Source organism: Parasteatoda tepidariorum, chromosome 9 (genome assembly GCF_982258835.1).
Source record: "Parasteatoda tepidariorum strain Cologne lab strain chromosome 9, Ptep-v5.0, whole genome shotgun sequence".
Classification (NCBI taxonomy): domain Eukaryota; kingdom Metazoa; phylum Arthropoda; class Arachnida; order Araneae; family Theridiidae; genus Parasteatoda; species Parasteatoda tepidariorum.
This window is the reverse complement of record NC_141763.1, coordinates 62209562-62350403: the sequence shown is the minus strand read 5'-3', so window position 1 is coordinate 62350403 and position 140842 is coordinate 62209562. Positions and strand designations below refer to the sequence as shown.

The window sequence follows — 140842 nt, the reverse complement described above, 5'->3', positions numbered from 1 at the left end:
ATTGAGATTAAGAATAAGGAATCGATTTACAAATTATATATACACGGAGCAGAGCTCCTGGATAGATGCTTACAGTTTCATTTCTAAAAGATAAGTGTACCTTCTTTAACGTAACATATGTTCATGTCATGTGATCTATAAAATCCAGATGTTAGAACCGGCGTTTGGAAGATCTTAAGACCAGATGGAGATGAACTAATATCTCAACACGTCTTGATTTTAATGGGAATTTGGTTTCTTTGAGATATTTTATTGCGCGGGTGGATTCATTTTACAAATAAAGATTTCATCGCTATTCAACGGGACTAAATGTATACGCGAAGAGCCAAGTTAAGTATGTGAAAGAGAAATTTAATGTTCTCAGAGACCAGATAAGCTTATCTGCAGATAGATATAATTCTTTTTGAGTTTAGTCTCAAAAGATCCTTTTAATTTTATTAAGCTAGTATTTTAGATACTAATATATATATATATATATATATATATATATATATATATATATATATATATATATATATATATATATATATATATATATATATATATATATATATATTATATATATATATATATAATTTGTATGTGTGTGTCAAAAGTAGATACCCCCCCCCCCCGAACATTCATCAAAACTACGCCACTGCATGTATGTGAGGGTAGAATTGAAAGAGCAATAATGTGATTCTGGATCGACAAAAATGGTGCTAAATTGTGGGTAAAAAACATCTGACAAATCCGTCCTGGTTGCGTAAGAAAACCAGAAAGCCTTTTAGAGTGGGACATGTTTAGGTCCCACCTTACAGATAATACAAAAAAAGTTGTAATTATAATTCAAAAAAATTTTAATAATTGTAATTGATAGCGGAAGACGAATATAATGAACTATTTAAGTAATAACGAAAATCAATGAAGTATATAGGTAAAGGTATGTTATTTCTTTAAAATAAAAGTATTTTTCTATATTTAAATTTTTTTAATCTATAATTTTTTATATTCGGCGTATACCGCGCACCCGTAAATTCCAATGTTATTTTTTGTATTAAAAGTGCGCGTTATACGCCGGAATATACGGTAGGTATAGTTACCAAAAGCATTAATATGTGATTTATCTTCACAGCAATTTCTCTGTTTCTGAAACTTATATTTTGGGGTAGTGACAAAAATGTTTCTCTTCTTTTTGTAGTATTTTTAAAGGAAAAAAACACATTTGTTTTTAATGCTTGTTTTATATTTATTTCTGTTTAGAAGCAGTTTAATTCCTTTTCAAAATATGTCAGATAAATGGAGAGTTACGTGGATAAAGAAAGTAAACAATGATAAAGTGATGGTTGGTCACTGTGACCTCTCAAAGATTTTCACAATTTACCAAATTTTGTTCTCTTGATTGAAAAGAAAATTGGAATTATTTTAATGAAACGGCCCTGATTTTCACAATATTGTATTTCTGTTTGGTATTCTACTAGATTTGGCCAAACACCAAATAAATAAAAAAATTGTTGACTCCTATTTTATTAAGAAAATTTAAAATTAGTTTTAAAGTGCTTAAAATTTTAAAAATTTTGGTGTTTCATATACAATTTTAAAAAGTTGTATGCGACGAAATTTTTCTGATTTCCAAAAAATTTTTTATTTGGTTCAGACTGTAAATTATTTATCTAGCTACTATTCATCTTCGTTCCAAATTGATTTTTTCTTTTTGTATTTATTAAATTGTTCATTATTTTATTTATTGACTAGAATAATTATATAAAAAACCGTTGAATCAGAAATATATAAACTTGGTTTTATTGCATTTGAAATATGATTGTTGATATCAAGATTGAAGAATCATACTTAAGTTTTAATTGTCTACACTTTTTTAAGAAGTTCTTTTATTTAGTGGTAGTAAAATAAAAATTGCAACAATAACTGTTATGTTCAACGTAAAAATCGAATCAAAATGCAACTTACTGGATAGGTTAAAATTACATTATTACTTGTGTTTTAGCTGAACTTAATTTTTGCTTAGCTATAAGATAATTTCCAGATTTTTTACACACACACTTATAAAGCTACTCCTTTTTTTTTTTTTTTTAGGAAAACCATCACTTAACCCTGATCATCTAGATTATATTCCTTCTGCATTGGATGGACAGGAAAAGGTTGAAAGATTTGAAAGAAATAAAAAGCGTAAAATATTTGATGTACAACAGACTTCTTCAGGTAATGTTACTGTGCTATATATGATTAGATTTTTATTATGTTTATGATACACTAAGTGTGTAACGAGCCCTCATCCCCCTTCATCCCAGAAAACTATCCCCAGATGGCGCCGCTGGTGCATCAGAAGTAATAACTTTTTATTTTTTCAAAAACTTAAAAAACAGTGGATGTAATGTAACTAGAGACGCGCCATGCAGCGCTAATACCTAACTCAATGTTATGATCACTTTATAATCATCATTTACCATTTCATGTAAATTCATCTTCATCTATTTGTAATTAAAACCAATAAAGGTTTATGAATCATCAAATTGGCGGTCTAAAGATAAGTGGAACATTTTCCACTATTCATATAGAAAACAAGAATTTATTTAGATTGAACAAAGTGTGTGTAAAAGATATATTTCTTTCACCATAATTTTAAAAAATGAGTGTTACAAAAAGTATGATTACATATTTATGAAGCATATACAGGTAAGAAAAGGCTTTACAATGTCAAATAAAATAGTGAATGTAGAGCCTTTGTGATTTAAAGCATAAAATCTATATCCAGATTAATTTAACACAAAACTATATTTCGCCCACAAGTGATAAAATTAACAATTGAAAGTTGTACTTTCTTACTTGTTTTGCCTCCCACCCCTCCTTTCTACACCATTTAGGATTTTATAAGCCATGCATTAATTATAAAAAACTAGGAGGCTTCGCCCCCTGCTCGCCAACCCCCGGAACTGCTTTCGCAGTTCATTTCGGATTGCTTCGCAATCCGATGCTCGCTCATTGGATACGTTCTTAACGTCTAGCTTTTGTATACTTTTTTGAACACTGAAGTTCCGAAAATTTTTCACTGTAGAAAATTCTAAACCTGAGCATTTCAATATTAATTTGAAATTGAAAACAGTTAGCATATTTTTCTTAATCACACTATTCTAAATTTCAGTTGTTGAGAAAAGTAACTGTTGTAAGTTTTGTTTTGAAGTCGTTCACACCAGAGGGCTAAAACCATGCGTTGTAAAACAATATGAAATAGTACTGAACGCCGGATGTAAAGCATCGGCTTCGATGAAGATAATTTTGTGAGAATGTTTTTGATAATTCGGTGAGAATTCACCCGATTAGACATATGATACTCACTACGTGCTCTTGCGCGCCGAAGCCTATCAGTTGGGTATACTATAGCCTATGTCACAGATCGTGTTATTCCTACTAAATTTAACTAGTAAACAGCATTTTCTGCGAACCTGATTTCTAGCAACAAGTAAAAGCATCAAACGAAGTGTCTTGTTTATAAGTCGCTACTCGCCAGGTTGGAATTGTATTAGTCTAGTTCCTTTGGAAATAATTTATATTGTTGTTTTACCGAAGTTTAAGAATTTAGTAAACATATTTAAAACTCAGTTTATTAATTAAACTAAAAGTAAATGTTATTCCTAGTAAGTGGAAGTCAGTGCCGTTCCCGGCGGGTATGCAGCGAATGCCCCGCTCACAGGCGCCCAATTTAAGGGGCGCCAAATTCAACTATTCGAAAAAAATCAAATTATAGCATAGCTGTAAACTTTAATTACAGGAAGAAACAGTAAACTAATATAAGAAGTAACTTCTACACTGGAATTTACATGCAAAAAATCTGTTGTCGGCGTGTCTTCAAAGAATGCCGCTCGCCTTTGGCGGCTCGCTCGACAAATAATATACATGTTATTGTTTTTATGCATTTATCGGCGGCGTCGCGGCGTGTGCCTCAGAGAGGTCGAAGGTGCAAAAAATATTATTTTCTGAAAAGTTCTCGAAAAAAAACTTTTATTCGGCTCCAGATCTTAGTGGTGATATAAAACAGGAGAATGTGGCTTGTTTCAGTCAGTCAGTCAGTTCAGTCATCGACTATTCGTCGGTGAATTTTGACGATTAATAATAATTTCATTTGAATATAATATTACGTGTTGCCGTTGAGTTGCTGATCTTAAATCTTAAGGTAAGAGAAGATGAAAGAAAACGTGTTATTAATATTGGTATCATAAAACTGTTTTTCAACGTTAAAGTGCTATTTTAAGAACTAAGAACAATTTTTTTAAAATTTTCTCCTTTTTTTTATTAACTTTTTCTTTTTATCATAAAGGGTGTTAAGAATTGTATTCGTTTATCGCCAGTTTTCTCTGAAAATTTTGTCATGAGAAAAAGTTAAATTGGGATTTTTAGCGTTAAATTTTTTTGTTTAAGAATTAGGAACGATTTTTATTTTGGTTTCTATCTGCCTTTACTCTTTTAAAAAACTGCAAAATTTCTTTTTCAAAAACTTTTGCTTAAGAAGACGTTTTAATTATGGCGCAGCAATTAAGAGGTTTTGGATTTGACTATTCTTTTTCTTCACATTAAAGTAATTGGAAAACTGTGATGCTCAGTTTAAAAATATTCTTTCAAAAATTAAAATTTAATTTTGTTTTTCCAGTTTCGTTTTTATGAAAAGTCTTTTTCTGGGTGTTTTAATAATAGCAAAACATTTCTAAGAGTTATTCTGATAGACTATTATTTCCTTTAACGTTGTTTCATGAATGCGTTTTTCCGTAAAATCTTATTTTTAGCATTAAAGTTCTGTTTAAAGAATTAAGAGGATTTTTTTTTTTTTGAACAACTTTAATTTTTTTTTTAGTAACTATTAATCAGTTATTTTTATTTACTTTTTCTAATGGATAACTATTGCAATTTTTCAATATTTCGATTCGAGAGTTTTCTTATTATATTTTGACTCCGGTCAGCTTTTTTTCAAATTATTTTTTTTATCTCTTCAGAAATGAGCGATGGCAGTAAAAAAAAAATTGTCTGGAGCCCAAAATAAAAAACGTCGATTGAAATTGGAGGCAGAGCGGGATAAACTCAGTGGTTCGCTGAACAAATTCCTTCAACTCAGCAGTTCTTTGGCGAATCCACTTCTGTCAAGAGAAGAACAAGTTGTTGCAGAACCGATGATTATTATCGAAGATCAGCAGCCATCCACGTCTGGAAGTTCTGGAACGCCTGTTTCACCTGATCCAACTCCTGAACTGGGTCATCCGGTAAGCGAGAATGAAGAAAGATCTGAGCACAGTGACATTGCTGATATTAGTGATATTGATATTGTATGGCCAAATAATTTGAGTCATCATCTAATCCAATCAATCGGGACAAAGGGAGCTGTTCAAATTAAAGAAAATTTTCCTGTTGATGAGTCTGGTAGGAAATTTTCAGCAACGCAATATCTTAGGAAGTTGCCAAACGGCGAAATAGTTAATAGGGATTGGTTGGTGTATTCTAAAAAAATTAATTGCGTATTTTGCATTTTTTGTAAAGTTATTAGCGCTTTGTCTCATCAATTGACCACTGGGTACTCCAATTGGAGGCACCTTTCAGTTAATATTTCCCGACATGAAAATAGTATGGAACAATAGAAAGGGGCTCAAAAATGGCACGAATTAAAATTGCGTTTGAGCAAAGATTGCACAATTGATAAAGAGCAACAACATCATTACGAAAATGAAAAAAGACGATGGCGTGCAATTATCAAAAGAATGATTTGTATTGTGCAATATTTGGCCAGTCAGAATTTAGCATTCAGGGGTGACAGCTCTAATCTTTTCGAATCAAATAATGGTAATTTTCTCAAACTGGTCGAAACGATTGCCAAATTCGATCCGATTATGATGGAGCACCTGAGCAATATTCAAAGGTCTAAAGAGTTGAAAAAAAACATGCCCCATTATTTAGGCAATCACTTTCAAAATGAATTAATCCATCTATTATCAAAAAATATTCGCATAGAAATTTTGAACTGCCTCAAGAAAGCAAAATATTATTCAATAATTTTGGATGAAACTCCAGATGCTAGTCATGTTGAGCAGTTGACTTTCATAATTCGCATTGCTCATTTTTCTTCAAATGAGGTTGAAATAAGAGAACACTTTCTAGGCTTTTTTAAAGTTTTGGATAGTACAGGAGAAGGGCTTTTCAATCTGTTGAGAGATGAGATACTTCCAACTTTTGAAATTGACTTTCTTAATATGAGAGGTCAGGGTTCTGACAATGGCGCAAATATGTCTGGGAAGCATGTGGGCATTCAAGCTCAATTTAAAAAAGTTAACCCGAGAGCTATTTGTTTGCTTTGTTGTGCTCATACATTAAATTTGACAGTTAATGATGCAGCTAAAATCTCAGACGAGACTGTAGGTTTTTTTCCAATTATTCAGGAGCTGTTCAATTTTTTTTCTGCTTCACCCTACAGGTGGAATATTTTAAAGCGAAATTTACAAAATCTCTCTTTAAAGTCAGTGAGTAAAACTCGATGGGAAAGCAGAGTCAGAGCCGTTCAACCTCTTAGATTTCAACTTCTCGAGATTTGTAGGAGTTTACTTGATTTGATGGAAGATAATTCAAGAGACATGGATACCAAACATTCAGCAAAGATACTTTTAAAAAAAATTAAAACGTTTAAATTTATTTGTTCCATCATTATTTGGTACGATGTATTGTCAAAGGTCAATATAGTGAGTAAAATGATGCAGAATCCAAATACAGTTGTTAATGAATGCCATAGAGAAATAAAAAGTCTCATCAACTACTACACTGAAAAAAGGTCAATTGAAAATTTTGATGTTTTTGTGAATGAGGCTAAAGCCGAAGCTGGAAAAAAAATGATGTAGAGCAAACATTTCTTTCAATTATGGAACGAAAGAGAAAGCGTCAATTTTCATATGAAAGTACAGACGATCCAGTTCTAGATCCAAAGCGAAAATTTAAGATCAGTTTTTACTTTCAAATTTTGGATACAACAGTTCAATTAATAAAATACTGAAAACCTTACTTTGAAACAAATGGGTATGTTTTATATGTCCAGTACGGAGTCCCATATCTGAACATCTGTTTACTGGAAATGTCTATTTTCTTGACACTTTCAAAATAAATGATTATCGATTACTTTTTTGAGGGAAATTTTCTTTTTATATCTGAAAATTAATTATGTTTTAATCAACACACCAACAAAGTTATTGAAAAGACAAAGAAAATAGTAAGAATAATTAACGGTACTAACGGTAAGAATAATTAACGGAAAGAATAATTAACGGAAAGAATAATTAACGGAAATTCGATGACGCTGCAACCTTTCATCTTGTCGCTGCAATAGAAGTATCCGTAAAGGCACATGATTTCAGTAATCGAAAATGAGCTTTTTGAAGTGTGTGCGGTTTATTTATTGTTGCAGCGAAGAATGAACTTCAGTTAAATGGAAATCATACTGCATTAGTAAGCTAGACGATGAAAGTTTCAAACATTTCAAAGTGAACCATAAATACAATCCTTATAGATAAGGATACTGAAACACACATGCAAAAAATAGAGAGATTGTGCGCCAGAGAGAAATGGCGAATTAAGAAGCACAGAGGAACAACACACCATCATCTTGAAGTTATCTTGCATAATTTATGTGGAGAAGGCAAACGGAAGCCCCCTTTGAAAAAATTTTAAGCGGTATTAAAATGTTTATGCTTCCGAAGTAAATATTTTTTTTTAACCATTTATTAACTGTTTTTTATGTGTTGCAGCCAATAAAGTCTGCTTTGTGTGATTTGTTCCGGCGACTCTGTGCTGTCACCAAAAAGTCTGCTTGGCGACATTTGCGCCGGTTTAATGGAAAAGTACTTAATTAACTATTAATACTAATGAAACTTTTCGTTAATAGTGTTGAGATTTGTTTCCCTTTAAATTATAAATGTTTTTACTAGCAAAACTTCTCCAATATTTACATTTTAATCCTTTATGCTTTGTAGTCTTAAAAGCATAGCAATAATAAATATTTTGTTCTAAGATGCAAACTATGCAGGTAATGTTTTATAATAATGTAATAAATTTTATAATTTTTAAAAAACATGTACACTAATACCATCCTTTATTATTTTAGATATAGATGCTAATAACAATTCATTTTGTGATGAACTTATTACTGCAATAGGAACGCAGACTGATGCCATTCTTCAATCAGAAGCATTTGTTCAGACGGATAAGGATGTTATCGAAGAATTGCAACAAGAAAATGCCACATTAAAGAAAAGAATTGCTGAGCTTGAAGCTGAGAATACGTTGATGAGGAAAAGTTTCACTCATGTGCCAGTCTATGATACAATCACGACCAAATCCAATAAAACATTCAAATTTTATACGGGGCTTGAAAATGTTATGGTATTTAATTGCTTGCTGACATATTTATTATCTGCTTCGAAGCCACAACATAAAAGTTTGCAGCCTTGCGAAGAATTCCTTCTTGTGCTGATAAAATTGAGATTAGGTTTGCTTAATCTTGATTTAGCAACAAGATTTAACATCTCATTTTCATCAGTTAGCAAGATTTTTCACTCATGGTTGGATGTAATGATGATCAATTTACAAAGATTAATCATTTATCCTTCCACGAGAACTATTTGTAAAAGCATGCCAAAATGCTTTAAAGATGTTTCTTTGAGCAATGTGAGCCGTAACATAGACTGCACAGAAATTTTCATTGAAAAACCGAAAAATTTAAATGCACGAGCTCAGACATATTCCAACTACAAAAATCATAATACAATGAAATTTCTTGTTCAATTCTTCCATCTGGCAATATTTGCTTTGTTTCGAAAGCATGGGGTGGCAGGGTGTCCGACAAAAAAACAGTGGTTTCCTCGATATTCTACGGCTAGAAGACCTGATTCTGGCAGATAGAGGCTTTAGAATTGATGAAATAATTAGAGCAAGGGGAGCTAAACTGCAGGTACCTGCCTTTACAAAAGGTAAAGCCCAGCTAAGTCAGCATGAAGTAGTAACATCGAGGAAATTGTCTAAAGTGCGTGTGCACATAGAAAGAGCGATCAGAAAAATCAAAACTTTTCGCATATTAGAAGGCACCCTGCAAATCTCCATGGTTAAAAAAAATGAAAAAGGAGAGTTTTCAACTGTTGATAAAGTATTACCCGTTGTTTGTTCCCTAGTCAATATTGGAAATCCCTTAATAAAAGTAGATCTTTAAATCTGAGCTTATTTCTGATTAATTACAAATTGTCATTTAGTTAGTTGGTTGAAAAAAATTCTTTAAAAAAAGTTATTCCTCTTTGTAACGTTATGTTTCCTTCTACTGTAAATGTCATTTTCTGCAGAAGATAGGTGTTATAATTATATTATATAAAAAGTAATATAAAAATTATGACAAATAGCAGCACCGTAAATTATCTTAGCATTCTTGGTACAACCAACACAGGGTAAAACGTTATGTCACATTCAAGCAATTAATAAATAAATGTATTCAGTATTAATATTCAGAAAATAAAAGATGGACCATTTTATTTGAGCAATTTGAGAGTACAAATATTTCTGCACGAAAAACATAAAACAGGCAATTTGGTTGGAAATCATAAAACATTAAAAAAAAATACTGTTGTTTTCTTTTTTAAAATGAACAAATATTGGTTAAGTCTAGACTCTACAGAAAATCCAAACACTTTTCCCTAGGAGTAGAAACGTGACGTCATTTTTCTATTCCTAGCTCGTTCGATGGTTGCGAGTTTAGAGCTCAGGGAGTTTCCGGAATTATCAATAAGAGCGAGAACAACAGTGGGGCAATCTTTGCCCATTGACTGGGAACTAAAAATAAACAACTTCGTGGATTTTGTGCAAAATATTGCGAGGGGGTCTAACCTCACAAATAATCAATTGACAAACATGGATGAAGTGCCCCATACATTTGATTGTCCCCCTTCACGCACTGTTAGCAAAATAGGTGAGATAACTGTTTGCATTAAAACGAGAGGCCATGAAAAATCAAGCTTCAGCTGTGAGTTGGAGGGGAGAAACTGAAATCCCTCGTTATCTTCAAAAGAAAAACTTTTCCAAAGGGCAATTTCCCTAAGCAAATTGCTGTTTAGGCAAACGAAAAGGGGTGGATGAACGAAAGTATGATGTTGCAGTGGTTAGACGTTGCCTATAGACGTCGAAAGGGCTCCTATTTTTCACACAAGTCTCTACTTATGGAATTCTGACTGCTCATAGAGTGGAAACAATTTTTAAAAAATGTGATAAAATGCAGACTCAGATAGCTATTATCCCAGGGGTGATGACAAACAAATTGCAATCCCTTGATATTACAGCAAACCGGGCGTTTAAAAAACATGGGAGAAATGGATGTGTGAGGAGGAAGGGCTTCATACGTATACCGCTAGCGGAAAGATGAAGCGAGTTAGTTATGAGATGATCACAAAGAGGGTAGTAGACTCTTGGGTTTGGTACCCGCAAAAACAATCACTCGGCATTTGCAAAAGCCGGGATCATTTAGCTCAGCGGGGATGACTCCGACAGCAATGACTCTGATGAGGATTCCTCTAGTGTTGATTAAATGGCAAATGATGAAGTATTGAACCTTTTTAACTCTAATAGCGATGAAAGCGACTTTGAATGCTTAATTTTTACATTGTTTTATATTTTTTCCTAAAACTGATAACTGTAATGAATTGTTAAATCTTTTTATTTTTAAATCTTCTTCTTAAAGAAATTTTTAGCTTAAAATTTTTCATTTTATTTTACTTATTACATTGTTTTACAGATTTATGTGATCAGTCGCAGCGTTAATTCTTCCGCTAAATATGATTGAATTATTTTTTTATAATAAAATAATAATTTACTTTTCTAATATTTGAGATTTTCCAACCTTTTTTCTCTCTAACCCCCACCTTCCCAACGCAAGATTTTTTAATAACGCTATCATAAAACTATTTTTTCACTGTTAATTATTAGCTCTTCCATTTTTTGGCGCGGTGCCAACTAGTAAAGAAGAACTTTATTTTATATCGTTTTGTTGCTTTTTCTTTGATGAAAAAGAAAACTTTTTTCATGTGAACTCTTTGTTAACGCATTTCAGGCTATTCCCCCCCCCCCAAAAAAAAAAATTAGAAATTATGCCATTTTATGTATTTTAAAATATATTTTGTTGTACGTAACATTATTTTCGGAATTATTTGTTTTAAGTTAACTTTATTTCTTGTGCGGTGCCAACTGCTAAGAACAACTTTATTTTATATCGTTTTATTGCTTTTCTTTGCTGGAAGATAATTTTTTTTTTCATGCAAGCTCTTTCATGCAAGCATTCAAGGCTATTCTCCTCCCCCCCCAAAAAATATTTTAAAGTTACGCTATTTGATGTATTTGTTTTACTTCACATTATTTTCCGAATTATTCATTATACTTAGCCTCATTTTTGTCGCGGTGCCAACTCTTAAGAACAAATTTATATTTTATCGTTTTGCTGCTTTTTTTCTTCTTTTTGATGAAAAATGAAATTTTTTTATTATCATTTAGAAATTGAAACTTTACTTTATGAAATTAATAAAATTTTTTTTATTATTCAGATATTATAAATGGTATTTTAAAGGTCTCTTCTATAAGGATGCTGATATGCGCGGTATAGCACCGCTGCGGCGTTTGTGATAATTTTTTTTTTAAATTTTTATCTATGTGCGGAGCTTTTACCAGAAAATACGGTAGTTTTATCACAATTATTGTCAGAGTCGGAAGTCATTTTATTAATCGCAAATAAGAAGCAAAATTTCCCTAAGGAGTGTTAGTTGTGCCTTTACGAAAGTACCAGCAGGAAAAGTTTATTACAATATTACTGCAAAACCGTAACACAGAACTGTTGGTTTTCGTAGAAAATTTAACGAAATTTGTTTGCCTTCAGCCCTGTTCTAGTTGTTCAACAAGATGCGTATTATGGCGTCTTGAAAATTTTATTAATGATTTTGGAAGCCCTACAGGATAATAACGGATTGCAGAACTTGTTTTACGTCTTCTAATTTTAAAGAATACTGTATGAAGCATGGAATAAAACATACTTTAGACTGTAGTCAAAGACCAGCAGCAAATGGGCAAGTCGAGCGAATAAACTGCATTTTAATACCTATGATTTTGTCAAGCTCACAATCCGACACTTACAGAGATTGGGACAAATTGTTTCCAGAAATTCAGCGTTGCATTAACTGGACTCCAAGCAAATCGACAGGAAAAGCTGCTTTTGAATTATTGTATGGATTTAAATCTAATAAATTTGATAATTTTCCCAAGGAGTTGCTTCCGACCTCTGATGAGTATACGTCTCCCGAGTTGCTGCGCCAAGAAGCATGAGACAATATTTTGAAATCACAAGAAAAAATGAATTTATTTATCTTTCGACAAAAGACATTGCGATGCACATAAATGTCGTTGTAAAGAGACTTCCTGAGAAAACTGGATTACGTACAAAAACTCAATCTCGCTATAGAGGCCCTCTTGTAGTAATGAAGGTCTTGTCGTCCGACGTATATCAAGTCACAGATTTTAGAAAAACTGGACAAGGCCGCACAAAACGGGCTTACACTACAACTGCTCATGTATCTCAAATGAAATTATTTCATATTGTGAATGATGATGACGTATCACAAAATGAACAATCGATAATCACCGACTCGCTAGTTCTGTCTCAGATTTCTGAAGACACATCTAGAGATGAATTAAATGATCAACAGAAAAGACCAAAAAAATTGCCTTCCTATTTAAAGGACTATGTACTTTAGTTGACTCTTGATTTTTTGTTGTTTTCATGGATGGGGTCGTCCATTTATAAGATGGCCGAATGTAAGCAGCTAAATGTTTCAAAGGCGAGCATAAGTATGACTTGTTGCAACGTGCGTAAATATTGTTTCGGAATTATGTTTCTTTGTTTAGTTTTGATTCGAATACGATTAAATAAAGATATATTTAAAATATACGTTAAATATCTCTTACACAAGGTATATCCAGAGTTACGCTTCCAAGATGATATACTTATCGCTTTTCTGCCACAATAGATGAACACTTTGCTACACTATAGACGGTTATGACTAGATTATTGAAGTATAATGCTAAACTATAATTTTTTAAAAGCAGTGTTGAAGTTTTGGGCCATACGATTGATGAAAATGGTGTCCATCCTACCCTAGAGAAATTATAAGCAATCAGAAAAATTAAAAATGCTACTCACCCAATTTTAGGGTTGCTTAATTACTACTCTAAATTCATAAAAAATTCAGCCACTTTATTATCTCCTTTGTACAACCTTTTAAACAAAAATGCTCACTGGTCATGGTCTGATGAGTTCAACAAGCTGTTTGAGCAGTGCAAACAATTTTTAACGTGTGATGCAGTATTAGCTCATTATAACGATAATCCGTTAAATGCGAAAAGATCATTCATTTTTTAAATTATTTATGTATATCAGATTCAGTATGTATTCATTTCTATAGCAATATATATCATAAAAAGGTTGTTTCATAATGTTTTTGTGTCAAACATTTCGCAATTTGAATGCAATAGTTTCTTTAAAAAAGTGAGTTTTCGTTTCATAACTTTTTTAGGAAAACTTTGCTGTTATTTCTCACATCAATTTGAAAAAAAGAAAATGGTCTGATGTGGGTACTTAACTGACAAATTACAATAATTTGTATGCTGAATGTATTAAAAACATGCAATAGTAAGCACATTATTAACCACAACATTCCAGACGACGATAGCTATTTGAAAGGTTACTTCTACAAGAGTCGCAAAGAGATTGAGTTGCTGACTAAATAGCAAAGCAGCTGTGACGTTGGCATTAATGCCCCATTATAGTTTCAAAATTTGGAGAGGTGTTTTAAAGAAGAATTTTAACTAGTTCCTGTGCTCTAAAGTTCATCTCTTCTCGGTAATTATTTACTTGGTTTTGAAGTTCATTAACTTTTGCTTTTAATAAAGGATTAAATTTTCTTTTTCATTTTCAGTCTTGAAATATGCACACAAGTAATTAAATGGGAGCGCAAAAATGAAGTTGCACTGTGAATGTAGGTGTCCACACGAATCGCAAGAGTGGCCTCTGCATTAGCAACAAGTTTCCACATTTAGGAGCTTGGCCTGATGCCCATATTTCAGGTTCCTGTTGCGGGAAAGGGATAGTTGAAAAAAAGTGCCCGTTCAAACATAAAAATATTTCGGCATTTGATAATAAAGATTTCCCTTAAATCCTAGATACTAATGGCGAAATTAGGACCAACCACAGTTACTATTACCGTACTCAGATGCAATTAGCAGTAGCAGAAGTATATTGTGATGCGGTTATATGGACTTATGCTGTTAATTTTGCAGTTTACAGGGAAATACAAAATAAAGAAGTCTGGAACACAACAAAATGGGCGATAGATAAGTTCTGTTTTCAAGTCTGAGATCTAGAAATAAAAAAAATCAATCACACATAAGATATAGTAAAATCTTTAAACTTAATTCTTTGTTTGCTTTTTTCTAGCTTTCTACTTAAGTAAATAAAAACCCTCACCATTATCTTAATGGGTTATGATTGACTAAGTCTTTAAAGATTTACTTTTCCCCCTGAAAACTTCATTTCTTGCATCTGCTAAGAATAAGGAAATTCTCTGCAATTTTTTTTTGAGTGTCAAATTTAGGTTGAGGTTTAAATGTTGCAAATATTAGACTTTTAAAGAAGGAAGTCTGATAGAAATCAATGTTTATTATACCTGAGCATGAGAGTTATAAGCTTCTCCCTTTATTCATCCCTTCACTCCCTTGCTAGCAACGGTGAGCGCAAGATCTTAGACACTGCGTATCACGCAGCACTACGTATTGCAACGAGTCTTCCGAAGTGGACCCCATTACCGCTGCTTTATCAGGAAGCAGGTTGTCTGAGTCTTCAAGAACGCCACAATATGCTCTCGATGCGCTTTATGTCCGACAAGTCAACTACCAATCATTAAGTGTAATAACATACCGTAACCTCTTTAAATGAAATTAAAGTAATGAAGTTAAAGAATTTGTTTCTACTTTTGATACGTTTACTTCTTTATATGAAGCATTAATTTCAAGATATAACAATAAAAAATTAGTCGTAGATATACACATTCAATCCATTTTGAATTTTAAGAAAATCGAAAAAGAAAATTCTGCAGAAATTCGCGCCATGATTGATTGTTTAAATAAAAATTTAATACCTCTAAAGGAGTTGAAAAATCAAGATGCTCTATTTGATACATTTTTACAAACTATAATGCTAAAAAACTCGATAAATAATCACGCAAAAACTTGGAACTGCTACAAAAAACAAAAGAGATTCCCTCAGTCGATGAGTTCATTACTTTTTTTGAGCAACGAGAAGCTGATACTTTTATCCGTAGATAGAAACTGTGCTTCCGTAACAAAAATAAAAAAGCACCAAATGTTACCCTCTAAACCAAAAACTCTTTGACTGAAAACGATAAAGAAACGATAAAAGTGACTGAAAACGATGACAAAAATAAAAATTGCTTTCTTTGGAAACAAGGTATGTATAATAAAACATAAAATTGGATGAGTATCACAGTGAAACTTTTCTAGTTGGCTCAAAATGCCCGAGTAGAGGGCGAAGAAATTATTTGTAGTGCCATGACTATAGAAACAGCTTCAGCAGTGAAGGCGGAACAAATATTTGGGATTTTATAGCCATAGGTATCATCACACAGCGATCACGACACCGCAGACTACATATCCGGCAGATTTTGAACAGTCTGTAATGAACATTCTGTAATGAGCATCACACATTCGCCATGAAATGGGCGCATGTGTGATGGTCTAGCCACATACAGTAGCTCCAAGCTTAATGAAATATCATGCCTTAATATAAGCGTTTATGAAAACTTAAACGGAATTTGAAAACGGTTCTAATTAATATATTTTTCTTTTATTGACAAGATCATTTTCTTTTACAGAAACCAATTAGTCTTTCTGAAAAAGCATTCAATGTAAAGCTAGTTGGTTTAGACCAGATTCCTGTTCAGACTTTTCCAGTAATAGAACTAATTACAGAAACCAATTAGTCTTTCTGAAAAAGCATTCAATGTGAATTTAGTTGGTTTAAACCAGATTCCTGTTCAGACTTTTCCAGTAAAAGTGATTCAAATGTCGACCGTCACTGGACTAAAGAATGAAAATGATAGTTTGTGACCTAAGATTGAAAGTTTTGGGACCGCCTTATCAGAGATAAAAGTACGAGAGCAAGAATTCAATGACAGATTAGAAAAAAATTGTATAAAAATAAAATGTTTGGAAGAAGCGCTTGAACTGTTGCAAAAGAAGCATTAGTATTGTCAGGAGAAAATTTTAAAGAAGCACTAAAAAACAAGAAGTAAAGAAAGCGGGGAGAATTTAACACAAAAAGCCCTTGATAAAGTACCGTCAATGGTACACTCTAAAAACTGTACCTCTGATTTCAGAGGCACATTTGGATCATTTGTGCCTCTGAATTTTAAGGGCACAACGTACCTTTAAAAATGAAAGGCACATTTGGATCGTTTGTGCCTCTGAATTTTAAGGGCACAACGTACCTTTAAGGGACTTTAAAAAAGGACTTTCTGTTTGGTTTACACTATTACCAAGATATTAATTATAATAATTCTTAATGAAAAATATTTCTCAATTCTTTGAATATTGGCCACTTAAAAGTGATCATTTCAAGGGATTCTATCTAAGGCTTTTTCATAGACAATTATAAAATATGTAAATTTATACCATTTCTTTAATTATGTAGCGTTTAATGATACTTCAACAACTACAATGATGCTTTTCTAATCAGATATAGGTACAAAAAGATAATATTTATTTCTGTTAAGCCAAGGATTTTTTTTCTTTTCCAAAAAGCATCCTCAAAATGGAAATTTATTATAAATTTAGATATTTTTTAAATATTTAGAGATTTTATAAAATAGTTTTATAAGGATCAAAAATTAAACACTAAATATCATGAAATCTAATATCTTTTATTTTCACACATAAAGAACAATTTTACATAATTTAGTAACAGTTGCAATATGATGTATACAGTTGCACAAATTTGGAAAAACATAGAATATTTTAAAATGATAGATGTAGATTTCGACAACTTGGATATTTCATAACATGAAATATGCTTAAACAAATGACTTAACAAGTGTAAAATAAAAGATTTCTTTCCATTGAAATGAATTTTTTTAAAATCCAGATTTTGGCGAAACATATTAACCATCATTCCCATTTTGGGAACATTAGCTTTCAATTTTTTTAGAACTAACTGTACTTAATATTATTTAATCGATGATTTTATTTGAGCTCAAAATATATGAAAAGCCTTCTGCAATTTTTTTGGAAAGCTTGTTTCAGAATTTTTTTTTATTGTATTTTAAAAAACGTGAAATTCTGCATTTTTGCCCCAATCATTAAACATGCATTTGTTTTATAAATATTATTAAAATAAAAATTACTTTCGTGCTTAAACTTGATTACAACAATCGGATATAATTCTCTTTTCTAAAATCCGAATTTCGATGTCTACAGTATTTCTTAAAATGTCCTATTTCACCACAATAGAAACATTCACGTTCAGATCTAAATTTCTTCACAATACTTGGCGAATTCCATTTCTCATTCAAATGTTCTTTCTGGCGATCGTTATTACACGGAATAGCTTGTGGATCATACTGAAAATTGGCAATGAGATTTTCTTTAAAGTAATAATAATTATCATCATAAATTTCTGACCTTTCAGCAGGAATAAGCTGTAAAGCACACGAAAACCAAAGATCGAAATTCACACTAAATTTCTGTTCAAAGAGTTCGAAGTACCGTCGAATTCCACACTTCTTGGCATCAATTTTAAACATCTGATTCACTAATTTTTTCTAAAGTAGGAAATCCTTAATAACAATAATATTTGTCACCAATTCTTTCAAAAACTTAATAAAACATTTCTGGAACGGATCCCACCGCTGCCACCAATTAATACATAGCTGTAGCGTATCAAGCTATATTGAACAACTGTTCAGTTTTTTTATAAAAACATTTATTTCACACCACAACAAATACAATAACAAATATAAAGTACCCGTAACGGGATAGTTAAATCTTATAAAGGAAACTAGAAAAAGTGCCCGTAGCGGGATATATGAAAACTCACCCGTAACGGGATAGATAAAATATCATAAAACAAATTAGAAAAACCCGTAACGGGTAATATGAAAACTCAAATTCCACACAAAACTAATTAAAAAAAATCAACAACTTTCTGATGTTCTAATTTTATCGTCTGCTATTATTATTTGTATTTCGTCATAAAATATTTCATTGATGTGCGCATGCGCTTCTTCTCCGTTACATCGTACCGAAGAAAAAAAAAGGGAAGCCCATTTGAGAGGCACAGGGAACCGGTAAAATCCTTTCGTACCGCGCATTGACTCGCGTTTGCTTTGGTGCCTTTCATTTCTTGTGGTGCCTCTCATTTTTAAAGGCACATTAGTTATGTGCCTCTAACGCGAGAAAATAAAGGGTACATTTAGCTTGTGCCTTTTACTTAAGAGGTACAGTTTTTAGAGTGTAGGGAAAGGACGGTATAAAAGAAAGCGCAAGAAACAGAAGAGATTCATTTACTCCAAAGCACGTAAAGTGAGTGGACGCGATATATTCGACCCGTAAAAAATGAGATTTCTTTTGAAAGATTCACCCGAATGCGCGAAGTCTGGAGTAATTAGTACTTTTTAATTTACTTGCAACTCAAACACTTATTTAAGATGGGCAGTGGATACAATTTCATCCACTTTCTAAGGTTTTCGATAACGCACCTGTAGAGTTTCAGATTTCTGGAAGTGGGGAAGACTATATAGATCTCAGTCAAACGCAACTACATGTGAAAGCGAAAATAGTAAAAGCTGACAATACGTTTATTACTGCAAATGATACTATAGGACCTGTGAATTTATTTCTACATTCTTTATTTTCTCAAGTAGATGTATCCTTAAATGATCGCGTGGTTTCTAATTCAAATAATACGTACCCTTATCGAGCGTATATTGAGACTCTCTTAAGATGCTGTTTATCATTGTCTATTTATCTTTTGTCTTCTTATATTTAAATCTAGTTTCGTCTCTAAAGATTTATATTTTAGCGCATAATGTAAGTGGAATGAAAGTTGCTTCGATTAAGCGAGCCCGAAAACTCAAATCAGCTGAAGATGAATTAATGCACCTTGTAGAAGTGAAAGAATTCTTTGATCTTGGCAGGTATGTGCTGTTTTTAATATATATAATTATATATTGCAAGAATTACATCGATTTCCTCTTCATGCCCAGGCTTCTTACGTGTATATGATACTTCACCCAAACGAAAATTGACCCAATAGATAATTAATGATGTGCACCTGTGGCCACGGGAGTTCTCCAGGGGTCCGTTTGAAGGGAAGGGTATAGAGGGATTTTATACAGGGGACAGAATCCTTTTTTGGGGAAAAACAACCTGACAGGGAAAATAGATTTTCCTCTTACTGTCGCCTAACCATATATTCAATCGACGACATTTTTTTTAGCCATTTTAAATAATGTAGGAAATAAGCTACTTAAAATCTTCAAGAGGGGGCTATTTGATACTGTATAAAAATTATTTGTTTACTTTGCACAGTAAATATAAAAATGAAACTAGTTATTGGAAATGTGAACAGAAAAATTGCACAGCGAAACTCACTACAATAAATGGCTTTTTGAAAAAAGCTATAGAGACACATAACCATGCTCCGGATTTCCATAAAATTCGCAGGAAAACGTTTTACAACAAATTGAAAAGCAGGTGTGAGACGCAGTTATTTGAGGCTATTCCAAGTCCATACTAGAGTCTCATAATTTTGATTTAACCTATATTTGATATAATTATAGAAACAAACTGAAGATTTGAAGAAAAAAAATCCCTTATTTGACTAAGGCAATAAACAAGAGACAGTGTTTTTAAACTAAAGTAACATGTTGAAAATTGTTAATTTAAGAATAAAATTTTTTTACACCAATTAAATAATAATTTTTACAAGTAAATTTAAAAATAGAATTTGTTAATTTATGAAAGTCATTAAAAAAAACTCTCTGGAATTTAATTACAAATTTTCCAAACGTTTATCAACATAAAATTGATTTATTCAGAAAGTTTTGGAATTATTCCCAGCCTTGTATAGAAAACTTTTTTTAAAAAAAGTAGTAAAGCCATGAATAATTTATGGCACTGCAATATGTTTATTTCATTGTAACGTAATTTGTAAAACTTTCTCTTTTAAATATAAGGACATAATAATTTATATACCTATTATCAGTCATGGAAATTTTTTTCTATATGAAAAAATTAACCATCAAGCAAATATTAAAAGAAAAAAAGTGAAAATAAAAAACCTAAAATTGAAAATCAAAATAAAATAAATTTCCTTAATTAAAACAGTTAACGTAAGATAATCACACCTGGAAATAACTCATAGATAATATGTTACAGATATTTTAAATAGATATCTTTAATGCAGATTTTATTTTCTCCCAGCTTATCGTAAAAATATTAATTAAATATAATTTCAGAAATAAACCAAATAATAGTTAATTCTGATTTTTTTTTTTTTTTTTTACAAATTTCAAATTTTTATTTGCTTTTGAAAAAGCAGTAAAAAATTACATAAAATTTAAAAAAATTGATGAAGTTTTAATATTTGGAGTAGTTATTATGAAGAAGAAAAAATATGGTTGTTTCAAAGTGCATTTTTAAATATAGCGTACTCCTTAATTTTGGTAACTTGCATAAAATGTCTCAAAGTTTCATAGTATATTATTTTTACATTTCGATAGATTTAAAGAAACTGCATAGGATTGACTAGCATTTTGACTTTAAAATAAAAAAATTAATTGCTGTTAATTCATTATTAGATAATATTTAAAAAAAAAAAAACAATTTTAATACATTAAAAATAAAATTAATATATATAGTCATTAAAAATACATTAATGTTGAAATAAAAAAAAGAATAAAATAGCAAAAAAAAATTGTGAAGTTTAACTAAGCAATTTAAAAAACAAAAAATCCACTTTAACTCAGAAAATTGGAAATATAAATTCATATAATTTAAGGCAATTTTATATTGTTTAATACCTTCTATTTCATCTTGCATTGTCCTTTTTTTCTTTGGTATTTAAGATATTATACATAACTAGGAGGCTTCGCCTCCTGCTCGCTGGTGCTCGCCATCCCCCGGAACTGCTTTCGCAGTTCCTTTCGGATTACTTCGCAATCCAATGCTCTCTCATTGGATACGTTCTTAACGTCTAGCTTTTGTATTGAATACTGAAGTTCCGAAAACTTTTCACTGTAGAAAATTCTAAACCTGTACATTTCAATATTAATTTGAAATTGCAAACAGTTCACATATTTTGTTTAATCACACTATTCTAAGTTTCAGTTGTTGAGAAAAGTAACTGTTGTAAGTTTTGTTTTAAAGTTTTTCCCACCAGAGAGCTAAAGTCATGTGTTGTAAAACAATATGAAATAGTAGTCTGCCACTGAACGCGGGATGTAAAGCATCGGCTTCGATGAAGATAATTTTGTATTTTTAATTCTCTGAAGGGCGCCACCCTAATAATATGGAATTAGTAAAATAAATGTATATATTTTTGATTGTTGATGAAGCCCATCATTTTGTGTTTTCATCAGTGTTCAGAAGCAGAACAACTATAAGTTTTTTATTTTATCATAAAAAAATAAAATGTATAAAAAACAAAGAAAAGAGTAAGAAAATGAGTATACTCGTAGAAAAAGTGAAAATTATAATATAGTATTTGTCAGTTAAAATAAAACTTTTTGTTTAAGTCATTGTTAACAATTCAAATTTCTCCGAGGCAATTCTAAACCTTAATTTTGTTCAAAATGTCAGTAAAATTAAGGTAGTATTGTTAAGTTGAAACACAATATTTTTAGTTTTGATGTCAACAATACAATTCAATTTTTCACAAAAACGATTGTTTCCATTGTTAAGTTCAATGTCAACAATTCAAATTTTTTTGAGGCAACTCTTAACCTCTAAATATTAATTTTTTTATGTACGCGTTTCTAAATGTCAGTATTCAACCACAAAACAACTTGAAGTCCTCAAATTTAGCATGAATTTGTAAAATGTAATGAAAGAGGGTCATAGCAATAATGTTAGTAGAAGTAAAGTTAGTACTGTAAAATTAAAACAATATTTTTAATCAATGAGCCAAGTTCTTCAAGTAGCAGTTGTAGAAGTAGGTTGTTTATTTAAATCTTTTTATAGAATTTTTTTTAAAAACACAATTGTTAATTTGGGCATTTGGCGATACAACACTTATAGAATAGAAGGATTTGTTATGTCAAGCGCTCAGGTATCATAATTTTGATCTAGTTGCGCTTCTATGTCATTTTGATTTATGTTGCTAAGTTTCAAAAAATTCTATGGCTGGCAACAGCATTTATATTTTTTAAGTAGTTTATTTTTATTTCTTTTAGAATTGGGTATAATATAGCCTACGTCACAGGTTGTGTTGTTCCTACTAAATTTAACCCATGAACGGCATTTTCTGCGAGCCTAACTTCAAGCCACAAATAAACAAACGAAGTGTTCGATCGTTTAAATAGCTGCTCGCCAGATTTTATTGCATGATAAAGAAAAGTTATTGAAACTAAATACAACTAAATAAACAACAACTAAATTCCATTCGTTTAGCATTGCGTCATATGTTGTTCCTGCTAAATCGAAGTAGTTGTGTTTTTTTCATATTATACCCAATTCGTTATTTTTTTAGCGAAAAGTTTTTTAACCTAACAGAATTCTTTGCCGACTGTTTTCTTTATGAATGAAAAAAATAAAGTAAATATTTAAGTGTTGTGAAAAGAATCTTATTTAGTTGTACAAAGTACTTCAGCCACAATTTGGGAGCCACGTAAGAGAATTATATATAATAAATATGATTAATTGTTATTTAATATTACGCTTAATGTATGTAATTAATATATAATGTTTAAATTACAAAAAAAAAAGAATTGAATCATGAAAATTTTATATGTCTACATCTTACTTACCGAACCGAATAGCTCATTAAACAAGTAATGACTAATTTCGGAAGGGGTTTTGATATGTATATATATATATATATTTGCCAGAATTACGACAATTTCCTCAACTATTAAATTATATCACATTATTCAATTCTGATATTCCCAAAGATCTTGTTTACTTTTATTGGTTCTGTGCACCATAACAATTTGTCTGCTCCTCTCGGACTGAAAAAATGTCTGAAAGACTTGAAATATGACGAACTTGTTCACCGTTTCTCCTATATGCTCATGTCAAAGAATAGGGTATCTCTCCTGATAATATTCCTTGGGTACATATATCATAGCTGCCAACTGTCCAGAATTTTTCGGATTTGTTCCTAAAATTATTCAAAAAAATTCCAGTTAAAAATTATTCAAAGAAAAACTTTTTTCCATCTATTATATTATAACACATAATATTTTCCATACGTTATAAACTTACACGCAAAAGGCCCCCATATAAAAACAGGCCCAGTGCTCCTGAAAACATAAAAACTGCTCTGATTCTATACCAAAGAATTGTCAACCTAGGGATTAGCATAAATGCTGTTAGTAGTACTTGCGTTATGCTTATGTCTACTTTAGTTCATGTAATGTTTTCAATATAACTATTTGTCTTTTAATTTAAAAATATTAAAATTAACCATAGTTCATGTCTTATTTTTTTGCAGTTGCTACCTTCAGACTGTTCAAAGAAACTAGCTGACTAGAAGAAGTTGAAAAATTTGGTGAAGTTCTTGCCACCGCCCGGGAAGGCAGGAAGACTAAGTTTGCCTCAACTGACACAGTATTGTTTTAGAAACAATTGATTGCATTAAAGAATACAATAAATTATAGAAATTAGTATATTATTCTTTACTATTTAATAAAAATTATATTTCATTTACATATTCAACAACCGTTCAAGCTTTAATAGATATTATGGCAACACTTCAATGGACAAAGGCCATAAGTAAAATAAATCGCAGCTTATTCTACCATGTTTACCCTTTTTTAAATCAGAAATCTGAGAAAGTGACTCCGGTTACTTTATTATGACAATATCAGTGTAAATATTGCTTTTTTTCTTCTTTTTAATCAGTTTTCTTAAAATCAAACCTGATGCTATGAAGATAAGGAATTTCGTTTATCATACATACTATTTTAGTAAATAATAAATTATAATACTAAAACGTCACAGCAAAAAAGTTTATCGTTTTAAATTAAACATTGTAATTTTAATCTACATAGTAGATGCTGTAAAAATTATTGCACAAATCACTTAAAATATTAAAATTATTTCACAGTATAAATGGCTGCTTGTACCCTGAAAAAGAGAAGAAATATCTTAACAAAACTATTTACTTTCTAGCTTATTTTCTAGAATAATAGTAAAATATACCTGCCTACTCAAACTTATTCAATATTAATAATTAAGCTGCAGATTTTAAAATTCTATAAGTTTTGGTAATAACAAATAATTTAATTTTAAACAAGCTAGAACGGTTTTGTTATCAGCTTTTTTCAGGTTACAAACAGGCATGAATATTTTAAAAAACTAATTTTTATTTTCTCAAATAACGTATTTTGGCTATTGTCGGCATTGCACAGCATTCGTTTTTTGAATATCGTGACATCGATCGACGTTCCCCAACGTTTTTACAATATCGAACAATACTGTTTCGCGATATTGAATATACGTTATAAAAGGGGTCCATTTTTATATAGTACAATGTTTCGCTACGATATTGTACAATGTTCGAAGCTAAGTTTTTACGATATCGTTTTTGTGAATTGTGCTACTTGGGAACTGTTACTGACATCCAGAATCTGAAGTTAATCTTTCCTCGGTAATTATGTACCTGGTTTAGAAGTTTATTTACTTTTGTTTTTAATAAATTGATTAAATTTTCTTCTTGATTTTTAGTCCAATAAGCACACTGGTAATTGAATGGGAGCGCAAAAATGAAGAAGTTGCACTGTGAATGAAGGTCCCAAGTAGCACAGAAACATCGATCTATACCGTGGCCGTTTCTATAGATATAGATAGGAATATAGATACTGTGAGCAAGTTATTGAATGAATTCCGCCAATGAAACTTTAAAAGTATTTTCTTAAAACACTCTATATTAAATATATTTTAGTTCCAAAGCTCAAAATATTTGTTAGAAAGATAAAAATGAGTAAAATTTCTTTATGCTTGCTCACATTAGTGAAAGTAAAAAATAGAATTCCGTGAAAACGATATTGAACGGGATTGGAAGGTGAAGCGAACTTAATATTGTTATCAACAAAGTTAATCGATATGAACGCTTGTCACGTGATCTTCAGCTCTGACGTCACGCTTTACGATTTGTATGTGTTCAGCGTGTTATATCTCCTACTAAAAACATAATATTGTCGTCATAAGTAGCCTTACTGATTTAATTTAGGTAAGCTAAGTTCATTCATCTTCTATTTACCTGTGTAAACTATATTAATATTGCGTCAGGTCTTCATTTCTAATTGCAATGTTTAACTTTTACTCTTAGGTTAAGCCTACATTACCAAAAGAACATTCCATTACAAAAGATCATATGTAGCTGGTTTTAAATTATAATTAAGTTAGTTTTTAACTTTTCGCTAATTTTAAATATTATTATCGGAATAATTTCTAATTAATGACGTAAACTCATTGTCAAAGTTGTTTGTTCAGAATCGTTTATTTGTTGGCTGGGATGTTATATGTTATGTTTTACAATCTATCTAATTTTTATTAAATAAATTCGCAAGGTTCGTAAAGAATTTTTTATAAGATGAAATGTTTCTTATGTAATTTATTGTGTGAACAAGGTTCATAGTTTGTTATATATATGTACCCATGTAAAGGAAACCAAATATTGCAAAAAAGTTTCAGAAATCCAAACCAAAAAAGTGAGCGGGAGAGAGAGACTTGAAAAACTAAATTTTCAAAGTCTAACACAGTTGTACGTCAATAGTTTTTGGATCACAAAAAAAAGTAATTTTGTAGAAGGGGAAAAAAAAACGATTGCATTAAAGAATTGAATGCATTTGGAAGTGCAGTGTATTTGTAATAAGTTTAAGCTTTTGTTTAATTATACTTCTAAGTATATGCAATCATAAGTAATCAATATCAGATCTAAATTTTAAAAATAATTCTTATTTTCAATATATAATACTTTTTGTGTATTCACATTAGTATAAGAGAATGTTCTTTAATACATAGAAGTAAAATTGAATATTAAGAAGTACAATTAAAACTGAACCGATAAGCTTTTTATTATAATATTTTTTGTTGTTAAAGAATTTATTATTTAATCAAATATACAGCATTGCCGCTTGAATATTGACAGTTTTACAAAACAGTGTCTAATGCAGCATGCCCTTTTTTGATCCGTGTGTCAATTCTCTAAGCCAGTGATTCTCAACCGCAGTGCCGTGGCACTTTTTTGTGCTGCCAAATTCTTAAAATGTGCTTGAAATGTTCATAAAAAGTATATATATATATATATATATATACTTTTTATAATTTTTCTACGCTTTAACCATTGGAACATCTTTGTCGGCGATTGCCTTGTCTCTTAATCTTAAAATGAGATGGAATAATTAAATTGTCTTTGACACGCAGTCTTAAAAAAATGTTGAAATAAGTAGGGAATTTAATGACTATTAAAATTTATTAACGAAGGAAAGCAAGCTAAATATTAACTTACAAATGGAAATACAGGGTGTTCCAAAATTATCTTTACAACTTCAAAAATTCATAACTTCGAACATAAACAAGATATTTATATTCTGTCTTTTGCATGTATTACTACAACTAATAAAGTTTTTTTTTCAATAGGCTGAAAAGTTTTAAGTGAGGATGTGGACACCATACAAGGTTTCGTTTAATTTGTTTGATGACTCTTTCAACATGGATTCTGACACTACATATGTTCTTTGATCTCATGATATCAAACTTGCTTATTTGTTTTACGTCTTTTTGAAGGGCACGCACTATTAAATTTTCTCCCCTGTTAGCAAAATCATCGGTGACGATAAAACCTTGATCAGCCAGAACAGTATAATATCTCCTGGCTGAACACGATTCAAAAATCTAGATTTTAATGTCATTTCTTTATCCGATGTAAGACCTCCCCAGCGCTTTGCCAAAAGAGAAATACACACAGAAGGTATGCGGGATATTGGTGGGAGGTCCGTATTTGGCGCGAAGCTCCACCAACCGATTCATCTTAACTAGTTAATCGTGTATTTACAGGTTATGAAATTTGCTAAACTTAAGCTGGGTCCCAGAAGATGTTGTGGCAACCAGAAATTTATCGGTATGCCCATGCTTATAGAAATTGAAGGTTTGAGATTTCAAATTACTGGGTTTCTCAGGTGCTACTTTGTACAATTAATTATTGCACTACAGTTTTTATAATTCGAAGTTTTTAAGGGCTCAGGAACTTGTTTTAAAGTCTTCTTACTGGGGAACTTGATTAAAGATTATGTGATTATGATCAACTTATTAAAGATTATGATTAACAAATGTTTCAAATTCAACAAAAAATTGCTCTGCTAAATACTAAAGAAACTCATACTTAGGTGCTGCGTACCGTAAATGGTACATATATGGTCGTGTTAGTTCTAAGTTCGTATCTCATCAGGTCATGAAAAAATAAATTTAAAAGTTTTAGAAAAATATTTTAATTGGCCCATTAAATAATTCTGCTGGTCACAGAAATTTCTGCTGAGACAATTAATAAAGAAAAGAAAACCTCATACCACATAAAGTGTTTGTTAAAAGACGCTTTTCCCATAAGAAATTTGATATAATTTGAAATTTATTGGTAATAGAAACAGTCGAAAAATATGGGTAAAGAAAAATCAAAGAAAATAAAAAAGGTAATCATGGTGTTCATGAAAGTGACAGGCAAATGTTACCAAAAGGTGAAAGCAAAGTTTCTGACAAATCATCTACATCTTGTCACTAAGGTGACTGAACTGAGAAAGTTTACGAAAAAAAAAAAAAAAAAAAACACAATGAGCAAGGCAGAAACGGTGCCTGTAAAAAGCGTGGAAATTTGGAGGGTTTATTATCTCTTAAGATAAATCGTGGTTGCTGAATACTGTACTCAGTTGACAAGAAAAATAAAATAATTAAATTGGTTAAAATTGGACTGCACGAAGACGTCTATTAACAAATGAGACACACTGGCCATCACATAGGTCAGTTGTAGTAGAGATAAAATGGTCAGGTATAGGGGTTGGTATATTATGGTATGATATCGTGAGACTTGGATATATATCGATGGTTTATAAAGATACCGGCGCATCTGCAAATTTATAGTTTTGAGATTTGATTCATTTAAAGTTATTAATGAAAACTCTCCTGGTAAAAATGCTCCTATTCATTCAGTTTTCATTCAATCTGTATAATTTTTTGCACTTACCTATATTTCTACATTATCTACGAGGAAAATGAAACAAATTTCATATAAACCTTTAAATTTTGAAAATATTTGCAGATGTGTCATTATAAGATTTAAAGTTTTGCCCTGTAAGTGAGGCAAGTTTTATCTAGTACCGATGTATTCCATGTTATTAAGTTATTCAATGTTAATAGTAAGGGGGAAATTGAAACGTATAATGACATATTTGCAAGAAGTGTCGGTATAGCATAAAAACAATATCAATATACAGAGAGACTTTAAAAAGATAATGACACAACAACCATTAGTTAAATTTACTCACCAGCTGCGTGACTTCTCCCATCAATGTTTTGCGAACGACTGACACAACGGACAAAGCGTCACTATCGGCTGCTGGTATAGGCTCAAAATCGCGCGTAAAATTAAAAACACTAAAGACACTAGTGCCTCCAGGAGGTACATTTTTGAAGTTACAAAACTGTCGTTATCCTAGTAAAATAGAGCATAAAATTACAAATATTTTGATACCAAATACTCAAAAAGTCATTTTTTGCACTTGTACCGGTATCTTTATAAACCATCGATATGTGGGATTTCAAAGTCCACAAATAATGGGGGCTTGCGTCCGAAATGTGAACATCGAGTCGTAACTATTTCTGAACTTTGAAATCCCGAACAGGGGAATTTTCAGTCAAATAACTTTTGAAATCCCGAGAAGAGGATATTCACCGAAAATTGAAAAAAGAAAAGCGAAATTCTGCGCTTGAGTAGGAGCTACAGATTTTGTTCCTGTTATAAATCCAGAGTAGGGGAATCACCGAATTGTTCACCGAAATTCTACGCTCGTGGAGGAGCGGTTTATCAAAGTAACATTCACTCGAATGTTGTTCCTGTGTAAATTCCGTCTTGAATCTGCCGAGCAGGGCAGTTGGAATCCACGAATTTTCCGGAGCAGTAGTGATCAAGAGCGGAGAAGTGCATCCAAAAAATCAACGAGTGGAGAAAAGCAGCATATACAGTCGACTCGTGTTATAACGACCCTGTGATAGAACGACCAACATGATATAACGACCCTGTGAAGGAGTCCCAATTCAAATCCATAAAAGATAACGTTATTTTACTCTTGCTATAACGACCGTAAAAAAGGTCAACTCTTAATATAACGACCCTCTCTGAATTTGAACACTGCTCTTTTTTAACTTCCTGTTGGAAAGTGGGGTTGAATGGTTGACGTTAAACAAGCACACGTCTGTTAAGTCCTGTTTCCTAGAATCCGAAGATCTCAGACGGCGTCAAAACAAAGCGATTTAAGTTGGCTAGTATGGGGGTGTGTAGACAACAAAACGTCATCGAGGATTGAGCACGAGCCACCTCTTTTCTTTATTTTGCCTCTCCTTTTCAGTTTCATTTTGTTTTTAGCTGGAAAAGGTTTTTGCAAAATTTTAATTTTCTGATTTAAACGAGTCTTTTTCATCTTTTGAAGAAAATTGTTCTAATTTTAACGTCATTTTTTATGTAAAAATTCTTGCCAGCTTATTCGAAAATATTATACGGTGTAAGAATTGTGACAATGGTCTTCAACTTCAAGTTTTGAAACCGAATTTTGGATTCAATGTGTCGCTCCTTTTGAAATGTTCTAATTGTACTTCTGAACATAAATTTCAATCTTCGGAATGCCACAAAGAAAGTAAAGTAGCCACTATCAATAGTAGATTTGTGTATGCTTTACGCTCTAATGAAAAAGGAGATGTAAGTGGCAGAATGCTTTGTGCGATAATGAATCTTCCGCAGCCTCCAAGATTTTCATGATATAATGCAAGACTCTTGACCGCTGTGTCCGCTATATCCATGAAGAAGGCTGCAGTAGAAGCTAAATCAGAAAATGATGATAATAAAAATATATCTGTTGCAGTCGATGTAAGTTGTCAGAAGATAGGTTTCACTTCCCTAAATGGAGTTGTCACCCTCAAGGCCTGGTTTCTTAAGACAAGCGCCGTATTTGGGCGTCAGCGGGAAGTTGTAGTACCGCTGACGCCAACAAAATACTGTTTTATCAGCTCAGCGTAAGCAGTCTGTTCAACGCAGACATTATATCGCATTGTGCATGCGTTAATAACGTAAACATATATTTATTTTGAATTTGCATTGATTTTTTTACAGTCGATCAGTGCTTTAGACAACAAATGACTTTGTCCAAGTAAAAACACATTATAGCTGAGCTAAATGAAGAGGAAGAAGCTACGTTTAATGTTAAAATCAATATCTTGGGTGATTTCAATGGTCTGTTGGATGTTGTCGGTCATTGCTTCTGTCGTTAACGTTACGTTGTAATCCAGCTGCAGTTGATTCGGACATCAGTCGTCGTCCAAGCTTAGCGTTCGATGACGTATGCTGTCTAGCTCACAAATTGACCAATCAGGGGTTAGAGCTGATTTCTAGCTGACGTTTTGTAACGCCGACCTGTACTAAGAAACCAGGCCTTTACCAGTGTAGATACTGGTAAGGTGCTTGATGTTGAGGTTCTTTCAAAATTCTGCAGATGTCCCAACAAATCAAATCATCAACATAATTACAAAACGTAATCATGTTGGTTCAAGTGGGCTATTGGAAACCAAAGGTGCTTTTAAAATGTTTGAGCGGTCTTTGTCAATAAATGATCTCTGCTATACAACTTATTTAGGAGATGGCGATTCTAAAGCTTTCAACAGCATCTCACAAAAGAAAATTTATGGCGACCAACACCCTGTTGTGAAACTTGAATGCTTTGGCCATGTGATGAAGCGCATGGGAACCCGATTTCGTAGACTCAAGACAGATATGAAAGGGAAAATTGTTATCTGACGGCAAAGGGATATCAGGAAAAAGGCGGTTGACTAATAGCGAAATCGATAAAATCCAGACATATTATGGGTTGGCCATACGTCGAAACTTAGATAGTGTTAAAAATATGAAACAAGCTATTTGGGCAATTTTCCTTCACGAAGTATCTACTGTTCAAAATCCGCAACATGGGTTCTGTCCTAGAGGTAATGACTCGTGGTGTGGATATAGAAAAGCAAAGATCAAGAGTGAAGTATATGTTCATAAGAACAGTCTCCCCCCGGTAGCAGTTGTCGAAGCGTGAATAACGTGATTTGATCACGTGTTCCCTAGTCTACATTTGTCGACATTCAATACAGAATAAGAACAGTCTCCCCCCGGTAGCAGTTGTCGAAGCCATGCGACCAATCTTCAGGGATTTATCTCGTCCCGATCTCTTGGAAAAATGTTTGCATGGTAAAACCCAAACGAGAGCGTGAATAACGTGATTTGATCACGTGTTCCCTAGTCTACATTTGTCGACATTCAATCACTTTCGCTGGGCGTTTTGGATGCTGTATGCTCGTTCAATGATGGGAATTCTTCATAACTGCACGTTCTACAAAAAGTGGGCATAAATCCAGGAGATTATGCGGTTTCTGCATTGAAGTTGCTTGATAAAGAGAGACTTCTTCGTGCAAGCATTCACACTTGATCCGGCAACCCTGCATGTAGGCAGTCCTCGCCGGTCATGATATCGCGGTTAAACGTATTTCTTTTTATTTCCTCCCTTGCTCCACAAACTCCTTCAGATAATGGGGGCTTTTGTCCGTGATGTGAAAATACCGAGCTATAACTTTTGAACTTCGAAACCCCGAGTAGTGGATACTCACCGAATGTGTGGAGCAAAATAAAGTGCAATTCTACTCTCATGCAGGAGAGACAGATTTATTAACATTCAAGCGAATGTTGTTCCAAAGAAAACTGTTTTAAATTCCGTCTTGAATCTGCCGTGAAGGGCATCCGCGATCCTTGAATCTGCCGTGAAGGACAGTAGTAATTATTGAATTTGCGAATAAAGCAGCAGTGAGACCATTGAGTTTTCCGAGATCTGAATCATATGACAAGTTCTTCAAAAATATTGGATTATTCTGTACAAATTAGTTAAGGGCAGTCAACTTTGCCGAAAATTGCAGCTGTGATTTGAATCATCTGGCTTGAATCTACGAATCATCAAAACGATTACCGATATTGGGAGTATCTTCAATCAAGAAATTCTAATCTATAGATAAAAAGAGATTGGAGTTGAATCATGGCGACGAATAAAGAAAATCGATCCGTAACGATTGATTGATTGAATGTGGGGTTTAGTGGCACAAGGTCCAAAGACGGACATACTGCGCCAAACACACGGTTTTAAAAACAGATTAAGAGGTCAAGTAAAGCACACGTATAAAATCAGATATAGTGAAAATTCTAAAACAATGTTGTAAAGTTACATACATTAAAATCAATAAAACGGTAAATTTACTAATCAAATGCAAATCAATAAAACGGTAAATTTACTAAAACACTAAATAGTATAAAACAATTATATACAACTTAAAATTCCAATAGCGCGTAAAAAGGCAAAGATGTTAGGATGGTGATTTTTATCTAACAAGTCTTTTATATATAAAATCGTGCTTCCAAAGAAGGTAAGGCGTTGTTGGTTAAAACATGGGCAAGCGATTAAGACATGATGAATTGAAAGTGAAACGTTACAAGTATCGCATCGAGGAGGCGGTTCTCCGAACAGCAAGTGAAGATGAGTCAGCCGAGTATGTCCTATACGTAGACGGGTGAGCTTGACATCTGCTCCGTGCAATTGCAACACAGGCCAAGGTTCTAGCGTGGATTTAATTGTGTGCAGTTTATTTTCAATTTGTAAATCCCAGTGTTGTTGCCACAAGGACATAGTAAACTGTCGTATGTAATTCTTCATGTCAGAAATTGGGACTGGTAGTGTTAATGGAGTTGCAGCAGATCGGGCAGCAGAGTCAGCCAAGTCATTACCTGAAATACCAACATGGCTGGGAATCCAACAAAATAAAATGTTAAAACCACTTTTGTGAAGACTAACTAACAGATGTTTAATGATACATAAAATAGGGTGAGCTTCGTTGTTTACATGATTATTCAGCTGACGTAAAACACTTTGGCTGTCAGAGTAAATGCAAAACTTTCGTGCGGTCAGTGATGAGATAAGTCGTAGAGCTATGAGAATGGCCACAGCTTCAGCAGTAAATACAGAGCATATGGCAGGTATGATATAACTGTATGTTCGATCAGCTATAATGATTCCACATCCAACATGCCCTGGAGATTTTGACCCATCCGTAAAAACAGAAACATACTGAGAATACTCATGACGATGAGAGATGAATAGCTGAATATACACGCTAGGAGATATACTGGATTTTTTGTATGAAGCAAATAGAGAATAAAAGTGATATGATGGAATAATCCAAGGTTTGTTAAGAAAGTGATCGGTTGATTGAGATGGTGATTCGCAAAAATTGAATGTCTGAATAACTGTACGCATACGAGCATTAAAAGGAGGTGTGTATGAGGGTCGCGCATCATATAATCGTCGTAAGCTTAATGGAATAACCTCCTGTCGAAGAGGATGAGATTTAGATGACATAACACGAAAGTAAAATGTAAGACAGAGCTGCATACGTCGAAAATAGAGAGATGATAAATTACATATACTATATAAACTTTCGACTGGGGACGTTCGAAATGCGCCACTACAGATTCGCATTGCAGTATGATGCACTGTATCTAACAGCTTCAAATTTGACGCAGTTGCAGTGCCATAGACTGAACAAGCATAATCAATGCGTGATAATATCAACGCTTTGTAGATTCTAATTAGGGCGATGCGATCCGCACCCCAGAAAGTGTTTGAGAGAACACGTAGGACATTTAAAGTTTTTTCACAACGTTTTCTAAGATAACGAATATGGGGCAGGAAAGTGAGTTTGCTGTCAAGAATTACGCCTAAATATTTTGTCTCCGACACAATAGGTATATTAACGTTATGAATAGAAATAACTGGATCATTGTGTAATCTACGCAATCGACAAAAATGTATGCAAGAACTTTTTGTGGGTGAAAGTGTGTGACCATTTTGTTCACACCATTTTGAAATCTTATTGACGGCCAGCTGAAGTTGACGCTCAATAACGCGCATATCAGAGCCAGAACATGAAACATTTAGATCGTCCACATAAAGTGAGCCAAATACATGAGGTGGTAGTATGTTTAAAATGAGTGAAACATGAGTTATAAAAAGAATGACACTTAAAACACTGCCTTGAGGAACGCCTTCGGCCTGAACGAAGAGGTCTGAAAACGTAGAACCCAATTTTACCGTAAAATACCGTTTCATCAGAAAGTTCTTCAGGAAGATGGGTAAATTACCCCGAAGTCCCATATCGTAGAGTGTCTTAAGAATTCCGTATCGCCATGTCCGATCGTACGCCTTCTCAATATCAAAGAAGATAGAGACAAAATGGTTACGTCGGACAAATGCGTTACGAATTCGTGACTCTAAAGCAATAAGGTTATCAGTAGTAGATCTTCCTTTTCGAAAACCACTCTGGAACTCAGGTATATGATGGTTCTTTTCTAGGAAATATACTAAGCGGGTATTAACCATGCGCTCAAAGGTCTTTCCCAGACAGCTTGTTAAAGCTATAGGGCGATAGCTTTCCGGGTCCTTAGGATCCTTGCCTGGTTTCAATATGGGGATGACAATTGCCTCACGCCAACATGATGGATAAGTCTGTTAAATAGAACCAGGACGTCTGTTAAATAGAACCAGTCCATAGTCTATTAAATAGAACCAGGACGTTATCCAAAGACGTAATATCCAAATGGCGGAGCATTTGGTAAGTTATCCCATCGAGACCAGGGCTTGTGTTCGCAGCTGTTGATAAGGCCTTTTGTAGTTCCAGAAATGTAAAATTGCCACTGTATGAAGATGATCGACGAGTGTGAAAATTGATATTATGACGTTCAGCGTTGAGTTTATGGTTTTGGAAAACCGGGCTGTAACTCTCTGTACTAGAGATAGCGGCGAATGTCTCACCTAGCATGTTACATACATCAATGGGAGCAGAGAAGACTGTATCGTTCTTTTCTAATATAGGGAAATGAAATTCGCGGTATATGCCGTTTGCCTTTTTTACTCTCGACCAAACTTGTTTGGGAGATGTCATTGATGATACAGATGAGACATAGCGTTTCCATGATTCTCTTTGGCTACGGCGTCGGACTTTACGAGCAAACGCTTTAGCTCTTTTAAATGCTACAAGATTGGATGTGGAAGGTGAACGACGGAAGAGGCTCCAAAGTCGTTTCTGTTCCTTGTAAGCGGTAGAACACTCTGAATTCCACCAAGGCTTACGATGACGAGGAGGAGTAGTTGAAGACTTTGGAATACTCTCTTCTGCAGCCTTTATAATTACAGAAGTTACTGTATTCACTGCGGCATTTACGTTGTTACCTGTTACCATAGCATCAGTAATCTGAGCAAGTTGAGTAAATAAGTGCCAATTAGCGCGATGATGTATGAAAACTGATGGTTTAGGACTCATGGGTACATTATTAGAATATGAAATTATGAGTGGAAAATGATCACTATTGTGAAGATCATTACTCACAGAAAAGTTTATGAAAGGCAAGAGAGCTGGTGAACATAATGCTAAATCGATGGAGTGAAAGGTATGGGTCGGCATATGAAAGTAAGTCTCCTCGCCTTGGTTTAACAAACATAGATTATGGTCCTGTATAAGTTGCTCTATTTTACGTCCTCGATCATTGGAGACGGAGCTACCCCACAATTCACTATGGCCATTAAAATCCCCGAGCAAAATAAAAGGTGAAGGTAATTGTATAATCAATGAATTTAGTTCTGTTTGAGACACAGGTGTATTAGGAGGTAGATAAATTGAACAAACAGTGAGGAGTACATTAATGTGAATTTGGACAACAGTTGCTTGTAATGTAGTTGATAATAAATAATGAGTAGATGGTAATGCATTGCAGGTTAAAATTGCAACGCCGCCATGAGGATGACTTCCATCATCAAAATCATGTCGGGTGCAAGAGTAATTATGAAATTTAAAATTATGACATGACGTTAAATGAGTTTCCTGCAGAGCGAAACATGCAGGCTGATATTTATGAATAATATCCTTGATATCTGAAAGTTTATTTCTTATGCCACGACAATTCCAGGATATAAAATTAATAGACATTATGGAATGGATTGATATTTTTGTAATTTAACGCCAAGTAAAAAGATCAGTCAAGTATGAATTCATCGTCGGAAGGGTGAAGGGACAATTCTACGTCAAGATCCATCTTCTTCGGAGCACCAGAAGTTGATTGGTTGACGTACTGATTGTACTTAGGATCTTTCTTCTTCCGAGATATGCCAGGTTTTTTACTTAGGGGTATTTTTGTTGATATGAGCTGCTTGGGGAAAGGTGAGGTTTTTTCTGAGTTGTCAATTTTAGAAGTTTTTTTAGGAGGAGGAGATGTTGTTCTGTTTGATGGTGCATTAAAGTTAAATTTCGATTTTTGAGCAGTATTTTTAACCTGATGAGATGTAGAAGGCAAAGGTGGAAGGTTCGTTTGCGTACTGACAGAGCATTTGGTTACCTTTATAGCCGCAGAATAGGACACGCCTGGACGTGGGGTTCGGGCGGTTACTATTCGGCGTGCCTCATTGAAAGTCACATTCTGCAAAACTTTGACGGACTGAATTTCCTTTTCCTGTGACCATTTTGTACAATTCCTGGAGTAGGCCGCGTGGTCACCATTGCAGTTGACGCAATGGGGCGGTAACTCACAGGTTGTATCAGCATGGTCACTGCTAGAACAGCGGGCACAGATGGGCTTGCTTCGACAAGATGCCTTTGAATGTCCAAACCTTTGACATTGGAAGCATCTCAAAGGGTTTGGAACATATGGTCTAACCGGGCAGCTATACCAGGCAAGCTTGACGGCAGATGGTAAGTTTGGAGAAGCAAAGGTAAGAATGAGATGTTTTGTCGGGATAAGTTGACCATCTCGACGAATCTTTATTCTTCGAACAGCAATAACGTGTTGGTCACGCAATTCCTCTACAATATTTTCTTCGGTATCATTGATAAATTCAGACTGTGATATAACGCCTCGTGAGGTGTTTAAAGTTCTATGAGGAGTAATATTAACAGAGAACGAGCATATGTTTGTACAAGTAGACAGTGTAGTAGCTTGTTTCTCGGATGAGACTTGAACTAACAAGTCACCTGAACGTAATTTTTTAATTGAGGCTACTTCTCCTAGAAGAGAAAGAAGAGCCTTATGTATCAAAAATGGAGAAACTTTACTAAATGACGTATTAGGTACTGTGGGATTTGTCAAAGCTATCATGAAGTACTGAGCGTGTTCAAATGGTACTAAAGGTGTTCCGCTGTTTTTGTATTGGTGTGCGGAACTGACCACCATTTCATTTTCAGCCATAGAAAATTAAATCAACTTTCAGCTACCAGCCGCAACACCCACCACGGAGTCCAACTAACGGGGTGCAAATAACAAATTAGTGCTGCCACAAATCCGCTATTTAACACCGATGCTAACCAATAGTTATACGCCCGAAAGTCACCACTTAAGCAGCCTCCACCCTTAACGAGTTGCCCAGTAAGTGACCTCGGGCTTGACCTTAGCCAACAGATGACGTTTGTGACTAGCCGATTGGTGCACACAGGCCAATGTGCACCTCCCGTTTACCTGAAGCACGGGCCAAAGCAGTGTATTGGGGTACCAAGATGCCCCTCAACTGCCAGGATCCCCTTTTCCAGGGACACGGGTCTCCACGCACGGCAAACACGCGGGTGGTATCTTCCCATCTGGGTTCGATACAACAGGGTGGTATTCGAACACAGATGACAAGCCCTTACCAGTAAATTCGGCAACCACGACAAGGGGGAAGAGAAAGGAGAAAGTAGGAGAAAAGGGAGAGGAAACGGAAGGGAGGATAGACCACTGGGGTACCCCGGGGCGTGACTCCCTGTATTTACCTAAAGAAGGTAAACCCCCTCAGGGGAATCGATCCGTAACAACAACCCTTATGGAGTTTCGAGATTTGAATTTGCCCAACGGAAAGATATATACTTATCTCAGCAAGTATTTAATGGATTCAGAGGAACTCACCAAACTAACTCAGCAGCTGACTAAAGGAGTCAGGATTTCAGAAAATGGGACAGTTAATTTGGGCGAATTGCATCATCCGTCATCATTTAAATCATCTCCTTCCTAGTTGAAAGGCAGCAGCCTCTACAGAAGGGAAAGCCCCGGTATCCACGGTGCCATAGAGTCCAGACAGGAAAAGTTCCGAATAAATTAATAACTCTAACTCTTTTCCATAGAACAATCTGATTTAGCATTCATACTTCATCCGGCAACCGTGCATGTAGACAGCTCTCACCGGTCATGGTATCGCTGTTAAGTTTCATTATTAAATTATAGCCTTTATTTCCTCCTTTGTTCAACAAACTCCTATATATATATATAAGAAATGTATATATGTAAGTAAATATTGCTTATAAGAAATGTGATGAAATTTACCATAGTTTAATATTTTTACTGTACTTTAAATGATAAAGTAGGATTGTGGATTGGGTAAGTTAAAGAAGCAACCGATCCGAAATCCGAAAAGATAGCCGAGATCTGAATCATATGACAAGTTCTTCAAAAATATTGGATTATTCTGTACAAATTAGTTAAGGGCAGTCAACTTTGCCGAAAATTGCAGCTGTGATTTGAATCATCTGGCTTGAATCTACGAATCATCAAAACGATTACCGATATTGGGAGTATCTTCAATCAAGAAATTCTAATCTATAGATAAAAAGAGATTGGAGTTGAATCATGGCGACGAATAAAGAAAATCGATCCGTAACAACAACAACCCTTATGGAGTTTCGAGATTTGAATTTGCCCAAGGGAAAGATATATACTTATCTCAGCAAGTATTTAATGGATTCAGAGGAACTCACCAAACTAACTCAGCAGCTGACTAAAGGAGTCAGGATTTCAGAAAATGGGACAGTTAATTTGGGCGAATTGCATCATCCGTCATCATTTAAATCATCTCCTTCCTAGTTGAAAGGCAGCAGCCTCTACAGAAGGGAAAGCCCCGGTATCCAATGTGCCATAGAGTCCAGACAGGAAAAGTTCCGAATAAATTAATAACTCTAACTCTTTTCCATAGAACAATCTGATTTAGCATTCATACTTCATCCGGCAACCGTGCATGTAGACAGCTCTCACCGGTCATGGTATCGCTGTTAAGTTTCATTATTAAATTATAGCCTTTATTTCCTCCTTTGTTCAACAAACTCCTATATATATATATATAAGAAATGTATATATGCAAGTAAATATTGCTTATAAGAAATGTGATGAAACTTACCATAGTTTAATATTTTTACTGTACTTTAAATGATAAAGTAGGATTGTGGATTGGGTAAGTTAAAGAAGCAAAAATATGAAGGGTTGAAACAAAAATGTTTGAAACTGTTTGAGCCACTGGTCCTTTTTATTTGTACCAGCACACTTAGTACAAATTTAAAGGATTTTCGTGCTCTTTCTGGTTGAGTTCTCCATAATCCCTCCTAAGCTAATACAAATCAATCGAATTTGTATTAGCTTATTACTTATAAAAAATATTAACGTAAACTTAATAGTGGTGAAATAGTGCTTATCGTGCTGTCGAATTCAAAAATTCTACATGTTTTTGCAAAGCTTTTATTTATTAAATATCTTCTTGGGAATCAGTTATTTTAGATAAGTAGTTTAATTAGCAATTAACTTTTCTTACTAAAATATACTTAACTATGTTTCTATTTAATATAGTAAACAAGTGTTCAGTTATTTTTTTACCTTTGTTAAGTTAGCTTGTTTCTTTTTGAGAAGACAGATGGGAACATCAGTTCTACTGTTGGTTTGTAAAATATAGAGATCTCGAACAAGTTTTTAATGTTATTTGAATTTATTCAGTTAACGTTTTTTTTCCCTTCTACTCATTTGGTATATTATGTTAAATTATTATTAAGACATTTCACATCATGTACAAATTTATTTCAAATTATCTTTCAATTTTTGTTAAACTACTAATATTATTCTAGAATTATTTCTTTTTGTGAGTTTTGTGGTGGTGGCAACGATGGTGGTTTTAGCTGGGTATTTATACGAGAACGTGGTTTGAGCGTCTCTCCTCTGATGATGTTGTTTACTTAGAAATCACGCACGTTTTTTTCTTCTGGCTGGAGGGAATTGATGGAACATCTCGGCGGTGCCATGGGGGCATATAATATCTGGGAAGAGTCTTGAGAATAGCAATGGAAACCATCAGAGCGTCTCCTTGGTGAAGTGATGTAAGATCTTGCTCAGCACCAACTCCAGCAGAAACTTATCACCTGGATTGTGCCATGGGGGCACGTGGAATCTTATGTGATTTCATATGTGAATTTCTTAAAGTTGTTCGAGGACAATTTGATACAGCCTGTTTTCATCCACCGCCTAACTTATAATTTGTTGATAACTTAATTTTTACTTCTAAATGTGTGAGTCACTTTTTAATGAAATCATTGTATTTGTTTTATTCTATTTTATATAATATGTTGTAAGTAATTTAAAGGGGGGAAAAGTAGAAATTTTTCTTTTTTAGCATATGTGTGCATTAAAAGCTGCAACTGAGTAATTTTTTTTTATAAATATTTTTTATTATATTTTTTTTATGATTCTTTCGGCTTGAATTTTATTGTACTTCAATGGCAAATTTTATCTTTTGCTCTAGTAATTTATTTCACAATACGATCCATTAAATTTTTATATTAATTAATTTTTCGCTTGATTATATTTAATTTAACACCACACGGTACAGTGCTGGTTAACCCATTTTCGGCCAATGGTGCGTTAAAGTACCATTTTAATAAGTATTTTTTAATTAACACTGAAGCGAATATTTTTCAGCTGTTTTTAAAGGTTCTGAAGACATTTAAAAAATATTAGTAATTCAATTGGAGTAAATAATTTCTCTTGAGAAATTTTCAAATATCGCTAGATTTTAAACCTCAAACGGTTATTGAAAATTTTTTTTTTTTGAAATTGTAAAATTATTTCACTTGAGATTTATTATGTGTTTTTATAATGGGTTAAATTTATAAGTTCTGAAAATAAAATTGAATTGAATGTTGGGAAATTTTAGAGCGGTGTAAAAGAAACAAACCAAAATCCAAAGGTAAGCCTAGTTTGTGTATTAGTGTTTGAATTGTTTTCATTAAATTACGTATTTCGCCTCTCTTAAAATAAATAACGGAAATAATAATTAATAGTAAAAAGTAATTTATATAAAATTATGAAGACTTCAGCATATTCAGATAATTAATTTTCCCATGTAATAGGCCTTTACGAATAAAAAGGTATGTTTAATTATGAAATAAAAGATAGTTACCATCAGTTTTTATTCATTAACATTTGTTTATAAGAGAACATTTCATTAACTAAAGAATGTTTATTGTGATAGAATGACACAAAACATTTAAAAAAAGAATGTAAATTTACTAGTTTAAAAAAAAAAATCAAATTTTGCCTATATAAACATGTTTTTGTTTTACATAAATAAGCTTGTTAGTACAGTTAAACCCCACTATAATGAACTGTCTGTGGGTTCAATAATGTGTGCACTATATAGGATTGTTCACTATATCCAATTTTTTTTGGCAATTATTGAAAATATGGATTGTGATTTTACATTAATCACATTTAAGTTTTGTAATTTTTCAATATGCAAATTACATTTTTTGCATTTTAATTATTCAGTAATTAAATAAATATTAAAGCATAAATTAAAGAGAAATAGTTACTAAGCTAATAATTGGTTTTCTCAATGAGATTGGTGTTTTTTGATGATGCACAATTTAATTTTTATTTAATACATCAGTTTTCTTATTTATAGCATGTAGCAATAAAATTTTTCTGAAAGCTCTGTTGCTTTATTATGAAGCACAGGCTCGGTCACAAGAATTTTTATATCCCGCATTAACTAGTTCCATATTTAGCATGTTTCAAAATTTTAACTTTGTCCTCTATCGAAATATTTCTTTCTTTGCAGAATTTGCCATTTTCAATACTTTTATAATGAATCTTGTCTTAGATGGATAATGTAGGGTTAGGAAGAGAGCGGTAACACAAGTTTAATTACCCCCTTTTGATTAGAAAAGGGCTAGAGGCGTAACTACAAGGGTAAAGATGACCAAAACTGCAAGTTTATAGATGAAGAAATGAAAAAATATTTGTTAAAATAAATGTTCAGTCTACTATAACCGAATCACCAATTTCTCAAATGTTCACTAAAAGCTACTAAGATAACATTATCTAAATAGGAGTAGGAACGGAACAACTAAAAAAGTAAAGTTCATCACAACCGAGTGTTCACTGTAGTGGGGTTCGACTGTATTATCATTTCAGTAATAAATCAGCAGCTTTCTGACTTACTTTACTGAAAATTCATTCTTCTGTTCTTGAATAACAAGGATAGTAAGAAATTTGTTAAATTATTCATTGAACAAATATTAATAGTGATTATTATTCGTACTCAAAATATTTGAATATGAATACAATTTAATGGTAAATTGAAATTTGTTTATGTCATAAGTAATTATATCAGTAATCCTGTGTTGTACTTATAAAAAAAAAATTTGATATCAAATTCTTACATTAATCAAATCATGAATGTGAAGGCAATGCTTGATTTCTATACAAAGTTACCCAGCATTGCTTTTTTCTATAATCTACTTGGAATATTGCTGAACAGAAGGAGCCCTCCAGTTCGCACTAGTTTAGAAACAAAAGAGCAACTTCTGCTTGTTTTTATGAAACTGAGATTGGGTCTCTTGAATGAAGATTTATGTTACAGATTTCTCATAAATAAAAGTACTGCTGGTAAGATCTTCACAGCTTGGATGCATCGAATGGGCAGAGAGTCCTTTCAAGGTTTATAAATTGGCCTTCTTCAAAGCACTTACCGGAAGCATAAAATTTTTCCACACGTCATATGCATATTGGACTGCAGTGAGATTTTTATAGACACGCCTTTCAACTTAGACGCCCGTGCGCAAACTTATTCAAACTATAAAAATCATAATACTGTTAAATTTTTAAACTCAATTTCTCCTTCTGGTGCAATAACTTTCGTTTCCGAATTATATGGTGGTCGACATTCTGACAAATCCATCACTATTAAATGTGGAATTTTAAATAAATTCGTACTTAATAGAAAAAGTTTTAGAAAATATGAATGCCTTACCATCGTCAAGTAATGATGTAAATTGCAAAACAGCAGAAATGTCTAATATTTGAGAATCAAGTGTTTCAGACAATAAACAAATTTTACATGATCCAGTTTCACACTATTTCATGTGATACTGACAAATCTGTCAATGACTTTAGTGATCCTGCATTATGGCCTCCTATAACACTTCGTATATAACAAAGTAAAGCAAAACATAAATTTCCTTGAAAACTCAAATATAGTTTTTGGGAAAGTAGAACGATCATGTTCGAAAAAAAACTTTACACGTATTAAGAAAAATGGAGAAGTCGTTAAAAGAGACTGGCTAGTGTATTCACCAAGTTCACAAGCCGTTTTTTGCTATATTTGTAAACTGTATGGATCAAGTGACCAAGCTTTGTGTCAAGATGGTTAACTCCGACTGGAGAAATATAGCAAAAAGATTATCACCGCATGAGAATTCTACTTGTCACAGAAAAAACATTTATTCTTTTTCACAACGTTGTCTTAAAGCAAATAGAATAGATTGCAATCTTTTAGACCAGTTTAAAGCTGAATGTGACTATTGGAGGAAAATTTTATATAGGGTTGTAGCTGTTGTGAAGTTTATTTCAATACGTGGGCTTGCATGTTATGGCGACAATGAAACCTTTGGTTCATTGCAAAATGGTAATTTTTTGGGCAAAATTGAGCTGTTAAGCTCCTTCGATACGTTTTTAGCTGATCACATAAAAAACACTGGAAATAAAGGCAAAGGTGGTGTGAACTATCTATCTTCAACAACTGTGAGAGTTTATCAACATCATGTCTAATAGGGTTTTGCAAGAAATATTAGCTGAGATTAAAGAAGAGAAATATTTTGGCTTGATTGTTGATTCAACTCCTGATATTTCCCCTGTTGATCAACTAGCCATAGTTTTGCGATACGTTGATAAAGATGCTGAATCTGTGGAACGGTTTTTAAAATTTGTAACCAGCCATGGCCATAGCGCTCTGCACCCACAAGAAGTAATTATAGATTTTCTTGAAAACATACAGATTGAATTGAAGTATTGCAGAGGACAATCATTTGATAATGCATTAGATGTGTATTGTCCTTTAAAATGGAATTTAGCAAGGGTTATCAAAACTCATCCAGGTATGGATAACAGAACCAGATTTGTAACTCTTAAAGATAAAAATTGTATATTTAAACGGCCAGCAATAAAATTAGTAACTTTGCCACGTGTTAATTAAAAATTGTGTTTTATTGTTATATATTTGTATTTTTATGGTTCGGTTTCTATTTGTGTTTTTGTTTTTATTGTGTTTTGTTGAATGCTGCGTCATTCAACGCCCGGCGGTATGTTGAAGCCAGAAGCGCCATCTGTGAAAATTGCGCGTGTGCAATGAATCCGAAGAGCTGGGATGTGAGAAAAGAGCGTTGCTCTAAATGAGTTAGTTATGTGATTGAAGTATTGTATTTAATTATTACAGTTCAACTTTTGTGATTTTTGAGAACTTCTTTTATTAGAAAAGTAAAATCAAGATTATATGACGAATAAAATCAAGATATCTGCGAGTGTGAAAATTAATGGTTCGGCGTTGCGCTTGTGGTTTCGGAAATCTGAACTATAATTATCCGGACTGGAGATAGAAGCAAATATCTCACCAAGCATATTGCGTACATCGACAGGAGCAGAATAAGTATATATATACATATATATATATAATATACATATATATACATATATATATATATACACACACACATATATATATATACACATATATATACACATATATATACACATATATATATATACATACATATATATATACATACATACATATATATATACATATATATATACATACATACATATATATATACATATATATATACATACATATATATACATACATATAAATATACATACATGTAAATATATATACATATATATAAAGTATTCAGCATTTCATATCATAAATGTTATTTGCAAATTTAGCATTTTAATGTTATTTGATTTCAGGCAAACAATTTTAAATACAGTTAGTCAAAAAAGTCTGCGTACATTGACAAAAGTAATATCAAACTCGAATTTAAAGGGGGAATAAAATGGTTTTTTAAAGTTTTATTATTTTAAATCCTTAACGTCAGTTAGTAACTTTAAAATTATTTGACAAAAATATTTTCATGCCCAATAATTTATGCACACTAATTTTTAAAAGATAATTGGACAAAAATCAAGGCCAATAAAGTTTGCGTACAAACCAGAAGGGGCGGGGAATTTCTTATCTTAATTTCAAACTTGAGAATGCAAATCAGATTACACTTTCAAGGTCATTGAGCTTCAAATCTATTTTCGAGTTAATGGGAAGTTGTTAGTGCTATTTTCTTTGACGAAAATGTCACTTAATAAGGAAATTCCTTTAGCTACAAGACAATTAATTATAAAATTGAGAGATGAAGGTAAAACTCTTCGCTATATAGGAAAAATAGTTAGGAGGTCTCACTCTAGTGTGCAAAGAGTTATTCAGAACTACCCTGTGGTACTGGAAATCATGCTGTAAAACCAAGATGTGGAAGACCTAGGAAGATTATTCAGAGAGAAGAAAGAAAATTTCTTTTGCGAATTAAACAAAATCCTAAACTTTCTGCTGTAAATATAACAAAATATATTTTTTTAGCAAGCAATTAGGAAATTCCCCCTGTACTGTGAAAGGCAAATTATTACGATCGCAAATCTAGGTCTAAGCCATACATTTCTAAGACGAATCGAATGAAAAGAATTGCTTTTGCAAAAACTTATTTGAACTCCTCGGCAGATTATTGGAACAGTGTAATTTGGTCAGATGAAAGTAAATTTACAATATTTAAGATCAATGGCCACCCTATTGTATGGTGAAAACCGGGAACAGAACTGAATCTGAGAAATTTAAATCCAACTGTTAAACATGGAGCTGGTGGAGTGATGGTATGGGGGTGTATGTCTTCGAATGGAGTTGGAAATTTGCCTATTATTGATAAAGTCATGGACAGGTATGTTTATTTGGATATTTTGAAGAAAAATCTACTAGAAAGTGCTCGAAATTTAAACCTTTCTAATACCGTTATTTTCCAACAAGACAACGACCCTAAACATACTGCTAAAATTGTGAAGGAATATCTTTTCTATCACACTCCGTGACAATTACCAACTCATCCACAGTCACCAGACCTTAACCCGATTGAACATTTGTGGGCAAAATTGGACAAACGAATTCGAAAACACAATATTACTTCCCAAAATGAGTTAATATGCAAATTGCAGGAAGAATGGGCAAAATTTACGTCATATGATACACAGAATCTAGTCCAGTCAGTGCCTAGACGTCTGCAAGCTGTTTTAAAAAATAAAGGGTACGCAACAAAATATTAAAATAACGCTAAAAACTTTTATTTTTAATTTTTTTCTTAAGTGTACGCAGACTTTATTGGAGTGTATTGCTGTGTTTTTTTCGTAAAAATTTATTTTTGAGAAAGTTTTTAAAATATTGCAGTTTTATTTTTGCTCCTTACTGTAGCTTACAATTGTAGCTATTGCAGGAAAAAAAACCATACTGATTAAAATGTTTCTTTGATGTTTAAAGTGCTTTTTTAATTTAATAATCAGTCTGTACGCAGACTTTATTGACTAACTGTATATATATACTAATTATTAGTAACACCCTCTTGAAAAATTCCTGTGTACGCTACTGAACGAAATATGAACTAGGTATGCAAATTAAACGACAAATTATGTAACATTCAAAGAGAGTATTAATAAGTTTACTTTCAGAGGCAAAATTAGTGAGAACTCAATTTAAAAAAAGAGCATATTTAATTACTAAAAATAAAAAGGTCATACCGACAGAGAAAAATTAATCAACTGTTACAAAATTGGGATTTATTTTTATAAAATTTGCGTTGTTTGTTAAGTTTTCTTAAAATCCCTAAGTCACTACGATACAAGAATCATAACCTTAAATCTAATAGAAGGGTATTGACCGTAACTTTTTGTTTTTCTTCTTTTTTAAATTCCTTTTTAAAGTGAATTAACTTTAAATAGAAGGTTTAAACCACCGCATTTGAAAAACATAATTCTTAAAATCTTCGGCCCGCCTTTCCTTGTTATCGCCCAGTTATTTTGATCAGATGCCAAGCCACATGCAGTTCCGATATAAATTTAGCTCTAAAAAAATAAACACAGAACTCTTCCTTCTGAGTTGTTTGCAAACATGGATTTCTCCGGTCTGATCGCCTCTTACCGACCTCCTTCAGCTATAGAGGAAGGTAACTGATAATAATTTGTAGAAAGTTATACCTTCTGTTTATTCAGAAATGTTACTAACAAACCTATCTTTTTTATGTATGCTACAAAAATATATTAATTATAGAAAAGCTATGAATTAACACCGCGCTGTAATGTTCAAAACTAAAAGGCGTATATACCACTCCAATTTTTGTCTTCTATGGATTTCACGTAATTAGATTAAGTAAAACATGTTTTTAATATGATATAAAACTACTCTATGATTAGTTTAGAAGATGAACTACATTGATGCACTAATTCGGCACGATATATATTGCTATTTATCGTAGTCAATAAATGTGAGCCAAGATTTATCAGGCCAAAGCAATTTTCCCGCTGAATTGGCACAAAATTATAGATTATATCTAATCTAACAATATTTAGATAAAAAAAAAATTTTCTTCAAAATCGCAGCTATAAACTAAGAGCGTGATTTCAGATACTTACTTACTTATCCTCTACGTGCCTTTGGGCAGTAAAGGCCTCTAGCATATCCCTCCAACGCCAGCATATCCTTCCTCCCAGCCAGATATTCTAAATTCTCTTAACTCGCCCAAAAACATGCGATGGGTGGTAAGTCTGGGTCTTCCTCTTGTTCTTTTACCATCAAGGGCCCATGTAAGAGCAACAGATGTAATTTTTTCTTTGGGCATTCTAAGGATATGTCCGAGCCAGCTCCATCTTCGTTTTTTAATTTCATCTTCTATGGTTTTTATTTCAGCTTTCTTTAATAGATTTCTACTTGATACTTTGCAAGGACAGAAAATTTTAAAAATAAATCTTAAACATTTATTTTGAACGGTTTCTAATTTTTGTATTTCAATCTTAGTCTGTTTCCAGGTTTCTGCGCCATATGTGATTTCAGATAAGTTTCTTATTATTTTTTAAATATTTGAAAGACAGAATTGTCAGCAGTTTAATTTATAACTATGGCTAACGCTAAACCAATGAGATAAATTAGTTTTCAAACGAACGTACTCCCGAACGATGTAATTGAAATTTTTTTAACATTTTTAAGTTTGCGAGCAAAATATACGTCTTGCATACAATATTCCAATTTCTTGATGATACATTTTTGAAGTTATAAAAGACATACAATTTCTTTATTTTATCACTATAGATAAACCGTATTTTGTTTTCATCTCGTTCACAATAATTATGTGAGAAATAATAACGATTCTTGAGGAGATATAAGAGCGATTGAAACATAACCAAATACAAATATTAAGAGGTAATAAAAATAACTAAATCAGACCTGTCAACATGTAAATTATAGTTCACCACAATATTTGCAGTAATAGTGTAATAACAATTAAATTACAAAAATATCCTTTAATTATCACCAGCACTTCAGATCATCGTGCTTGAATGTAATCATAAATTTTCATATTATTTTAAATATTTTGAAAAAATTTTTAGAACTAAATTTCCGAAAGATTGGTCCGTTGAACTCTAGACACGAAGACAAAACAGAGGTGTCAAATCAAAAATTATTATTTTCTGGAACTTTTTTTTTTTACGAATATGAATAAATTTGTTACAATTCATTCACATTTGGTGCTAAAATAATATTTCAAAAATAAATATAAATTTTTGTTAATTAATTAGAAGTTATTGGCGCAAGACCTATTTATGCTTTAAGACTATTTATGTCGAGAGCTTTCATGTAACTTTCCTTTCCTCCATGATTATTCTTAGGCAGTGCAGCTCTTAACTTTTATATAAAAGTAAATATTCCATGCTCACTATAAATTAATATTTAAATTACTTATAAAAATGTGCTTGTCTTGATTTAGAATGATACTTTACCCACATGGCCAAATTTATCCAAAAATGTGTTTATAATACCTATTACTTCAATAAAAAATTGTACTAATTTTTTCTAACAACCGCAAATACCAAAAAACTTATGCGTTGCAAGATATATCTCGCTACACACCCGTGTTTTTAAGATGGATGAATACATTAATTTTAACCTAGTTACGTCGATTTTTAATCTAGTTGTAGGCTGAGTATAGTCAAAAGGTGGACTTTTTTTTTTATCTTAAAATTATTTTTACCATTTAACAAATACATCAATACGCGTGAAAATTCACAAATCTCTTCATTTTTCTCTCCCATTCAGTGTTAGTAGTTAAAAGTTGTCAAAGTTAGTTTTCTTTCACTCTGTATATCGAACAATCTAGTGCAATTTACAAATTTGATTTTTTATTAGATGTACTGCAAAGTTTGCACAGATCCCAACGCTCTACATTACCTCTGCGACACGCGGCTGATATGATTATTCACAGGAAATCTTTAGAATCTATCAGGAGCTTCATTGAAGAGGAGGAACTCATACTTAGTATTGATGAATCTGTCCACAAGGGTCTAAGACTAATTCACTACGCTGTTTACCTTGATGCAGAATATCTCGTGGATCTTTTACTCGAATTTGGGGCTGATCCGAATGTCATGGATGCCATGGGATATACTCCTGTCCACATTTGTTCAGAAAAAGGATACTCTCATCTGATTAATATTCTCATGGCTTATGGAGCGAGAATAAGATTTACCGAGGTATGTGAGATTTTCATAATTGGAGTGGCTGCTTTTTTTCTTGTAAAATGTGGTATAATTAACTCTTACACTAAAAATAAAACTAGCAGACCAACTCGATTAGAAATAGATTAAAAATATCTATTTGAAACTAACAGCGTCGGTTTAAGCATTTATAATTTATAATATTTTTGATCCACCACTATTTTTAAAAAAATTAAGCATATATATGCAATACTGATGTAGAGGACTGAATAAGCTTGTTCAAAATACAGCTTATTATTCCGCCTAGAATTGCTATTTATATTCCATTCGACTACCACTGGCGAAAATCATCCTTGAAAGGATTATAAGTTGGCAGGTATGCCCTTACCACCCCATGCGTATAGTTTTTCCATTCTTCGTTTAAATCTAGCGCGCATTCCGCTTTAGTTTAAACGAAACTTTTATAAATAACTACTCCATTTGGTTCATTGTAGAGTTAAACGACCTTAAACACTAGGGGAGAGTGGGGTCAATTGTAACATTTTATACTTAACTATTTTTAACTAACAAAAAATCCAATATATTATTAGTATTAATTGACAGACGAGTAAAGTAGACTATACTCTACTAGAAAAAAAAACCTTATTTTAAATGTTATTATATTAGATATTAACGATTTTTGACAGTCGTGCACTTGTTACAATTGTCCCTACTTACGGGGTAAATTGTAACAGTTCATAAATTCAACTAAAACATAGTTAATTATACACATTATCATAGTTATGATATATTTTTTTATTGATCAAAATAGTAGTGATATTTTAGGAGAAAAAATAATCATGAGCAGAGATCTATAGGGTTAAACTTTTAACTTTAAGGGGTTAAAAATTTTAATTTATGCTGTGAAAGGTGACAAATAAAATAATGCACATGCAACATAATATAAATGATATAGAAAACTATTGGTGGTTCTTAAAGAGTTAAGTAATGGTTTGTAAACATAAGATTATTTATTTTCAGCTGTTACAATCGTCCCCAAGACGCCATTTCAGCTTTATTTGTTAAAAACAATGCTAATTAATTAACAAAACTAATCTTTTTTTTAAATGTTAATTAAGGTGTCCACTTACATATTCGGTTAATAATTTTTATTTGTTTAAACAAAATTACTTTGTTAGAATATAATATTCTAATACCAAAAAAGTACTTACGTAGCATGAAAATATCTTTTGTGATGTAACTCTTTCAAAAATACATAAAAATGGTTGCCAGCAGGGGTGTACATGTAGATTTATTAAATACACCTTGTGCGCCACCTAGGAATCAAATCTAGAACCCGACACTCGAAATTTTTGCTCTGTTACAATCGTACCATGTTACAATTGACCCCACTCTCCCCTACCATTGTGTACTTAAGGTAACAAAAGACACAGAGCTCCAAAATGAGCTTAACGCGAAATCAAAGTATAAGGACAGAATCACTACTAAACCCGCATGTATCCGAGATGAACAAAGTCGAAACAACTTTTTTGCCATTCGCTTCGCATAGTACTTGGTCTCGGTGATACAGTAAGCTAATTAGCGTTCTCCAAAAACTTAAAAAAAAAAAAGGAATGGTAGTAAAATTGCTAAACGGATATTTGAAAACTCATGTCTTCACCTTTTCAATTTCATATTCTGAAGACAGAAATTCCTTCACAGGGATTTTCTAGCAGAAATACATAACTGGAAAGGTCCGTTAGGGAATTTTGCTACCAGTATTTTGGTTTTGGGAGGACGCTGGTCAACTACAGGGTCGAATTCCGGAGATAACCAGTCCATTCGTAAACTGTTTCCAGTTTCTGCCGTTCACGGAATTGACGAAAAATGTCTCCCGTGTTAGATATGTCATGAGTTAAAGATGAGTTTCTACCGTCGATGACAATCTGAAAGAAAATTATCTTTTAATGAATTCTGCTTCTTTTCAAAAAGCGAATTCCTATAATCAGAATTGTTGGAGAAGCGGTATTTTAAAAATTAGTTAGCTCAAACATCATCGAAATTGGAATAAAAGTCACTAAGATTTTCTTGGTTGGTGCCCCTTGCCACCGGGCTAACAATAGAAGGTTTTTTCCTTCCCCGACTAACAACACAAATGCATGTTAGTTTCAACGAAAAGTCTTCTAAGATGGTGAGTTTGACCTGGTGTTTAATCCAGTTCTCGTTTACTGGGTTCGGTTCAAAAATTACAAGACTAGGGAATTAGGTGAATATTTATGTGGCCGTTAATCCGGTATCAATCGGCTATTCAAAGATAGAAACAAAATGTCAGCAATGGCGTTAACTTTGGTGATATTTTGTTTCTATTCCAAATTTATCTGAGATACAGATAACTTTGAAATAGAAACTGTACCGAATGTATTAACCAGTTTTCCATCTGCTATGTTGATCGGCAGAAAAAGTACTTATTATCATTGTTTATCTGAAGCTACACATGTCTCGATATCTTTATTTCGAAATGCCCAAGCATTTGTGTTAGTCCTTCTTCAAAATTTCTAAAAAATATAATGCATTTAGAGAACATGAATATTAGTTTTTGCTTGACAATTGAAAATCTTATCTTCGTACGGACATTAGTACAAGTCCATACTGCATTAAGTTGTAGGTGCGATATAGCCACTTACGCCAGTAAATCCAACTAAACTAACGAACAAAATTGCATAAGTGCTTTCTTTTTTCTGATGTTTCAAAATTATTTAAGTTCACACATTTCTTTCCTTAATTCAGATACGATATCACTTTTGTTTAAACCAGGTAAACCCTGATGACAGATCATATGGTGAGCCTCCTCGAGCAACTGCCGCTGACGAACCTTTAAGACTAGCAATAAGAAACTGTGAACATGAAACAGCTCGAATGCTTTTAGAGCACGGAGCAAATCCAAATGCTCTGTACTATTTAGGATTTGAGATAAATCTTGTGGATTCGGTGGATCTGAGGTCAGTAGAACTGTTGCTGATGTACGGAGCTGACCCAAATGCCCGAGATTTGCAAGGAATGACGCCGTTGATGAAAGCATGCAGAAGCGCTCAAGCTGTGGAAACTGTGCACTTACTTATAAGGTAAACATAAATGATAAGTAGACATAAATGATTGTTTGGTTAATTGAATTGAGAGTTAGATTTGATTTCCACAATGCATAATGCTCTTTGAAAAAAAAAAATGTTGTTTGACTGAAGTTTATTGGAAAAAAGAAAGGTAATAGTCACATTTTAAATCAATGCTTTCAACCTTTACTTAAACAATTGAGGATTTTTACTTAAGAATAATATAGTAATAGGGTCAGAGCCTGAATAAGGCAGGGGCAGTTAACTATAGGAATGATAGTTAGAAAACTATAGGAATGATAAATGATATCTACAAAAAATATCAATGTTAATTTAAGCTTTGCGTGTTAACACGAGTGTAAAAAAATAATATAAATAACTGGGGTACCTCGGGGTCGTGAAGCCCGTGTTTACTTAAAGTAAGTAAACCCCCTGAGGAAAATATTTTTAAACACTTAAATAAAAACTGCTTAAAAATACCTTTGGTTTAATGATGATTATATCCTAAGGTGAGCAATTCGTCGTAATTACAGGTTGAAAATTTGCAATGAGACTTTTATTATCATCAGAAAAAAAAAAAAAAAACAATTTGTAGTGAATCTTTTGTAAATTCAATTACTTCCAAATTTTTACATTATTGTAAAAACTTTAAAATGTTACAAGTAACTCGTATAGACTTTAATTATAGATCAAATCTCAGTAATTGGTACAGATTGTTCCCTCTGCAATATTTATACTACTAAGTAAATAAATTTGTCATTTTGCAGCTATATAGTCTTCAATATATTTTAAACATCACATTTGCAAACGATTTGTCTATTTTAACTTTTAGTTATGGTGCAGATGTTAATGCCATGACAGAAGAAGACCAGAAAAGCTCGTTGCATTATGCAGTTTTAACAGGAAATTTAGAGATAGCAGAGATTTTGGTTTACAATGGAGCACAAGTGTGCTTTCCCTTGGAACGTACAAGACCCCCACCATTATATTATGCTGTGCTAAAAGGCGATGTGAAATTTTTAGAGTTCCTTCTCAAATCAGGGGCAGACATTAATGCGGTGTCAGTGGTAGTAGGATCTGCCCTGCACCTGTCCATGGTTGAAAAAATTCCAAATCAATACAGAATAGTAGAGACCTTGTTGAGGAATGGTGCTAATCCCAATGCTATTACTGTTGCTGATGATAAACCATGTCTAAAACCTCCGATAGGAGAATATTTACAAAACTGTGAACAACCTCGAATTGATATTGTATCTCTGCTTCTAAGGTATGTATATTTGATACATGAAGAACTTAGTGAATGAAGCAGGTAGATGACATCTTTAGGGATATTCATTAATCAGGAAAAACCACATTAAATGATCACATCAGTGTGTATGTTTCATTTATCAGAATTGCTTTTATTTTAATTTTGACATAACTAATCTACAATAGTTTTGAGTATGTTTACCTAATTCTTCTTTCGAATTGGGGGACGATAAATAAAATAAGGCGAAGTATTATAAGTCCCGCCTTCTAATATATCTGTAATAAAATAATTCTTCGGATACCATTTGTTTCCTTCTTACTTTGATATAGTAACTCTGAAAATGTCACTTACCTGGTTCCTCCATTCAGTTTTTCTGACTGAATTGATTTAATTCTAATTTAAGGATACACTTATAATACAGAAAATTTGAATGATGGATAAACATGTTACGTTTTTCAATTTGAGACTAGTGCCTAGTGGTTAAACGAGAAAACATCAGAAATTTTCATAAAACTCAATTTTTCGTATGTTGACATAATGAACACTCAAGAATTTTTCTTTAAATGTAAGTTGAACCTTATATAAATCAGAAAGTTAAAGAAGATGCAACCTTATTTATTTATTTTTTTCCTTTTGCAATGGACACAACATAAAGGATGTTAAATTTTTAAAGTAAATTTCAAGAGAGAAAGTTTTACTCAATCGAATTTGCATTGAGACTTGAATTAAACATGTTCTTCATATTCTTACCATTTACTTTTCTGATTAATTCTTAATAGTGCATCAAAATTAAAGTAATTCATGTTATACAGGAGAGTGGCGTTGAGCTCTCAAAGCCTGCAAATATCTTGAGAAATATCCATTGAATCAAAAATATCAACACACATTTAATATTTCACAAAAAGCTATCCAACGATACTTATGTCAGTCTCTCTCCCTGTCCCATGAAATAAAATCAGTTAAAATTGTCATTTCAATAAAATTTTATGAAATAGGTAAAATAGTACAAAGATAAAAATATACTTATAAACGTGAACAAAATCATGAATAGATTAAAATTTATATAGAATTTAAAATATCAATAGTGCATAAAAATGTTAGAATGACGGTTATAATCTAACAAATCCTCTATAGATAAAATACAACTGTTCGAAAAGGGTAAGGTGATGTTGGTTAAAACACAGGCAAAAATGTTCAGTTTTTAAAGAGCATGCATCAAACTAATGTTTACAATATGCGTAAAAAATTTTTGAATAAAATGGTGATTATTAATAAAACAGTAAAATCTAATAAAAATGGTACATACTATATACAATTTAAAATACCAATAGTGCAGGGAAATGAAAAGATGTTAGAAAGTCTTTCATCTGACAAGTCTTGTATTTACAAAAATGGAGGTCATTTTATATTGCAGATTTGGATTCAATTTCACAGAATAGACCTAAGATTTTTTATATTTTTGAATCAGTAAGCAGATACTAAAATTGGAAAATAATGATTGGAGCACGAACAATTACAAATTGAAAGTTCCCCCTATAGAGAAGACTTTAATATTACTGCATAGCTTTTGGTAAAACATTAAACATGTATTTTACCTTTAATGCATGTTTCTCAAGATATTTGGTTGCTTCGAGACACCTTGATTTTATATAACAAAATTACACACATAACTAAAAAGCCATTGAAAATTCTAATATCCTTAGAGGTGCTAAGACTTAGATAACTTCGGGAATTTCTGGCTTAAAAGATCAAAACCGTTCTCAAGTAATCTCAAAGTATTTTATGCCATTTTTTTTCTTTTTTTAAATGAGGTAAGTCCATTTGAAAAGGGGTTTAAGTCTGAAACTTTTAACTGTTAGTGTTAGAATGAGTTCAAATATTATTTAAAAATGGTTAAACATTATTTGATTAAATATTAAAATGCAATAATGGCTATTAAAATCACAAAAAATAAATAAATGGTATTTTAGCTATAAATAGACTGATTGCATCTTAATGCATTGCAGGTACGGAGCACGCATAGTTCTTCAGTGTCAAAGGGATCACGATTTAGGGATCATAAAAGTTATTCACAGGATACATTTGGGACTCAATCCAGAAGTGATGGACTTGCTCGTAGAAGCAGCGGAATCTTTCAATGTCTCGTTTATAGAAAATTCAAAACAGATGAGTGACGAACACAAAGATTTGCTTCTGACGAGAGCTTTACAGCCATTCTCCCTTTTAAATGCCTCAAGGATACAGGTCAGGAGAAACTTAGGATGGGGACCAGATTTTCTGGCCACCTTGCAGAGTTTGCCCCTACCACAAATGCTCAAAAAATTTGTTTTATTTGAGGAGTGATTTTTATAGTAATAAAATATGTTTTATATTTTGTTATCACTTTCTACAATTGTTTTTATAACCCAAGAAAACACTATATCTGTGGCCATACTATTTATATTAATATTCTATCTAATGATGCTTAGATTTTTATAAGGTTGAAGCAATAGAAAAAAAATCCTAAATATTTAAAAAGTTTTTCTTAGCTAAGGAACCATACATAAATTATAATAGAAATGTTAATAAGTCTATAGTATGCAATATACGATTGATGATCGATGGGGATGAATGATTTGTCTTGAAAAGTTGATTTTAAAAAATAAGTTCATTCCGAGACATAAATGAGCAGTTTTTCCCTAGCAGGGTTCATCTTCACCTTGTGATAACACTGGGAGGGGGCGAGTTTCCACGTTACTGATTTGTCACAACTAAGTAATTGCTATCCTAACATTTTTTAGTAAAAAAACTGACAAAAACTATTCTCCCCCTTGATCTTTAACAAAAAAAATTTTCAAATCATAGATGACTTAAATTAAAAAAAGCTTTGTTACTATAATCTGTTTGCATATCAGTAAACTAGAATAATAAACATACAAAATATAAAAAAGGACATGAAATTTATTTAATAATAAATTTATTTACTATTTTTCAGGACAAAATATGAAACATCAGAATAATTTCGTATAGATAAAATAGATTATACTCATGCACACATTTTCATCAAGTAATATTTGTACCATACAAAATATACATTGCAATTTGATCCCTCAGATTATAAAAGTGGTTATTTTGTGTTTGCAAATATTCATGATTTGAATCAACAATAGTAATTATGTTGGGGGAAAAAAATAAAAACAAAAGTATATGAAAAGTAATGTCAAAATCAATAAAATAAAATGCCATCTTAAATAAAACAATAAATATAATGTTTTGAGAGTTTAAAATCATAATATATAAGTTTGGTAACTAAAATGTTAAAATACTTAAAAAAAATTAAACAGGACATAAGACTAAGAGATGTCAAAAAATACATTTTACAATACTTAGTTGTATTTTTTATTTAAATAAATTATTTCAAATATAACAAACAATAATGAAATTGCGAATGACATAAATTTAGTTTTTGGTTTAAATTTATAAGCTTTCAATTAAATTGAAAATAAATTGCTTTAAATTTAAATTAACTTAAAAGTTGAATTTTTTTTATAAGAAAATAAGAATTTTGACCTTCTTACAATATATACTTTATAAGAAAATAAGAATCTTGACCTTCTTAAATATATATTATGATAAAAACAAAACTTCAATTGCATATTTTTTCAGCATCTATTTTGTTTATAATAATATGAAATTTAATACCCAGAAATTATTCAATATTTGATAACTTGCCAACTTTTTAATTGACAAAATTAGTAATATATATTATTTAAATAAATATATCAGGTCTATCAAATTTATATATACAGCAGAAGATCAAAATACGTCAATTTTATAAACCTCATCAACTTTGCGGATGTAAACAATAAAAATCGCACTTAAATTCTACGATTCATGTTTTGAACACATTGCATTTTGTTTATTTACTTTTGACAAGATAATCTTATTTTTGCCTGCTGTAGAACTAAACTTATAGATCACGCATCATATGAATGATGACTTTCTCAGTCACTTCTGAAATTGAATTATTTTTTATTGGGAGAAACTAGAGTATAAATAAATTTTTACTTGAATTCTGTTATACGTTTGATCACAAGGTAGCATGATTTTGCTGATCAACTTATAAAAAATGGAAAGAGATAATGGTTCTTCTAAAGGACAAAATAAAAAACATGTTACCTTTACTATTTTGCAAAAATTTGATATAGTTTGTCTAAGCTAAGAATTCTTCCCGCCACGAAGTCTGAGGCCGCCTGGTGTTATGGTAACAAGGATGGAGCATTTTAGGGAGGGTAGCTTCCCTCTAGGACAAACACAATAAGCCGAAGAGAGAGGGATTTCCTTTCTCTCGCCGACCCGAAATCACTTCGAAACAGTCACCCTGCACCCCTTTTTGAAATAGTCATACCTCGTTACCATGGTCACTGCCACAAGTCCAGACGAATGTCTGGGGGAGTTCTTGTCTTAGACAAACTATAGCAGTAAAGGAATTTACAATTGAAAACAAATTAAAGAAGCGCAATAGCGTGTTTTAGATACAATTCATTTTAATGATTTTGCAAGAGAACATAACCCATTACTGGCCCAATATTGTGTGAAAAAGTGAAAGAGCAGCTTAAAAAACGTGACATTATTGTGAAATGTGAATATTCAACTGACTGGCTGGCTGTCAAAATTTAAAAATCGACACGGAATACACTACTTAAGGCTACAGTGGACCTTTATATTGCCAAAAATTGATAAAAATTTCGGGTTTTTTTTTGGGACATATTTAGACACTTGTTTCATTGCTTTTTCAACTGAATTTTTTTTTTTTAAATTTCGTCATTTTTTGAGAAGTTATAGGGTAGTTTCGTTTTCACATTATGAAGCCACGCCCCTTTTCTTACACAAAAAGCTGTTTTTCTCAAAATTGAAATTTTGTTATGTTTCACGTATTCAAAATGTTCCAGTCGACTTTGTTTTCATCCTATTGAGATGAAATTTTTTTCTAGTTATTTATATGTATATTAGATTAAGTTTATGCATTTGTTTCTGTTTTATAACAAGTAATAGAAGAGTTATCGGGTTTCATGTACCTAACGACCTTTGTTTTGAAACAAAAATCTACATAAAATTTGTTTTTTGGTCATAAATTTAAAATAAATTTAGGAAAATTCCTATATAATGCATAAAGCTTTTAACATTTATCTCTAAAAAGAGAATATTAAAAAAAAATAAATAAAAATTTTACTTTAAGCCGCTGGGAGCATTTTAAAATTGATGAAATATTTTTTAAAAATTTTCAAATTTCTCAAAAATGGTCCAAATATTTTTTACAAAAATTTTTGCAAGGGCATATCTAGATAGAATACATAAGTTATAAAAAAAGTTTTAGTGTAGCATAAAAACTAAAAAAAAATTTTTTGAACGTCCACTGTAGCCTTAAAGGTAAATGGCAATAAAATGTCTACTGATTAAGTAGCAGCCGATGAATTCATTGAAGAATTTAAAAAGTTAGTAGAAGAGGAAAATTTTTCTCCAGAACTCATAATATGGCTAAATCAAACCTCTTTGGTGCAATTTGCCGAGAAAGACATTTGTAACTAAAGAAGAAACTGAACCATTAGGAGTGAAAAATGACAAGCACAGACTTGCAGTAGTAATTTGCAGCAATGTAACAGGTACACACGGTTATAAAGTCGTTTTTGGAAGAAGCGCCACTCCTCATCCTTTAAAAGCACTTTAGGTAGTGGGCTTCTTTCAGTAATTTACAGAGATAACAAAAGAACTTTGTATAGAATGATTCATTGAAAAACCATCTCAATAAAGAAGTTTATGAGCACAAGAAGATAGGTTTACCAGCAGATAGCAAAATTTTATTGCAACTCTATAACTGCACTGCACACACTGATCTCTTTGTATCCTAATGTCCTTTTAATGTCCTAATAATCCTTTTAATCCTAATGTAAAAACTTTTTTTTTATCACCAAATACCACATCTCTGATCCAGCCAATGGATCAGGGTGAGATAAAGAATCTAAAATGTAATTATAAAAGTGGCTTTCTGAGAAATTTCTTGAGCTCTGATTCCTGTCCTGATATTAGAGTTCAAGAAAAAGTTCAAATTCTGGATTTCGCAATCCAAGAAACTATTGTAAATGTCTGGCATAAAATTTAGGCCAGAGTCACTGTTTTTTGAAATTGATTACAAGGAATTTTCCGGACTTAAGTAATCATTAGCTAAAGTCAAGACTATTAAAATTAATTAAATGCCTGCAAAATAATAAGAGGTTGACAATTGTTTATAAAGCAGATATTCTAGAATTTTTAGAGGCTGATAATGACCCTGACATTTTTATGCATTTAACTGATGCAGAAATAGTTAATCTTGTTTAAAACAAAGGAGAAAATAGTACAGAAACAGAATCAAATGATGATGAATTTGAGAAGCTAACTATATTGAATAGGGTTTATCTCGGGGGGTAAATACTTGAAATTCCTAAAAAGAGCTGTGTAGCTCAGCGAGAACTTTAAACTGTTCACATGCTACAGGAAAAATTATTTGTTAAAAAGTCACCGTATCTAAAGCAAAGTAAAATTGATACATTTATTAGTTAGCTTGATAATTTTTTTCTCGTGAGTAATAAATGTTTAATTTACTTATATTTGTTCCTTTGTATTTGAATTTAAAAAATATATTTAAAGCATTAATATTCCATAATTATATTGCTATCAATACTAGGTAAGAATGTAATAGGTGCCATGATCTACATAATGCAAAATTCAAAATAACATAAAGACTTCGGTTTTAAGGTTTGCATTTTAAAGATCTTCTACTGTATATTCAAATAAATACTCTTAAATCAAATACAACACTACAACTCGATTATATACTAAAAATAAATAAGACATTCTCGTTAAAAAAAGTCAATTATAATATGTAACATTTACAGCATGCAATGAGATTGGAATGTAAGCTACACTTGTTATCGTGAGTTACAATTTAAAAACATGCTCCAAATTTAAAACTTAACAATATTTAGTAAAAATTAACTGTAATCATAATTTGGTATATAAATGCATTAAAATATAATTTCTGGAGTAAACATTGACAAATTTTAGGCATACATACTCTTTTTTGTAAAAGCGTCTTATATTTTTAATAAAATTGTAAAAATTAAATTATTTGGAACTTAATGATATGATTATAAATAAAATAAAAAATAAAATCATACATAATTCAATGTTTCTTAACAATGGAAATCATAAGAAAAATTAGTTTTTCATCTAGATATTTAGCTAATGAGCTTGGCTATACAAAATAAACAGTTTACAAACAAAATAACACTGAATAGCAAAAAAGTAGCTATTATAATTGCAATTTCTCATGAATTTGCATCCAAATTTATAAACCAGATATGTGATGGGCATGACAAATATTTAATAAATCAAAAATTCAGGACCAGTCTGTAAAGTTAAAAGGACACTTGTATGGAAAAGTAATTACAAAGTTATTAAATAAATTAAATTAGAAAAATGAGCTTTGAAACCAAAAAAATTTTTTGTAGCACGATTGTCTAACAAGTAGTTACTGATTCTTAAGAACATAAACCTATTAATTCCCGTGTGTTTTCAGCCTGTGGGTATATTTTGATCAGACGGGGACACGGCACCACCAACACTATAAATTCACGAGAAAGCAATGTTTTAAGCCAAATTTAAAAAACATACATGTATAGGAAAAACTAAAGTTAAGTTTTCTTATGAAAATAAAGTTAATTATATTTTTAACAGTTTAGGTGATTAATTTATCTCCATTTATAAAAGGCATAGTTATTTTCGAACACATTTTAGTAACAAATTTATTCAGATGAAAGTTGGAATGATATGTACAGCAAGTCGTTTACAAAGACAAATTATCATAAATTTAATTATTGAATATACATTCAAGTTTTATGAGAGGATATGATTTTAAAAATCATAAATTCAAACCATTGCTTGAAAAATGATTGAAATAAATAAATTAAAGTTAAGTACAAAATTAATCCCTTAAAAATAAAAGTTAATGGTCAGTTTTTTCTAGTAACACACATTGACAAAAAACACTTTTTGAAACTCATCATACGAAAAGACTGGAAAGAAAATAACAATTTGAATGATACGATTTGATTAGCACATTGGTTTATGGTAGGGGTCTCCAAAATTCTCAGCCTAAGGTTTACAACTAACAGAACGGGTGTCCGAAAATTTTAGAAATTTAAAAAAAGAAGCTCATTTTTCTGTGCTCTCGACCTATTAAAGCAGTTTCTAATGCATTTTTACTCCTTTGCCTCTGTCCTGGTAAACCTTTTGACTTATTAGACATCCAGCTATGTCAATATACGAGGCTGTTGTTTTGAAATAAGTAAAAAATATTTTTTGAAGCAACATGTAATATTTATGCCAAAGATCAAATAAGATATTTGCCATTTGACAAATTTCCTTACCAATTATTGTGTTCCTCTTAAATATTTCATAAGGTTTACTGACTTAGTAAATTATAAAATAAACTGTTTTGGACCAGTTACCTGGTATGTCAAGCTTGCCACTGTGGGCAGGTTTTGACTTGCAAGCTGCAAGTTGAAGTCCCCTTAAGCTAAGAAATGAACATAACTTAAAACGTAACCCTACTGATATAAAGAATTGAAGGCAGTGATCACAGATAAATATTGTTTATAAACTTATATGTATTTTCTGAAGAAGATCATTTTCTCATTGAACAAGAATTTTTTGATAAAAATAAATTTTTAAAAATTTATATATATAAATAACAATGCAACAAATATATATATATATTTATAAGTGACTTCATGATAAATATTTGTGAATAAAACTTCTGTTGTAAATTATGTATTTAGCTGATTACACATTTTTAGAAGTTGTTCATCATACATATTGTCAATTAAAATAAAAAGTTGATGAAGTGAAACTGAAAATATGGATATTTTAATTTAAAACAATATATTTGCACAGGGATAATTCATACATCTTTGGATAAAAATACATTTTGACTCACTGGCATTCAACAATATGATATCACCTAAAAAACAAACAAATTTCAACAATATAAATTTTTGAGAATAAATAATTCTGTTATTTATAGAATTGCACTATAAGTGCAAATCTATCTTAAACTTCATTAACTAAGAATTCCCCCTCCCAATATGGATTATATTTCTGTCTTAAGAGTTTCTTCATTTTCTTCCTTAGCTGATTTTTTTTTTAAATCTTTAATTTTCATTTCTGATCTTTTCTTGCATTTTTGTTTCATTAATATTTTCCTTTTCTATTTTTGTTTTGTTTACATTTTTTCCGTAATTTTTTGTTTTGTTTTATATTTTGATTTAATTTTTTATTTTGTTTTAATTTTTTTTTATTTAAATTTTAATGCAATTTTATGAGAGGGTTGTAGCAAGCATGTCCCAAGCTTGGAAAGCTTTTTAAAAATAAAATGTCATAAGTGGCTTTAAAAAAAGCGGAAATCATTCCTGAACAGAAAAAGCGATTGACGGGGATTAACCTGACATAAAGAATGAAATAGTTCCGATTTTGAAGGTTTTTAAGTTCAGTTTTTGAACAAAATTTCTTTAGATTTATGGTTTATTTCTAAAACAAGATTTTGGATTGCTGATTTTAAAGTAAGATCGTTTAATTTTTATTTTTAACAATTTTAATGGTTACTTTAAATTAAAACTAGAAAATGGACAATTTTACTTAAAAATTATTAGAATCCACTTTATAAACTAGTATTGTTTATATTTTTTGTATATTCAATACCCTTATAATGGTTATTCAACTATTTAAACTACATGTATAGGTGTATTTAGAGCACATGTGTTAAGTCGGCAGTTAGTAACCAGTGAAAAACTTTTTCTTTTTAACAGATTTTTGATGGAGTGGCGTTTTTACCAGGACAGTGTTTCTCCGCGGAGTTACGGTACTTCTAACAGAATAGTTGAGTCTATTTTAACAGTTTCCTCAGTGGAATCTATAGCTTGTAAAAACAGCAGTACTTATGAGCCAAATACTTTGAGTTTACCAGTTGGTTTAGATTTTGAGGAGGACTCTGTTTCAAATGAAACTTGTAGAACTAATGCAAATTCCACAGTTTCTAGAGTCGTGTTGATTTTTTAAATAGATGATAGATATTTTATTTGATGTTGATGATGAAGAATTAAACTTTCAAAAGAAACAAACTACCAAAAGATATTTCTGCTATAGAAAAATCCTCTCCTTCGATATATTTCTGTGTTTCTGCTGAATGGTATCTTTGGAAAATTTGCTCTTTTTTATAAGGATGAGCCTAGGAGGTGCAACAAGGGCGTAGATTTTTCAGATCATCCTACTAGATGCACACAAAAATAGTAACAAACATAAAGAAACAATAACTTTGTTTAAGTCTATACAAGGTCTTTCTATTCTTCCGGAAATTGAATTGGGATCGAAAAAAGTTTAAGAAGAAAAAAGACGTGCAAATGAAAAATTATTATGAAATTTATTAAAGTACTTTACATTATGATTAAAAAACACTGGGCTGTTTCAGAAAATTTTAAAACAGTAAGATTTCTTTGAAATTAAATGGGTAATGCAATAATTAATTTACATTTAAAAACTTGCGCAAAAAAGCCACCTATTTATTGAATGTTTCTGTAAATAATTTGATACAAGCTATCGATTTGTATTTAGAAGAGAAAAATATTGGGCTAGGTTTGATTGCAAGATACAAAGCACCGGGAGTGAAAGGAATTAAGGAAAAATTTCTTGGAATTATTAATTTGGGTTCTATTAATGTGGAATCTATTACAAATACCATTGAAAAGTTCATGGTTGCAAAAGGCATCAAATTGCTTATTTATTGTTTTGGATGGTGCAAATGTAATGAATGGGGAAACATGAGGTATCCAAAGAAGGATGAATTGCAAGCACCTCATTCAGTATAGGTAAATTGTCGGAATTATAGGCTAGCTCTTGCCTTTGCCCACCTACTAAAAAAGTATAACTTAAAATCAGTCGATTCTGTATTAGTTAGCCTATAGAAAATGTCTCACTACAGTCCCGAAAAATCACAGGTTTTTAAGGATATACAGGGAGAAGTGTGAAAGATAAAAATTTCAAAATTCTGAATGTTTCAGCCACAAGATGGCTTTCATGTGGCAAAGCTTGTAAAAGAGTTACAACTTGTCATCATCAGCAAGTGGATGTCTTGTTTGTGAAAAACAAAGAGCCTGAAGTAAAAAGCACCCAAGAGCAAATCTCAAATCTTCAAGTACTATTGGCATATCTGATTTTTTAGGGAAAGTGGATAAGTCCTGACATAGCATTTAGCTTGGTCTCTTCAAAAGTAAGCAAATTTGTTGATAATGTACTAGATTTCACTAAAAACCATTAAAAAGGAAATCATTTAAACAAAAAAAAAATGAACTACTTTCATTTGCTTTAGACTGCACTACACTAAGTAGAAGTTCACGAAGCAATTCAAAGTCTCGTGATTTTTCTGAACTTATTAAAATCTATAAAGAGAATTTTGTAGAACCTTTTGAAAAAGAAATGGAAAATGCATTTATGATTCCTACTCCATTATATGGATTTGATTTATTTTCTGACAGAAATATTTCTGTGGATAATAATGATACATCCTGGCAAACTCCTTTTTTTGTTTTTGTTTTTTTTCATGGGAAAGAAATAAAAAATAATTATGAATATAGAGGTGCAAAGAATATTTGAGCTCCAATTATTATTGAAACAGTAGCCCAGATAGAAATATCAGGATTTTAAAAAAGAAATGTCAACAACAAAACCGAGTTATCAGACGGAAAAAAAGAAAGAAGCAGAACTGCTTATTTGTCTGAACAAGCAGGAGTTGGCAAAACAATTGAATCAAAAGACTAATTAAGAATATTAAAAGGCTTTGGAATGAAGACACTTTATCCTAACTGCATGAAGTTGGTCTCTTATAACTCCATTATTCAGGGTTCACCAATAATGTTGGGCTTTACCAAGAAGCTATTAATTTGGAAAAACAGTTATCAATAGTTTCTGAAGCTTTAAATAAGCTTCAATCAGAAAATACTTCATCTTCAGAAGCTGTTAAAATATGGATTAACTTACTATCGTGCGATGAATTAGAACCCCATAAACATTTTATAAAAAGATTCCATCAAGATATTCAGCCACTTCATTTGTTAGCATACACCATGGATCTCAAAACAAGAGGACAACTTTTAAATAATGAACAGGAGCAATTTGCAGAAGACTAGCTTTCTATGCATCATCCAGAATTTCTGCCATATTCCATGGCTTTCAAAATTTCTGATGATGAATACTTTTCAAAATCATGGTGCATTACACTATTACTCAACAGTTTTCATCACAAAAATAATGAAAAATTGTCCAAAAAAAAAGTTCCAAGCTTCCACAAAATTTCTGCCATTTCTCTTTTTCGTTGCACTCAGCGCCGCCAGCATACTCTGCCACTATCGAAAGACACTTTTCAAACTATCGTTTTGGTATGGAGTAAACTATAAAATAGATAAAGCTACAAAAACTCAAAAGTGTATGGTCATCTAAGAGAGAAATGTGGACACTTTGAATCTGGTGTATGTTAATTATAGGGGAGAGTGGCTCTTTGGACACAGTACACCTTGGTACATTTTTATTTTTGGTCTTAAATTTTAAATTATCTTTAAGTTCTTTTAGATTCAGATATATGTCAGCGTCACCTAATCTTGGAACATACTTTGATTCGATTGATTAAGCAGGTAAGAATTTATTAGAATTTTTATTTTTTGAAGCATGTTTTTTTATTTTTATATAAAAATTTAATTAGTTGTAGAAAGAAATTTTAATAAAATTATTTTTAATAATGGGCAATATAATAACAGACGTGCCAACTCTCCCGCATTTTGCGGGAGTCTCCCGAATTTTGTGTCCAGCTCCCGCCCTCCGGAATTTATTCAAAAAACTCCCGAATTTTACCTCCATCGACACCCTAACTCATTTCCCGCGAGCGACGAAATATTTTGTTTTTCCTTCCACGCGTTTCGATTCCCCCTTGTAATATTTCATCCCTCCTTATTTATTATCTGCCTAAAGCGAAGTTGCAGGAGTTCCTTTAATCCCCCCTTCCCGCTTTCTTCCTCCTCTCTTTCGTTACCACTCCTTAACATTCCAAATCAATGACGTCACCCTTCCTCTCCGACTCCGCCCACTCTTTTTCCGTGCCTTGACGTGTTTAGATGAATGAACGTTGTTTCTCTATAACTTGATTTGCTTTTCTATATCAATATTATTAATAATTAAATTTGCATATATTTAGTTTAAAAATATTTTTATTATGTCGAAATCTAAAAGAAAATATTCAACTAATTTTAACCAATTTTACACAAAGGAGTTTCCTTCTATTATTGCTTCTAAAAAAGGAAGTGTGTATGCCTTTTGTACAGATTGTGCGTGTGATTTTTTAATTGCACACGGCGGCAAAAACGATATTTTGCGGCACTTGAATGGGCAGAAGCACAAAAATGCTATAAACTTTATGAAAAGCAATAAAAAAATTTCTTTTCCAACCGAGGATGATTCTGTCATAAAGGCAGAAGCTTATTTTACGGCATTCCTGATTGAGCACAATCTACCCATTAATTGTGCTGATCATGCCGGGCCACTGTTTCGGAAAATGTTTCCGAATGATAACATTGCCAAGAAGTATGCTGCTGGCAGAACAAAAACATCTGCAATAATAAGCGAAATGGCAATGCTTGAAAAAGAATCGGTGAAAGAGATTTTAAAAGCAAATCCTTTTTCGATATCAACTGATGGTAGCAACAAATCTGATGCGAAACTCTATCCACTTGTTGTTACCTACTATAATGAAAAAAGCATGGTAATAGAGAGTACTTTGATGTCAGTGCCAAATTTAGAAGGGGATTCAACGGGAATAAATATAGCCAACTTAATTTTAAGTGAGTTAAATGTTAATAACATCCCACTTAAAAACTGCCTGTCTCTTGGTGCAGGAAATGCTCCAGTAATGGCAGGTGGAAAAACTGGAGTTGCTGGATGTCTTAAAAAAGAAATCGAACATTTGGCTGTAATCGGTTGCTCTTGCCATTTGATTAATCTGGCTGCCCTTAAAGGAGCAGCTGTCCTACCAGATAAGATAGATGAATATCTTATCGATATTTTTTTCTATTTAGAAAAAAGTGCTAAGAGGAAGTCAAAGCTGCAAGAATTCCAGACTCTGTTCAATGCTGAGCAGAGAAAGATCTTAAAACATGTGTGTTAAACACTGTTTAACAATTTTAATGTCTTTAAGAAAAGACATAGGTTGCAAAAATATAAGACTTTAAGTATTGCTTTGTACAAGGAAGAAATTGCATGGACTGATCCTATAGGAGCAGATTATCTCGAGGAGCAGCTTTTGAAACGCCATGGGATTAGGTTGAACTTTCCCCGCAGCGACACCTGTCAGCTGAGTTCCCGAAGTGCAACTGTATTCAACAAAAAGTAATGGCAACGTGGGAGTGAGGGACTCCTTTTCCCCCTTTTTCGAGAAGATTCATTCGATTTCTTTGTGGGCCCCCTGATGTACGTCTGTGCATCAGGGAGGCGTGGAGTCTGATTTTTAGAAGAAATTGATGACGATTTTTTGAGCATGAGACAAATCCATTTACATCTCTAAAATTGTTCTATAATTTTTAATTTGTGGCCTGTGTGGCTGTAGATAGTGATGTTTTGCATTTATACGTTTTTTAATCTTTTTAAAAAAAAGAGTGCTGTCTAACAAATAAAATGCGGTGAGTTTACAAATTTCTGTATTTTTGTTTTATCTGTCTCATGTGTTTTTTAACTCTAGGCAATCCATTCCTTTTCAGCTATTTATTTTTCTTTCAGGTTATTGCGACAACGCAAATCTTTTTAAATTATACTTTTGGCCATGTTTCGAATTAAGATGATACGTATCCGTTTACAGGATATTGTTATTCTAGTAATTTGTAATTGTTTATTCTAAATTAATTCTTAATGGTTCATTCTAAATTAATTATTTAATCTTTTGTTTTACTTTTTAAACCTTTTCCCTAAGCCATTAAGAACACACGTTATTATTTGGTGCCTTAGTACCAGGTGTGAGCTTGAGGATTTTATTTTTTTAAATTTTCATTATAAATGATATATATTTTAAGTAAAATTAAATTTTGGAATGGATTGGACTAATTTTGATAATTTTTTTTGATAAATATGCTGCAAAATTTATGGCACATGGCATATTAAAATAATACACGTGCATGATTCATATTTCTTCATTCTCTCTTCCTCTGCATTATTGTTGTGTCTCTCCAATGATTTTGATAATTTATTGATTGAAATATTTCATTGTTTGAAAGGTAATGCTTAATCGCAATAATTTTAATTAAATGAATGTCTTGTGTGGTTTCAAAAGTAATGAAAATTAAGTGTATATATGTTGAAAAATTAGTATTCTTGATTTTAAGGATTTGTAGTGGACAATTTTAAGCAATAGTTATATGAAAATAGTATTTTAAATGCAGTAGGGCTATACATTTTTAATGACTGTAATACCATTGGTTCTATATATATATATATATACAGTTTTATGAATATTATATTGATAACAACTTGATTTTTTGTAATTTTATCTGTGATTTTTATCTTGAATATTTTTGAGAGTGTATTATATTTCTATAATTTAACACTTATCTAATTTAATGGCAAAATCTAATTTTTCTTTGGCGAATTCGCTGCAACCTTTCAGTGGCAGCAGGGATGCAAATTTAAATTTTTTTCTTAGCAATTTAGAGCAAATAGCTATATTAGAGAAATGGGACGACACAAAGAAATGTCTAATTCTTAAATTAAATTTAACAGGAGAGGCATTAAGAGTAGTCAGTGAAGCACACACTGAAAATAACAATGAATTTGAAATAATAGTAAAGATACTTAAAGATAAATTCTTAAAAAAGGCAAATTATGCTGAATTACAAAAAAAGTTTAACACACTTATGCAAGGTCCTAGTCAAAGTATAAAAGATCTAATAGATGAGGTGGAGAAAGCTACCAATCAATATTTGGAAATAAATAATAAGAGTAGTGAGGAGACTTTGAATTTGGCTAAAAAAATGAAGGCACAAAAATTGTTAGATAGTATGAGACCCGATATTCGACTTGAAGTCATGAAAAGGGGAGCCACAAGATTTGAGGACATAGGCAAAATAGCTAATGATGTGGAAAATGCTCTCGCAATTAATGAAAATCATGTAAATAATTTAACGAAGACAACAGATGTAGATATTCTATTAAAACATCAGGTAGAAAGTAATCGCAGGATAGAGGAATTAACTCAAAAAATAGAGGATTTAACTAAGAATAAATCTGTAAATAATATTTCAAGAACTAGGAACTTTGTGCAACCTAAAATAACTTGCCATATATGTAATAAATATCACTTAACAACGGAATGTTGGTATTATCCAGGGAAAGATATGAATAATAGTAATAGAGTAACACCTTATGATAGGAGTCGCAGTAATTTCAGAAGAGGATTCAACAGAAATTTTAGGAATAGGGGTAACAACAGTAGGGACAGAAGACGAAATAATATAAACTAGTTAATGGTTCTTGTAACAGGTGGAATGAAACAGGGTTTACAAGAACCAATAACAAATCAAATGAGTTAAAGCTGGATAAAAATACAAAATTGAAAAAGAAGGAAATTTATAAACAAAATGTCAGTCCAAATTATAATAAAAAATATAAGAGTAGGATATTTATTAGTAGTAACATCAAACATAAAAATTTTAATTCAGATAATAATGATAAAAAAAATCAGGTAATAACAAATTCTAACTATAATTCAAATAACAATCAGAGATGTAGAAATGATATAAATAAAAATAATGATGAATTAAAAGACATAAATGAGGAAATAGAATTAAGAAATAAGCATGTTATGACATGTGGTGATATTAACAATTCAGATGCTCTTCCTATTATAATTTTAAAATTTGGAGATTTATTAATACCTGCTTTATTAGACACTGGTGCTAATTTGAGTTTAATTGATCCTGCAACTGTAAATGAAATAAAAGAAAAGACTAAAGTTAATTATTTATCTCGATCAGTAAGAATACATACCTTAGATAACAACACTATACCATACTTATCAGCTATATCCTCAAAATTTAAGATCAAGACTAAATGGTTTAATGGAACCTTCTTTGTAACTCAAAATTCTTGGCATTACAAATATAAAATTATCTTGGGTTATGATTTTATACAGCATAACAAAATTATTTTGGACACACCAAATAGGAAATTAATTATGGGGCATGAGTCATTTGAATTTTTTGAAGATACTCCTCGTGTGATAAATAATTTATGTAATAATGTGCAGATAGATAAAGATAATATTGCTTGTGCACCCGAGAAAATAGTAATTGAGCCTAATACCCAAAAATTAATTAAACTAACTGTATCTCAAGATATAAGCAATTGTAAACAAATATTATTTTCTCCTAATATTAATAAACTAAAGTATACAATTTATGAATCATTAATTGAAATTACTGATAAAAATTTTGCAACTATGATTGAAAATAATACTGACAAAAGAATAATTATAAATAAAGGAACTAAAATTGGTAAAGTATTCGAAATTGAGAAAAATGATATTATGATACCCACAGAGGATGAGCATTTACAAATAAATAATTTAAATTTGGAAGAAATTCATAAACTTAGAAAAATAGAAATTAATACCAGTGATTTTGACTTAAAACATTTGAATAAGGATGATGCAGACAAGATGCTCAAAATTTTAATGAATAATGCTGAGGTTTTCTCTAAATCTTATGCTACTCTAGGCTCTACTAACGCAGTTATCCCTGAATTTAAATTATTACACCAATTTCCTATTCAGACTAGACCGTATCCAATTCCTAATATTGCCAAATCATTTGCTAAAAAAGAGATTAAAAAATTGTTGGAAGCAGGCATTATTGAACCTTCATCTTCAAATTATTGTTTTCCGGTAATTTTTGTCAAGAAGAAACCTTTTGTTAATGACCCTAACTTACAAAAATTCCGCATGGTCATTGACTATCGCTTACTAAATTCTGTAACTGAGACTTTTAAAATTTGTTTACCTAAAATAAATGACATTTTACATGACATTTCTGGAAAAGCATTCTACACGGTTTTAGATTTAAAGAGTGCATTTTTTCAACTGCAATTGAAAAAGCAGGATAGAGCCAAACTTGCATTTTGTTGCGAAATTGGAAATTTTCAGCCCACTCGTCTTCCTTTTGGATCTCGTAACAGCACTTCTTATTTCCACAATTTAATTTCAAAGTGTTTAGATGATATAAAAGGGCCTAATGTACAATATTTTTTAGATGACATAGTGATTGCTGCTAATTCAATAGAAGAGATGATTAATTTTTTGATTAAAGTCTTTGACAGACTTAAGAAATTCAACTTAACTTTAGATCCTGCAAAAATTCAAATATGTAAATCTGAGATAGTTTATTTAGGTTTTAAACTTCATGCAAATGGTTTTTCCCCAGCTCCGGATAATGTAAAAAAAATTGTAAACTTTCCTATTCCTAAAGATGTCAAGCAAGTACAAACTTTTTTAGGCATGATTAATTATTTTCGTCATTTAATTTATAATTTTGCTGACATTGTTAAACCTATAGTAAATTTAACTAAAAAAAAATGTTGAATACAATTGGAATGAAGAATGCCAAAATGCTTTTAAATCTATTTCAGAGCAATTACTACTTACACCTACTTTAAAAAATATTGATGATAGCAAAAAATTTTATATTGTTACTGATGCCTCTAATAATTCTTTATGTGGTATTTTAATGCAAAGAATTGAGGAAAATTTTGTACCTATAGAATTTTACTCCAGACAACTGACTTTTGCAGAGTCCAAATATCCATCAATTAGGCGAGAACTTTTAGCTATTGTTGATTCAGTTAAACATTTCCATCAACATCTTTATGGTAAAGAATTCATTGTTTTAACTGATGCGAAAGCATTAACTTTTCATATTGATTTGCAAAAACAACCAGAGATTGTGAGTAGGTGGCTTATGTATTTACAGGAATTTAATTTTCAAATTAAGCATATAGAAGGTTTAAAAAATCCAGCTGATTATCTATCCAGAGTGCCCATTACTGATGTTGTTGTTAATAATGTAAATATATTTGAAGTAAATGAAAATCTTAAAATGGAGAATATAATTAAATTTCAACAAAATTGTAACAAAACTAAAGAAATATTGGCAAAACTTAAAATCAATGACAAATTCACTTCAAAAAAATTTTTTGTAAATGATAAAGGAATACTTATGATGAGAATTAAACCTCCTAAACATCCTCATAAAACTATTAGTAGAATTTTTATACCCGAATCTCTTAGAGGTGAGGTTCTTAAGGCAGCTCATGCTGCACATTTTGGTACTTTTAAAACATACAATTTAATGAAGAGAAATTATTCCTGGTATGGCATGTTAGCTGATACACAAAATTTTGTGGAATCGTGATGCTTGTTTGGCAAATAAACCTAAACCAAAAATTACTGAAACTAAATTTATTGAGAAAAGTGATCTCAATGTAGGACAAAGATTGTCAATTGATATTGTAGGAAAATTGCCTAGGTCTATTGACAACAAATTTTTTATTTTAACAATTATTGATAATTATTCAAGATATTTAGAGACCATACCATTAACAAATATAAAATCATCAAACATAATCAGTAGCTTAAATGACTATTTTTCTAAATTTGGGTTAGCTCAAGAAATAATTAGCGATAATGGCACTAATTTCACTTCTGATGAGTTTGTTAACTTTTTAAAATCATTAAATATTGAACATAGAAAAACTTCATTTTATTATCCTTTATCTAATGGTTTACTGGAGAGATCTCACAGAATTTTAAAAGAATCAATAGCTTCAATGTGTCACAATAGTTGGGAGTGGACAAATAAACTTTTATTTTTCAAATTGCATTATAATTCCTCAATAAATGTGGTTACAGGTTATACTCCTGCAGAATTGTTTTTTGGTCGAAATTTAAATCTCCCATTAAATGTAAGTGTTAATGTCAACAATGAAGAAAACCCATCTAATTACATTAAAAAATTAACAGAGCACATTGCAGAGACCAGAGAAATAGTGAGGCTTAATGAGAATAAATATTTTGAACTACATGAGAAATACATAAAGGGTAGACCAACTCCTAATTATGAGTGTAAGGATCTTGTTTATTTAAAAATAAATACTGATGTTCGTTCTTTAGATCCCAAATATGAAGGTCCTTTTGAGGTTACGAAAAAGTTTAGAAATAACAATTACCTAGTACATTTAAAAGATGATAGAAGAGACATGTACAAAAAATTTCATGTCAGTAAACTTTTCAAAAAAAAGTCATTAAGAGAGGAACTAAAGAATGACAACTCAAATGATCATGATATCAGCATTGAATATTAAGCTAAATAATGGTTAGAGTGTTTATCATATTTTTGTTAGGGTATTGATTTGACAATTTTAACTCAAGGTTTATTTAAATGTAAAAATATATAGTTAGCAAATTTTGTTTTGGTGGTTAGATTTTTGAATTGCATTTTTCCCCTTCGAGCTCAAAATTTTATATTTGATGAAAACTGGCTGGTACAATTATCATTAAATATGGAAACATCCCATTCAAAAATTAAACTTTATTTTTTTCTTGGTTTTCTCTTTCTGATAACCGTCTTATTTTTTTAGCTACTAAGGATTTTTACTGTCCTTGTGATGCAAATTTTTAGTTATATTGTCATTTCAATAACGTCTGATTAAGATAGGGAGTATAGTGAATTTAAGGAAAATTTTGATATAGTAAATAAAATGAAATATGAGCAGAATAAATAAGTAAATGTGCTGAATTGAGATAATAATCATTGCAAATACTAGTGTAGGATTCAAAATGTAAATAATTGCATAACATATGACAAAAAAAAATAATGCAAACACTAGTATAGGAGTATGAGGTAGATCTAAAAGATTGTCCAATTAGTGTCATATGTTATTATATAAGTGCCAAACATGAAATTGATCAAAAAAAAGAAAGAGATCAATATCAAAAATTTTTTTTAAAACTTATTGACAAAAGTTACTGTGCATTTTTAGATACTGTATGACAAAATGTTATTAGGTGACAGTATTGTTGGTATAATGAAGTTTTGTAAGTTAAAATTTTTTTGTTTTACAAGAAAGAGAGAATGAAGGGATAAGATGAATACTTTAACAAATTTTTTTTGAGACAAGATAGAATAAATTCACCACCATTGTTTTGTAATTGTATATGTATGTTATATTATTCGGATACTCACCATTTTTTTTATTCTCTTAACCACATGCTTCCAAAAAAAGAAATGTGTAAGGCAGCTGAATTTTTTTTTCTTCATTTTTTTTTGCTATTTTAGTGAAGCAATGTTAAACACTGTTTAACAATTTTAATGTCTTTAAGAAAAGACATAAGTTGCAAAAATATAAGACTTTAAGTATTGCTTTGTACAAGGAAGAAATTGCATGGACTGATCCTATAGGAGCAGATTATCTCGAGGAGCAGCTTTTGAAACGCCATGGGATTAGGTTGAACTTTCCCCGCAGCGACACCTGTCAGCTGAGTTCCCGAAGTGCAACTGTATTCAACAAAAAGTAATGGCAACGTGGGAGTGAGGGACTCCTTTTCCCCCTTTTTCGAGAAGATTCATTCGATTTCTTTGTGGGCCCCCTGATGTACGTCTGTGCATCAGGGAGGCGTGGAGTCTGATTTTTAGAAGAAATTGATGACGATTTTTTGAGCATGAGACAAATCCATTTACATCTCTAAAATTGTTCTATAATTTTTAATTTGTGGCCTGTGTGGCTGTAGATAGTGATGTTTTGCATTTATACGTTTTTTAATCTTTTTAAAAAAAAGAGTGCTGTCTAACAAATAAAATGTGGTGAGTTTACAAATTTCTGTATTTTTGTTTTATCTGTCTCATGTGTTTTTTAACTCTAGGCAATCCATTCCTTTTCAGCTATTTATTTTTCTTTCAGGTTATTGCGACAACGCAAATCTTTTTAAATTATACTTTTGGCCATGTTTCGAATTAAGATGATACGTATCCGTTTACAGGATATTGTTATTCTAGTAATTTGTAATTGTTTATTCTAAATTAATTCTTAATGGTTCATTCTAAATTAATTATTTAATCTTTTGTTTTACTTTTTAAACCTTTTTCCCTAAGCCATTAAGAACACACGTTATTAATGTGTCTACCCGATGGCTATCATTAGGTAGATGCTTAACTAGATTATTACAGCAGTGGGATCCACTGACATCACTCTTTAAAAATGAAGTGAATGTTCAAAGTTCTAATAGCAAAAAAAGAAAACGTGAGTCAAGTCCTTGTGTACCAGAAGATCTTAATGCAAGGCAAAATGTGTTAAGTAGAGAGGAAAGGATTTTCCTCTTTCTTTCTTCTGATATAAATAGGGCCTTATGCCATTTCCTGGTTAATGTTTTGCCAGTTTTTGAGGGTCCGAATGTAACCCTTCAATCTAGCATTCCGCATATACATGTTTTGCGAAAAATTTTAATAAATATGTTAAAAGAACTCTTTTCAAGATTTCTTAAACCTTCTGCATTGAAAGCATCGACCCTTTTTACTGTGGAGTTTTCTAAACTAGAAAATCAAAAATCTGATGCTGATATAGTTATTGGGCAGGAAGCTTCTAAGATTTTAGAAAATGTTTCAAAAAAGAAACTTTTTTTCAAAACTGTCCGATCATATTATGAGAATGTTTGTTGCTACATTGTTAAAAAATTTCCTTACAATGATGAAATTTTGATCAATGCAGAAGTAGCCTGCATTGAAACCATAGATCAAGCTTCATTTTCGTCAGTGAAGTTCTTCCTGGATCGTTATCCAATAATTATTCCCTCAGACTCTAATTTTGATGTCATTCAAAAGCAATTTTGCACTTTGCAAATGGAGACATTGCCACAAGAAATAATCAAGGAAAGAGTTGATAAGGCATGGGCCTTGATTGGCGAACTGAAAGATGTTGCCGGAAGCAATAAATTTGGAGTGTTATCCAAAGTTATGTTAAGCATTTTGACACTCCCCCACAGTAATGCTACATGTGAGAGGATCTTTAGCTTTGTCACCAAAACTTGCACACAGTTTAGGTCATCTATGAGCAACGAAACACTTGAAAAAGTGCTGATTTTAAAATCAACAATGAAAGGCAATTGTCATGAACAGACCTTTAGCAAATCTTTATTGCAAAAAGCTAAATCTGCAACTTATAATTCTTTAAATTCTACTTAAAATTCTGAATATTTGTTTTTTATTTCACGGCTAATAATTATTATGCTTCTTATCTTTTTCTTGAAATTTGATAAATTACTTTAAGTCTTCTAAAATTTTAATTATTTTTTTCTTATTTTTTGAAAAAGTTTACAATTTATATGCTTTTTATTTGCTATTTCTATCATAGTAATGTTTTTCTCTTGTTTCTATATTTATTTTGCTTTTTAAAATTAAAATGGTTCCTGGATTGATTTTTTTTTTTCAATTTAAAAATTCTTTTTCTGAGTAAAATAGTATTTTCTTACCATTTGATTTCTGTTGTTGCTGCTATGTTTTTTATGATTTTGAATTAGAAAAATAAATTAATTTCACTGATGTGTGTGTTGTTTATATCATATTAAAACTATTACAAACCAAAAACTACTTGATTGAAAGTTAAATTTTTTGTCTTTTATAGTTATATAACTTTTTTTATTTAAAATGATACTTTATAGGTGAAAATTCAACTTTTTTTTACCCCTCCTGAAATCTCCTGAATTTTTGCTCAGGAGACTCCTGATTGTTAATTCGGCCAGGTTGGCACCTCTGTAATAAGTATAAAGCTTTTCCTTTAGAAGTGATCAAATTTAATTGTTCTAATGCTAAGCCTAAAAGTAAGATATTTTAAAATATCCTATTAAGTACATAGTGCACCTTGGGACAGATGGAGGTGGCCCACCTTGGGACACTGGATATGCATAATTAATCCTTATTAAAAATAGATTTTTCACAAAAAGATATTGTGCTTGCAAAGTATTTTTTAATATATATAATCTGTGTTCATTAATAGTTATTATTTCTTATTTTAGGAACTCATTAGACTTAACTAATCACAAGAATTAGAAGCAAAAAGTATAAAAATAATGCAGCAGTTTGTGTTAACAATGTTGAAAAAGCAGCTGCAAAATTTTATCAAGGGAAATGACTCGTAAGAAAGCTGCTGAATTCTACAGTATTAGTAAGACCACTATGAACCGCAATTTTATTTCCTTTAAAAAAAGAGAGCAGCCAAATTCTAACTTTAAATATGTTTTAAATATATATACAGAGTCGCAAAATAATCACAGGTGAGGAAGAAACAAATTTGGTACACTATATGTTACAAGCCTCCAAGTACCATTAAGGATTAATAATATGTGAGGCATGTGCACGTACATATGAGTGTGCTTTGCCAAACCAAATGAACATTGCACCAAACTGGGAGAATGTAAACAAAAATCTGGGAAGATGAGGATTTATTGCTCTCAGAATTAGTGACAAATATATCCAGAAGAAAACCAGTAATTAGTGATTTTTGCAATGATAACAGTGATGATGATGCTTGCAGCTTAAATGAATTGAACAATGAAAGTGACAATAAAATATTTGATGATAAGAAAAAAGTAGTGAAACAAGATTACAAAAATATTTTTTAAAACAATTTTTGATTGAAATTTTTGATTTTGAAATGAACAATGATTTTGCTCATATCAAATTTACAGGTAAAAAATCTATTGTTGCCTTTGTAGGTTGCGTTGAAAGAGTTGATGGAGATGAGTAAGAGTTATCAGTTTTGAGAAGAGTGAATCAATCTGCAACATTTATTTATCCCAAAAAAGAAGACAAATCATACATAGATTCAAATGACATTTTGTTAAAACTTAAGCAGAGCAAAGCTTTGAACATTCTTTAGGTTTGGTATTTGATTCTAAACAATTGGATTTGCATACAAGAAGTTGAAACTAACAAAATAAAACTTTATTAACAAAATTAAAAAATGTAAATTTATTTAGTTGAACTATTTTTAGAAAACTTCTACTTAACTTTTCACATCTTTTTAACTTTAGACAATTACCAAGGTGCCACACTAGGAGGTACACCTTGGGACAAATAGCAAGGTAACTAAAAATTGTTTAAAATTCTTTCTATGACAGATACAAAATCAAAACCTAGTTAAAAATGCTTTCAAATGTTACAAGAATACCAGGTAAAATTTTGAAATAATTGATCTGAATAAAAAAAATTTCAAAAAATGAAAATAAAAAAGTGTCCCAAGGTGAGTCACTCTCCCCTAATAAATAAAAAAATATGACCATTTTTTTAAAGGTAACTCTTAACATCTGCTAACAATTTTTAACAATTTGAAAAAAGTTCATCAGCATTAAAAAAACAGCAACCCTTTTTAAGTATTATTTCTTATTTAATATTGATTAAGATTATTCCTTATTTTAATATTTATTACCTAAAAGTATAGAAAAAAAATTGTCTGATATCACATCAGTGATAATTAACCAATTTCTAATTTTAGATTATCCACTTAAGACCAGAAGTGAAACACAGTAACAGGCTTAAAAAATCAGCTAAATAAAAAGACACTTCAGATTAAAATACAAATTTAATAATTTTTGAAATTATATAGAACATATATTTAAAAATTAATTAAATATTTAAAAAAACTATTCAATGTTCATAAAATATGCACGAAGTAAAAATCATGAATATTTCTAAATTTATTCAACTCATTCTCTGATCAATATCACTTTAATGAATCTTAAAGATAGCACTTGAATAATTTAATAAGTTTAACATTTGTATAAATTGGAACAAAGATGTAATCAACTGTGTGGGAATTGAATTGAGTGTAGGGTTTAGTGGCACAAGGTCCAAAAAAAGACATGCTGCTCCAAACTCACGAATTTAAAAGCAGATTAAAAAGTAAGCACATGTATAAAATCAGATAAGACTTTGTGGGACTTACCGTAATTCTACTTTGATATTTTCTCCTGTTTCATCTTCTCTTCAGAAGAAAAAGAATCTGATAAAAAATGTAAGAAGTTAAAAATACAAATTGAATTTGTAATTACATTCAATAAAAAAATATAAGGAATATGTCTAAAGAGTTTTATAAACTTAATTGTAATTCAAGGAATTGCATACCAGTTAACTTTGTGCAAATTTTTCATGATTTTTACAAAAATGCATCTAATTTTACAATTTTATATGCATAAACCATTAATGATTTTCATTACATCAATTTAGTATTTTTAAAGTGCTTTTTTCTTCCAAGTATTGTCCCAAATGTACCTACTTTAATCACCAAGGAATGGCATGATCAAATCCTTTAACTCAAAGAGAAAAAGTTTTCTTATCCAATCCGAAACAATAAACTACTTTATTCTTTCTACCCTGCATGCCCTGTGACAGCTGGTCCGTTCTGCATTTTTTAACTAGCCCATGATAACCTCTGAGTGCTCTTATCTAAATCTAATATATTTTTAACATGTGCGCTCTGGGCTTGCACTTTATTTTTAAATAATAAAATAAGTAATGCAAATTAAAGTATTTCTGAATAGTATAAAAATTAATTTTCCACCATAAAAAAATTCTAACACATAAGATAAACACATATGAATATTGCAATATGAGTGCCTACGACTTTAATATCAGCCAGGGTGGTAGGAGTGATATATTAAAACACATTAATTTAATGAAACTAGACTCCGATGCTTCTGAGTCATCTGTGATCTGATACCGAAGTGATCAGATGTGCCAGCCAAGTTTTTCACCAAATGCTCCTGATTCCAAGATTGTTAGTAAATATTGCAGTAGTCATATTCTAATGACGCCAAAAAAATCTTAAAACATTTTTGTACCAGATGGCTTTCTTCAATTAGAGTGCTTTAAAGGTTCCTTCAGGAATGGGACGTCATATTGAAGTATTTTCAAAAATAACCTGGAAATATGTGCAAGTCATGTGGTGAGTAAAAAAAAAAAGTAGTTACTTAAGTAAACAAACAGCAGGTAGTTCTTTCCCAACTTTTTTTTTTTCGAATTTTTTTTGTTACACAAAAAATTTTCTTGCATGAAGAAAACAAAACTGATCATAGTTCTTCGGGAGGTTTCCTCTCTTTCCTTCCTTTAACATCAAGATCTTTCATAGCTAAGTCTGGAGAGTCACATGTCCTATCTCGCCTACCACCTCCGACTGGTTCGGGGTGCATTAATCTGATCTTTGAGTAATTATTGTGGTGTTGGATTTTAATCTATTTCACCATAGCACTTGCTTTTATTAGTCATCGTGTAATAAAGATGTTCGTTTTGTCACGCAAAGAATATTGCAAGTGCTAAAATGGATTTGAAATGTAAAAGAAAATTTGACTAGAAAAAAATAACATATTTCTTCAAATAGTAAGTAATATATTATTCTTAATCCTTATTATTTTTTCAAAAACATTTATAGAAACAAAAATCTCTTTATATTCGAGAATAGTTGGGAGTTATTGGCGCAAGAACCAGTTGTAGCTATATCGCACCTACAACTTGGTTCTTATAAAATATTTAGATTGATGTATCATATTCAAGAACAGAATTCAATTAGAAAACAATCCCTGTATAAAGAACAAATAAACATAAACATTTGTTGGTGAAAATTTACTTTTTTTCCCTTATTTATTCTGATCAAAGGATTGGATTGGATTGAATGTAGGGTTTAGTGGCACAAAGTCCAAAAGAGGACATGCTGCGCCAAACAATACGGTAAAAACAGTTCATAAGACATGATGCGTGCAACACTTAGTTATTCGTATAATTATAACTGATAAAATTGTATGAGTTGATGAATAAAATCAGGTAAAAGGCATGAATAAAATCAGATAAAAGTGTGAATATCAAATAAAATACATGAAGTAAGTAAAGTGAATAAAATTGCAAATGTATTAAAACATTTATATACAGTTAAAAATACCAAGAGCACGTAAATACGCAAAAATGTTTGGATGATGAATATTATCTAACAAATCTTGCATGCATAAAATAGAACTTCCAAAATATGTTAACCGATACTGGTTAAAACATGGGCATGTTATTAAAATATGATGAATTGTGAGAGGAACGTTACAACCATGGCATTGAGGAGCGGGTTCTCCTAGCAACAAATGGAGGTGTGTCAACCGGGTATGACCAATTCGAAGACGGGTTAGTTTTACATCTGCTCTACGCAATCGAAGTACTGGGAAATGGTCCAAATCAGATTTGATGCTGTGGAGTTTATTAAAAACTTTGAGGTCCCATTGTTCTTGCCATAATGATTTTACAATTTTTCGAACATGTAGTTTCATGTCAGAGAAGGGTACGGACAATGTTAAAACAGATGTGGCAGATCGTGCAGCTGAGTCAGCTAGTTCATTACCTGGAATACCAACATGACTTGGTACCCAGCAAAATAAAATTTCAAATCCCTTCTTCTGAAGAGTAGTTAACGAATAATGAAACATAAAATTGGATGAGTATCACAGTGAAACTTTTCTAATTGGCTCAAAACGCTCATACTATCGGAATATATACAGTACTTCCGAGAAGAGCGTGTAGAAATTAGTCGTAATGCTAATAAAATAGCAACAGCTTCAGCAGTGAAAACGGAGCATATATCAGGAATTCGGTAGCTGTTTGTGACGTCAGCAATGATGACACCACAGCCAACATATCCAGGAGATTTTGAGCCATCAGTATATATCGGAACATAATGAGAAAACTGATGACGATGAGAAAGGAAAAGTTGTTGAATTATTCTGATCAAAAGAGCACGTATGCGATATGTTCTAGCTCTAGAAATTTTATTAGCAGACGTTATCAATTTATATATAATTCCAGGTGCAAATTTATGAACTCATTTTTAAACCATGTTTTTAAGCTTATCTTTTTACTGGGGGATCAGCATGATTGTTTCAATTATTTGAAACTTAATTAATTTGCTTAAAGAAAAAGAACAGAATGCAACACAACATACATTAATACTACATTGCACTCCTACATCAAGTTGGAAACTATCATACTAAGCTATTTAATGACGATCAAGAGGTACAAATAAAATACTTCAGGATTTCAAATCAGTTAATCAATCGAATGACAGACAAAATGTACTTGCCTAGCAATATATCTTGTGGCTGTAAAGAATCATTCCACTCAGTACATGAGGATGAGAGGGAAGAACTGCTATTCTCATGAAGAAGGTTCGAACTTAACAAAGGTGATAAATTACTGTTAGAGATTAATATTTCTTTAAAATCTTCATTTTTTTCTTTCTAAAATCTACTTAACTAACTGCATTGTGGAATTATCTGTCCCTTGAAAAGTTTAATTACTCAAATCTTTCCTTAAAGGGCGGAAATATCAGAGTCTAGGGTGCTTGATTGTGTATTTTGTTTTAGATGCATTCAGAATAAAGATAAATCCTTTGAGAGATTAGAAACATCAGAGAAAACATCTAAACTGTCTTTGGATATACTGTTTTAAATTTCACTGTGCAAAGATTCATTAGAACGGTCATTACGCAAAAAAACATCACTTTCACTGTTATTATCATATTCACTTACATGACGGACATTTAAATTGTCTAGCTTTAAGTTTTCATTAGTACCGTTGGAATGATTTACTGGGCATAAACTAAAGAAAGGAGAAGAAATCTCAACAGTTTTAGATGGAATTACATTATCATCATGTTCTTCAATTAACTTGCCATGAATTTTGACACCACTACCATTAATACTGTTTACAGCTGATAAATTTTGCAGGGTGATATTCGGAGACAGAGTGGCTAATATATTATCATCTTTAGAATTTAATACTGATTTGTTATCACAATTATTTCCCATAACCGAAATTTCGCTTATACATTTTTCGTTACTATTTTCAGACAACTGGCTGTCATCACATTTTACAGACAAGAAAGGATATTTTAGTATAAAAGTTGGATCAGAATTACCCAATAAGCTATCTCCCTGGATGAACTCTGAGCTTGAAATTTCAGACTGTCTAGAATCATCTATGATGATAGTGTTTGCATTGCTGTGTCCACTGTCTTGGCATGAGATCACATCTAACTCTTTTGTTACAACTTTAGTATTTTTGTGAGTAGACATGTTGTTACCATTTTGTGCAGGAGAAGTTTTACTACTTGACATCTGAAGAGCTTTCACTGACTCAAATAGAGATGAAGTAGAGTTTCCTTTAATATGGGGAATATACTGATCAGTGAAATATTTTAGCTGTGATTTGCCTTCCATATCACTGAAAATAAAAAGTGAACATAAGTGGCCGATGACAAAATGCTCAATGAAACAGAACTAAAAATCCACTGTATTTTTGGTTTGTTTTAGTTTTTATCAGGCATGAGAACACACAATTTCAAAATAAGCTGTAAAAATTTTGGAAATTAGAAGTTTAAGATTTTATGTTACACACCCTTTTGAGAATCAACGATGCTGGGACCAAATATCAATTTACGATAAATTTTAAATATTTTGAAAATTTTTTATTTAAATTATTATTACCGTAATTTCGCGGAGACACGCCACAGCGTTGTTGATTTAAAACTTGAAAATTTAATAGGAAGGCATATCTAACGGGGCAGCCTATGTAGCATTACTTTTTTTTAAATATAGCCTTAGAAAAATTTGCCTTTTAGAAACCCCACTGGAAATTTCATCATTTTTTCCACCTGTCACTAGTGCTTTTTATTTATTTTTTCATGCTTATTGTTACTACAAAGAATGGTCAACGCACCCCCCATGTTTCCAGACAGTGTTTCCCTTCTGCCATAGGAACAGCTGTTGAGTGTAGAGGATGGGCGTGGAGTGGAGAAGCATAAATCAGAAAGGAATAAATAAATAAAATCAATGTGGTGCCAGTGATGACATTCTGACATTCACTGTGAAACAAACGCTCCCCTCCCCGTTTTTTCCAGGAAATATGTCTCTTGGTTTCATCAGTAAGCATCCACTCCCCTTTTTTTCAGCTGCTTGTTAAGAACATGTGAATGTTTGATGAATGAATGGTGCAAATGAGCTGGAGATGAACTTGAATATTCATACAATTAAATTATTCAAGAAGAATTTCTAACTTTCAACTGATGGTCAGTGAAGAGAGGAAGAAGCAATGTGGGAGAATTTTACACCCTCCTAGACGGAGTCAGTAAATAAAAAAGAGCTGTTTTCCAAAGTCTCATTTGAGAAGAGAAAGTAGGGGGAGGAAAAGGGGAATACAGAAACGTGTTTTAAATGCTTGGAAGAGGAGCGCTTTTTCTTGGATTTTTTTTTCATTACTCGTATTTCTGCCTTAAGAGTTCGATCAACTTCGTCCTTAGCTTATTTTTATTATCGTTTAATCTTCAATTCCGATCTTCAGTTGCGTTTTTGTTTTGTTAATATTTTGTTCCATTAATATTTTTGTCTCGTTAATTTTTTTTATTATTTCATTTTTCTTAAATTTCAGTATAACTTGTTTTTAAGTTATATATTTCAGATGCCTCCCATTAAGAGGAAAAGTTATACGGCTGCATTTAAGCTCTCAGCAATTAAAAGAGCTGAAGAAATTAGAAATCGGGCTGCTGCTCGAGAATTTGATGTCGATGAATGGTACATCCGAAGCATGCTCGGCGCTGTTGGGTGGCCAGTGCTGGAGGATAACCTGCCGGCATGGATAAAGGAGCAGAGGGCCAAAAGGTTGTCCCTCTCTACTGTTTGAATTTGCGTGCAAGCGAAATTAATTGCTTCCCAGATGGGAATTCCAGATTTTAAAGGAGGCCAGAATTGGTGATTCAGATTCATGAAGAGAAAGAACTTGTCAGTGAGACAAAAAACCACAGTAGGTCAACGATTGCCTTCTGATTGGATTGAAAAAAAGGCTTCTTTTTTATCTAAAATGATGGAGAAATGTGGACTTAATCACAGACAAATGATAAATATGGATGAGGTTCTGCTTTCCTCTGACTACTCTCCAAACAGGACTGTGTAAGAAACGGGAACAAAATCTGTGGCAGTAACCACTGGTCATGAAAAAATGTCCTTCACCTGTGTGCTTGGATGTTCCGCCCCGTTGCTGATCTTCAAAAGGAAAACCATACTGAAAGGTAATTTTCCTCAATACGTGATAATTACAGCCAACGAATAGGGATGGACGCACGAGGATATGATGGGGCAGTGGCTGGATTTGGTATATCGGAGGAGGAAAGGTGATTTTTTCCAGCCGCGTGGATTATTAATCCTCGACTCGTTGCGCTCCCATAAAGTGGACTCTATCAAAGCTTTGTGCAAAAAAAAAATAATTGTCCACAGAACTTGCTATCCCCGGCGGCCTAACAAAGGTTGACCTTCCTGTCAACGGGGTTTTCAGACAAGAAGTGAGGCGGCTGTGGGAAAACTGGATGAAGCGCCGCATTCATTCCTGCACTGATTGATTGATTGATTGATGTAAATTTTTGGCGCAAGAGCCATGGTTTGGCTATACCGCGCCTAAATCTAGGTTAAAATTCATATAACTTTGATAAAACGAGAGCAATTAGGTTAAAATGAGCAATTTGTCCAAAATTAAAACAACTAATTTAAAATTTGTCAACTAGGTTATAACTAGTACTAGTTCCTGCACTGAATCTGGACACATGCGAGGACAAATTATGATGAGGTCGCCGTATGGGTGTCACAAGCGTGGAAAGCAGTGAAAAAGAAACAGTGATAAACGGTTTCAAGAAAGCTGAACTCATATCCGGGGGAAATGAAACCGAAAGTGATGAAAGTGTTAGTGATGGGGATGAGCCCGAAATAAACAATGAACTAATAAACTTATTTTGCTTGGATACAGAGAGCCGCTGGATTTATATGTGATTATATTTGATATCTGAATAAATTTTAGTTTTTCTTTGCACAAAATTTGTTTGGATTTATCGTTTAATGCTGATTTAAAAGTAAGATCGGTTTATTTCTAAAAATTTTAATACTTATTTTAATGATTTTTGTTACATTAATTATTTAATTCATATTTTAATGGTTACTTCAAATTAAAATTAGAGAATGCTTAATATTTACTTAGAAAGTTATTGAAATCTATTTTATATAGTAGGATTGTTTAAATTTTTTTGTATATTTAATATCCTTTTATAGGTTTTTTATTTAACTAATATATGTATGCGTATTTAGAACATGTGTTAAATTTGTAGTCAATACCTTCTTTGGTAGAGTAAAATCCAGCCCAGCATGTATACCAGGGTAGCGTTTCGCTGCGAAATTACGGTATCATTATTAATTTGTTACAGTTTACTTATGCGTACTCGTAATACTTAACACGAGTGAAGTCATTTATCATTATTTTAGTAATACTCTTTATTTTACTCATTTTTTTTATGACAACAACATTCTTGGCAGTTATTGCTACTTTTTCTTACATAGTTTTTAAAATATCAATGATTTAATATGACTTTAAAGCACACTACAAATTTCAAATCACACATTTAAGTAATCACATCTTATTTCGACCCACTTGATTAGTAAAGATCTCTTGACAAATCCATACAGTTTTATAATTGCTAGTTTGGAAACTATGCATTGCTATTTTATTTCTATTTGGTTCTTTAAATCTCAATATTTTATTACGCCATTATAACATATCGCTAATTCCGAATTACGCATTTCTCGGCCCACAATATTAGTGAATTATCTTGGATATGACCATCTTTTTTCTTGTAGTTTTTAATGAGGATTTTCAAAATCTCAATCTGTTAATATGTGTAGTCGTGCCAGCCGGCGCACTCTTTCTTCACTAAAGAAACCACAACGACAATCTTTAGTTGCTGAATAGTAACGCTGCCATCTCGATTCAGAGAGAGTATAATAAGAACTTTACTTGTTGATGTTTGCTGCTATTTTTCTGATTACCTTTGGCTAGTGTGTTATTTCATTATACTTACGTTTTATTGTTGGATTATTAAACATAGTTTTAAGTCATCATGATTCTTTCTTGAGTATCAAGATGCATACAATTTAATAATACATTCGTCCAATAGCATTTCATTCTCAGATATTAACCACAACAGATAAAAATTACAGGGAGTTGTTAGCAATTTACTCAACTACAAAACACTTCGGATATATTTTAGAAGCTCAACAGTTTACTTTGTATACTGATCATCGTCCTTCAGTTTTTGCTTTTAAAAAAATCCTGAATCTTGTTTTCGGATCTAACTTCGGCACTTAGACTTTATCGCGCAGTTTAACACGGATATCAGACAAGTTTCCGGTTCAAACAACACTGTTGCAGATGTTCTCAGAATAAACGCACTTAATTTTTCAACAACTGATCTTAAGAACTTAGATGATTGCCAAAATAATGATGAGAAACTTAAAACTTAATCTCCCTTCCAATAACTTATCGATAGATTTAAAAAACCTTTAAAAATGGGAGACAACCTCAAAATCTTCTGCTCATTACACAATGTCACCTCCAGGTATTCGTGCCACCAAGCATCTCCTACAAGATAGCTTCATCTGTTCATCAATGTTAAAAGACATAATCGAATGGACTCTTTGCTGTCTGGCTTGTCAACGAAACAAAATTCAAAGACATACTGTGAGCCCAATATTTCCCAAACCTAAAAAAAACTATTATAGTTAAACTGAATTATAATAAATATTATATCAGCTTAATATGTTATCACTTTCTAACTTGAGACAGATGTAAGCCCCACTGGAAATTTCATCATCATTTTTACTACTAGTGCTTCTGATTTATTTTTTCAGGTTTAATGTTACTCCAAAGAATGGTCTACACACCTGGAACTTTCCCCTTCCCCTATCCTTTCTTAGAATCACTTTCTGGAGACCCCTATCTGCAAGAGAACAAAAGTCTCTTTTTCTCTTCTGCCATAGAAACAGCAGTTGAGTGTAGGGGACCAGCATGGAGTGGAGAAACATGAATCAGAAAGGAATGAATGAAGAAAATCAGGGTGGTGCCAGTGATGACCTTCACTGTAAAACTAACGCTTCCCCACACCTGTTTTCTTCAAGGAAATATGCCTCATCTACTTGTCATGGTTGTGTCAGTAAGCATGGGATGCCTCTCTACTCCCCTTTTTTCTTTAGCTGCTTGTTAGAAACAGGTGGATGGTACAGATGAGCTTGGGATGACCTTAAGTATTCTTACAATTAAAATGTTCAATAAGAATTTTAAACTTTCAACTGAAGGTCAGTGAAGAGGGGAAAAAGCAATGTGTGAGAATTATACACAATCCTAGGTGGAGTCAGTTTAAAAAAAAAGAAAAAAGAGCTGTTTTCTGAAGTTTGATTTAAGAAGAGAATGTAGGGGAAGGAAAAGGGGAATATAGAAATTTGTTTTAAATGCTTGGGAGAGTGCTTTTCTTGGTTTCTTTTTTTCATTGCTCGGATTTCTATCTTAAGAGTTCGACCATCCTCTTCCTTAGCTTATTTCCTTTATTGCTTAATCTTCTGTTGCGTTTTCATTTTGTTAATATTTTTCGTTCTTTGATATTTTTGTTTTATTTAAATTTCAATATAACTTGTTTTGAGCTGTTTGAGACCGGCTGAGTTTAAGATCTCAGTAATTAAGCTGAAGAAATCGGGGTGCTGTTCGAGAATTCAATGTTGATGAACGGTGCATACGGAGGAAGTATTGTCTCAACTACCCAAGACTAAGCGTGCTCAACGTAATAGCACTGTTGGGTGGCCAGTGCTGGAGGATAACCAGATGGCATGAATTAAAGAGTAGAGGAGGGCCAAAGAGTTGTCCCTCTCTACAGTGTGGATTCGTATATGGTTTGCGAATGGCGAATTTGTTTGCCAGCCAGATGGGTACTCTAGATTTCACAGGAGGACCGAATAGCTGTTTCAGGATTATGAAGCGAAAGAATTTGTCTGTGCGCCAAAAAAGGGTTAAAAAAGGAATAAAAGGAAAAGGAATAAAAGGAAAAGGGAAAAATAGAAAAAAGGGTTCTTTCTTAACTTTTGATATTAAAAAAAATTTGAGGAACATAGCCCGAAACACATCAATTAATAAACATGGACGAGGTTCCGCTTTCCTTTGACTGCCCTCCCACCAGGACTGTGGATAAAACAGGGGCAAAATCCGGAGCCATAGAGACCATGATAAAATGTCCTTTACCTGTGTGCTAGGATGTTCCGTAATGGGGGAGAAGCTTACAGCGTTGCAAATCTTCAAGAGATAAACTATACCAAAAGGTGATTTTCCTAAAGACATAATAATTAGAACAAGTGAAAAGGGGCTGTGTGCAAGGATATAATGCTGCAGTGGCTGTATTTGGTGTATAGGAAGCGTAAAGGTGCTTTTCTTCCAGCCATGCGGTTTACTGATCCTCGACTCACCACGATCCCATAAAGAAGAATCTATTAAAGATTTGTGTGGAAAATTCCCCCCCCAAAGAACTTGCTGTCATTGACGGTGGCCTAACGAAGATACTTCAACCTCTTGACCAGACTTTCAAAGGGGTTTTCAAGCAAGGAGTAAGGCGGCAGTGGGAGAATCCGATGGAGCGTGGTATCCACTCCTACACTATATCCGGACTGCAGATTGTGAAAGTTAGGAGGATGTCGCCGCATGGGTGACCCAAGCTTGGAAAGCTGTTAAAAAAAAGAAGCTGTGATAAATGGTTTCAAAAAAGTTGATCATCCCAGGACAAAATAAAACTGATGCTTAAAATCTTAGTGATGTTATTTTACTCACGATATCTTCACTTCCGTATAAAAAAAAAAAAAGAAAGAATGTTTTTTTTTATCCATTAAAGAAAAAGTGGAATTGCTGAGAAAATTAGACATGGGCACTTCAGTATCTAAGTTGTATGAGGAATATAAAATAGAAAAGTCTACTGTGTACGATACCAAAAAACAGAAAAAGAAACAGTTTGACGATTTTTCAAACTGACATACCTCTTGCAATGAAAGATCGGAAATATATTCGAAATGCCAAAAACGAGGATCATGATAAAGTTATGATTCAGTGGGTATGACAATGCTGTAGTGAAGGCATACCGTTAACAGGACCAACGTTAATGGCCCAAGCAAAGATTTTTCATGAAGAAATGGGCAATCAAGAGGAGTGCAGCTACAGTACTGGATGGTTAAAAAACTTTAAATGACTATTATGGCATGTGCAAAGGCAGCGGGTACGCACAAATGCAAATTATTTGCAATCGGGGAAAGTGCTTGCCCTTGCGTCCCAAAGGAATTTAAAATGTTACCCGTCAATTATAAATCCAATCAAAAAGCATGGATGATACAGCAACTCATAGAAGAATAGCTGGATAACTATTTTGTGCCGCAAGTAAGAAAACATTTTCTATCGATTAGCTTGGAAGAGAAAAAGCCACTTCTAATCCTTTACATTTGCTCTGCCCACAAAATACCATTAATAATGGAAAGGGCATATGTTTCCGTTGTATTTTTACCACCTAACTGCTTTCAATTTTGCAGCCTATGGATAACGGTATAATGAGGTCCTTCAAGTTCAAATACAAAACTCAATTCCTAAGGTCGATGCTGGTCAAATATTACAAGATTTTGTGAAGTTTTATTCCATAAAGACTGCAATAAGGAACATAGCAAAAGTGTAGGAAGAAGTCGACCAGAAAACCCTTAAAAATGCTTGGAAGGACATTTGGCCATCAACTTTTTTTTTTTTTTTTTTTGGTAATGATGAGGACGAGCTTGTCATTGTTTCCAAACAAAAAGAAAGATAGCGTGAAAGAATTATTACAATACATCAAAAGTTATTGTGACAGTGAAAAGTTGGATGAAGATGCCCCAACTGTGCCTCAATTAACAGACGAGGAAATCAAAAATATAGCTTGAACAAACAGGACAGTGATACTGAAAGTGTGGACAGCGAAGAAGAACCAGCAGAAGAACGGATTTCTACTGACAATCTAGTTATGCATTTGAAAAATGGTATTAAATGACTAGAACAAAGAGACTTCATTACCGATCAAGAAATCATGTCGAAAGTTCGAAGAAGAGGAAGCATAATTCCGTTTCAATTTTAATGTCATTTCAATTTTAATTTCATTAATAAGTCAATGTGGAAATATGACTCTGGAACTTCAGTGGCTAATATTTGCATAGAATATGAACTCGATAAATCCACTATTTATGATTTAATTAAACAGAAGGAAAAAGTACAGCAGTTTTTCACAAAAAGTAATATACCTTTAGAGATGGATAAAAGAAAAACGATATGCAATGATAACAACGAAGATTTGAATAATATAATGGGTACAACAATGAAGAAGTGCGAAAGTGCCTTTGACTGGCGCAATTATTGTGGCATAGACGAGGCTCTACCACAAAGACTTGAGTATAGAAACGCCTTTTGATAATTCTTCAGGATGGTTCGATAGGTTTAAAAAACGGAATAGAATAATTAAGAATTTGAGGGGGAAAGGCATTATCTGACGTTGAAGCTGCCAAATTTGTTGCTGAAAATTATTTATCTTTCAATCAAATATATAATGCTGATGAAGCTGCTCTTCTCTGCCACTATATTCCAAGAAAAACCATAGCCACCGCAGATGAAAGCAATCCATCCGAAGTGAAAGATATAAAGTAGAGGCTGTGTTGGCTCGTGCTAATGCTTCTGGATCTTATTGCCACAAGCTGATGGTAATCAGCAAAAGAGCGAGACCTCGAGTATTGAAAAACATTCAGTCTACCTGTTGTGTACAAAGCAAACAAACCTGCATGGATTACGCAAGAATTGACTGAAGAGTGGCTTAACAATAATTTTGTTCCGAAAGCTTGAGCTCATTGCAATGCTGCTGGGCTTCTGAGCGATACTTAGATTATCCTTGTCTTAGATAATTGTACAGCGCATCCTTTAGCTGAAATTTCATCTAAATCAGGAGTTCGGGTAATGTACTTACCACCAAATTTTACTTCGCTTATTCAATTGATGAATAAAGGAATATTAAGATTCTTAAAATGTAAATATAAAAAAGACATTTTGGAGAAAAATGCTACGTTCTATCAATCAGAGCAAGATCACAGAATTTTTAAAAGAGTTTGACATAAAAGATTCTCTTTACTGTGTCGCAAATATATGGAATGTTACGCCTGAAACTTTGCGACATGGTTGGCAGAATCTGCTACCTTTTCTACAATGTTCTTTAAAAATGATTTTGAAGAATTAAAATTTTCAAAAGTTCAAAATTTAAAACTTGAAATCAATGAACTTCTCAAGGAGGTAATGAGTTACAATAACGAAATAAAAAAGGCCAGTTTTGAGTAATGACCATAAACAAAACGACAGCGATACAGAAATGGATACTCCAAAGAAAGAAAGATCAGTTTCGCTGGATGAAATGTTAAGAAATATGGACAGTGTTCTTAAAGGTTTGGAGCAAAGAGACATTGTTGATGAACATGAGTTAATGTTACTCTGTAAAGTGAAAGAAAAAATAAGTAATCATAGAATGAAATCTATGAAACAACTTACAATTTTTTACATGTTTAAGAAATAATTTAGTTAACATATAATTGTGTTGATATAAATATATTATTATTTTAAGCTACTTTTCGTCTCTGTTTCATTTTTAATGTCTCTATCTATTGTTTAAAGCGTATAGAGCATTTCCATGTAAAAGTGGACATGAGGGTTGAAATTTCAATGTCTTAATTGTAACATATAATATATCAAATTAAAGGTAAATGAATGAGGTTTTGAGGATCGTGAAGTGATACTTCAAGTGGACTTTGCTGAGAACTACAGTAGAGTGTCTCAGGATGAAATCCAAAGTGCGCACTGGACTCATCCACAAATTACGATATTCACATGCTGTGCATGGCTAAAAGATATTATTCGATCTTTTGTGGTAGTAAGCAACGAACTTCAGCATGATAAATATGCTGTATGGGCATTTTTAAATGCTATTTTATCGGATTTAAAAATTTAGTATCCTCAGCTACGAAGAACAAAGATTTTTTTCGATGCCTGCGAGGCACAATTCAAAAATAAGTATACAATTTTGAACTTGTGCTTCTTTCAGGAAAATTTTCAATTAAATTGTGAGTGGAACTTCTTTGCTACTTCCCATGGAAAAGATGCAGTAGATGGCATTGGAGGGCTAATAAAGTCAAAAGTTTGGCATCAGGTAAAATCCAAGAAAGTAGTGGTAAACTCCGCTCTGGATTTCTTCAACTGCATTATGAACGTAAGTTGTGCAATTAAACCATTGTATGTGACATCCAATCAAATATTGCTAATCAAATATCTCTTTACCATTTTCAAGTGAGCAACGCTACAAATCTGTTAATTGGAAGGACTGCAAAATCTAATTCAAAAAAAGTACTACTACTGTAAAAGTTCACTGCTACTCAAGAAGTAGATCCATCACCCACTCAGATCATGCAGACAACCGACCTTGTAAGAGACTATGTTTTAGTATCATTTTCTACTGCAGTTAGTAGCAAAAAGAACACAATTAGTAACTTTTATTATGCTACAATTTTAGGCATAAATTCCAAAAAAGAAGAAGTGAGCTTAAAATATATGCATACTAGTGGACCCCATTGGATTTGGCCCTAAAAATAAGACATTTCGACTGAAAACTTATCTGTAATAAATAAGAAAGTTTCTCCACTGACCCTTGTAACAAATAGAGGCCATTATGAGTTTTTAATTGTTTTATATGTAATTATGAAATTTATTTCCAATAAAATTTAATTACATATTTTCTATTGTCAAGAAGTTAATCCTTTATGACTATGAATATACTTAAGTTAATAAAAAAAAGCTAAGCAATCTTTTAATGTAAAATAAAAATTTAACAATAAATAGATCCTACCCAAGTTGTTGATTGACACAAACAAAATGATCGACTTGAGATGTACAGCTATCATACTGTAAACAGCCAACAGTTTTTAGGTATACATATTTGTCGTCTCTTGTGCGCAAACGATATACTATCATGCCAGTACCTTTATCACTAGAAAACACTAAAAAGGAAAAGAAAGTAATTCTATATAATTGAAAGCTTATTTTGTCTTTTATCTTAAGAAAATATTACTTCTATGCATTACAGTACTTTAAAAATAAAAACATTATAAAGCAAATTATTTTCCTTAGAGTAGAATTTAAAATAATAAATATCTAATAAACCTTTCATTGGCCTAAAAACTTTCATATTGGGCGAATACAATATTCCTTCAATAACTGATTTTTATTTTAAAACATCACTGAAGGATTAGTACTATTGACTTATATCATTAAATGAACATAGATAAAAATCTTTGATGTTTTATTTTGCACTTAAAAAAATCATACATATAATTTATTATCCTTAACCACTTCCTTTACCTATTTTTTTTAAAAGTAAAAAATTAACTTATATTTTTTTTTTTTTTATTCATGACCAAGTAACATACAAGTATTCATACAAGTAACAAAAACAAAACTTAATACACAAGCTTTAAGTTAAAAATTTAATTTTTTTATGTTTAAAAAACCATCAATTTACTATCCTGGATTATCTAGGGTACATGAAAAAAGTTAAATATTAGTCTTTGATAGTTTTTAAAACAAGGGACAAAAGTGATACCGTAATTTATGGAAGAAACACCAAGGCGTTTACGAGTTTAAAAGTTTTAAAATTTTAAGAGCAGTGTTTACTATATTTTAAAAATAAATTTTACATTTTTCAAAGAGAAAATAAAAATTTTAATAAAAATAGTTGCAAATTATAGCAGAAGATGGTGCCACTATTGCTAACCCACCACCCCTTAAAGAAAGTGGGTTGATCTCTATCTAGTTCTGGTCAAACCACGTGGTTGATAGATCTTTCACATTTTTTCTCATTTTGTTACAACCTGCTTTGCATAGTGTAGAGAAATTAAATTGCGGAAAGTTTTCTTTTTAATATTTGATAATATTTTTTCATACTATAATATAATATCCTAAAAGACATATGAGTTATACAGCTGCTTTCAAACTGTTAGTTATTGAACAAGCTGAAAGTATAGGAAATTGTGCAGCAGCGTGAGAATTTGAAGTAGATGAGAGATGCATTCGCCGATGGCTGTCGGAAAAAGAAAGCCTAGAAAACATGCCGAAAATGAAAAGGGCAAGACAAAGTGGAACTGTGCGCTGGCCTGAGCTAGAAGATGTTTTAGAAAAGTGGATTTTTGAACAACACAAGATGGATTTTGAACGCTTCATGTATCCACCATTAAAATTCGTCTACAAGCCAAAAAGATATCTGCAAACATAGGAATTTCCAATTTCAACGGCAATCCAAATTGGTGTCATCGGTTCATGACAAGAAAGAAATTATCTGTGCAAAGAAATACAACGATTGGCCAAAGTCTTCCAGATGACTGAAAAGAAAAAAAAAGAATCCTTTTTGAATTATATTAAGGATTTAAGAGCTCAGAAAAGAATTAAAGAATACCAAATCGTCAAGATGGACGAAGTTCCGTCGAGGTGCGATTGCCCACCCAACCGAGCAGTAAATAAAACCGGTGATAAAACAGTTTCAATTGCTACATCTGGTCACGAAAAAACATCCCTCACTTGTGTGCTTGCCTGTGCTGCTAATGGCGAAAAATTAAAACCGATGCTGATTTTTAAGCGGAAAACGTTGCCTAAGGAAATTTTCCCAAGTGACGTCGTCAGAAAATGCAACGAGAAGGGCTAGATGTGCGAGAAAATAATGCTCGACTGGATTAATGAAGTCTGGCGTAAAAGAAAAGGGTCATTTTCCCAGCCAAGTGGCATTCTTGTGATGGATTCAATGCAGGCACATTTGCTGGACTCGATGAAAAAGGAAGAAAAAAAGCTTCAGCTTCTTTAGCTGTTATCCTAGGTGAGCTAACAAAAATACTCCAGCCGCTGGATTTAACAGTAAATAGAAGTTTCAAAAGCCACATGAGAAAACTTTGGGAGGCATGGATGGCTGGCGAAAATCACTCGTACACAAAAAACGGAAATTTGAAAAGAGCTTCATATGGAGAAGTAGCTCGATGGGTTTCAGAAGCTTGGAAAGCAATTTCTCCGGACACTATAAAAATAGGTTTTAATTTAAAGGGTTTGAGTGAACCTAAATTTTAAGTGGATGCGACCCACTTTAAAAAACGTGCTAAGTGAATGTGACCCACTTAAGTTGTAAAATGTAGATATGTTGCAATGTAAGTCAGTTATATAATCTTAACCTAGAGATGGCACCACCAGCAATTACCGATTGTAAAAATATTATTTTGAGCAGTTTGTCCTAAGTGTTTAATAACAGATTCTTGCTTTTGTTAGACTACACATTTTATACTTTAATTTATATTTTAATTTTAGTAATATTTATAAAGCATTAATTTAATATATTTAATTTTTTCCGCTACATCATTGTTACGGGTGCCACTTATAAACTAATATCTTCTTAGTTAAATAAAAGAGGTATATTTCCAAAAAATAAATAAAATTTAAAAAAAATAATTATAAAATGTAAATATGTAGTAATGTAAAAAAATCATTTATATTAAATTAATATAAATGTAGTTACTTAAATTTTTTATCTAAAGATGCCGATTGTAACATGTTGTTCTGAGCAGTTTGTCCAAAATATACAATAACAGATTACATTCTTGAATTTATTGTAATTATATATTTATAAATTTTAATTTAAAACATTAGTAGTATTTATGAGGAATTAATGTTACATACTCATTTCTGCTGCTAAATTGTTATTATGGGTGCGGCGTTTACCATGATTTTTTCTTCTTTTAAGTCTCATTATCGCGAGTGCGGCGTTTACAATAGGTGCGGCGTTTCTTCCAAAAATTACGGTACTTTACAAATGCTAGTGAAGTGATACACCACTTTTTTTATATTTACAATCACACAAACTCGTGTGTAGTCCCACAATTAACTACGAAACTCTCAAACAAAACTTGACATGACTCCAATTACAGCAGAGTAAAAACGTAATAAAACAAATGACAAATTCTTCTATGCCTGAGTAACCTCAGGATAATAAGGGAAGTGGTTAAAAAAAAATGCCTGGATACTAGTCTATTTGTTTTACTTATAATATGACATGAAACAAATTTGATTTTAATTATTTGTTCTTAATAAAATCAAAACTGAAACATCAAATGATTAAATATTAAAAAACATCATTATTTCAAGCACTTACTGTATTTCTGATTTAGTTTTGTCATTTTTTCCCCCTTCAGTTTTTGAGGTAATGTGGAAAACAGCAGGTGGGGGGTAATGCCTGCCGCAAGCAGTGCCCTCTGGATACCCCTCACTGGGAAACTAAATGGCAGGCAACCAACATGATGAGCGAAAGTAAAGCTTTGGATATGGCATCATCCGTCGCGCCGGTTAACAAGGGATGCGTTCAGGAATTAGGCAGAGGTTCTTGTTCAAAAAGTTCTTTTATAATCTCCAGTATCACATGGTAAGCCCTCGGGTGAGCCCAGTGCTAATACCGCTGCTTTGCAGTCTACTTCGAAATCTGGTGAGGTGTCCAAAGGCACAGGCCCTTCCTCTGTAGGAGTCTCTGGTCTCCAGACGCACTCAGGAGACAGTGTGTCTGGCGCCACTGGATTGTCCAAGAGCCGGAAAAAGAAGTTAAGGAAAATGAGGGCCATTGCGGCGAGTGGCGGAGCGAAGAGACCTAGGTCTTCTGATGCAACTCCCTCCCCCAATGTGCCAACCCAAAAAGGAAAGAAGCCCAGGAAGGATGTTGTTCCTTGGAGGAAAGCCCAATCCAGCGAAGTGATTTGAAATATCTTCTCAGGGGTCGTATTTTGGCGAGGAATGATTAAGATTCCCAGGTTTAATTTAACAAACACACAGGTATAACTTTTCCTAACTGACTTAACACCATTTTTATGTATCCTTTCAAAAGAATGAAAGACTTCTGATCTGAAATATCGCAGCACTACAAAGCACAAAACTGAGTTTCTGGAACAGTAAGAAACAAACGCCAAACTTTTACACAGGAAAACTATCAACAAAGAACTTCATGTTTCAAAAAGAAAAATTTAAAATATTACTCAAATTAGATACTTTAGTATGAATTAAGCTATCATATACTTTGTAAATGCAAAATTTTGTAAATGATTAGTTAGTTAAAAAGCTATATTATTAAATTATTTATAAATGTTTTTTCTTTCGGTTCAATAGACCTTTTAAAATATTGAAGAAAAAAGTAAAGTAGCTGATCTGGAGGAAAGTTTTGAGGGCTGTATGCAAGTTATGCACGGGTTCTCCAAATCATACATTTATAATGATAAAAGGCATAGAAAATACTTTGTAGGCCTGAGATTAGGCATTAAAGCCTGTGAGAGGCCAGATTTGTTAATATAAATGATGTGTTATTGTGATAAAAGTTCAGTTTTCTTTTTTTTTATACAAAACTGCAATGGTATATCTGCCCTCTTTTTCAGTTTAAAAAAAAATGAACAAAAAAAATTAAAACAAATTATTGTTAACTTACTGAGATGATGAGCAAATAAAGTAACAGATGTATCTTCAGTGTGAATAAATTTGTAAGCATTAAATCCAGTCACTTCATGAGGCATATGTCCAGTTATAGTAGATATTCTATGAAAGAAAGATAAAATTTAAAAAAAAAAAAAATTAAAGCAATTCATCAATTTAAATAACCCAGATATTAACTAATGTAAATGGCTTTATACTAAAGTTTTATTCATATAAAAATTTCTGTATTTTTCAGCAGAAGCACTGAATGCTTACAAAAAGTAACTTTGAGCTTTACATAAAATTCTTGAATAAAAACCGAAGAGAAAATACTATATACAAACTAGTTTTACTAGTGAAGATGCCGAAAAAGATTATGCATACATGACAATGGTAAAATCCCCAGTTATATATGTGGCTCATCAACAAAACTCAATTAAATCTTGGGTTTCATAGAACAAAAGCTCCGAGTTGACTTTTAAATAAATTTACACATCAACAACACTACCATTGCTTCATTAGATTGCTATTATAAAGTTCATCTAATTTATAAACCGTTGAATGAAGCTACACAAAAGTTTGCTGTTTTCAGAACATTCAAGTATTGATGAAAAAAGTAGTACACTTTTTGGAAAATACGGTGGCATAAAGTATATGGTTGGTTAGTTTATTGGCACAAGAGCCAGAAATGGCTGTACTGCACTAGTCACTAGGTTTAAGAGTTATTGTTTCATTAATTATTTTTTTAGAGTAATGCCATATTTCATGTTTTGTTTTGTTTATTGTTGTTGAACCAATGTTTATTGGCATCCATCAATCTCTGCAACAATCTTCCCTGAAGAGAGCAATTTCTCTCTTAAGAAAGCTAAAAAATACTATTTATTATTCGACGAAGATCAAAAAAAAAAAAAAAAAAAACAATATCTACAGACAGCTTATGAGTTATTGAGTATGACTATCGAAAGTTTAACAAGTACATACTCAACGCATTAGTAGAGCAAAACAAAACTATGTAATTTTGTATGTTATTTTTTAGTTAATCTTTGAAATTTTTTTTTATTTGTCAGGTATTAAAAACAAAAGTTTAATTATTTTTTGTATACATGATTTTCAATTTACATTATTTTCAATGTATATTATTTTATTTAATGCTGCATTATGTTAATTATAATGTTATTAATTTTATTATTGTAGCTTTAAGTATAACTGAAAGTAGTCTATTTTTAAATATACGAATGTTTTAACAAGACTGGAAACTTTAGAAATCATCCCTAATTTGGGAATTTCGGACCTTAGAAAAGTTCCAGAAGAAACTAAGCTATCTCTGAATGGAAATACGTAGATAATAGAATTAGCACAGTATCTCAAAAAATTTTATATTGCAAAAAGTGATATTCATCGTAATGTTCTGTCCATACAAAAACTTCACATCTATAATATAAACTTCAAATGCAGTTGAATAAATATTTTCTTAAACTTGTGATTACAAATTACAGAAATCGATTGAAAGTTGCACAAGTTAGTGATTTAAAATTAAATGGTAAATGTGACTTCACAAAAACCGTTGAAGAGTGGAATAATATGAAAAAGAGACGCATTTTTCTATAAAAGGAAGAAAAAAAAGGAAAAAAACAGTACTGCAATTTCCCAGTTGTCTGATCAAAATTTAGATACGCTATCTTTATCTGAAATACTGTCTGAAATTAATGGATGCTGGCAACTTCAAGTATTGGAGGAACAATGCGAGGAATAAGTATATGTAAAGTACAATCGATATTTCTGGTGCTTCTATAAAATGCAACAGGCAGAAAAATTCGACTCATAGTTTCCTAGTTACCTGTCCAAAATTTAGATAAACTATCTCACTTGAAATTCCATATACAACTTCATGCTCCAAACTTAAATGCAAACAGAAGAAAATTCTTTGTCTAGCATTCCAGGAATTTAAATTCTGGATAATGAAGATGCTATTTCGAATAAGTGCAATTCTTTAGAAACTGAAGGCGAAAAATCTAAAGTAAAAGTACTAAACATAAAACTACTTTTGATCAGAAATGGCTAGAAACTTTACCATGGTTGAGACGTAGTATCAAAAACTTCTGAACTGTTAGCTGCTTATTTTTATTTTTTTTTTTTGCGAGGTGAGCGTCTTTTGTTAAAACACAGTTATCTAAAAGAAAAAACGAGAACAATGACCTCGCAGCGGAGAATTCTTAGTTTGTTGCAGAAAGTGAAATTGCTAAAAAAGTTAGACAGTGGCACACCTGTAAAAATGTTTTGTGCTGGCGTTGGAAGCTCAACGATTTACACCTTGAAAAAACCGAAGGCTGCAATTTTGGATTTTTATGCCAAAAGTGATTCTCCTAAACTAATGAAAGACTGAAAAACTTTGCATCCTTCCAAAAATAAAGATTTGGATGAAGTTTTGATGTAATGGATAAGGCAAAGGCGAACAGACAGGAATCCTTTAAATCGGACAATTATAATGGAACAAGCAAAATCAAAAGAGTTTCATAAACTCTTAGAACTGGAGACTGAATATTATCATTCTTCGGGATGGTTTAACAAATTTAAGAAGCGGCACGGACTTAAAATTATAAGCATTTCTGGTGATAAAGCGTCGGCAGATATTGAAAATGCAGAATTGTTTGTAGAGGAATTTACGAACATTATGTCTGAAGAAAGGTACTCTGTAGATTTAGTCTACAATGCCGAATTAACTGGGTTGTTCTGAAAATACATTACTAGAAAAACGCATTTTGCATCAGAAGAAAGTGTCCCTTCTGGAGTGAAAGATTGCAAAGAACGAATTACTGTTCTTGGACATAGCAATGTGACAGGTACACATAAGTGAAAATTACTAGTTGTGAGTAAAAGTGCTAACCCTAGAGTCCTAAAAAATACTAAGATATTGCCCGTTATTTATACGAGCAATAAACATTAAGAAAACTTCCTTGTCTTATGTAATTGAGACAAGAGTTCAGACCGCTTATTCAAGATCGTTTAGATGGGAAGAAAGTTCGGGAGAAATTGGTTCAACAATTTGAACCAAAAAGAAGAGCTATACTCATTCAGATACTTGGAGTTTTTTGGTATAAAGTATCAAACAAATGACACCTGATCATTTGCTGTCCTGTATGGGGCTAGAGAAGAAATTTATCTTGGAGAGTCTGGAGATGGTATATGATTTTTCTGTCGGTGAACGGTCTTCTGGTCTTGTTCTGGGCCATGTGGAAAGTAACAACAAATGAAAGCATAGGAATTTTTATTGCTAGACATAAAACAGCAGTGAAAAAGCTTAGTGAAGAGGGTCATGAATTGGATCAATTGTTTCAAGGCTTCCAAGCAATAAGGCATCTACCACAAGAATTCTCCGGTATAGTTCAGTTGATTTATCATTGGAAAGATGAAGATTTCCGGATCTTCATTTCCATCTCGGGACTTTTAACAACTGAGAAAGCTATTCAATTAGCAAAGGCATGGGGACAAGAATTTTGAAGAAGCAGTGGATCGCTTGATAAGATTAAGAAAAAAAATTTATGGTAAAAGTTATATTGAATGAAAGTAATGACGTCAATGATAAAGATGGCGAAAGTTGGATTACAAACCCTAGCGATTTCAAAGTTGTCAAAGACAGGTTGACGCTGTAGGTTTGCACAAATTAAAACTTACTGTTCTTTGTTTCAATAAATGTTTTTTTTTCTTATTATATGATTAAACATATGCAATTACTTAATTGTTTTTATCTTCTTTTTAAAACTATTTCCAAAATTTTCTTTTAAGTTGGGTTTTATAAACAATAAAAAACGGCATTATGTTGTGATTCAAAAAACTGGAAAATCAGTTACAACATTTAACATAACGTAAGTTCGAAGTTACAACATTTTCCTGGAGAGTAACATACCTCTTTTATAACCTATCACCTCATACCTCTTTTATTACCTATCACCTTCTTAACAAGTGCATATTTAGATTAATAAGTTTCTTTTTTACTGTTTACCCTTGTATAAATAAGTGATTTATTGAGTTTTTTAATCATTGGTTTTGTTTTAAATTAGTTAATTTGGGAACATTAATTATCAAAAAATAAACATGTGAATGTTGTATTTTTTTAAACTTGTTTTTCTTGTCTAAACTTGCAAATGTTTTTATCTTTTTTAATGTTATTTTTCTACTTTTGTTTTTTAATTTAAGAGATCTTTGCTTCTTTTTTTCTTATTTTAAAATGTGTTTAACTTTTTCTTGTAATTTGGGTCTGATATAACATAGGTACTTTTGGGCCGATCCAAAAACAGGGAAATTCAGACATTCGGGATAGCGATAGTCGGTTAATTGGTTCTCTATTGTAATTGAATAATATACACTAATATTATATTACAAAGACAGTACTGAACTATTTATAATTTTTGAAGTTCAACTGTTGTATGTAAAGCAAAATTAAAGAAATTAACATTTTAAATGGTGTATTTTAATTCTTATTTGCCTAGAAAGAATCATTTTTAATTTAATTATTTTTAGATTATACCTGTTTAAAAGCTGAATTTTTTTTCATAAATAGTAAAAATCTGCAGTGAAACCTGCAGTATTATAAACATGTTTTTATTACATTTCTACATTTTTCACTATTTGTAGTGCTTTTTCTTTCTGTATTTTTGAGATTCGACTGATATTAATTGGGCAGTGTAATCAATAATAAAAATATTTAAAAATTTTGCTTTAATAAATTATAAAAATAACTTATTAGCTAAATTAGTAATTCTGTCATAATTTAATAAAAATATTATACTATTTTTGACATTTATGTTATAATTATTATTTTTTTAAAAAATGTTCAGCATTATTCAATTATAACTGCTACAAAATATTCTGTGTATTTAGACAAATGAGGGAAAATAATTAAATAGGGAAAATTGCAATACATAAAAAGAAGTTGAGAACTATAATTTTAGTTTAATAATTACTATTACTACTAAAAAATTGAAACAAAATGTTGGAGTCTCTGAAAAATTACATACATATTTTTATTATTGATGTTATTTTTAATTTCTTTTTTGTACTTATTTTTCAGATCTGAAGAAACAGGTTGAAGAATTAAAGGCAGTAAAACCTCAGAGTTCATCTCCTCTGCACAAGTCTACGTTGGTGCCCTCTCTCTCTTTAACAGATGAAGAAAAGTCTGATCTTTTATCTTCTGCACGTACAGTTGATGCCCTATTGAAATGGGTGCCTGATGGAATGTTTTTAAAAAGTGACAATGGTCTGTTTTGCAAAGCTTGTGGCACTACACTCAACTATGATTTTATAAATGAGGGAGCCATTTTTGATAATGATTTATTGCCAGACTCATTTCGTCATCTGAAATATGATTTAAAGCGCCATCTTCCTTCAAAAATGCATGAAAGTAAAAGTAAAGATCTAAAAATTAAGGAAGAAAGAGAAAAAGAATTAAATGAAATCGGCAAGCAAGTATCTTTGAATTGTGCAGCAGCTGCATATTTGACATATAAATTGGATACATCTTATTTAAGTTACGAAAGCATTATAGCTGAATTCTATAACTGTGGACTAACAGTAGGGCAAAAAAAACATTCAAAAGAATTCCCTCGTTTGTTTCTGCCACATATATGTTCAACTTTAAGAAGTTTGATTTTGTCATACATTGTTAATGAGAGTCTACCAATTGGTATTATTGCAGATAAAATGACCGTGAACCACCGAACACGCCATATTGTAGGGATTCGAATTCCTATTCTTGATGTTAATAATTCTCACATGTTTTCTAGCATATACATCGAGCATCACTTCTGTTCAGATGTAACTGGGAAAGGGTTATGTGAAAGTATTTTAAAATCTCTTGAAAAGTTTGGCTTAACCTTGCCATATTTAAGGAAACATCTTGTTGGCCTTGCAGTGGATGGACAGTACATCCAGTTAAATGTCGGAGAGCATCTGAAGAAAAAACTTGTTCTTACAAAAGATATGCTTGTCTCTTGGGATCCCATGCATAGATTAGAACTATTGCAAACACATGCTAATATTCCGCATACTATACAAGAAGCAGTAACATTGGTCAATAATTGCATGAAAGAATTCATGTGGGGAAAAGCATATGAATTGCTTTTACAAAGTGCAGATGATACTGGAGCCTCATTTTATAAACCCAAAATTTTTAAAACCTTAAAGTTTGTCTCCCATTCCAAAGAAGTTTTCAACACTTTCATCAATGATTACAAAGCCCTTGTTGCTGCCTGTGAAACAAGTGGAAATGATAGCCTCAGAGACAAATTGTTGTGTAAAAGAAACTTATTCCGTATTCTTTTATTTTCAGATGTAATTTCATTATTAGCATGTACATCAAAACTGGTTCAGACTTCTGATCTTTTACCATGGGAATATGCAGACCACATCACTAACCTGAAATCTTCATTGCAGATTGTAAAAGAGCATTTTATCCTCATTGCAAATGAAGAAAGCATGAAAGAATTCCAAGATATGGTGAAGTCATTGCCTTCTTCATTGCTTAAAAATACAAAGAGTGCATCAGAAATGTTTGGCCAAGAAAGTATGTTTCAAAGAGTTCCTCTGCCAGATTTGCCTGTTAGCTCCAAAAAATTACGCTCCGTCTTAAATAATTCTGAGCTTTCTATATTTTCCTCGGATGCAATGCAAATCATAATCTACATTGATTCCTTGTTGGAGCAGCATAAAATATATTTTGGAAAAGAGGAAAATGTGGATATTGTCATTAAACAAATGAAAATTCTCTTTAGCTTTGACCACTTGCTGTTTCCCAAGAATGATGTTGCTTTTGAAGAGGAACATTTCAGCACATTTATAAGTAATGTCCCTCTCCCATATCTTTGCCATTCTGAGGAGGATATTAATGAATTAGCTTTTGGCTATACTATTTTTCTAAAATGGGTACATAAATTTTCAGCTGACAGCAGAAAAAATTAATTACAATTTTCATCAAGCGAGCTTCTAAAGCAAGCAGTAAAAGAATTGAAATCAGAAATTCCCAATTTTATAAAGTTTATCTTATTAATATTTTCAATTCCTATTTCAGAAGCGATCTGTGAATCGTGGGGATCAATGATTGACAGAATTGTTTCAAAAAGACCAAATGCTTATGATGGAGATGAAGAAGTTGTTGGTACAACAGATCAGCGAATGTTTGTCTTCGCAAATGGTGCACCACCTGGACACTTGTCACTGCGAAAGATTTTCAAGGCAGCCCTAATCTTAATGTTTGGACCCTCTTATCATAAGCATTTTATCAATAACTCATCATTGTCATTATCAAAATTTTGTACATCAAAAGTAATTGAAAAAGTCACAAATCAAGAATGTTTGCCTTGGTTCAAAAAATAATGTAACTGTTTTAAATCCTTTATTTAAATAAATGATGATCCTGTGTTTAAATAAATGAAAATTAAGTACTTTAACGTAAACTTGAATTTTTTTGCAATGAAATGCTTGCAGAACATTTACATAAATTAATAAGTCCTGTTGCAGAACGTTTGAAAATATTCTGCTTCTGGGACTAAATTTACAAAATTTTTAAAAATACACTAGCCAATTTCGAATATATTTTTTTAAAAACCCTTTCATTTTGAAAACAATAACAGAAAACTTTTTTTAAAATTTGACTAACTAATTATTTTATTATACAATTGCTTTAAAACAAATACTTCTACTTGATCACAATTTCGAAATTCAATTTCTAGATTAATAAAAAAAAGAAAAAGAAAACAATTATGCTTCATTAAAAACAATTATAATGTTCATATTCAGAAAACTTAGCTGCCTCTAGAAATTCTTTATCGAAGGTCTGCTCTGATTGGTTACTAATTGTTTGCCCCTCATCTGATTGGCTCCCGATACCAACTCGATTTTTAACGAAGATCTTCTTTGAACCTCCACCTCTTATCAAAATTAGTGATATTGTGCTGCGAGATATAGACTTCTAAAAGAAACTGAGAAATTTGAGGTTCTCACTTTTTTTAGGTACTGTTTACAGAGGATTTACAAGATCATCCTTTTCAGGCACCAGAAATTGCAAAATAACTTTGTGCAATCAAATTTTGACAAGAGTTCTAAATTGGGCTTTAAGAGGACGGCCAAATGAATATCCTGATAAAAAAAATTTCAAACTATTTTCTTGGAACTTAATGATTTTTCCATCCATCGAAATTGTTTATTAAGGGGTAATAATAGTAGTAATTCCTGTATTGGATAGTAACGCATCCTCCAAGCTCTACATCTGGGACATCCAGGAATTGAAAAGATGAAAGCTCTTGCTACATTCATATGTGTCGTGGCCAGGCATGAACTATAACATAGAAGTGCATGTTCAGAGATGCCAAGAATGTCAAAAGACAAGTCATGCCCCTTCTAATACTTCAAGTCATAGCTTCCGATGACAGAGGCCAGCTTGGAGCATCGTAGTACAACTTTCAACTTTCTTGGAGAAGAATCTCTTTCGTAGGATTATGATAGCTCCATGACCTCCATCTGGAAATGGTCAAGCTAAAAGAACAGTCCAGACTGTAAAAGATTCCCAAAGACGTATCGTGAAGTGAAATTGGAAGAAACGTCTAGCAAAAATGAATTATTTCAAAAAGCAGTAACTCCTGGGCGTGATATTGTACCGTAATTTTGCTTGTATAGTCTGCAGACTATCTGTGTTAAAAATACGAATTTTTGAAGCTGCGGACTATTCACCAGTGCGGATAATCCGCTGGTTGTTCACGGTTACAATCATTGAAATTTAAAAAACACTCTGCCGTGAACTGCTGATGATCAAATATAAACAAAAGCGTGAGATTCCAAGAAAACACTCGTATGTATTGTATGGATAGTAAACCATAGAGCATAGTGCAGAACGAATGAGTAGTAGCAAGTAGAGCTCCTAAAATCCAGGCTGGCGCATCAAGCAGTGCCGGGATATGAGCACTCACTTAGCGCAACCAGAGTCTTGTATCCCAGTATCCTTCGCACTGCTTTAGCGCAACAGCCAGGAGGGGGAAAAGTAGTTGATGCGTCAGCTTGGTTTTTAGGAGCCTTAGTAGCAAGTACCTGGAGTACGGAGAAAAAAAAAGCATGATTCATTTACTTATAGCGTGGTGTTTAATACTACAGTCCACAGATGGCGCTATGCGCATCCTAATTAATTATTCATTGAACTTGAGAAAATAAATAGTGTATGTGTATCGATTCCTGTGTGTGGAGTGTTTCAATGTTTTCGATGTATAATTCAATATTCTAAGTTCATCTCCAATTCCAGTAAATTGTGGCAAATTCTAACTGAATTGTGAGATATCAAAACGTTCCACCTTTAATTTTATAGTTCCAAGTCTATACAACAACCGAGTCAGGTAAAAATTTATGAAACATTCTTTTTCCCGCTATTTGCTAAATCATTTGGTCAAGTCTCGCCGGAACCCAGCTGAAATATTCTAATTCAAAATTCCTGGCTTGTTGTTGTTTCGGCAAATATTTTTTCTAAAATATTGTCATAATTCAATAAAAAAGTAACATTCGAAGTTTATTCATACGTGCTAAGCTTAAAACGAAAGAAATGTTCGAAGTGTAATATTTCAAATTCAAGTGTATTCAAAAGGGTTAAATCTGCTTAAATGTGCTTATTTACTTATTTGATTGATTAATTACTTATGTGCTAAATTACTGATGTATTCTGCCATTGTCATTCCTGTAATATAATTTACAAAAAACTTTCGTTTTCCCCTTCCCTTTTATTATTGTTTTCTTTATTACTGTTTCGTTTTATACCGCTGTAATTCTTTTTGCAATTTCGCATTCTCCCCCGTTCACGTTCACAGGCGTCAGTGGAATCATTTTTGTTTGGGCTAGACAGTTAGACTTTTGTAAACAGCTCTGTTCTGTGGTTTTTGATTTAATAAATTATTTTTCTTATTCTAATATATTCTAATGGATATGGAAGCCTTGTTAAAGAAAAAAAAGAGTATTAAATCATCGATTACTAAATTGCAAAAGAAAACAGAAGAGGAAATTGGGAATTTAAATAATGCGGGTTTATTGGCTCGGAAAAATAGATTTTTGGAATTTAGAACTGAGGCAAAAGATATTTTTGATTCTATTATAAGTATTTGCGAGGAAAAGGATGAGGAAACTTATTCTACGGAAAAGGACGACATTTTAGATGCGTTAGAGTCAGTACTTGTCGATATCGACACCCGGCTTTTGCCTCCCGTAGTGAATTCCAGTTTTGAGGTTAAAAACCAAAGTTCAGGCCAGGCTTCTGTCTCATCTCAGTTTGCTGAAGTGAAACTTCCTACGTTATCTTTACCTACATTTTCTGGTGCAAATGAGGAGTGGCTTGCCTTTTCCGATCTTTTTGAAGCTGCAGTTTCGAACAATCAAAATTTGACGGGAGCGCAAAAATTGCAATATTTAAAGGGGAGTTTAAAATCAGATGCCTTAAAAATCGTAAACTCTTTATCCATTACCAATGATAATTTCGAAATCGCTTGGAAATTGCTAAAAGATAGATACTTTAACAAAAGAGAAATTATGTCCTCCTTAATGAAAAAGTTTATCAATATAACGCCCTTGAGTGGAGAATCATCCACACAAATTTTAAATTTGATAGATTCCACTAAGGAATTCGTAAGAATGTTAGAGTCCCTGGAATACAAGGTTGATCCAACTACAGATACCCTTTTAATGCACATGATATTGTTCAAGCTTGATGCAAATTCAAGAACTTGGTTCGAGAGAACCTTTCAAACTGATGTCATTCCAAAGTTGGACGAACTGTTGCAATTCCTTGCAACACAAGCTAGATCTATCCCGAGTTCAACTACTAAGAGATACATTCAAAGAAAGGTGACTTTGGTCGCGTCCAACGCCCAGTCACAATGTCCTCTATGTAATGGAGATCATACATTGTCGAAGTGTGATACGTTCTTAAAATTATCCGTTCAAGGTCGTTTAAATTTCGTTAAATCGAATAATGTTTGTTTTAACTGTTTAACTCGATTTCACAGTGTGAAAACTTGCAACAGCAAGTTTAGATGTAAAAGGTGCAAAAAACCCCACCACTCTTTACTTCATATCGAAAATGTTAGCGATAGGGGAAAACAGGGTGCTATAAATGAGTCAAATTCTAGTGAACTTTCTATCAACGCTCCTGCGTTTTCGCCTGCCCTTATTCCAAGTACTAGTCAATTAAGTGATAATTCTAGAGTGGTAGATGTTACATTGTGTATTTCAGGTGTGGGGCCAGACGTTCAAACTCTCCTCTGTACTGCTCTGATTCAGGTGAGAGATATTTGGGGTAACTATCAAACCTGTAGATGTCTTCTGGACAGCGGTAGCCAGGCTTCGCTTATTACAAATGAGTGTATTGAGAAATTGGGCTTGCAAAAGGAAAAGGCCAATGTTCGCATTTCGTGCTTAGGCGCATCCAATACGCGTACAAATGGGGTTGCTGAGATTCAATTCACTTCACATTTTTCATCTCAAAATTCCTTTCATGCATCCGTCTATGTGATTAACAAAATTGTAGGCATGATTCCACATCACGACTTAGATTCCTCAATGCGCGAATTATTTGGGGATATTTCTCTGGCTGATCCAGCATTTTACAAGAGTGCTCCGATTGATGTACTCCTTGGTGTTGACCTTACTTTGCCATTGCTAAAAGGTCAAACATTATCGTTAGGTAAGGATAAGCCATTTGCCATTCGTTCAGAACTGGGTTGGATAATTGGTGGTAAGGCAAATTCTGGTGGTCAAAATTCTCTACATGTCAATTATATTCAGTTAGAATCGGATCTTCTAATCAATAAATTCTGGGAATTAGATTCTGTACCATGCGTCAAACCCTTAACTTCTTTAGAAGAGGCTTGTGAAGATCATTTCGTAAAGACACATTCTAGGGATGAGAGTGGCAGATACACAGTAAGGTTGCCCTTTCACACTTCTCCCACGCGGTTAGGTAATTCAAAACAAAATGCAATTCGTAGGCTAATCAGCGTGGAACGCCATCTCATTTCTAATCCTGAGAAATACAACCTCTATCGAAAATTTATGAAGGAATACCGTGATTTAAATCACATGGAACTGGTTCCGGACTCTGACATTAATAAAATCGAAAGTTTATACCTTCCTCACCATGGAGTTGTCAGAGACACTAGCTGCACAACAAAGCTTCGTGTAGTTTTTGATGCTTCCAGTAAAACTTCATCCGGATTCTCTCTCAACGATCTGCTCCTGGTTGGTCCAAGAGTGCAACCAGAACTTTTCCCTATTCTCATCCAGTTTCGACTTTTCAGTGTAGCCATTTGCGCTGATGTTGAAAAGATGTTCCGCCAGATTAAAGTTCATGAGGAAGACGTAGACTGGCAAAGAATTCTTTGGAGGGATTCTCCAACCGAACAAATAAAGGAGTATCGTCTTATTACCGTTACGTACGGTACGTCCTCGGCACCATTCCTCTCCACAAGAACCTTACGACAGCTTGCCATAGACGAACAAGAAAATTATCCAAACGCTTCAAGAGCCACCCTTTGTCATTTTTACGTTGATGATTTGCTGAGCGGGAGTGCAACAAAGGAGGGAGCCATTCAACTGGTGTCCGAACTGCAGGAGATGATGAAGAGAGGAGGATTTTCTCTACGCAAATGGGTGTCAAATGATCCTGACGTACTAGCAACCATTTCGGAAGAGTTAAAGACCGTTGATTCCAAACACATGATCAACGACGACCAACCGGTCAAGATTCTGGGAATAGCTTGGCTTCCAGATGTTGACACTTTCACTTTTACCATCACCGTCAATGAGAGCGACGTATGGACTAAACGCAAGGTACTTTCCGAAGTCGCAAAAATCTTTGACCCCTTGGGCTGGTTGGCACCTACAGTTATCACTTCCAAAATCTTCATCCAAGAGCTGTGGAGTCATCATCTAGGCTGGGATGAGGAGCTACCAGACTCTCTGGCAAGTCAATGGAGAGTATTCCAGAAACAGCTTCCTCTACTTACAAATATCAAGATTCCACGCTATATCCTCATTCCACAGGCTACCGACGTACAAGTACACAGATTCTGTGATTCTTCAGAAAAGGCCTACTGTGCTGCTATATACATTCGTTCCAAAGATACAAACCAAGCCGTGACATCTAGACTGCTAACTTCCAAGACACGTGTCTCTCCAGTAAAACCACAGTCTCTACCTCGACTGGAACTCTGTTCTGCCTTACTTCTGGCCAATTTGTTACAAGCTACCTTGCCGACACTAACTGTGCCAATCTCTGAGACATTTGCATGGTCTGATTCCAAGATCACACTGGCATGGTTGAAGTCCGAACCAAGAAGATGGCAACCGTTCGTAGCTAATCGAGTAGCACGAATTCAAGAGCTGATTCCAACTAAACTAGAAAAGTGCGACTTGTGGTTCAACGGACCTGATTGGTTAAATAGTTCTACTTTTCCTAATGGAAGGTTTGAAGATGATCCACAATTAAAAGAAAACATGACTGCCGAAGCCAAAACAACCAAGCTGATCATGTTGAATGTAGTTGATGCTACTTTCAAGGCAGAGGTTTTTCAAAAATTTTCGTCTTGGAACAAACTGAAAAGAGTAGTTGCTTATTGTTTAAGATTCGTGAGGAACTGTTCCGTTGCTGCAGATAAAAGAAACAAATCCTTCTTAACAACGGCAGAATTGAATGAAGCCGAGAAGAGAATTGTCAAATTCATCCAACAAGATCATTTTCCGGCGGAAGTCTCCTATCTTTCAACAGGCAAGCAACTTCCTTCGAATAACAAGCTTATTCCCTTGACTCCGTTCTTCGATGATTCCGGAATAATTCGGGTCGGTGGTAGACTGAAAAATTCATTGCTTCCAGAATCAAAGAAGCATCCCATCCTGCTTCCTAAAACCGACCATATTGTGAGCTTACTTATCACGGATTATCACTTGAAACTTCTTCATGCCGGACCGCAACTTCTCCTAGCAACTCTCAGAGAGAAATTTTTGATTCTCTCAGCCAGAGATGCAGTTAGAAGAGTGGTGAAAACATGTATCCCATGCTTCATAAATCGTCCAAGGCTCGCCGAGCAAATCATGGGAGATCTTCCAGAGTCCAGAGTTTGTCCCTCTTCTATTTTCCAACGAACTGGTCTTGACTTCGCCGGCCCATTCTTAATACGGAGCTCCAAGGGAAGAGGCAGCCGCAATACTAAGTGCTACATATGCGTCTTCGTCTGCCTCGCAACGAAGGCAGTTCACCTTGAAGTCGTCAGCGACTTAACCTCAAAAGCATTTATTGCTTGTGTAAAAAGATTTGTGGCACGCAGAGGTAGACCTTCAGATATCTTCTGCGATCAAGGAACCAATTTCTACGGAGCTAGCAGAGAGCTCAAAAAGGAGTTCCGGCAGTTGATGAAGGAAGATGCCCTTCAACAATTCCTGGTAACAGACAACATCGCCTTTCACTTCAATCCTCCGTCTGCTCCCCACTTCGGAGGCATTTGGGAGGCTACAGTGAAATCGTTCAAATTTCATTTGAAAAGAGTTGTTGGGGATGCTAGTCTCACCTTCGAAGAACTGGCCCCGCTGTCATGCCAAATCGAGGCATGCCTTAACTCAAGACCACTATGTGCATTATCTAGCAGTCCAGATGATCCGTCTGTTCTGACACCAGGACATTTCCTGATAGGAAAGGCATTGACAGCTATTCCACAACCTACGGTTCCAGACGACATCCGTCAATGCGACCGTTGGCGATTACTAACAAGAATGACCCAACATTTTTGGAATAGATGGTCTTCTGAGTATTTGACATTGTTGCAATCACGATCGAAGTGGCGTTTCCCTAAAAAGAACCTTGAAATCGGAGATCTTGTCTTAATCAAGAACGACAACTTACCCCCACTACAATGGAAGTTAGGGAAAGTCACGGAAACGTTCCCTGGTAAAGACGATAAGGTTCGTGTGGTTAGGGTAAGAACTCATACTGGGGAACTGGTGAGACCTATAGCAAAACTGTGTCCTCTTCCTATAAACACTTGAACATTTGAAATTATGTATGTAAAACCAGTTGCTTAATTTTATAAATTTAGAAGTGTGCTTTATTGTCAATTGATTACTTAATTATTGTTTAACTAAATTCATTAATTTTGAAACCCCTCCGTGTTTCAAGGGGGGCGGTATGTTTAATACTACAGTCCACAGATGGCGCTATGCGCATCCTAATTAATTATTCATTGAACTTGAGAAAATAAATAGTGTATGTGTATCGATTCCTGTGTGGAGTGTTTCAATGTTTTCGATGTATAATTCAATATTCTAAGTTCATCTCCAATTCCAGTAAATTGTGGCAAATTCTAACTGAATTGTGAGATATCAAAACGTTCCACCTTTAATTTTATAGTTCCAAGTCCATACAACAACCGAGTCAGGTAAAAATTTATGAAACATTCTTTTTCCCGCTATTTGCTAAATCACGTGGTTTGACAACACCGAGTGAGTGGGGTCGAAGGTCGTATTTCATTACCACTTATCACGAGGAAAGCAAGTTGCACAGTATTTTGTTTTCGTATTTTGTCTTTCATCTTCGATAACATTGATCCAACATTACGTTTGTGAAACATTGTCGGAGTTTTACTGCTGAGTTTAAACCCAAGGTAGTTGTGAAAGCTGAAAAAGAAAGAAATAGAGAAGTGGGCCGTTATTTTGAAGTGGACGAGAAAGCGGTGAGAAATTGGCGCAAACAAAAGGATGAGTTAAAAAGCATGGGCAGAAAGCTATCCAATCGGCACGGAAACGCAAAATGGCCAAACTTTAGAGGAAAATTTACTGAGATGGGTTCTCGACCAAAGAAATTCCGGACACTCCATTTCAACAGTTAAAATCCGTCTCCGAGCGAAGTCCATGACAGAACAGATGCAGATAACGGATTTCAAGGGAGGAATAAATTGGGTTTACCGCTTCATGCGTCGTAAAAACTTGAGAGTTCGAAGCAGAACAACAATGTGTCAGGCTGTTCTGGACGACGTAGATGAAATAAAAGCTTCTTTCCTTCAGCTTACAAGGAAAGTTATTGCAGAAGGGAAGTATTCCCTAAAAAATATTATAAATATGGACGAAGTTCCATTAACATTTGATTGTCCACCGAATCGCATCATCTATACTTGTGGAGTGAAAACAGTATCAATAACAACTGGTCAAGAAAAGAACCATTTCACAGTAAAGCTCGCCTGCTGTGCTGACGGCACAAAGTTGAAGCCGCTCTTAATCTTTAAGAAAAAAACAATTCCCAAGGAAAATTAATACTCGAAGCGTCGTAATACGGTGCGATGAAAAGGGTTGGTGCAACGAGGACATTATGCTCTATTAGTTTCAAGAAATTTGGAAGAAGAGAGAAGGTGCCTTTTTCAATTCCAAAGGAGTACTAATTATGGATTCCATGAGGGCACACATAAAAGACAGTGTAAAGGCGGAAGCTAAAAAAAAAACATCGGTGCTGAACTTAGCGTTATTCCAAGAGGTTTAACAAAAAATCCAGCAACCTCTGGATATTAGCGTGAACAAAAGTTTCAAGTCCCACGTACGTCACCGATAGTGTACTTTATTAATGGAATCGGGTACCGTTTGGACTAAAAAATTTTCCAAACTCTTTTCAACGCCTAATGCAAATTGTTTCAGCTGGCCTTTAGCCACTCCAAATTGCGGTTTATTTAGATGACATAATAGCTTCAAAAAATAACATACATGATCACTTAGAAAAACTTAAACTTGCTTTTAGTAGACTGCGGCAATATAATTTAAAATTAAATGTAAATTTTTAATGTCCAAAATTAAATATTTGGGTTTCCAAATTAGTGATGGGAAAGTTTATCCCGATGACTCAAATATTTCAGTTATTGATAGTTTTAAAATTCCAAAAAATAAAACGGAAGTCAAATCTTTTCTTGGATTAATTGGGGTTTTATAGAAGATTTGTACAAAATTTTGCTGAAAACGCTCTTCCACTTACACAGTTAACTCGAAATAACTCCACTTTCAATTTTGATAAACAGGCTTTAAACGAATGTCTAGCAAAGTTCCTTCTTCAACAGCAATGCACTCCTTCCATGACAATAGGCGCTAGTCCTGCAGAACTGCTGATGAGGAGGAAACTGAGAACTGTCAACGATCCAGTTTTTGTGCAGAGCAAGGAACAAGGTCCAAAGTGCTTTCCAGCAACGGTGATTAATCGCACAGGTTCAGTTTCTTACCAAGCTGTTACAACAGGTGGTGATATAATAACGTTACGTAAATCAAATGTGAAAGCATATTCCAGATCATCTGATTGCTTCTTCTGATCCCAGTATGGCATCTCTGTCGAATGAGTCACAGAGTCCTGAGACGAAAGTACCATCTGTAATACCAGTGTAAATTCTCAGAGTATAGTCGTTGAGAATACAATCTCATAACAAGAATCTTTTTCTATTCTTGTAGCAGAACAGACTTTGAGTGCAAGACATACTATCAACCGGTCAAGCAGCTTCAAAGACTTTGTTCATTCCTAGGGCAAAAGAGGGCTGTGATGTCAACAAAGTTCACTTTCTGTCATCATTAACAAATTAATGAAGACAGTCTTTAGTTACATAACAGCAGAGCCTCCTCTCAAACCAGTATAAGGACAAATTTATGTTTGTTGCTAATCTTCTGTTACCTGTTATACGTTATTTTTATAAGTAGTTATTTTGTTATAAGTTTCTCTACTGTGTAATAAATAACCACACTCTGCCACCACCAACTAATGGGTCAGTGCATTTGATAAGGATATCCCTGTTTTGTTTTTTTCCGCAATAGTTATTATTGTTATATCGCTGGGCTTTGCTTTAAAAGCCAGACATCATAATGTATGTGAATGTATAATCAAGTATTTTGGAAATGAAGAAAAACTATGTATTATATTAGGGTATTAAATCTCTGGAAGCAGGTTAAGGTATTATTTCAACCTGGAGCAGGTAATGTTTGTTTTCCCTAAATCCCTTTCATTAATTATTTATTCCCTGTTTTCAAGTTCTCTTTTTCCCGCTCTGACGTACGAGCGAACCACCAATAGGTAGTAGCTATAGCTGTGACGAAATAATGTCGTCATCGAACCTGTGCAGCGTGGACGGTGTGGCGCGCGATCTACGAAGGGAGAGTTTTTTTTTCTCTCTCTTAGCTTCCCGAGGTGATGGTCGTGACTGGCGCCTGCAGGGTCCGAATCAAGTTAACGCGACGGGACGGACGCGTCCCTATCTCCCGATGGACATCACGATAAGTTTTCCTATTTCTTTTCATATTGCTTCGTTTAACGCTAAATTTAAATAAACAAATTTATTTTTTTTTATTTATTAAATCCGTAGGATCCTATCAAATACGTAATTCTAATAATTAAACTTAACTTCGTGGTAGCTGTGCCACGTGCTCGCGCTAATTTAACTTAATATGAAATGAAAACTTAATATTTTTTTTTTATCATCCCCTGCTCCAGAGAATCTTTTTTTTTATTGTATTAAAATGATTAGTAATGATTTTCATTGTCATGTTTAAATTAGAATGTTAAACCACATGAGGAATGTTATACTTAATTGTTTTAGAATGTTAAACCACATGAGTAATGTTATACTTAATTGTTTGAGCTGAACATGATTAATATGATTTTCAATAAATATTGTAATTTTATATAAACTTAACTCTCATTTATTAGCAGTTATTAATTGATTCACTTTAGGCAGTTATTGTGATTTTAGTAGCTTTTAGTTATATATTTGAATATTTTCCTGACAGGCTCGAACCTGATTTTAGATTAGCTTAAATAATTTATTTGGAGGAAAATGCTTGAATTACTTTGATTGCATAAAAATAATAAAATATTAAATCAAGATAAATAATTTTATTAAGAAATCTAAGCCTAGATGCAATTAGATTTAAGTATTAGTGAAGCACGTGTCGATCCACACGTGTTGATTTAGACTTGAACTAGAATAGTAAATTGTTAATTCTAATTTTTTCTTAATTAATTTCATAATTAAATTAATGAAACGGTTCGATAGTGATGAGTAATTATCAAGGAATATTAATTATTTTTCTCCACTAACTAGTTATTCAAATTCACAACGCAATTCAAATTAATGAGAGACACATTTTTAGGTACTGTTATATGTCTCCATAAAGCAAATATAACATTATTGTGCCACATACCTTGCTATGCTAAAAGGTTTTTGCTGAAAAATTGTGTAACTCTAAAACAAATTAATGATTTTTTAAACAAACAATAATTTTATTTAAATTAACAAACAATGCAACTAAGCAATAAATTAATTACTAGATTAAATTACATTTTTTAAAGAAGCTATTGCACAGCCAAATCTTTGAAAATATACAACATCATAAATCATAGATTAACAACTTATCCTTTATAATTTGGCTTATGAACTACAGTAAACCATATAACATACCTATGATCAGCAAAAATAATTGTTCCATCTAAACTGTGCCGTGTAATGTATTCATCAGCAATAGCTTCTTCAAGAGACAGCTGATTGTAAGGATCAGCATCAACAACTCTGATGAAGGCTTTAAATGTTGGTGAGGCTAGCAAATTTCAATAAGAAACTTAATTAAAAATAATATACAAATGATTCACTAACAACATTCACACTAAGTTGAGCACAAATTTTTAGAAAACTGCATAAAAAATATTTTTTTGTACAAAAACAAAAGTAATGTCATTTGTGTCGAAAAAGAAATGGGGAAGAAAAACTGATTTGTTAACTAATTCGTTTTAAAATATTTGTTTAAATATAGGATAAAAATTAAGGAAAATCTTTTCCACTAGTGTAAGATATGAAAATTCATATCTATAATCATGGCAGTTTTAACACTAATCACACCATAACAGGTCAAAAGACCCGTTTTTGTATGTTGTATTGTATTGAAAAGTGTTGGTATGTTTAGTGTTAAATATAGAAAAGTTACTTATTAAAATTTAATATTATATATATTCATATTTTTTAAACATATAAGTTTATTACCTTTTCTTGGAGAATTTTCAGAAGCACTTTCCTCTTCAATTGGAGTCATAGCACCCATTATATGAACAAACTGATAAGTCTGAACCTCTGATCGAGGTTGGTTTTTCTCCTTCATTCGACAGTAAAAAGAGCATCGAGGTATTTTGTTAGTGCAATCTAAAAATTAAAGCAATCAAAAAGAATAGCAAATACTAAGTGTACCTTCATTTCCAAAACAAAATATTAAAATACGTAAGAATTTAAATTCACAATTCCTGTATTTTTCATTTTACCTTTTTCTTAACAATGCCATCACAACGACACTTAAAAAATATAGGGTGTTATTCAATCTGGAAAAATGGGAAAAACCAGGTAGTTCAAGATAGACATTAGAAATCATTAAAATACCATAGGTTTGATAATTTTATTGAAGTATGTATAGTATTTTTATCATTGCCTTTGGGAGTTCATATGATTTTTCACGTTAGTATTTTTAAAATTTCATTACTTTATTTATGTTTGAGTTATTTTTGTTGCAATTAAACAGAATCATATTTACAATAAATTTTTAAACTGCGAGTAGGTGGACAAGTAGAAATTATTGTACATAGGCTCATATGAGACTGTGATTAATAAAAGTGTATTACTGGAGAACTGAGATGTTATCATTTAAAGCAATTTTGAAAGGTAAAAAAAAAAAAAAAATAAATAAATATGACTGTCAATGTGCGCTGAGAAATCTAAAACATAATTTATTAAAGTAGATAGAAAACTGTCTCTCTTTCTCAGTTGAGACTCTCATTCAGAGTTCACATGCTAGCACAATACATTGTTGCTGGCATGACGATCAATAACTTCAACAGAACAGGGAACAAATTGTCAGAATGGCAGTAGAATGTTATTAACTTTATTTTGCTATAACTTCAAACAAACTCTAAAAGTTTATGTTTCTATTTGGTAAAAGCGGTATAACAAGAAACAAATTGAATTTAACAAAGCAAATTTTTCAGAAAAAGGAACAAAGCTACAGAGAAATAGAGAAGACTTGATTAATTGATATTTAAACATCTATTTACTCACCTTTTTCTGAAAAGGCAAAAAGTAAACTATTTAATTCAGATTTAACCATTTCTACATCTTCTGGGTGAATAAACATATAAATTGTGTGTCCCACTATGTCAATCTAAGCAAAAAATAATAAATGTATAAAGCCCTAAGATATAATTTTATGTTTATAAAATACATAAAAACAATATGTTAAACACATTCTGCTGCAAAGAAACACAATAAATTGAAAAAACTTTTCTGAAAATTCTAGGTAGATCAAATTTTTTTCAGAAGATTTATGTTTTTTATAATTGGTAGCAAAGACAGCATTGTAGAATTTTGATAATGTCTGCAGACTATTTCTAGAATTTTTCAAATATCTTACTAAAACAGGGAAAAGATTTAAAATAACAAGCGATCACTAAATACTTCAATCTGTGAAGAGTTCTTTACTAAGAGTGACAAAAATAAGTTTTCTCATATATTTCTTCCAAATGGTACTTAAGTTGCTAATTGTTTTCTTCAGCATTAATTCATTGCCTTTTTTGTCGTTTTCCTATGGTTTTACAAATTATCATACATTTAATATCACAAGCGAGTTTTAAATTTGAGCTATCCCTTTTTTGAAGTGTTTGATTTGCGCTGATTCCATCGTAATTTCAAAAACTAATTTTCATTTCGAGCCCCTTTCACATGTTTTTTTTTCTATTCTGAAACTTTGTAGACGATATGTACCAATTTTGACACTACAAAAGAATAAAATAAAACTACAAAAATTCTTGTATGGTTAAAAATTGCTTTTTATATATTAGGACATTTAAATATACCCTAGCACATAACAAAAAGGATCCAAATTTGATCGGCATTAAGTCATCTTCTATTAAAATTAATTGTATTCATGTCTTTTCTATATCAATTTATATGCTAAACACATATTATTCATTAATAATAAATGAACATGCTAAGGCTGATAAAATCTTACATCTTGATGACCAAGATAACGCTCAACACTTCGAGACGTAAATAGAATTTTTCCATTGGACTCTGCAACTAGTAGAAATCCATCTACAGACTGCAATTAAAATTATACATTAATATTTTAAAATAGAATAATTACATAAATATAAAGTTATAGTATTTTTACCTCAAGAATATCTCTAACTTGATCAGGGTTTAAAAAAGATGGACACCATTTAAAAGATTTTAACCTTTTTCTTCCACTTAATGGACCTATTAGAAAAGCAGTTTTTTAAAATGTTGCAATGGAATTAAAAATTACATTTATATATGAATACTAAGAATCCCAAACTGTCATAAGTGTGGGAAAAAAATTTCTCCTTCACTGCTGAACTCACAAATACAAAAATATTTCATTATTTTAAGAGGGGATATATGAATACAGATAAAAGTAAAATTTTAAAAGTGGAACACAACTTTTAATGATGCCTTAATTATTTGTTATTTTTTTCGAAATGGAAGTCTTCAACAGTATTAAATTATCACGAATGGAAATGCTTCTCGGAATGAAACCACGGACTGTGAGGCTTCGTTTCGGGAAAGGAAGTCGACCCTGTAGACCAGAGGTCACCAAAGTGGTCTATATAGATCCTCAGGGGTCTATTTAACATAAGCGGGGGTCGATCCGAACCGGAAGGGTCGATTGGTCGAAGGATTATCAGTATTTTTCAGATATGTGACAAATAGAAATAAAAGAAGAAGACTTGGAAATATATACAGGTAACAACTATCATACAAAAGTCAGCAATTAAATAACACTAAAAAAGAATCGTATCAAAATTCAATATTTGGAATACTAACAGAACTTTAACCTAAATTATCAAAAAATCTAATTTAATAAAATAGAGAATTGCATGGCCTCATTTTCAGCTCAAACATATAACTAAAATAAAACAATTTAAAAGAAAAAATAATTAAAAACATATCAATCATTCTAAGATAAATTCTCATTGAAAATAAAGAACTGACATATTTTCTTACTTTTACATATTCTTAAATATGCAGCACTCAACCTCAAGATACTTGTTTTATCCATGCGTTTAGCTGCTTTCGAGACTATTGGGACAATTGTTGCAAGCTCACTTATATAACCATTCAGTTTATCCCTTCTTTGTTTTTCAGCCACATTCCTCTGAACACGTGCCACAGCGCTGAAATTAAACCATATGAATACTGTTATTTTAATTAACTGTGTTAATGTATTATCTAAATAGTCTGTTTTAAACCTTATAAAAGTCCCGCAGTGGACTGATCGTTAAGACACGGTTCCCAGCAGATCACCGAAGTCAAGCATCACTGGCTACGGTCAGTGTGCGGGTGGGTGACCACTTGGATCAGTCTGCGTCGGGACCGAGGGTGTGCAGTATTGGTCCTCGTTAAACTGTGCTACCGTAAAGTGCTTGACTTCGCGAGCAGGTCTTCGGGCTACCGAAGCGGGGGTGCCATCCCTTCCGCAGAGGATCAAAATTGTGATGGCATGTCTTCGGATCATCCTCCGGGATGTTTCCCAGACCGTCGCCAATAGCCCATTGTGCAGCTCTAGTGCGACGTAAATGAACAACAACAACAAACCATATAAAAAGTAATTTTTTAACCTGAAAAAAAAACTGATAATGTATTGAATGAGAAGATTCATTTGCGCAGCAATCAAGCAGGATCCAGCCATGTTTAGCATTTGTCAAAGACTGAGTTATTACCAAAGATTTCACAAGTACATGTGTGAATACTTGTGTAATAGTTATTGAAAATTTTTTTTATAGTTATGGCATTACATTGTCATGCAAATTAATAATTAATGTTTGTGTTATTGTTTGCCCTCAAATTTAAGCTTGAGTTTAATATTCACTTAAGTATAATTGAAATCCAAAGTTGGAATGTTACAAAATCACACATTATTTTATAATTCATAAGAATCTCATTTACGTTATTTTGGAGGAAGAAGAGGGATCAGGACTGGAGGAAGAAGCAGATGCATCACTAAGATTTGTCTTTTCTTCCATTTTAAACTTCAGGGCACTGGAAACCAAATAACTTCCACTGAAATTTTAAAATAAAAAATAGATAAATCATTAACAACAATACACTAAACAGAGTATATTGACTTAAACTAATTTAACCCTATTGTAATGTTATGCATTACTAGAATCTGAAATTAAGTCTTTAATAATATTCATATTATTTAACGGTTGAAACATGATACTAACTGAATTGTAAGTATTTTTCAAAGTGGCAACAGCAAATTAAATGTAGATGTTGTAAGATCCAGTGGCAGAAACACCTAACATTGGCGGTGACATGACAGTTTTTGTCTGTGCTAATAAAACTACAGTACAGAACCCGTTATACGGAAATCAGAAAACCAAAAAACCGAAACGAAATTTGATAAATTTTTCCGCCATTTTTTTTGTAAAAAAATGTTTTTTTTCCGCTTAAGATTTTTCTTTCTTTTTGGAATGATGTTTACCTTACCATCATTTTGGAAATAATTATAAGTGTATAACTTCATCACTTTTTCTTTTTTCTTTTTTTTAAGATTATTTCCAAATAATTTTTTTTTAGTTGGGTTTAACAATGAAAAAAATGGCTTTTTGTAGCGATTCAGAAAACCGGAAAAATCAGTAATCCGGAATAGCGATGGTCCCGATCGTTCCGGATAATCGGTTCCCTACTACTGTATTTTTAAAATTCTTCGTAACTTTCGGGCACATTTTTCTTGTGGCCTGTTCTGCAAAATCTTCGGAGCGGGATCTGCACGGAGATCAGGCAAGAACATACATTGCACTGCCCGCAAATACCACCGTGTCAAGTTAGTGGCACCATCCCTTGCATTGCGAAACGGAATGGAGGAATCAAGTTTTATGAGCAACTTCACTGTCCTTGTGACCGCTCCGTTCTCTGCACCCAGTACTTTCCCTTTCCTGCTTCCTCTGTGTTGCGTTTTGAATGCTCGCTAAGAGATCAAGATTGTATGGAAAAGAAACAACATGCTAAAATGTCATCACAAGACAAGATGTGGTGGTTTATAGAAAACCCAATGTTAGCATTGATGAAGCAGAATTAGCCAGGTTACTCACTGAAGAAAATTTCAATGATATTTTGATTTTTATTTCTTTTTTGTGTGTGTATACTACTGTAGAATAATTCAGAAAGATCGCGGTTCATATATTTGTTACTTAGCGAATAGATGTGCAATAAAATAATCCCAAATTGTTATGTAAGGTGATGCACTAGGATGAAATTTAGCTTCAAGAAAGCAAAATTAGTGAATGTCTTTCGATGATTGAAAACTACAGTGTGAGATCTGCTGCTAGAGCTATTGATATACCTATCTCAAATTTACATTCTCACTTAATTATTAATAATCACTGCACCACACACTTCAAAGAATTTAAAATTCAACACCTTTTAAAAGATTTTGTAACAAATAAATTTCATATTTGTGTTTTAGTGGTTGACTTATGCAACGAATATAGCAGAAATTTGCTATCTGGTAAACAAATATAGAAGTATACTTATATACTGGAATATACAGAACTATAAACAGCAAGTTTATACAAAAAAAGACAAAATTTATTGTTTAATATGGTAGTTCTTAAAAATTTTATCTAGCTTCTAAGATTTTATAACTTTTGGCAAGTCCCTGTTACTCCTAAAACTCTTTCACAAAAATATTTGGTTTATAACTGAAATTTACTTAAGTAACAGCAATATTATAATGGTAGTTGGAAAACTTACTTTCCTACCTTCATTTTATTACATTACATTAAAATTCACAATAGTTTTGGGGGGACAACAGAGATAACACAAAAAAATTTGTCTATAGTGGAGACATCATTTATTACAGAAAACACAGATCTATTACAATAAAAAAAAAAATCAAAATGCAACTAATACAAATAGGGATTGTTTATCTTACTTACAATTACTGGTCTATAGTTCATGAAGTAGCTTTATTTACTATCCAATAGTAAATGTCACAAAAATATATATCCGAGTAAAAAAACAGCATGTTTACGTAGCAACACTTTATTTACAAATCTGTACACTCTTAAAACCTTCTACATTCATTTCAAGAACTCATCAAGTAAATTGCATGAATAAAACACAGGAAACGATATCCCGACCTATATACACACAAGTTGTTTGAAGCAGGACAAAGGAGGATTTTAGCCGAGCTGAACAAATCATTTAAGAATATAATAAGTCAAATGCATTTTAACTAATGCTTCACTACAATTTATTCAAAATCATTCAATTGGCATGACATTTGATAAACCGAAATATTAGTACCAAAAAGAAAATAAGCAGCCCGTTATCTGTAGCCAAAACGTAAACTTTATTATTCTTCGAGTTAAGAACTTCGACTTCCATTATCTCCAGCGTTTTAAGCCGCTTTAACATGAAAGCTATTTCGGCAATGCGTTGCAATATTTGGATCGATTGTGGCCAATGATGTGGCCTATAATAAACTTGTCTTGTTTCCGCAAATCTTTACATATAATAAAATTAAGAGTGAGAATTAATTCCGCAACACTGGAATTCGCAATTCAAATAAACTATAGGTGGCGCAGGTGTCTCGGGCAAATGGCGTCAGAAAAAGGTAATACAATCTGAGGTTGTACCTGTTTCGTTCGTTCGTTCTTTTAGGTTGTTCGGGGTGCCTGAGGCCGGAACGGCCCTTTACCCCTTCATCTTGTGATAGGTTCAATGAGGTAGTTTCTTAAGGTGGATAGTGGGATGATGATTCTAAGTAGAAATAAGATGGTGGCTTGGCTGAGTTGTCGGCGTCATGGAGTAGTGAGGATCACTATGTCTTGTTTTCGGGAAGTAGGGATCGGAGTAATTGGACTAACTTCTCGTTCTGTAGTAGTTCTTGCAGCTCCCGGAAGATCTGCAGGAATCTGTTTGCAGTTTCGCTGGCACTCTTGGGCTGTCTCTGCTTCTGCTGTGGTTTTCTCCTTGGCCTGGCACCGCAGCCTGAAAAACAGGCAGGGTGATCTCCATCGCAGTTGATGCAGGTAGCAGGAAGGCTTTTGGGCTTGGTGCATTGAAATGTAAAATGGGCTCCCGCACACTTCATACATGCAGGTTCATTTGGACAGTTCTTTTGGGTATGGCCAAACTTTTGGCACCGATAACATTGGACTTCAAAGCGACCTCCTCTAAATCGCTCTATCTGCACGGTAGTAGAAAGAAGCTGCGTGATGTTGATGCATTCTCTATTCTCAGGGCTGTCTGGAAGTAGGATCAGGAAAAGGGGGAGGACCTTATATCCTTCGCCACGCCTCTTCTTGAACTGCTCTATTCTGATTGGCCGATGACCGCTAGCTGTGAGTTCTTCTTCCAAGATGGGAATCTTAGAGTCTATTGGGAGTCCTTTAACTAGGAATTTGAGTTTTCTGCAATTCTTCTGAGGAATTTCTATCTGATCTGTTGTCTCATCTGGGGATGTGGCTACGAGATGTTGTTAGTAGTTGGGATGTCCATATTCTCTGTGGGTTCTGGAGTGGGAGTTTTCTTCTTCTTTTTCTTTGGGGCTCGGATTCCGGTTGTTCCGTGGAATTTTCAGCACTGATTTCAGGTGTTTGCTTGGGCTGCTCTGGTACTGTTTCAGTTTGAACTGTAGTCAATTCAGGTTCAGGTGTCTCAATGGCTGTATCAGTCTTTGCAGCTGCGGCTTCCACCATCGTCTGAATAGCTGGGGAGTCTCTAATACTTTTCAATATTAGCATCTCTTCGGCTAAGAACTTCTTCTCGTAAAGGCGTTCGATGTGAATGGTCGAGTACTTGTTCGTAACCTTTAGCAATCTCGGCATCAATGTTGATCGCTTGTCTTTGTGCGTGCTCGAAGTCTTCATCGAAAGAAGTCCCATAATTCAATAAAAAGGCATAACTCCTCTGTTTCCTTCTAATCTCAGCGAAATCCAGTTCTGGTTCACGTTGAGTACGGAAGGTCTTCTCTCCGCGGCCGGAACGATGGTTTGCTATGATAGCGCAGAGCTTGGTTATAATACAACCTTACTCTTCGGAGTCTGGAACGAGAATGGTGGTGTACCTGTTTCCCAGTGTATAACTGAGTGATAACTGAGCATTTTTGTACTACCTAGCTTAATTTTATGGTCCAGTGATGGATTTTATTAAATTATTAGATATTTTAGCATGTATCTGGAAAGGGACGAAAAATCCAGGAGCATCACTGAAGGTGAAAAAATAATTAATTCAAACCACATTCTAACGTGTGGTGTTGTAAAGCAGCCATTACCGCGGAAAAGAATCATTTATGCGGTTTGCCTTCGTTCTACGAAGTTAAATTCTTCTCCGTATGTAATTGAAGGTGCTTTATTTAAAAGAATGTCTGGAAATGGATACGGCATATCACAATTTAATTACAGTTGTCCTGCTGGTGCTGGACGTGTCTGCAAGCATGTGGCTGCAGTGTTGTTGTATTGTAACAGGTAATTGGGTATTCTCTTTTATGTATGGTTTATCAATTTTGTTTCTATTAGTTTGCCGAATAATGTGGCAGAACTTCTAGATAATGTTTTGATATTCAGAGTATAGGCACGTTTTGTAAACGTGATCAACAGAATCTCTAGTAACGATCTCGGTAATATTAGTATCTAGATTATACTGTGTAATCCTGAATTCAAAATGTAGACTTTTTTCAGTAATTTGATCAACATAATCATCTAATTATGGCCTCAGTAAAATTAGTACCCAGATTGTTATTGATTAAAAATGCATGGATGGAAAATGCCAGGTTCATTGTATCTTTTCATTCCTTATAGTTTTTTTGTGAATTTATGCTTTGAAACATATTTATTTAGCAGATATAACCAGCCTAATTATGCATAATTAGGCTGTTGAAAAGTGTTCAATTTAATTGCTGAGTTATTAGCCAAATTATTTACTACAATGATTTTTTTTCTTATTGTAAGATCAATTTGCTATAACTTTTTTAAAAATTTTGTTTTGCATTTTGCTTATCAAATCTTAGTAACTTAGTTTATTTCATTTCTTACATTTCTGATTCATTAATTATTATTCAGTGACTAGAATAATAGTTATGTTTCAATTCAGGTCAATGTTAGGTACAAAAGGTATTCCACAATTATTATATACAAATCCTTGTATAAAATTTGTGTGTATAAAGGTCATTGAATCATATGGTTTTTTCTTATTATTATTGAAAATTCATTGAATGAAAACTTTTTGGTTATATAATTTTTTTCTAATTTTAGGCATGCAGTTTCTTCGTTAGAGGAAATATCTTCTACTGATAAGTCTTGTTATTGGGATAAGCAGAAATCCTCTCTAAAAAAAATATGACATTGTGCCTTTGCAAGACTTCTGTTGTGTTTCACAGAAAAAAGATCATGTCGTCTCTCTCAGTGAGGATGTTCTTGGCTCTTATGAGTTAATGATTTTGAAAGCCTGTCCAAATTCAGCTCTCGCCAGACATAAAGCTTGTTATTTAACAACACCAAAGCCTATTCTGTAAGTTATTTTTCATTTTGGTGCTTTTTTTCGATAAAAGAATTGCTAATTTATTGCTCTAAGAGCTGATTACTGAAATACGGAATTGAAAATTAATTTGACTACAAATTTAAATTTGACTTTTTCCTACACATGTATTATACATATGTTTGTTCTTGTATTTTTTTTTTTCACTCGGCGACCACTTGTTAGAATGAGTAAATCAGTTCTCAAAAAACGTTGTCTCGCAAAATATAAAATTGCAAACACCAAACTTTCCCCGAAACTTTTTCTGGTACCGGTTGAAAACATCCTCCTCCAATCACAGCACTGCCGACGCGAAATCCAAAACCGATCAGATAAGATTGTTTTATTTATTGATTCAAAGATTAAGTTGGGTGTTATTGTTAAAATAATTTAAGTGAATAAATTATTTTAAATAAATATTTAATTTTATTTAAAACATAATTATTTGAATTTTTATGAAAAAGGGGGTAGACTAATAGAATGTACGTACTCTAAGGGGGGGGGGGGGGAGTAAGACCTTATGTACGGTAATGTACGAAGGGGGGAGGGGGTTAAAATTTCTCCAATTTTGTGTACGTACTTTTTGAACGGCCCCACACTACACTCTAAGGGCGCGTTCCTTTATTCGCACAGAGTGCACTGGTTCCACACCAGTCGTTCCAAAATTAAACGAGTTTTAAACCGGTGCGAAACTGATCGTTTTTTTATTCGAACTGAAATTGGTTAGTGTCGCACGAAGTGCACTAGTTTGAAAGTCGGTGTGCTTGTTGAGAATACAAATTAAAAATGGCCGGCAGTTGTATAGGAGAAATGGATTTTTATCATCAGTGTGGTAATTGCAAGCTTTTAGGCCGAGAAGAGGAAATTAGAGAACATGTGAAGAATTGCCCTACAGAAAGTGAATCTATTAATGATTCTCTTACTTTTGGTATGTTATATAAAAGAATTATGTTAATGATAAGGTAAATTACGTACTAAAAGTTAATATTTATTATCTATTCCATGATCTATTCTTAACTTCCAATGATTATTATTATGCATATATCTGTACGTATGATACTCTGTTGAAGAGTGTTTATGTATTTTTTAATATATATTATTATTATATGAAATTAGTAAGTTAATTTCGTTTCATTGCTATTAATAAGAATTTTTTGAAAATATTAATGAAACACGAAATAGGTACCTCTCAGACCTCTGTACTGTATCTTAAACACAACATCATATGCCTGACAAGCATTTACATATATATTCTTAAATTCATTGCATGTAGTGAGTGGTAGTCAAAATCAGATTAAGCTTTTCGTGGCGGGTAGCCTTTGTGTGCTCATTCAGGGCGTAGTGAGAGGAATTATACTACGGGATAGGGGTTTTACACCACAAAGTTTTTTTTTTAAGAAAAAAAAATTGCCAATAATGAAGTTTTTGTCCTATATACATCTATTATAGTCTAGTCTTAAAATTTTTGAGACTTTCAAATAGTTTTTTTTATTAATTTTAAATTTTTTTTACAGACTCTTGGGCCGACCCTGACGAGCCATTGTCTGGTAACGTATCAGAAGGAGAAACCAGCGAACTGTTGCAAGGGAAAAATGTGTTTGCATGGAGCAATTCTGCTACACTGCTTTTGCTCTCTATTTATAAGGAGAAGCTGGAGCGTTTCAAGTTTAATAAGAAAAAAACAATATGGACTGAAATAGCTACAGCTATGGCCAAGCACGGCTATCAATTGAGTCACATCCAGTGTGACAATAAGATCAAGGGACTGTTGTCCAGTTACAGGAAGGTGAAAGACAATAACCGGCTTTCAAGTAGCAAGCGCATAACTTGCAAATTTTATGAAGAATTAGATGCAATGTTCTGCAAAGCACCCACAATCAACCCTGTCTCTGCTTCATCTTCCCTGTCCGGATTTAAGGTGCGATCTAATTCAGAGAGAGGAGCTGAATCCTCTGCACGTTCCCCTTCTTACCCCTTCCTTCCATCACCATTCTTCTACGGCTCAGGAAGAGCCAAGTAGAACGCCGAATCCTACACCGAAACGAAAACGTGAAGAGGAAGAGCCTCACTATTTTGCTCTTTTTAGGGAAAGTTGTGAGAGAAGGCACAGGGAAAGGATGGAACAAAACAAAGAATTCCTTTCCTTGTTAAAAGAGCTTATATCCAAGTTGAATTAATTTATTATTGTTTAATTTCATTTATGTTTAATTTCTTTTCCATTTGTATGTGTAAAATAAATAATTTTGTTCTTAATAATTAAAGTGAGTGCTTGATATGTTTTTTTTTTATCATATTGTCTGTATTTAGATACGTTCATGAAAAGCCAGTAAAATTAGGTATGTATAAGTTTAGTTATTTTTGGATGATAGTTATCATTTTTATTGGGTCAGGCAATGAATATCCAGTGAGCTGAATACATTTGTATGCATATTAATCATATTTCATCTTTGTGAGAAAAAAGAATGGAAAATTTTTAAATATTTTATGCAAGCCAAATTATATCAGAATAAAGTAGTTGGAGATTTATTGTAAATTGGGTTCGTTAAAAATGTTAATTCTTTGAACTTTGTTAACGCTTAATTTTTAATGTATTTTTTATATATTATAATAAATTTTTGTATTTATTATGGTGTTTCTCTAGATTCACTATCACCATTTAGTTAATGTCTAGTTTACTGTGATAACTTGTACGTAATTATTACTCTTAACACTAGTTTCCTCAACCAACATTAGTTAGAATACATATTGCCTAAGATTCCACTAACTAAAATAATGTAGCAAAATAAATTTTTTTAAACTAGGCAACTATATCCCCAATTCAAAATATAAATTGCTCCCCCCAGATGTCCCTTTGAAATGTATCATTATCAATTGATAGAAATCTTGTGAATCTTAGAAGTTTTTTCAACATTTTCTTTTACTTGCGTTAATAAACACAAATTGTGTTGAAATAAAAAAAGTTTCTTTTGCATTAATAAAGACATTGCGTTTGAAAATATCGCCTCTTCTGATGAGTAATTATAATAATAAAAATGAACATACTGCATACATACAATATAAATTTATTTTAAGTTGTGACAGAAAATTTTAACTAAAAGAATAAAATACTGAATAAACACTGCATTCCTATTTATACACTTGGCTGCAGCAAATGCATGTAACTAGTAGATGAAAATATATCCTGAGAAACCTGAAATTTTTCAAAAATTCCATTTCTTAACAAATTTCTAAAAACGACTAAATACATGTCTGTTCTAAGAGACAATATGGCTAATTACATGAAACATTACTCAAATTATTTAACACCAGTGATGGCAAGTTCCTTCGAGTGTAAAAACCACCTTAGAAGAAATAGTTCATTCTAATCCAAGCAGAAGAAACTTCTTTTCTTTTTCAAAAAAAAATATGTATGCATCAAAATATTTAAACAGATAATAATTGAAATCTAGTTTAAATGATTGTATTTATTTAAATAAGTAAAAATTCGAGAATTTTTAAAAAGTTTAATATGTTGAAGAGTATAGTAAAACATAACTTAATATTTGTGTAAAGAACTATTTAAAACTGCATAATCAAATTTCTTTTGATATCAGAATTCTCAAAAAGAAATATGTAGTTTAAAATTCTAAATAAAGCTAATAATTTTTTTTCTTAAAAAAATTTTAATGTTATAAATTTACTAAAACAGTCCTTGGCCAAATTATTAGACACACTAAAAGATTCTATGATAAATCTCAATTATCAGGAGATACTATACAGTTTCATTGTTTTTCCGAGACAAACTGAAATGTATTCGTTTACCTTCGAGTACCAATTGGTTAAATGAGGATGATATATAAATTCGACGATGTATTATATAAATATAGAATATTAATTATCAGGTATTATATTGTAATAATTAGATCAAATTATTAGATGCACAGTAGGCTTATGGTAATTACATGTTTAGCACAAGTTTATATGCAAATCTTTTATATATAAACATACATGTAATGGGGTTTTGATTAAGGAGATTTTTAAAAACATTCCTATTTGTATTTATTTTTAACGTATTGCATTACAATGTTAACCAATTGATACATGAATGTAAACAGGTGAAAACCGGTTTGAACCGTGTAAAAACAATTAAGCTAATATCACCTGATAATTAAGATTTTTCTTAAAATCTTTAAGTGCGTCCAATAATTTAGCTAGGGATTGTATTTTAAATTTGAGCTAATCTTATAATATTTATTGTTAAACAACTGTATTCGTGAATTAGTTTTAAAAGATGACAATAGAAAATATTATTATTAATGAATAATAATTTGCTTATTATTAATTAATAATATTTTCTATTTGTTTCAAACAATATAGAAAATATTATTAATTAATAATATGCAAATTATTCCAAATTTAAGGCAGAGTGCCACAAATATAGTCCCTTTTGTTATTGGTTCATCAGCTTCTTCATAATCCCTATTGTCTGGTTCATTAGGATCTTTCATATTATCAACAAAATCCTCTTGCTTTATGCAAATGTTGTGCAGCACACATGAGCTTAAAACATATAGAGGGAGGTACTCTATTTTGTCGATGTTAAAATACATCAACCGTCGAAATCTGCCTTTTAATTGCCCAAAGGCACGTTCAATGCAAACCCGACTTGAAGACAATCTGTTGTTAAAGTTGATTTGTCTCCTTCCTAGATGATCATTGTTTTTGTAGAGGTTTATTCCAAGCGGATATGCTGCGTCTCCAACGAGATGAGTATGATTGGGAAAATAACGAGGGTTTCCAATCATCTCGTTGTAAACTTCCGAATTTCGGAAAACTCATGCGTCATGCACAGACCCGGGGAAAGAGCAAAATACATGCGTGAACATTAAGTCAACTGTGCATACAGTTTGAAGTATCAAACTATGCTTGTCCTTTCTGTTATAATACTTTTCTGGGTCTTTTCGCGGAGCTTTAATTGCTATATGGGAGCCATCAATAGCACCGATGATGCCAGGGAAGCCTTTTATTTCACGAAATTCACTTTCAGCAACAACAGGATCAGGCCAAGTAATAATATTTGGAGCCATCTTTTCCAAAATATAGGATACCTTCAAAAGGCATCTAAATAGGGAAGATTTAGTCAGATCAAATCTGTCAGCAATAGATCGGAAAGAAAAAAAAAACTTTATTTTTTATAACATTTGAATTAAAATCTTATTGCTTTTAAAAAAAATTTGCTGAAGGTGATACTTTATTTTAATAAATTATGCAAATATAAGAAACAAAGATTTATGACATAACAGTAAACTCTGGATGAAACCAGCTGCAATAGTTCATAAAATGACTTAATAAACGCCATAATAAAAAAAGCAATTTAGTTGAATTAAAAAATATTAAACTTACTGAAAACTTTCTTGGTTAGCTAATAACCAAATAACACACAATAAGGCTTTTTCCATCGGAATGCATGGTCTTCCAGGTCCAGGAATTTCCTCCGTACTAATGAGGTTGAACAAAATTTCAAAAGTCGATCTATCCATTCGAAAATGAGATTTGAAATCTCGGTTATTATAATGACGAACAACATCCTCCACATAGTTTTTTATGCAAATACGCTTGTTTTCTCTTTTAGCATTTGATAGCCTTAGTAGAGTCAGTTCTTCGTACTCGTCCTCCTCCTCAAACATCATGTCTAAGATTTGATTTACTGAGGACAGTAGAAAAGCTTTTACCAACTCTCGATTCATCATAAAATATAGTAAATAGGAAGAGTTAGTTAGTTATTAAGTGTTTTTGGCGCAAGAACCAGAAATGGCTATACCGCACCATGAACTTGGTCTAAAAAACGAGTGCTTGGTTTAAATAAAAGGTAAAATTAAATTGAGTTATAAAATCCAATGTCCTTAAGGTACAACAGAAGATTATTAGTAAATAGGAAGAAAAACTGATAAAATTATTAAAAAATAAAAGCGTGAGGTTCAACTATTTCATAAGACCTAAAGTTTACAACTCCTTACAAAAAGCGCTGTAGTCGAACAGTCGGCAGAAGAGCGTCTTGGTTGCTATTGGCAACCACAGTTCCGTACTGATCGTTCCTAAAATATGGTTCGAAACGGAAAACAGTAAGATCACGTGATCGTTTCAAATTACTTTCCAGTTTGCAACCAGTACGAATGAAGGAACTCGCCCCTTATGTACAGTAATGTACGAAGGGAGGAGGGGGTTAAAATTTCTCCAATTTTGTGTATGTACTTTTTGAACGGCTCCACACTACATTCTAAGTATACGTAATTCCACATGAAACTGAATGAGTTCAATTGCAAACTCTTTACGAAGCCCGATTTTTAAATTCTGAGACATTTAAAAAAGGGAATTTTCTCATCGGAAGCCATTGATTCAAAATAAGCCATAGACGATTCAGTTTCGTCAAATATTTTAAAGATAACACCAATGATGTTTGTTAACTTATAAATCTAATCAAAGAAATCACTTATTTCAATTAAAGGCGCGTTCTGAGTGCACTGGTTCCAAACCAGTCGTTCCAAAATGAAACGAGTTTTGAACCAGCGCGAAACTGATCGTTTTTTTATTCGAACTGAAATTGGTTAGTGTCGCACGAAGTGCACTAGTTTAAAAGTCGGTAGGCTTGTTGAGATAACAAATTAAAAATCACCGGCAGTGGTCTTGGAGAAATGAATTTTTACCATCAGTGCGGAAATTGCAAGCTTTTAGGCTGAGAAGAGGAAATAAGAGAACACTAGGAGGCTTCGCCCCCTGCTCGCTGGCGCTTGCAGCAGCTTCATTTTTGTTCACTTTCAGCATTTTGTAATTATGAAAAATATTTTTCTGTACAAGCACAACAGTAATTGTAGGAAATAATTTCCACGATTTATTTGATGTTTCATAATCATAAGTTTTCCGAGAAAATTTTAAATTTTTTTTAAAGAAAAGTCATTATATTATGTTTTTTTAACAAAACACTTGCAAACATTTACTTTTTTTCCAGGATAATTTTTCTGAGTGGTAATAAAAAATTGTTGAAATATAATTTGAGACGAAATTATATTTATTTTACTGCAGGGGTCTGTCCAAGCCGAATTTACTACCGTTTAGCAGTACCTTCACTAATTCAACTTGAGGGATTGGTGTTTTTTTATGATGCAATTTAATTTTTATTTAGTAGTATATATATATTGTACATCAGTTTTCTTATTTATAGCACGCAGCAATCAAAATTTTCTGAAAGCTCTGTTGCTTTATTATGAAGCACAGGCTAGGTCACAAGAATTTTTATATCCCGCATTAATAGTTCCATATTTAGTATGTTTCATAATTTTAACTTTTGTCCTCTATCGAAATATTTCTTTCTTTGCAGAATTTGCCATTTTCAATACTTTCATAATGAATCTTGTCTTAGATGGATAATGCAGGGTTAGGAAGAGAGCTGTAACACAAGTTTAATTACCCCCTTTTGATTAGAAAAGGGCTAGAGGCGTAACTACAAGGGTAAACATGACAAAAACTGCAAGTTTATAGAGGAAGAAATGAAAAAATATTTGTTAAAATAAATTTTGAGACTACTATAACCGAATCACCAATTTCTCAAATGTTCACTATAAGCTACTAAAATAACATTATCTAAATAGGAGTAGGAGCGGAACAACTAAAAAGTAAATTTCACTATAACCGAGTGTTCATTGTAGTGGGGTTCGACTGTATTATCATTTCATTAATAAATCAGCAGCTTTCTGACTTACTTTACTGAAATTCATTCTTCTGTTCTTGAATAATAAGGGTAGTAAGAAATTTGTTAAATTATTCATTCAACAAATATTAATAGTGATTATTATTCGTACTCAAAATATTTGAATACAATTTAATGGTAAATTGAAATTTGTTTGTAATTATATCAGTAATCCTGTGTTGTATTTATAAAAAAAAAAATTGATATCCAATTCTGACATTAATGCTAGATTCAATCCAAGTGCTGTTTGAAATGATATATTATATTTAATGATGTATCAAGCTGAATCTAAATCAGAGTAACATGCAACTATATCGATGCATTATTTTTGACGTTAAAATATTTTAATTATTGCTTTAAATTTCAGATCCTCCAACTCCGTCGGACCAAAACAAGACTGCACAGACGTTTTTGTGCAGCCAGATTTAACGATGGAGAACATAAATAAACTTGAAGTAGAAAGAAAAGCTTCATCATCTCTTTCCCAGCTATATCTAAATTCCATCGAAAATACTTCAATCAAATCATGAATGTGAAGGCAATGTTTGATTTCTATACAAGGTTACCCAGCATTGCTTTTTTTCTATAATCTACTTGGATTATTGCTGGACAGCCCTCCAGTTCGCACTAGTTTAGAAACAGAAGAGCTTGTTTTTATGAAACTGAGGTTGGGTCTCTTGAATGAAGATTTATGTTACAGATTTCACATAAATAAAAGTACTGCTGCTAAGATCTTCAGAGCCTGGATGGGCAGAGTTCTTTCAAGGTTTGTAAATTGGCCTTCGAGAAACACTTCTTCAAAGCACTTACCGGAATGTTTTAAGCATAAAAATTTTCCACACGTCATATGCATATTGGACTGCAGTGAGATTTTTATAGACACGCCTTTCAACTTAGACGCCCGTGCGCAAACTTATTCAAACTATAATACTGTTAAACTTTTAATCTCAATTGCTCCTTCTGGTGCTTCCTTCACAGGTGGTTCTCCTTCTTCTTCCACAATTCTATTTCGCTGGTCGTATGGATGGTTGGAGAGATACAATAGTCATAGACAGGGCCTGATTATTGCCTAGGCCCAATAAGCACGGGCCTGAATTTGTCTTGATCGGTCCCTGCTGGTAACGTATTAGAAGAAGAAACAAGCGAACTGTCGTAAGGAAAGACTGTGTTTACATGGAGCAATTCTGCTACCCTGCTTTTGCTCACTATTTACAAGGAGAAGCTGGAGCGCTTCAAGTTCAATAAAAAAAAAAAACAATATGGACTGAAATAGCTTCAGTCATGACCAAGCACGGCTATCAATTGACTCACATCCAGTGTAACAATAAAATCAAGGAACTGCTGTCCAGTTACAGGAAGGTGAAGAACAATAATCGACTTTGAGGTAGCAAGCGTATAACTTGCAAATATTATGACGAATTGGAAGCGATGTTCTGTAGAGCGCCCACAATTAAACCTGTTTCTGCATCATCTTCCCTGTCCGGATTTAAAGTGCGGTCTAATTCAGAGAAAGGAGCTGAATCCTCTGCACGTTCCCTTTCTTCCCCCTTCCTTCCATCACCATTCTTCTACGGCTCAGGAAGAGCCAAGTAGAAATCCTACACCGAAACAAAAACGTGAAGAGGAAGAGCCTCATTATTTTGCGCTTTATAGGGAAAGTTGTTCGAGAAGGCACAGGATGGAACAAAATAAAGAATTCCTTTCCTTGTTAAAAGAACTTATATCTAAAGGCTATATGACACGAGGCAACCTAGTTGAAAGCAACTAGTGGTTTCGGTGAAGTTGAAAGGCGTCATATGATGGTTGCCCGGTTGCTTTCAACCGGCTTTCAACTAGCAATTGAAGTTGAAACCTTTCAACTTTAGTGGAGCAACCAGATTAGTTGAAACGTGTCATAGTAGTTTCCAAATACTTTCAACCTTAACTGGCAACCATTTAGTAAACAAAATACACGTGCTGATTCTGTCGCATCCTGCATTTTTATCTTTTAAATTTAAACTCGGTTTAATCTTCTAACTATGGCTAGTTTTAAATGGAATTCTAGTGATATATGTATTTTTTTTTAAATTTTTCAAACTTATCCTTGTCTTTGGGACATAAATAACAAAGATTATGCGAATAAACTAATTCACGATACCAAGTTTGCTGCGATGACAGAAGATTTAGAAAAATAAATTTTTTTTGTTTGTAGAAAACTAATGCATGGAGGTCGGTGGGTATATGTCCTCCTTTCAATAATTAGTCACCGCAATATTTTAGATAAAAAAGATTTTCATTAAACATTATTAAATTAGATTTCATCACTTATAAAAAACAAAGATTAACAAATAATTAAAGCTCTGCAGATACAAGAATTTTTTCTTTTTATATTTGAAATTAGAAAAATTTTAGTCTGTATACATAAAATATAAAATCTGTGTGTACAATATTTCGGCTCCCCACAAATTTCGAATATTTATGATTTTTATGATTTCGAATATAAAACTTAGTAATGTAACATTGCAAGAGAACTGGAGGAAATAGAATATTTTTTTCACACTTTAAAGCGTAACTTTTAAATGCTGCGGTCTAAGTTGTTTTGTCATGTAAAATTCATATTATCTAATTTTTAGAAATGAAAGGATTCCTGTTAGGAAGAATCTCATATTGAAATTAGTGGTAGAATAATTTCTAAGTGTGAAACTTCCAGGTAGCAGTCTGGGAATAACTAAGCAAACACCAAAGAAGGATATTAAATCATAGCCACCCAATGTTAGTGTATTTTCTTTTCTCCTGAAATTGTCATTTTAAAATCCATTTGAAGACTTGAAATTGTTGTTACAGATCATATTGAATTATCTAATGCTAGTTATGTTTTATCTACTGCGTTTACATTTATAATGTGTGTACTTATTTTCTTTATATTCTGCAGGGATTAAAGTGCAACAAAGAAGTTCTAAAAACCAAAATTAAG

General features: G+C 32.5%; 4 protein-coding genes across 8 annotated transcripts; 2 read left to right on the top strand and 2 right to left on the bottom strand.

Moving 5' to 3' along the window:
- Positions 1-32933: 32933 nt before the first annotated feature.
- On the bottom strand, positions 32934-35048 carry LOC147804112 (uncharacterized). The gene has a single exon (XM_087151422.1). It carries the CDS (start codon positions 35046-35048, stop codon positions 32934-32936), a length of 2115 nt encoding a protein of 704 aa, XP_087007548.1.
- Positions 35049-47737: 12689 nt separating this feature from the next.
- On the top strand, positions 47738-57290 carry LOC107455661 (uncharacterized). Its single transcript, XM_016073301.4, has 5 exons — positions 47738-48030; positions 50265-50608; positions 53366-53673; positions 54491-54925; positions 56914-57290. The coding sequence occupies exons 1-5, from the start codon at positions 47976-47978 to the stop codon at positions 57248-57250; spliced, it is 1479 nt and encodes a 492-aa protein (XP_015928787.1). The 5' UTR covers positions 47738-47975; the 3' UTR covers positions 57251-57290.
- A 556-nt stretch (positions 57291-57846) lies between these two features.
- Positions 57847-127415, bottom strand: LOC122268406 (basic helix-loop-helix ARNT-like protein 2). 5 transcript variants are annotated; one of them, XM_087151997.1, is made up of 14 exons: positions 127286-127415; positions 124587-124700; positions 123645-123814; positions 122791-122876; positions 122629-122718; positions 121680-121782; positions 120621-120776; positions 120045-120180; positions 100574-100680; positions 95927-96077; positions 85055-85359; positions 81053-81109; positions 60310-63947; positions 57847-59587 (listed from the first exon to the last, which is right to left on the bottom strand). In XM_087151997.1, the coding sequence occupies exons 2-12, from the start codon at positions 124661-124663 to the stop codon at positions 81060-81062; spliced, it is 1431 nt and encodes a 476-aa protein (XP_087008123.1). In that variant the 5' UTR covers positions 124664-124700; positions 127286-127415; the 3' UTR covers positions 57847-59587; positions 60310-63947; positions 81053-81059. The 5 variants fall into 5 exon arrangements, with proteins under 5 accessions (XP_087008123.1, XP_087008122.1, XP_087008121.1 ...); XM_087151996.1 differs by lacking the exon at positions 127286-127415 and adding an exon at positions 126577-127256 and having other exon boundaries at positions 124587-124702; XM_087151995.1 differs by lacking the exon at positions 127286-127415 and adding an exon at positions 126584-127256.
- Positions 127416-130952: 3537 nt separating this feature from the next.
- Positions 130953-132186, top strand: LOC147804111 (uncharacterized). Its single transcript, XM_087152000.1, has 2 exons — positions 130953-131094; positions 131681-132186. The coding sequence occupies exons 1-2, from the start codon at positions 130953-130955 to the stop codon at positions 132184-132186; spliced, it is 648 nt and encodes a 215-aa protein (XP_087008126.1).
- Positions 132187-140842: the final 8656 nt, after the last annotated feature.

Coding starts and splice junctions, on each gene's coding strand:
- LOC122268406 (XM_087151997.1), bottom strand. CDS start 124,663: ATGGAAGAAAAGACAAATCTTAGTGATGCATCTGCTTCTTCCTCCAGT. Junction 85,360..95,926: donor TGTGTCAATCAACAACTTGG/GTAGGATCTATT, acceptor TTTTATTTTCAG/TGATATGGAAGGCAAATCAC. Junction 81,110..85,054: donor CCAGGGAGATAGCTTATTGG/GTAATTCTGATC, acceptor ATTTTTTATCAG/ATTCTTTTTCTTCTGAAGAG.
- LOC147804111 (XM_087152000.1), top strand. CDS start 130,953: ATGGCCGGCAGTTGTATAGGAGAAATGGATTTTTATCATCAGTGTGGT. Junction 131,095..131,680: donor TAATGATTCTCTTACTTTTG/GTATGTTATATA, acceptor TTTTTTTTACAG/ACTCTTGGGCCGACCCTGAC.
- LOC107455661 (XM_016073301.4), top strand. CDS start 47,976: ATGGATTTCTCCGGTCTGATCGCCTCTTACCGACCTCCTTCAGCTATA. Junction 50,609..53,365: donor CGAGAATAAGATTTACCGAG/GTATGTGAGATT, acceptor TGTTTAAACCAG/GTAAACCCTGATGACAGATC. Junction 54,926..56,913: donor ATTGTATCTCTGCTTCTAAG/GTATGTATATTT, acceptor AATGCATTGCAG/GTACGGAGCACGCATAGTTC.
- LOC147804112 (XM_087151422.1), bottom strand. CDS start 35,048: ATGGTTAATACCCGCTTAGTATATTTCCTAGAAAAGAACCATCATATA.